At 41.3% G+C, this 136,576-nt stretch overlaps 2 protein-coding genes across 2 annotated transcripts; one reads left to right on the top strand and one right to left on the bottom strand.

Annotated features, from left to right (window-relative positions):
• Positions 1-3,039: 3,039 nt before the first annotated feature.
• On the bottom strand, positions 3,040-25,677 carry FAM47E (family with sequence similarity 47 member E). Its single transcript, XM_057726926.1, has 8 exons — positions 25,610-25,677; positions 25,011-25,383; positions 22,646-22,785; positions 18,289-18,394; positions 14,124-14,324; positions 8,443-8,598; positions 5,390-5,467; positions 3,040-3,210 (listed from the first exon to the last, which is right to left on the bottom strand). The coding sequence occupies exons 1-8, from the start codon at positions 25,675-25,677 to the stop codon at positions 3,145-3,147; spliced, it is 1,188 nt and encodes a 395-aa protein (XP_057582909.1). The 3' UTR covers positions 3,040-3,144.
• Positions 25,678-65,823: 40,146 nt separating this feature from the next.
• On the top strand, positions 65,824-135,870 carry SCARB2 (scavenger receptor class B member 2). Its single transcript, XM_057727840.1, has 12 exons — positions 65,824-66,228; positions 85,234-85,391; positions 108,593-108,740; positions 109,781-109,969; positions 115,915-116,006; positions 117,687-117,806; positions 121,124-121,293; positions 125,620-125,738; positions 127,141-127,214; positions 128,763-128,814; positions 131,481-131,639; positions 133,152-135,870. The coding sequence occupies exons 1-12, from the start codon at positions 66,112-66,114 to the stop codon at positions 133,188-133,190; spliced, it is 1,437 nt and encodes a 478-aa protein (XP_057583823.1). The 5' UTR covers positions 65,824-66,111; the 3' UTR covers positions 133,191-135,870.
• The last annotated feature ends 706 nt before the right edge of the window (positions 135,871-136,576 follow it).

The raw sequence follows: 136,576 nt of genomic DNA, 5'->3' as shown, positions 1-136,576 counted from the left end.
TGATGTGCTACTTGCACTTCTCTTTGGATTTTGGAGGCCAGATTTAGATGTGCTGTTTCAGCTCATTTCCTAAGTAATCTGAGAGGTTGCCAGCTTTGAGGTCAGCCTGAAGCAAGAGAAGGCTTTCAGCTGGTCCAGAAATCTCTGCCCTCTGATCCAATGAATGCAGCAGGCTCAAGGCACCTGTGGCACAGAGAGCTGCTGAATGGAGCTTTGGCACGTCCAGAAGGGCGAATCAGAGCACAGTGCCCCAGGGCTTTGCAGCCATGAGCTCTGTGGCATGTAACAGTTCTCCTTTAGAGAAACCAGTCTCCTTTTGTTGCTTGGCACCAGTTCATATGGCACCCTGATCATGAAACCTTAGGTAACCAAGCAACTGGTGCCCATCGTCAACCGGGGGTCATCGGACCCGCTAAGCCATAAAGTTGGCTAACATTTAGTGTGTGCGCACAGCGTGCCAGGCTGCGTTCTAAGCACTTTACTGGTAACATTCCCTTGAATCCCCATCACAATTCTGGGAGATAGTACTTTTATTATTGCTACTATCCCTACTCTAGATGAGAAAGCTGAAGCAGAGAGAGGATAAGAAATTTGCCCCAGAGTCATACGGCTAACAAGTAGCAGAGCTTGGTTTGAATCCAGGCTGTCTGGCTCCAAAGTCCACATGTGTAATTACCAAGTTATGTTTCTTGTCATAACCAAGTGAAAGTTTTCTATTTAGGACTGGGCTTGACCAGAAATTGAAGACAGAACAAACTGCAGGGTGTGCCTGCTCCTACCATGCTGTCGTCTTCCTCAGCCTACACATTTGACCTGGGGATGCTCTCTAAGTCCAGGTGATGAAACAGACAACCTCCACCGTATGATGGCAGTAGCCACAAGTGGACTGCCACAACACTGTAGCCCAGCTCAAGGGTTGCCCTGAAGAACAGCTGAGGAGGGGGATTTTCCAGTAGATAGAAATGTAAGCATTTCATCCTGTTGACCACTTTGTCTGAAAGGAGAAATAGGCTGAAGTGCATGTCACCAATTAATGGTCAGCAGCTGATGGCTTAGCTTAGCAGCCAGAGACTTGGAAAGATCAAGAATGCAGGAATAGTGACAAAGAAGTTTGGGAGAAGAGGTATACAGGGGATTGCTCAGAGTGGATCCAGAGTACGAGGGTATCTGGTGCTTCGTGAATACCCACAAAATGACCTCCGCTGTAGGGGAAGCACTCAATAATCAGGTGAAAAGTTTGATCTATCCTCTGCATGTCAGCCCACTTCTTTCTCCACAAGTTCCAATGTTGCCCAGTGATCTCAGGGGCAAGATGGGCATGGAGGCAGAAATGCAGGCTCCACGTGGGTTCAGCCACTTGGATTTCCCTTCACCAAGGCTGACCTAGCTACTGCTTCTGTGGAATAGCTGTCCAGTAATTAAAACCAAACTTGAGTCCCTGATATGAATTAGGCTTGAATGTGGCAAAGCCAGAAACAATGTGTCCAAGGAAAGAAATGAATTCTCTCCAGACCACCGCCAACACCATCCTTGCTCAGCACTTGAATGTCAGAATGCCGGGACTGAATGCCAAAATCCTGCCCCAGGTCGCCTAGCAGAACTGGATGCCTCCTCCTCTGGGCTTACAGGCTGAGCACCTCTCCCTTTGTGGGTCCCATGGGCTACCATGTGGTCATGTATGACAAGTTGAAACATCAAGGGAGTCTGGGGAAAGTGGCCTTATGGGAATAGCAACCCATTTCTGCCCACACCATCATTCATCCACTTCCTGCATGCTTATTCACCACCATGGTATCCCACTCAACACTGAAACGTGTCACAGCAATGGGCTGACACTATGGGCTCACTGCTTCTGTCGTGGGTGCCATCACCCTAACGTGTCCGGACGCATAGAGTGTACAGTAAAGACTCATTTACAGCCTACACATTACTGAAGTGGACTCATAACAGACCCAGAGGATGAAAGGTCAGAGATTTTGTATTTGAAGACAAATACAGTAACTGAGAAAACTTTGGGAGCCAATATCCCTTTAATAAATTCCTTTTGATTAAATTATCCAGAGTGTATTTCAAAGAGAAAGATCCAGAAGGATGAATTCCAATGAGTAAAGAGTGGTTATTGGGGGACTTCCCTGGTGGCACAGTGGTTGAGAATCTGCCTGCCAATGCAGGGCACACGGGTGCAATCCCTGCTCCGGGAAGAGCCATGTGCTGTGGAGCAACTAAGCCCATGCGCCACAGCTACTGAGCTCTCTAGAGACCTCAACGACTGAGGCCTGCACACCCAGAGCCCGTGCTCCACAACAAGAGGAGCCACCGCAATGAGAAGCCCACGCACCACAGCAAAGAGTAGCCCCAGTTCACTGCAGCTAGAGAAAGCCTGCGTGTAGCAATGAAGACCCAATGCAGCCAATAAATAAATAAATAAAAATAAATAAAAAATTTAAAAAGTATAAAAAAAAGAGTGGTTACTGCTGACTCTATAGGAATTATTTGTATTTTCTACATTCTTTTTGTTAGTCTATATTTTCTAATTTTCCTAACATGAGCATTAACCTGTTAAATAAAATAATTTTCAAAAATTTAATTTAAAAAATGTGTCATCTTGAGGTTCCATTAAACTTTATGACCCATGGCCTTATATTATGGGTACAAATTTATTATCAAGAGTAACATGCCAAAAAAGAGGGGGGGGACGCCTCAGTAAGCTTCATTCAAAATGAAAGAAAATTACACTCCAAAGGAAGAGTAAAGGAGTTAGTCCACTCAAAACCAAGGAAAATAATACTCCGGGAGAATGAAATAGAGAAATTCTGCTTTTTTATGGTTTTATTTATTTTTACAAATAGTTGATATAACTATGTGATATTGACAATGCTACAAAAATATTAGAATACCAAATATGAAATTGATCTCATAGTTGGTAAACTATATAAAATATTGATTAACTGAAGCAGAAAACTATTCTGAAATGTTTGTAAGTATTAGTTGTAAATTTTATGGATATTGCCAAGTCAGAATTGTACAACTATGGTGGGACATTCATTATAAATTTTGTTTAATGTTTAACAAGAGAGAGAAATAGCAAGTACATAGCAAATGAAATCTGTCTAATCGTCTTCCCAAGATTCTTCTATGCGTGAGTTATTTTATAGAAGTCTTGTTACACTCACATTTACATTCCTTCCTCATATACATCTTCTCAAGGAACTAAAAAGAAAAAAGAAAAAAAAGATGAAACTCCTTTAAATTGGCAAACGAAAATTGTACAGTGCAGCCATGACCACTACTGTACCTGAATTCACAGTCTCACACTCTGATGTACATCCTTACAGTACTCAAAATCTGAAGTCAATGATTAGACCATGCTAGATGCTGGACTTTAGAAGGTAGCTGCACACCATCAGAAATATCTAGATGTAATTCATACTTTTTCTGTGGCCAAGTCCAGCCCAGCCCAGCTCAGCACAGCCTTGTGCCTCTCATCTCTGCTATTAAAGGCCTGGAACCTCTGTGTAGCCGGGGGAATGAAGCTGTGGGAAATGCGCAGAGCAGTTAATCCAGCAGCAGACCCTGGAATGTGTATGTAAGTACGGATGCTCATGTAACATGTATGAACATCTATGTATATATGCAGTGTACATAGACATATAAGGCAGTAAAAAGAGAATGAATGCTCACATATAAATTTAAATAAGTAATGATTATATATATGTAATTCACCATAATAAATTCCTCCCTCTCTTTTAGTTGAAATCCTTTTGACAAAATAGAGGGTGTAGGATGTAAGAATAAAGGGAGAAAATATTCCAGGGTTTTGAGTGACAGGTGTTCTCAGGGGACTCAGCCATTACCAGGGGCATCATCTCTCTTTAGTTGATGCAGCTGAAAGAGTAGCCAGTGAGTCAGGCATGTTTCCTTTTGCCCAAAATTGAACTAAATGTTCAGCAACAGAATGGATTAAACCAACAGGAGACAAATCAAATTGAAAAAAAATTCTCTTTTGCCACTAAAAATACTAAGAAAAAGTATGAGTCCTTATAATGTCAAGAGCAAAATAAGGAGATATATATATATCTATATCTCCTTGGCAAGAAGAATATATATGTCTGTGTGTGTGTGTATATACACATATATATCACATAATTATATTTATACTTCAGTATAATTTTGTTGTATTATATAAATATATAATCATACATACAATTATGTTATAAAATATATTATATAGTATATTTTATATATTATACATATAACTATATAAATATATACGTATCTAGGCTGTATATGCAGATGAGGCAGTTACATAAATACATAAGTACATGAATGTGTATAAGTGTATTAACTATATCTAATAGGCCCATTGTCGATGCTCGGAGCTATAGGAGACATTTCACCCTAGTTCTGTAATGCAGTCTTTTACCCCACTGGTCTATGCCACAGTGTAGACTTCCCCCTCATATCATCTGATTTAACTTTGAACAAGTCTGGATCTAAGATTGGTCAATATATCTATTTGCCAGTAAGTGCAAGTTATTGTTAGTTCTATCACTCTTGGAAAAAAGGAAATCCAGTATCCTGGTTCTAGGAACTTCTACCCTCTTGGCTGCACGGCCTCCTAAAGACTCTGTGGGCTGAGCGCATAGAGGATGCTGGACAAACACAGAGCTTATCAGCCACGACTTGGGCCCCAGGTCCGGCTGGCTTCCTGCTGCGGTGACAGGGCTAGTCCGGGGACAGAACTCCAGGCTGCAGGCCCTCCTGCTAAATGGTCCGTTCTGCCAGCCTCCCACCCCTCTCTTGTTATCTGTGGTCTTCTGGGGGAGCCCTCCATGCAGGAGGCAGGGTGGGCCAGCTGCACAAGCTCAGGGAGGGGGAAAGACAAAGTGGGGAAAAGACAGAAGAGCCTGCAGGGCTGCGCGGGAAGTGACCTTTTGCCCTAGTCTGCATCCTCATGTCCCCTACATAGAGCACAAGCGTAGTACTGTGACTCCCAACGCCACTTTGTCCTGACCCCGGCACAGCTCCTCGTCCTTAGAAGTGGAAGTAAAGGAAACTTAACACTTCCTGGAGAATTCAGTGTTTTAGTAGCAGGCTCACGCCCTGCACATAGATTTCTTGTACTTTGGCCCCATTAAAGCCAAACCCAAGGAAAGTGAGTCAGCAGGGTGACAGCACCTCTGACAGCAGGAACCAAACAGGCCGAGTGAAAAGAACAAAACACCAAATCCCATCTGCGGGGCCCTGTCTGGGGAAAGCACACCTTTTCACCCAGGGCTGAGTCCTGGCGTGTGCCTGTGAAAGGAGTATTTTGATTTTGTCAGGGTGCTGACCCCTTCCCATCAACAACCGTGAGCCCCTCAGTGGGTCTTTCTGACCCTTTACTCACACTCGGCATCCTGGAGCCCCTGCTCAGAATGAAATCCTTAAAGGCAACTGTTCCGTGAAGGTCTGTAAGGAACTCCTCCTAAAAGAGGGTCCACACTTTAAAAACACTGGTCAGCTGTCAGAAGCTTGATTTCACACTTGTCCTAATTAAAAGTACTTAGCTGTTTCTCAAGTACCTCATTTTAAACCACTTCCTTCTCATTTGGGAATATGTATGTAAGTAACGTTCAGAAGTTGATGAATACAAAGGCTTTCAAAAGATATCCAACTTTCTCTCCTTTCCCTGTTCTTTTCTCTTACCCTTGTATTAAGGATAAGCAACACATTTTGTCAATTAGATAATTATTGACCTAGGATGTCTGGAATCTAATCTATTTTAGCTTAACAATTGTGATACTGTGATTTATAACGAGATATGTATCTGGTCTTCTTCCCATACCTGGCACAGGGCCCTTGAAACCCTTGGAATTTCCAAAGTGATAAGAGCCACAAAGGTGAGAGTCTTTCCTTATTCATAACAAGCCCCTTTCAACCACATCAGAGTTTATCTTAATGAGGTGATTTTGGGAAAGCTCCTAGATAACTACAAGATGGGGGATGGTTGCCAGGGGAACCAACCATGTGATTAGAGGATTCCTACTTTCAGTTCCACCCCGCAACCTCCAGGCAGGGGAGAGGAACTGGAGGTTGAATTAATCACTAATGGCCATTGATGTAGTCAATGACACCAATGTAATGAAGCCTCCATACAAACCCAAAGGAGGGGGTTTGGAGAGCTTTCAGGTCAGTGAACATGTGAAGGTACCCAGAGAAGGCAAGGAAGCTCTGAGCCTCTCCCCACATACCTTACCCTGTGCATCTCTTCCATCTGGCTGTTCCTGTGTGTACCTCTTTATAATAAACTGGCAATCTTACCAGGTTGTAGGTAAACGGTTTTCCTGAGTTCTGTGAGCTGTTGTAGCAGATGATCAAACTCTGTGAGCTGTTGTAGCAGATGATCAAACTCAAGGAGGGATCATGTGAACCTTTGATTTATAGCCAGTCAGCCAGAAGCACAGGTGACAACTTGAGACTTGAGACTGGCATTTGCAGTGGGGGCAGTTTTGTGGGACTGAGCCCTTAACCTGTGGGCTTCTGATGCTCTCTCTAGGTAGGTGGTGTTAGAATTGAATAAAATTGTAGGACATCCAGCTGGTGTCGGGGAATCAGAGAATTACTTGGTGTGGGGAAAAACCCTGACACATTTGCTGACCAGAATTGAGAATGGTAGAGGAAGAAACAGGAGTGTTTTCCTGCTCAATATATAATACACAAATTTTAGATCGTAACTCCAAAGGACATGATAATCAAAAAAAGATTTGATCCAGTCCCAACGTCTTAGGGGTATTCATGCAGTCGTTTGGTTTTTCCTTTTATTTATTTGAATTTAAAATTTGGGATGTGGAAGTTTATATCATTGTAATTCAGTTCTTTAAGACCATTTCACCTTTCAAATGAACTCAATCAGGAATAGTCAAAACTCACGTACTTCCAGCAAGACAGCCATGTCATCATAGTGACTGTCCCTTACCAGCACACGACTGCACCCATGTCTTGTGAACTGGGGTGCATAGCAAGTGGTACCACTTAAAGTACACAGGATAATCAGTCTTTGGGTATTACGGAAGTGTGATTTATAAAAATTATTATAGAACAACTCTGTTGTTTTTAATCTTTCCTGTGTCTAAACTGCCTGATAGTTTTTCACTGCAATAGTTTTATCAACCATATTTACAAATTTTAAATATTAATTCTTTTTCATGAGCTGACTGTAACCATTTTGGCAAACATCTTTACTAGCTTTCACCATCAAGAGAAATACTTTTGTAAAATTCTTTGACTTTAAGAATATGTTTCTAAAAAGAGAACTTCTAGACACCTTAAAAGTTTTATTACTGTTTTTATTTTTAAATATTTAATTCCTTGAGAATGATTGGTTATTTTTTAAAAGTGCAATTTGAACAGTTTTATGTTACGTATTAAATTCACATAAATTTAAATAGGCAGCGCCAACAACCATATGCCAAGAAACTCTGCCTAATATTACTTAATTATTTTGAAGCTTATACATAAGCATCTTGGGCTCATAAATTTGTGTCATATCTCACTTGAAAATAAGAATTTCATACCAAGTACTAGAAAAGATAAAATCCTTCCTGCCTCAGTTTTCCAAGCTAGAAGAGGCAATTGATGGGTGATTTTTGAATGAATGAGTAGCCAAATCCTTATAGCATTTTACGTTTTCGAAGTGTTTTCACAGTGTTATCTGGGAGAAGTTTTGGATCTGTTGATCCAGAGAAGAGGTTCACAAATATTCTCAGCAGAGGCCTGTACAAGCATTGCGTTAATATTTCCAGATTTCCAGGACTACAGTGAGTATCTTCTTTCCATTAGATACTCATATACAAGAGGTGGGCAGGCACAGAGCTTATTTGCAGTAAAAGTAGAGCACATCCTTGTTGTGCATGCTTGTTGCTTTGTAATATCAAACAGTGCTTAACCTTTGTCCCTGTCCTCTCAGAGCGATCCTGCAACTCTGCTGAATTACATAAAAGTAGTTTCTTGATTGCAATTCTGAATTCTTTAACATTCACCCATTGCTGATAAAACAAAAACAAAAACACAGACAACAAAAAGAGAAACAAGCTTCACATTTAGTTACTCAAAGAGAACCCATGACATTACATCCATTTTCTACTAAGGCAGTCCTATCAGGTCACACCACCCTTTGAACAGCCAATTTATCCATGAAATCAAGACGGGTAGGAGGACAATGATTGGTTGCCCCATCTTTAGAGACATTGGGTCTACCATGCAGCCAGGAGCTGCCAAGCCTTGCTTATTACACATTCCTCATAAAATGACTTGGCTTTCTCACTGCTGAATTCAATATGCAAGCCCTAAGACTTTCAGCAGCCTCTGTGTTACTCCAGAGACTCTGACTTCAATATGAGGTGGCAGCTGCATTGTGACAATCTTTAGTTCAGATGATCAAGTCTCAGCATATACACATACCTGTTCCTGTAGCTCCTTTTTAAAATTCTCCTCTTGAGCTTTACGTAAGACCTTGGGGTCAACCAAAGGTTCATCGGCTCTTTGCTTTTTCCACAACTTGGTGTTCAGATACCATGCTCCATACCTCATCTTCACCCACTTTGGTTTATAAGGATTCTGTAGAAATAACATAATTCCCAATTTCACTAGTTTGTTTGGTTTGTCATTTCAGTAAATCTAAGAGTTAGCTTATGAAAGCAGTATCATTTATTTTTAATTTATGGTTACTCCCTGCCAAAGCATTTTATGAAGATTCAGTATGCTTTGATTTACAAAGGTAACATGAAAAGTTCATGAGTGAGAAAATAATGTGGTAGTTAAGCATGGCCTTTGGATTTAGACAAACATGGGCTTAAATCCAGCCTTCCCCACTTAGTAGCTGTGAGTCCATGGACAAGTAAGTTAAGTTCTTCCTTTGTGAAATAGAGATAATAGTATCTACCCCATAGGGTTAAGCAGCTAGAACTCATGTAAGAATCACACATTTCAATGGAGGGTAATGACCTTCAACAATATTCAATCAACCAAAATAACGTTATTAGCCTCACTATGAGCCCAGCTCTGTGCTCAACTTTGTAAATGGTACACTAATTTTGATCCAAATGCTATCCAACATCAGTCCCTTGCCTCTTTATTTTTTAATTAAGAAAAAAATTTATTTATTTATTTGGCTGTGCCAGGTCTTAGCTGTGGCATGAGGGATCTAGTTCCCTGACCAGGGTTCTAACCCGGGCCCCCTGCATTGGGAGCACGGAGTCTCAACTTGCCTTGTTGTTTATTTACATTTATTTACTTTTATTTATTTATTTATATTTTTGGCTGCATCTGGTCTTTGTCAGGGCACATGGGATCTTCCTTGCAGCACGTGGGCTTTTCTCTAGTTGTGGTGCGCAGGTTTTTTCTTCTCTAGTTGTGGCCTGTGGGTTCCAGGGCTTGTGCACTCTGTAGTTGTGGCACACAGGCTCAGTAGTTGTGGTGTGCAGGCTTAGCTGCTGAGCAACATGTATGATCTTAGTTCCACGACCAGGGATTGAACCCACATTCCCTGAATTGCAGGATAGATTCTTTTTCACTGGATCACCAAGGAAGTCCCTCTTGCCTCTTTAATTGGAAAAGAGAAAGAGGGGGAAGAAGAGATGTCGTTCCTTTCTTTCTCCCATTCCCCAGGAGTGCATCTGTTGGTTCGTGGCCCAATGCTGTGATGCAATACCCACTCAGTGTCTCATCATGAAAGGAGGTCTAACGCTTGTGCGGGACAAAGAAGCATGAAACACAAAGATCCTGCTCCTCCCTCTTCTCACTCACATCTAAACTAGGAGGTGGAATGTGTGGCCATTCTGGAGTCAAGCCAGGAACACCTGCCTGAAGCAGAGAGGATGGGACAGAGCAGAGGGGAGGGAAATCCCTTCTCAGAGCAGAATTCAGCATTATGATCCCTCCCTTCCAAGCATGCTGACCTCCCTGCTATTTCTAGAGCACCTGCTGCCTCAGGGCCTTTGCACTCACTGTTCCCTCTCCATAATGTTCCCCAAGACACCCACATAGCTCATTCCCTTACCTATTTCAGGTCATCTTTTCAGTTGTATCCTCCCTGACCACACAATTCAAAAACTATAACCCCCTCACAATACTGCCTGTCTTCTTTCTCTGCCTCATTTTTCTTTTTCTTAATATTTTTTTCATTTATTTATTTTTTATTTATTTATTTTATTTATTATTTATTTTTGGCTGTGTCAGGCCTTAGTTGCGGCACGCGGGATCTTTGTTGAAGCATGCATGATCTTTCATTGTGGTTTATGGGTTTCTCTCTAGTTGTGGCATACGGGTTTCTCTTCTCTAGTTGTGGCGCACAGGCTCCAGAGAGCATGGGCTCTGTAGTTTGTGGTATGCGGGCTCTGTAGTTTCCAGCATGTGGGCTCTCTAGTTGAGGCGCAAAAGCTTACTAGTTGTGGCGCGCTGGCTTAGTTGCCCCAGGGCATGTGGGATCTTAGTTCCCCAATCAGGGAAAGCGGACCACCAAGGAAGTCCCCTTGCCTCATTTTTCTTTTTTTTAAATTAATTAAGTAATTAATTTTTGGGGGGGCTGTATTGGGTCTTCGTTGCTGTGTGTGGGGCTTTCTCCAGTTGTGGCGAGCAGTGGCTTCTCTTGTTGCAGAGCACCGGCTCTAGGCACACAGCCTTCAGTAGTTGCAGCACACGGGCTCAGTAGTTGTGATGCATGAGCTTGGTTGCTCTGCAGCATGTGGGATTTTCCCGGACCAGGGCTCAAATCTGTGTCCCCTGTGTTAGCAGGTGGATTCTTAACCACTGCGCCACCAGGGACGTCCCTGCCTCATATTTCTTGACAGCACTTATCACCACTTAATATGCTTTATATTTTTCTGATTGTTTGTTGTCTCACCTCTCATTATCTAAAACTTAAGCTTCTGAGCTTGTTCCCTGCTACGTCCCTCTGGCATCTAGAACAATACTTAGGACACAACAGGTGCTCAATAAATATTTGTTGGATTAAAATCAGGTTTCTTAAGTTCAGTATTATTGACATTTTGAGCTGGACAATTCTTTGCTGGGGGTGGGGGGAGGGTGCTGTCTTATGCAGTGTAAGATGTTTAGCAGCATTCCTGGTCTCTACCCACTAGATGCCAGTAACATCTCCATATTGTGACAACCAAAAATGTCATCACCATTGCCAAATATCCCTGGTGGGGGTGTGGGGGTGTGAAAGGGGACAAAATTGTGCTGGAGGAGAACCACTGAATTAAAGGAAGGAGGGTAGGAAAGGAAAGAGGAAAAAAGAAAGGAAGGGAGAGGAAGAGAACCTACATACTGCTCCACTAAAGAATTTGAGCTCTGGAATATGTTAGGTTGTTGGGTACCTGGTGATCTTTCAAGATTCAGTACAAACACAATTTCTTCTGTGAAGTCTTAATGGTACCTACCCTCAACCCATGCATCGTGGAACTGGTTACTTCTTCCTACATCCTGTATGAACCATGACATCATTTCATTATAGTTAGTTATTTATCCATTGACCTCACTAGACTGTAGGCTCCTTAAATGCAGGAAACAGTCCTTCATTTGCTCCCAGCACTTTTTGCCACATAGTAACAGATGCTCAGAAGTGTTTGTTAAATTACTGTGTAAACAAATGGATGAATGAATGTATAGGGCAAAGAGAAATATGCTACAATAGAGGCACAAACTGCTATGAGAGTTTAGAAGTAAGAATAAATTAAGGTCAAGCAAAGGACCTAGAGAAAACTCCATGGAAAAACTGGCCTTTGACCTGTGTCTAAAGGAAGATTTAAGACAGTAGACATGAGAAGAGGGGCACATCAAGCAGAGAAAATACCATGAGCAAAGGTAAGGTAGTAGGAAAGCTCAGAATTTTAAAGAACATCAAAGAGCAGAGGATAACAGACCTGAGAGTATATGGAATAAGAAAGTAAAGATGGATATTCCACTCCTGGAATAGGGACCAGTATTGCCCTTCCATCTGCAACAACCAAAAAACAGAAATATATATATACATACACATATATATATATGTTTATAAGACACTGGACATCAAATAGCAAAGGACAGTGATCCCTGAGAGACAAGAGACGTTTGAAAAGCCCCCCAACTGCCCCGGTTCACTGTCTTGAGAGAGTTCCCAGGCCACAAAGCAGAGAGGAGGAGCCCAGGAGGAGCCTAGTGGGCTTTCTGAGTAGAGAAGACAGAACTGAGAGTCCAGGAAGACAAAGGCAGCTAAAGTTTGCAGCACAGAGTAACAGAAAGGAAAGAGCTGCAGAGAGTGGGAACTACAGAGCTTTGCAGAGGGCCTCCCTCTGTGTATGTAGGGGAGGAAAACCACCTGAGGTCTGGGAAAGAACTAACCCAAAGGATGAGAGGGAACAGTGTCTTGCATGCACGCAGGGCCAGGGCAGGGGCCTGTTCCCTCCTGGGAAACTCACAGATTCACAGGATACCGGGTAGAACACACAGAAGGGCCTTGCCTCAGTGGTAGGCAGTTAGCCCTAGGCTGAACATTATCTTGACCCTTCTCAACTGTTCTTAAAAGCAAGGGTCAAACTTCCCAAAAGGATCAAACTTCTCTAAGCACAAGAAACATGAAGAAATATACACAGATGTGTATAATAATCATACTACTCAAAACCAGTGACAAAGAGAAAGTCTTAAAAGCAGCCAAGAAAAAAACAGAAAAACAAAGATAAGGATGACATAAGATTTCTCACCAGAAACAACACAACCAGACGGTGGAGCAACATCTTTAAAGGACTAAAAACAAACAAACAAAAAAACTTTGAACCTAGAAATCTTTACCTACAAAAAATATCTCTAAAAATGAAGGAAGAATAAGGATATCTTCAGACATAGACAAGCTGGGAGAATTCATGGCCAGCAGATCTGCACTAGAAGCATTAAAGGAAGTCCTTCAGGTGGAAGGAAAATAATACCATGTGGAAATCTATTTGAACTTTTGCATAGTGATCCTCTGTCCGCCAGTCAAAAGTTCAGTTTTGGCAATAACCACCATGCTTTACGAAGGAGCGTTTGTGCAACTATTTGTAAGTACAGGGAATTGAGCAATTTCATTCAGCGCAGATTCAGAACAAGCAGGCATTCAGGACCCATGGGCCTGAACCCCATGGATGTAATGTGCCTGTCTCTCATCATTCTGCACTTTACCCTTTAGAAAGGTGAAAGGAAAATGGAAAATCTAAAGTGCGGAATTAGTGATAGAATGCATAGTTTCCATAACTTTTATGCAACAGAGTCAAAGATGGAAAACATCATGAAAGTAAAAATAGGTCAGCTGATTGTGTTCAATTATTAAAGGACAGAGTTAGTATGTCAAAAATACTGGAAATATAGTATCAGAGATTATGTGTAGAAGACAGAGGGTACTTATTATCTTCACTTTCAGAGACACGAAATCTATAACCCTCCTATCCCCCAGCCCCCACGTAGGCACTTAAATCTGTGGTTGGACTGGCATGATTTGACTTGCGTATATATATTTGCACTAACACATTGTGTAGAAAAGTATGTAGGGGCACAGTACTTCCCTTTGGAACATAGCTTGTTTTTTCTCCTGTTTCCTTGTTCTGTCTTCACAGGAAATTGGTGCTGGGAAACTGACTGATTTGTTAATTATCAGGGAAGCATGTGGTCAAGAATGAGGGTTTGTGGTCAAAAAGACAGCCATAAAAACTTTAGAATTCTTTGCACATGAAATAAACAGTGGTCATAATCATTAACTGTAGCATTTTACTCTTGCAGTAGTAAACATTCATGTATATTTCTACGGACTATTAGAATTTCAACATGTAAAACACATAAAGAGATAAGTTTCGATATATAAAACATATGAAGAGAGAAATAATGACTGTTCAGATATGAACAGTAATGCTGAGTGGTATGCCTTGTTTGTATAACTGACCTTTTTAGACATATTAAATATTCATTCAACAAATGTTTACTTATTGCATTTTTTTACAAATATTAAACATCAAAAAAATTCCAAGAACTTTACTGAAAAAGGTCAGTGCCTTCTGAAGTACCAGAATTCAAGAACATCTAATATTTTAATACAATTTAATTTCCTTTGATTCTCAGTCTGTTCCCTTTGCAGTTACCTGTGGTTTCTGAAGTCTCTGCTCATAGTCTAGCTTCTGGAAAAACTGTGGCTCCTGCAGTGTATCTAGCCCAATGCTTTTCTTTAGCTCCAGAGGAACCTGGTTGGGTCTCATTGTGTGGAGCGCATTATAGCTCGGTTTGCTCTGATAGTCAAGGTCAAACTGTTTCAGGATGAACTCCTCATCAATGTTCAGGCTCCCCTGGAAGATACCACACAGGACATGAGTCAAGGACAAATGGTGCAATGCTCCTTCTTCCTTCTTTAACCTAAAGGAGGTATTTGATCATGGCCAGAGAAGAGAGAGGTAGTTTAAAGGAGAGAAAGAAAGTGCTCAGTCACCATTTGTAGGAAACAAGAAGTATGTGTGGTCTGGAGAGCTTCGTCCGTACATTAAGAGATAACTTAGGACCTGCAAAAAGCAGTGATCCCTGAGGGAAATAGTGGGGCCGAGGAAAATTCATTCTGTTTGATCAAAAGCAAACATCTCCAACACTTTATAGCAGTGACATCTCTAGAGGCATTTTCCAGACATGTCTAGAAATGTTAGTGTTTGTTCTGCTCACAGCCCATTATAAAAGAAGCTCCCTGTTTGGGGCTCCAATTGAAGCCATGGGCTCTTTTAGTCAGCCATGCTTTGTGCACAGAACAAACCCCCCTCCCTTCCCCAAGCCGTAGCTGGTAGGAGTAGAGATGGGCACGTTAATAGCCCCTAATCTGTAGGCTGACCATGGATCTATGATGTGGCTAAAAGATAACTTAAGGACTTCCCTGGTGGTCCAGGGCTTAAGACTCAGCACTTTCAATGCAGGGGGTGCGGGTTCGATCCCTGGTTAGGGAACTAAGATCCCGCATGCCATGTGGTGCGGCCAAAAGATTTAAAAAAAAAAAAAAGGTAACAGATTTGAAGGATAGTAGCACCCCAAAATATGCCTCTGGTCTAAGGATTATTTTGAGCTGATGATTTTAAGAAACAACAGACAGCACAGGAAACAGAGTAGAGGTCACCCTTTAAGTGAAATTTACATTTATTAAGAAGAATCTATTTGTAAGAGTGTCTGCCTCTCCATTCCAGGAAGAGAAGGAAGACCTTAAATCATAAGACACTCTTATAGATGGAGAAGTCACCCACTTAAATCTGCATAACAGGGACTTCCCTGGTGGCACAGTGGTTAAGAACCTGCCTGCCACTGCAGGGGACATGGGTTCCATCCCTCATCTGAGAAGATCCCACATGCTGCAGAGCAACTAAACCCATGCGCCACAACTACTGAGCCGGTGCTCTAGAGCACAGCTACTGAAGCCCGCCTGCCTAGGGCATGTGCTCCACAAGAGAAGCCATAGCAACAAAGAGCCCAAGCAGTGGAACAAAGAGTAGCCCCCACTAGCGGCAACTAGAAGAAGCCCACGCACAGCAACAAAGATGCAATGTGGCCAAAAATCAATCAATCATTTATTTAAAAAATTTGCATAACAAACCATACCCTTGTTCTCCTGTTTTTCCTGGTCACCTCCCTATTACTGACTCCCCACACCTTTCTCTCTCTGTCTTTGGCTGAAGATGGTATTTGAGCCTGAATTCTAAGCCACCTGGAGAGTTACTCATTTTCCCCTGGGTCTCTCCCATGTATACGTAAGGTATACTTGTTAATAAACTTCTATTTGTTTTTCTCTTGTTAATCTGTCTTTAGTTATAGAGATCCCAAAAAGAACTTAGAAGAGTAAAAGGAAAATTATTTTTCCTCCTCTACAGACTCAACACAATCCCCATTTGGGACATATAAATTGGGAAACATAGAGAATGAGGTCATTAGCAACTGAAGCTGATGCTGGAGTGAAATTTATAGAGAGGGATCATTAAATAGAGTCAGGGGTATAAACTAGAGCAAGCAGAATCAATGAGGTAAAAAAAAAAAAAACATGGAAGGAAAGTATAAACTAGTGTTATGGAGAAAATATCACAGGATGATGTGATAGGGACCAAAGTAGTATAACAGATAAAGATGGCACCTTGGTCATAAGGGACTGAAAACAAGGCTGGTCACCAGAGCAGCTAAGCTATTATCCTAGGGTTCCTCACATTTCCTGCCTCGAAAGAGGAATAGTCTCCAGCAGCAGGAATGGGAGAATTGGAAGGGCTGGGAATCAGACAATCCCATCTAGCCAGATTGTACACAACCAGTGGTAGAGTGGGCATCATCTACCTTGTCCGGCATCCCTACTCCAGTCACCCTCTGGGCAGCCTCCCTCCACTACTCTCAGTCAATCTGTTGCAGATGGGCTGGACACGCCCTCCTCTTGGCCTAGACTAGCCAACGAGCATATTCCATTTCCTTACTCATAGTGGATAATTCAGACACAGGTGTGACCTAGGTTGGTCCAGTGAGAGTAAGCCCTGGATTTTTCCCTGTGGGAGAAAGGTTGCTCTTTTCCCACCTTAGGTTGCTGCCTGGTGGGATATAAGCTTGGAAAATGTAGTGACTACTTTTGGCATCTCTTAAGAAAAGACTACAGGAAAGTATACTGAGGTAGAGGAGAGCAGCCAAGTGATGGGGAGAGCATGTAAAAACATTGTAGCACCCAGATCCGGCTGTGCCGGAAGCTCCTAATGCTTCTGGATGATTCCCTTTTCTCCCTTAATCTAGTCTGAATTATATCACTTGCCAAAGAAATAGTCCTAAATAACACATTAACTAAAACTGACTGATGCCCTCAAAAAATGGGGAAGGGAATTGAAAATGCTAGAAGGTCTTAAATCCAGGAAAAAGCATCAGGAATCTAGACATCTACAGGGACTCAAGAACAGAAATAGGTAACTAAGAAGGTTCTTAGAAGGAGGGCAAGAAAAGAACTTGATAACCGAGTCAAAAGTCTCTTCATGTCAAATACTTTTTGTAATGACTGTAGTCAAACATAGCTTCCCAAGTACTTAAATATAACTGAGAAAAATGAGTTGACGAAGGAGTGAAGGACAGAGAGAAAAGATCTTGACAGTGAAGTGAAAAATTAAAATATAAGGAATTCCTTGGCAGTTCAGTGGTTAGGACTCTGTGCTTTCACTGCTGTGGGCCAGGGTTCCATCCCTGGTTGGGAAACTAAGATCCCACAAACCAAGTGGTGTGGCAAAAAATAAATAAATAAATAAACATTCCTCTTAAAAAAAAAATTTATGAAACAATGGGGTAGGGGAAATGGGGAGATGTTGCCCAAAAGGTACAAATTTCCAGTTATAAGATGAGTAAGTTCTGGGGAATCTAATGCAGAGCATAATGACTATAGTTAACAATACTGTATTATGTACTTGAAAGTTGCTAAGAGAGTAAATCTTTTAATTTAATTAATTAATTTATTTATTGGCTGCGTTGGGTCTTCGTTGCTGTGCACGGGCTTCCTCTAGTTGCAGTGAGTGGGGGCTATTTTTGTGGTGTGCGGGCTTCTCATTGGGGTGGCTTCTCTTGCTGCAGAGCACGGGCTCTAGGCACACGAGCTTCAATAATTGTGGCACATGGGCTCAACAGTTGTGGCTCTCGGGCTCTAGAGCACAGGCTCAGTAGTTGTGGTGCATGGACTTAGTTGCTCCGAGGCATGTGGGATCTACCCGGCCCAGGGCTTGAATCCGTGCCCCCTGTATTGGCAGGCGGATTCTTAACCACTGTGCCACCAGGGAAGCCCAAGAGAGTAAATTTAAATGTTCTCACCACACACATACAAAGGTCATTATGTGAAGTGATGGATTTGTTAACTAAGCTGATCATGGTAATCATTTTGCATTCTATACATGTATCAAGTCATCACACTATGTACCTTAAACTTACACAATGTTATATGTCAATTAAATCTCAATAAAGCTGGGGAAAAACAGAAAGCCACTTTAAAAAATATATGAAACAACAGCAATGTGACATATAAACAATAAACATTCAAACACTGTCTGCAAGCTTGCAAACTTTCCATAAATTTCATCTACAAGAAACATTTCTATTTTAAACAGTGGGAGAGTCAAAAGATTCCTTTACAACTTTGACTGTTTGACTTAGATTATATCCAAACACTGGTTTTTAACAAAAGGAACTTTGAGCTTGACTTGAAAAAGTAGGTTGTAAGTATTACTAGTAACTCACAAAAGTAGCGGCCCAGTTGCAGAAGTCACTAACTCCCTTGCGTACACTTTCGTGAAGAAGTGGACCATCTTTGTGGAGAAAATCTGTTTCACTTGGCTTCTTTTCTTCATAAAGCCATTGGCCTGGATGTGACACAGAAGTCTTCTTAGGACTAAAGATAATGAGATCATCGAAGAATTACAATATCAGACGCCATGAATCCAAGTGGACTTCAGACAGTATCTTGGGGAGGGGCTCATAATAGCAAGTATGTGTAACGGGCTCTTGCAAGCTCATACACATTATATGTTAATATTATTCAAAGAGCATAGTCTCGTTATCAATATCATAAGGACAAGTATATCATATTTGTTTAGAAGGATAAAAGCTGATACAGAATTTTATTTGTAAGTTAGTGTTTTAAAAATTATGAGTACCATTTATTAAGACCTATGTCAGATAAAAACCCAAATTACACTGCTTGGAATCTGCCAAAGTCTTAGACAATCTTGACAAGTAGGAGATACCTTTGACCTCTCTCCCTCAGCCCTAAAATCCAGCCTATTAGTAAATCTGGTAGATTTTAACAGTCTCCTTCTCTGGACTGCTGCAAAATGCTCCTTGCTAGTGTCGCTGCATCTTCTCTTCAGGTCCCAACTGCCAGTCCCTAATCCATTCCCTACACTGTAGCCAAAACTACCATTTCAAAATGGAAATCTCGTTTTATCAAATGCAGCTACACTTCATCCTGGATTAAGCCTCTTCAATAGCTTCTTTTTAAAAACTGAGATATAATTCACACACCCTGATATTTACCATCTCAAAGTGTACAATTCAGTTGCTTTCACATGTATACAAAGTTGTACAACCATCACCACTAATTCTAGAACATCTTCGGCACCCCAGAAAAGAAGCTCTGTAACTGTTCACAGTCACTGTTCAACTCCCCGCCCCCACCATTCTCTCTGCTCTTAAAGACTGCTAATCTACTTTCCATCCCTGTGAATTTGCCGATTCTGGACTTTTTATCTGAATGGAACCATATAATATATGATCCTTTGTGTCTGACTTCTTTCACTTAGCACAACATTTTCGAGTTTCATACATGCTGTAGCATTTATCAGTAGTTTATTCCTTTTTTAAGGCTGAATAATATTCCATTGTACGGACAGATCACATTTTGTTTATCTATCATCAGTTGGCTGATGGATGTTTGAGTTGTTGCCATTCTGGCTATAATGAATAACGTTGCTATGGACGTTCAGGTGCAAGATTTTGTGTTCAGTACCTTCTTGTTACTCCTCCAATAAAGATCTAAGTCTTTTTTTTTTTTTTAATATTTATTTATTTATTTAGGCTGTGCCAGGTCTTAGTTGCGAAACATGGGATCTTTGCTGCGGCATGTGGGATCTTCAGCTGCAGCATGCAGGAATCTCTTAGTTGTAGCACACGGACTCTTAGTTGAGGCACGCGAACTCCTAGCCTCAGCATGCTTGTGAGATTCACTTCCCCTACCAGGGATCGAACCTGGGCCCCTGCATTGGGAGTGTGGAGTCTTACCCACTGGACCACCAGGGAAGTCCTTAGAGATCTAAGTCTTAACTCAGTTTTCAGGACTCTTCATGGCCTGTTCCTTGCCTATCTCTCCAGATTCCTCTGTAACTACACCCTCCCTCTCTCTCTGAGCTCCAGTCATAGTGGCCCCTTCTCAGTTCCATGAATTTTTCATGCTCCCATCCAGCCACAGGGCCTCTGTACATGTTATCCTAACTGACTGCAATGCCAACTCCATTCCCTCATCTTCCTTATGTCTCAACATACACATCACTTTCTCAGGGAGGTATTCACACAGTCTGTCCCCAGAACCCACGTTTTATTCATAGCACCCTGTATCTTTTATTCATAGCACCTATATATTAATTCATCCATCCATCCATTCAAGAAATATTTATTAGGCACCAACTATGTGCCAGGCACTGGGCATTTGAATTCAGCTGTAAATAAAGTTAAGACATTGTCCTCATAGAGCTTACAATTGAGTAGGGAGAGACAGATAGGAAAGAGGTAAGGAAATATATGTCAAGTGATTATAAATGACATAAAGAAAAGTAAAACAAGGCAAGAGGGATGGAGAGTGATGACAGGGGGCTCTTTGCTTATACAGAAACGGCCTCTCTACTAAAGTGTTATTTGAGCAGAGACCCAAAAGAAGAAAGGGATCAAGCCATGAAGATATCAAACAATACAGATACCAGGCAGAAAAGAATAGCATATGCAAAGGCCCTGAGGTCAGTGCTGAGCATGTATGAGGCACATAAAGAGGTCAGTGGGACTGGAGAGGAGTGCTTAAAGAATAGAATAGTAGAGGGTGAGGCCTCAGAGATAATGGGAACCCGATCATAAGGAACTTGAGAGGCAATGGTAAGGACCTTGGATTTTACTCTGAATAAGTAAGCAATTGGAGAATTTTGAGCACAGGACTGATACCATATAACTTAAGTCTTTTTACAGAATCACTTTAGCTTCTGTGCAACAAATAGACTGGGGCAGGGGGTGGGGGCTGGGTGGAGGCCATGAGACCAGCTAGCGAACTATTCCAATAATCCAAGCAAGAGATGATGGTATCCTGGAATAGACTGACAGTAGTAGAACAGGTGAGAATCTGGGTATCTTTCAAAGGTAAAGGCATTAGGATTTTTTTGGCAGATTGCAACCATTGTTTCAAAACCCAGACCATCCCACCCAGGCACCAGCGGCAGGGACCAAGGTGGGGCTCCCCTCAGGAAGGAAGGAACAGAGGAGAACTAGTGCTTCCATGGGCCACCTTGCCTCCCAGGAGAGGGGCAGAGCTGAGAGGAGTGTGCTCAGTTGTTCTCTGCAGACTGACCGGGGGTACCCTGAGGGGCCAGAACAGCGGGGTTCCTGTCACCTTGTATCCCACCCTAACCAACATGTATAATTAATCAGTGGATTCTCTCTCACTCTACCTCCATGTAGGTAACTCGTGTGACTAGCAAAGCTCTCTGTGTCCCCTTCCAAACACCTTGGCCGGGGTCCTGTGTCCTCTGTAAGTGGCCTGGGTGCTGTGGATGGGCTGCCCTCTAGTTCACCCACACTCTTCAGTGCCTGCAAGTGATGTCACTAATTTCAGCAGTCAAATGCATATCTCTGTTTGTGTCCAGCATACTTATCATGGCATTTACATTTTAAATTAAATAATATGTGAATGGGGGAAACAAAAGTGTAATATGAAAGAGGGTGGTTTCTACAAAAATTAAGCTTAGTGCTTTGGAAAGGTTCAGTGAAGGTGGCATTACTGATGTAGTTTATGCAAAAAAGATAACTGGGAACTCCAAGCAGCAGACCCATACTCCAAAAAAGACCTCAGGGCCTTTGCACATGCTAGTCTATTAAAAGACTGTACAGTTATGTTGCAGGGTAAAGTAAAATGTGTCAAGTACTAAAGTATCACCTTCTACAATTCCCTGTGTTAGCCTTTTTGTCTGTTTGTTTGGTTGGTTCGTTATTCAACTGACTACTGGTCTCAATCTTGTTGGATAAAAGGAATTCTGCCACAGATAATTCAGAAAGCCATTGTGGGCTAATCAAAATCAGTCAGGTTTTCTGCAGCTTTCTTCTCCTCCAACAGCTCTCCTAGAGTCAGGTGGACACACCCGTGCTCGCTCTATTACTGGATAATTCATACCCATTTATGAAATAAACACTATTCAGAGCAGGACCCGAGGCTCCTTTCCCTCCTCCTCAGGAACTTAGTTACTTTTGGTTGTCTTAATTATTGTAAAGATCCTTAGTTATTCCAAAAATAGTCTAAAGATGAGAAGCTTTGCGAAGGTAACTACAGATAGTCACTGACTTATGATGGTCCACTTACAATTTTTCTACTTCATGATGGTGTGAAAGCAACCAACATTCATTCAGTAGAAAATGCACGTTGAATTTTAATGTGGATCTTTTCCCGGGCTGGTGATAGGCAATGGCGATACTCCCTCCTGATGCCGGGCAGCGGCAGCAAACCGCTGCTCCGTCAGTCACTGGATTGGGAGGGGCAGCAGCCAATGCACTTACAACCATCCTGCACCCACACAACCATCCTGTTTCTCACCTTCTGTACTGTATTCAACACATAACATGAGACACTCGACACTTTATTATACAATAAGCTTTGTGTTAGGTGATTTTGCCCAACTGTAGGCTAATGTAAGTGTTCTGAGCACGTTTAATGTAGGCTAGGCTATGCTGTGGTGTTTGGTAGGCTAGGCGTATTAAATGCATTTTTGGCTTACAGTATTTTCCATTTACTATGGTTTATGGAGACATAACCCCACAGTAAGTCAAGGAAGATCTGTACTAGAATGTTTCATCACAGGACAAGAATGAACGAGAGGTTAAGAACGATACTTACGGCCCCAGGTAGACTTTGGTAGGACGTTTTTTAAAAACTTTTGTGGGTTCCTTCGTTCTTTTCCTGATGCCCTGACAATAAGCCCACGTGTCCTCCAGCTTCCTGTCAGGATCCAACACTTCCAGCACCTTTAATAAGAGCTACAAACAGAAAACAGCTTTGGAGGAAAGAAAGATGTGCTGAAAAGGGGGCCCCTTGATTCTAAAACAGAACAGACCTTCTCGTACTTGTGCTTTTCCTTTCCAGTTGATCAATGCCATTCATCAGTTCCAGTGCAAACACAGTGCTGGGTGCTACAGGCAAATGTCCATCACCTGAACATTAGCTATGCAGCCTTTTTACTGAAGTTCTATCCCCTCTGGATGGAACAGTGCCTCCGGACCCACCTGGACCCACTGCCCCACAGAGAAAGATGCCTCTAGAGGATCTCCGTGGTTTTCAACTGCCATCCATGCTTCCTCCTATGAGTAACAGTATCTAGACTTTTCTTTAGAGAATCACCTCTCCCTCCACTCTCAGTCCTTGTGACCTGAATTGGCCTGACCACTCCTCACTCTACAGGCCGACCAGGCCAATCAGGCCCACAGTGACTGGCTTAGGAATGGGTACAAGACCCAAGTAAGACCCAAGGAAACTGGGTCATGGAATTTTTTTGGAACCGTGCAAAAAGAGCTGTTGTTTTTCTGGGTAAAATTTACATCTAGAGCTGCTGGTGGCCATCGTAGCACCATAAGAAGAGATCCTACTTCAGAAGGAAGCCAACACATCTATTTGAGGAGGTCAGACATGGGAATAAGAGCCACAGTCCCATGTGCCCTCTAAGGATGTGTGCAAACAATCTCTTTGTCATGGACTCGGAAGCTCTGGCCCACAGGAGGCAGTGAGGAAAGCCCAGGAGGCAAATCACTGATCAGAAATTCCAGCTGTCCTTTCTATAGACGTCCATGACGCTGATCACTCATTCATTCACTACCCAGAAATATTTACTGAGTGTCTACCATATGCCAGGTATTGGTGGTACACAGTGGAAGCCACAGATAAAGTCCCTACCCTTGAAAAGCCCTGCCCTTGTAGAGCTTTTATTCCAGCGAGGAGCCCAGTGCTGACAGCTGCTCTGATGGACACAGATCATGGTAAGGGACAGAGGATGAGGGGGAGGGGAGTGTTATCTTCTGTAGGCCTCTCCAACGAGGAGATAATTGAGGAAGGAGCTGAAGGAAGTGAAGGAGCCAGGCAGACATCGGGGGCAAGCGCTCCAGACACAGGAACAGAGACCTGAACTGGACACGCTTGTTCATACTCGCAGAGCAGCCAGGTGGCCAGAGCGGCTGCAGCGGAGTGAGCGAGGGCAGAGGCGTAGGCAGTGAGGTTGGAGAGGGAGCAGAGCAGGGGTGGGATGGAGCACCGAACACGCAGGGCCTTCCAGACCACGGCAAGGACTTCATTCTGAATGAGAAGCTTTGAGCGGAGCAGTTTACCTTCTGAACAACGGCCATGCTTGCTGACACAGGGAACAGACTGCAGGGGCACCGGGGGCCCAGGGGCAGCAGGCACTGTTAGTCCCCTGCCCAATACCCATCCTGCCCCCTTTCCTCACACCTGACAGAATTTTGTCCTGGATTTTGTTCAGTGCTGCAATACTCAACCAAGAAACTCCATTTTCTAGACTCCCTAGCAGCTAGGAGTGGTCAGATGAATGAGGTGTTTACCGGGAAAGCTAATGTTTGCTTAATCAGAAGAGTGTGCTGGCGTGCAACTTTCAACCTTTGCCCCTTCCCCTTCTTGTCTGAAAGACAGACTCGATGCCTGGAGGTGTGGAAGCGATTTTGAGCTATAAAGACAAGAGACATATGCTAAGGATATTGGAGCTGACAGTTAAAAGAAGTCTGGGACAGGGGTGACATATCACAGCGGCTGCCCAGCCCTCGTCTTGGCAATCTGGTGAATTTTCCCGTGACATTTCAGGTGCTTGGGTGCCTTCTACCCATGAGTTACTAATTCTTATGGACTCCTCCCAAGACCAGGCTAAAGTGACAGAAGCAAGACTGAACCGTTCCTCCGCTGTTTTCTCCCCCTAAAAGTCACAAGCAAAGTGGACGGGTAGAGCTTCAGGGGTAAAGAAGCCGAACGCTTCTGGTTCGCGGGGCCTTTGTAAGTTGGATGGCCTCAGAGGAAGCACAGGGAGCCGCGGGTGTGTGGCTGCCATCTGCATTTTCTGGGGGGCTGCTCCAAACCCCAGGAGGACCCTCCCCCTGGGGAGACGACCATCGTCCTCCCCCCCTGGAGGGAACTCCGCAGGCATCTGAGAAGCAATACTCTCCAGGCCCCACTGAAGGCCGCCCATAACCCTGGGACAGGAGGTCACCTCTGCAGGCAGGCATTCTTCCAGGTCCGGGTAGAGAGCCAAGGGGTGCGGGGTCAGCTGGGCCTCAGCGTCCGCCAGCAACGCCTTCCGTGCCTGCTGGGCCGGCGGGAGCTTGGAACACAGGGTGACTGCTTCCCCGGGCAGCACGTTCTGCCTCCTCTTCAGGGCAGGTCGAGGAGTTCTGTGATAAATGTAGGGGAGAAAGCCCTCCTCAGGGCCCTGAGTGATCAGACCTTCGCGAGGCGGGCAGCCTTTCCGGAAGTCATCCCGTCCCGTTCTCACAAATCTCCACCGCCGGCTGTTCAGTGGCGTGGGACTCCGCAGCCTGCCCTCGTGCTTTGTGGAGCACTTGGAAGGCGGCTTCTCTTTGTACCTGCAAGACACCGTGCCATTGGTATGGTCCACAAGGACTGGGGTGGGAGAAAGAGGTTGTGAGCAGGCTGGTCTCCACCTGCTTTAGGAGGAGAGGTGGGGGAAGGGAGGGTCACGTGGAGAAGGCTGAGCTGATCACACGCAGGGGTCAGGGCACATTACCACTGGTCTGTGCAAGGCCCCTTGCCTGTGTCCTTTATTCTATGTTATTCCCACATCCCACTCACATCGCCCTCCCCTGCACGAGCAAAAGCACTCTAACAGATTTGGAATGTACCCTTTTGTTTGCAGACATTCTTATAAGACCTGCATTGTCCTTCTGTGCTCGTGTATTCTTTTTTTTTCTTTAAGAACATTTATTGAAATACAATTGACAATAAAAAAAGAAAAAAAAAGTGAGATACAATTGACATGCAATAAACTGCATATGTTTAAAGTGTACAATCTGATTTTTTTTTCTTATTAGTAATGTATATATGGCAATCCCAATATTCCAATCCCCCCCCCACTTTCCCCACATGGTGTCCATATGTTTGTTCTCTACATTTGTGCCTCTATTTCTGCCTTGCAAACCAGTTGATTTGTACCATTTTTCTGTATTCTGCATATATGTGTTAATATACATTTGTTTTTCTCTTTCTGACTCACTTCACGCTGTATGACAGTCTCTAGGTCCACCCATGTCTCTAAAAATGTCCCAGTTCCATTGCTTTTTACAGCTGAGTAATATTCCATTGTATATAGGTACCACATCTTCTTTATCCATTCATCTGTTGGTGGGCATTTAGGTTGCTTCCATGTTCTGGCTATTGTAAATAGTGCTGCAATGAACATTGGAGTGCATGTGTCTTTTTGAATTATGGTGTTCTCTGGGTATATGCTCAGCAGTGGGATTGCTGGGTCATATGGTAGTTCTATTTTTAGTTTTGCAAGGAACCTCCATACTGTTCTCCATAGTGGCTGTATCAATTTACATTCCCACCAGCAGTGCAATAGAGTTTCCTTTTCTCTACACCCGCTCCAGCATTTACTGTTTGTAGATTTTCTGATGATGCCCATTCTAACCGGTGTGAGGTGATACCTCATTGTAGTTTTTTTTTTTTTTTATTTTTTTTATTTTTTGGGGGCACACCAAGTTCAATCAACTGTTTTTATACACATATTCCCGTATTCCCTCCCTTCCTTGACTCCCCCCACCTCGAGTCCCCCCCACCCTCCCCGCCCCAGTCCTCTAAGGCATCTTCCATCCTCGAGTTGGACTCTCTTTGTTATACAACTACAGTCTGTCATACAGAGTGAAGTAAGTCAGAAAGAGAAAGACAAATATTGTATGCTAACTCACATATACGGAATCTAAAAATGGTACTGATGAACTCAGTGACAAGAACAAGGAAGCAGATACAGAGAATGGACTGGAGAACTCGAGGTTTGGGAGGGGGTGGGGAGTGAAGGGGAAGCTGAGATGAAGCTAGAGAGTAGCACAGACATATATATACTACCTCATTGTAGTTTTGATTTGCATTTCTCTAATAATTAGTGATGTGGAGCAGCTTTTCATGTGCCTCTTGGCCATCCCTATGTCTTCTTTGGAGAAATGCCTATTTAGGTCTTCTGCCCATTTTTTGATTGGGTTGTTTTTTTGATATTGAGCTGGATGAACTGTTTATATATTTTGGAGATTAATCCTTTGTCTGTTGATTCTTTTGCAAATATTTTCTCCCATTCTGAGGGTTGTCTTTTCGTCTTGCTTATGGTTTCCTTTGCTGTCCAGAAGCTTTGAAGTTTCATTAGGTCCCACTTATTTATTTTTGTTTTTATTTCCATTACTCTAGGGGGTGGATCAGAAAAGATCTTGCTGTGATTTATGTCGAAGAGTGTTCTTCCTATGTTTTCCTCTAGGAGTTTTATAGTGTCTGGCCTTATGTTTAGGTCTTTAATCCATTTGGAGTTTATTTTTGTGTATGGTGTTAGGGAGTGTTCTAATTTCATTCTTTTACATGTAGCTGTCCAGTTTTCCCAGCACCACTTATTGAAGAGGCTGCCTTTTCTCCATTGTATATTCTTGCTTCCTTTGTCATAGATTAGTTGACTGTACTTTATCTCTGGGCTTCCTATCCTGTTCCATTGATCTATATTTCTGTTTTTTGTGCCAGTACCATATTTTCTTGATTACTGTACCTCTGTAGTATAGTCTGAAGTCAGGGAGTCTGATTCCTCCAGCTCCATTTATTTCCCTCAAGATTGCTTTGGCTATTCGGGGTCTTTTGTGTCTCCATAAAAATTGTAGGATTTTTTGTTCTAGTTCTGTAAAAAATGCCATTGGTAATTTGATAGGGATTTCATTGAATCTGTACAGTGCTTTGGGTAGTATAGTCATTTTCACAATGTTGATTCTTCCAATCCAAGAACATGGTATATCTCTCCATCTGTTTGTATCATCTTTGATTTCTTTCATTAGTCTCTTATAGTTTTCTAAGTACAGGTCTTTTACCTCCTTAGTTAGGTTTATGCCTAGGTATTTTATTCTTTTTGTTGCAATGGTGAATGGGATTGTTTCCTTAATTTCTCTTTCTGACCTTTCATTGTTAGTGTATAGAAATGCAAGAGATTTCTCTGTGTTGATTTTGTATCCTGCAACTTGACCAAATTCATTGATTAGCTCAAGTAGTTTTCTGGTGGCAGCTTTAGGATTTTCTATGTATAGTATCATGTCATCTGTGAACAGTGACAGCCTGACTTCTTTTCCAATTTGGATTACTTTTATTTCTTTTTCTTCTCTGATTGCTGCGGCAAGGAATTCTGAAACTATGTTGAATAGTAGTGGCGAGAGCGGACATCCTTGTCTTCTTCCTGATCTTAGAGGGAATGCTTTCAATTTTTCACCATTGACAATGATGTTTGCTGTGGGTTTGTCATGTATGGCCTTTATTATGTTGAGGTAGTTTCCCTCTATGCCCACCTTCTGGAGAGTTTTTATCATAAATGGGTGTTGAATTTTGTCAAAAGCTTTTTCTGCATCTATTGAGATGATCATGTGGTTTTTATCCTTCAGTTTGTTAATACGGTGTATCACATTGATTGATTTACATATATTGAAGAATCCTTGCATTCCAGGGATAAACCCCACTTGATCATGGTGTGTGATCCTTTTAATGTGTTGTTGAATTCTGTTTGCTAGTATTTTGTTGAGGATTTTTGCATCTAAATTCATCAGTGATATTGGTCTGTAATTTTCTTTTTTTGGTAGTATCTTTGTCTGGTTTTGGTATCAGGGTGATGGTGGCCTCATAGAATGAGTTTGGGAGTGTTCCTTCCTCTGCAATGTTTTGGAAGAGTTTGAGAAGGATGGGTGTTAACTCTCCTCTAAATGTTTGATAAAATTCACCTGTGAATCCATCTGGTCCTGGACTTTTGTTTTTTGGGAGATTTTTAATCACAGTTTCAATTTCATTCCTTGTGATTGGTCTGTTCATATTTTCTATGTCTTCCTGATTCAGTCTTGGAAGGTTATACCTTTCTAAGAATCTGTCCATTTCATCCAGGCTGTCCATTTTATTGGCATATAGTTGCTTGTAGTAATCTCTTATGGTGCTTTTTATTTCTGCAGTGTCCATTGTAACTTCTCCTGTTTCATTTCTAATTTTATTGATTTGAGTCCTCTCCCTCTTTTTCTTGATGAGTCTTGCCAGAGGTTTATCAATTTTGTCTTCTCAAAGAAACAGCTGCTAGTTTTACTGATTTTTGCTATTGTTTTCTTTGTCTCTATTTCATTTATTTCTGCTCTGATCTTTATGATTTCTCTCCTTCTACTAACTTTGGGTTTTGTTTGCTCTTCCTTCTCTAGTTTCTTTAGGTGTAAGGTTAGATTGTTTATTTGCGATTTTTCTTGTTTCTTGAGGTCGGATTTTGTTGGTATAAACGTCCCTCTTAGAACTGCTTTTTAGGTTTTGGATCATTGTGTTTTCATTGTCATTTGTCTCCAGGTATTTTTTTATTTCCTCTTTGATTTCTTCAGTGATCTCTTGGTTATTTAGTAGTGTATTGTTTAGCCTCCATGTGTTTGTGATTTTTACAGTTTTTTTTCCTGTAATTGAGTTCTAATCTCATAGCATTGTGGTCAGAAAAGATGCTTGATACGATTTCAATTTTCTTAAATTTACCAAGGCTTGATTTGTTACCAAAAATGTGATCTATCCTGGAGAATGTTCCATGTGTACTTAAGAAGAAGGTGTAGTCTGTTGTTTTTTGATGTAATGTCCTAGAGATATCTATTAAATCTAGCTGATTTATTGTGTCATTTAAAGCTTGTGTTTCCTTATTAATTTTCTGTGTGGATGATCTGTCCATTGGTTTAAGTGGGGTGTTAAAGTCTCCCACTATTATTCTGTTATTGTTGATTTCCTCTTTCAGAGTTGTTAGCATTTGCCTTGCATATTGAGGTGCTCCTATATTGGGTGCATATATATTTATAATTGTTATCTCCGCTTCTTGGATGGATCCCTTGATGTTTATGTAGTGTCTTTTCTTGTCTCTTATAACATTTTTCATTTTAAACTCTATTTTATCTGATATGAGTATCACTACTCCAGCTTTCTTGTGATTTCCATTTGCATGGAATATCTTTTTCCATCCCCTCACTTTCAGTCTGGATGTGTCCCTAGGTCTGCAGAGGATCTCTTGGAGACAGCATATATATGGGTCTTGTTTTTGTATCCATTCAGCCAGTCTGTGTCTTTTGGTTGGTGCATTTAGTCCATTTACATTCAAGGTAATTATTGATATGTATGTTCCTATTACCATTTTCTTAATTGTCTTGTTTTTGTTTTTGTAGGTCCTTTTCTTCTCTTATGTTTCCCACTTAGAGAAGTTCCTCTAGCATTTGTTGTAGGGCTGGTTTGGTGGTGCTGAATTCTCTTAGCTGTTGCTTGTCTGTAAAGCTTTTGATTTCTCCCTCGAATCTGAATGAGATCCTTGCTGGGTAGAGTATTCTTGGTTGTAGGTTCTTCCCTTTCATCGCTTGAAATATATCATGCCACTCCCTTCTGGCTTGCAGAGTTTCTGCTGAGAAATCAGCTGTTAACCTAATGGGAGTTCCCTTGTATGTTATTTGTTGTTTTTCCCTTGTTGCTTTTAATAACTTTTCTCTGTCTTTAATTTTTGTCAATTTGACTACTATATGTCTTGGTGTGTTTCTCCTTGGGTTTATCCTGCCTGGGACTCTCTGCGCTTCCTGCACTTGGGTAGCTATTTCCTTTCCCATGTTAGGGAAGTTTTTGACTTTAATCTCTTCCAATATTTTCTCAGGTCCTTTCTCTCTCTCTTCTCCTTCTGGGACCCCTATAATGCGAATGCTGGTGCATTTAACATTGTCCCAGAGGTATCTTAGGCTGTCTTCAGTTCTTTTCATTCTTTTTTCTTTATTCTTTTCTGCATCAGTGATTTTCACATTCTGTCTTCCAGGTCACTTATTCGCCCTTCTGCTTCAGTTAATCTGCTATTGGTTCCTTCTAGTGTATTTTTCTTTTCAGTTATTGTGTTACATATCTCTGTTTGTTTGTTCTTTAATTCTTCTAGGTTTTGTTAAACTTTTCTTACATCTTTTCGATCTTTGCATCCAGTCTTTTTTCAAAGTTCTGGATCATCTTCACCATCATTATTCTGAATTCTTTTTCTGGAAGGGTGCCGATCTCCACTTCATTTAGTTGTTTTTCTGGGGTTTTATCTTGTCCCTTCATCTGGTACAAAGTCCTCTGCCTTTTCATTTTCTCTATTCTTCTGTGGCTGTGGTTTTCAGTCCCACAGAATGAAATACTGCTGATACTGCTTGATACTGCTGTCTGCCCTCTCGTGGAGTAAGCTATCTAAGAGGCTCATGTGTGGTTCCTGATGGGAGGGACTGATGGTGGGTAGGTTTGAGTGGGCGGAGCTCAGTAAAACTTTAATCTGATTTGGTGGGTGGAGTTCTGTAAAACCTTAATCTGCTTGTCTGCAAATGGGTGGGGCTGTGTTGCCACCCTGTTGGTTGTTTGGCCTGAGGCTACCCAGCACTGGAGCTTTTAGGCTCTTTTGTGGGGCTAATGGCGGAGGACTCTAGACTCTGGGACAGGACTCCGGGAGGGCTCACACCAATGAGCACTTCCTAGAACCCCTGCTGCCAGTGTCCCTCTTCCCACAGTGAGCCACAGCTGCCCCCCACCTCTGCAGGCAACCCTCCAACACCAACAGGTAGGTCTGGTTCAGTCTCCTATGGGGTCACTGCTTCTTCCCCTGGGTCCTGGTGAGCACACTATTTTTTGTGTGCCCACCCAGAATGGAGTCTCTGTTTCCCCCAGTCCTGTGGACGTCCTGCAATCAAATCCTGCTGGCTTTCACAGTCTGATTTTCTGGGGATTCCTCCTCCCATTGCCAGACCCCCAGGTTGGGAAGCCTGACATGAGGCTCAGAACCTTCACTTTAGTGGGTGGACTTCTGTGGTATAACTGTTCTCCAGTTTGTAAGTCACCCACCCAGCATTTATGGGATTTTATTTTAATGCGATTTCACCCCTCCTACCATGTCATTGTGATTTCTCCTTTGTCTCTGGATGTGGGGTGTCTTTTTTGCTGAATTGCAGTGTCTTTCTGTCAATGATTGTTCCTGTGCACATGTATTCTTAACGTAGGTAAATGGTACTATTCTGTTACTTGTTTACCAAGGATGATATCGTGAAGTCCCATCTGTGTCACTATGTGTAAATGTAATCCATTATTACCAACTGCCGTCACCACCATCCAGCTATCCATTCTCTTTGTGAAGTATACTCACAAGTTGTGACCCCTCCTGGGACTTTCTTATCCTTTAAAGGGACACAGTGCGGTGGGAAGAACGTGGACACAGTGAGAACATGCCCCTAACTAGCTGAATGATCTTTGCTCTTCATTTAACCTTTGTGGACCTCAATTTCTCTTCTAAACTCAGGGGGTCAAGGGTTGCAAACTAGTTGTTCATGGACTATATCAGGCCCACAAACCTGTCATTTGATCCCATTTGTGTTTTAATAAGAATAATAATGGTTCACATGTACTGAGAACTTTCCGTATAACACGTGTTGTTCTAAGTGCTTTACATGAATTCACTTATTTTAATCTCATAACAATCTTATGAAGTAGGTACTAATATTATTCCCATTTACAGATAAGGAAATTGAGGCACAAAGAAGTTGAAAAACAAAACAAACCCTTGTCAAAGTTCCCACAGCTAATACGGGGGAGAGAGCTGGGGTTTTCAAAGAGGTAGTGTGACTCTGGAGAAAGGTGTTTAACCACTATGCCAGAGCTTCTGACATATAAAAAACTTCACACAAATAATTTGGAACAAAAATCAGGAGCTCTGGGAACACTGGGTCCATGTTTCCATGGAGCCATTATTGGTATAATGGCTGCCATCTTTAGGCAGGTCTGATGCTCTCTTATTCACAGTCTCCACCACTCCCTACTGCCTTATACGCAGGCTGCTTCACTCTGTTTCTTTACCCATCAGACCCCTGTTTGCATTGAGTAGTTAGGGCATGAAGCTAACATGGAAGAGGTTAGATGGACAAATAAGAAGGAAAATGGGACCTGGATAATCTAATATATCCAGCCATTGCCAAAGTCAGGACTTAGAACCTGAGCTGCTTAATGGCAGGTCTCTCATTATCCTAATACATCACACTGCCCTAGTCAGATATTTCTATATTATTGGTGTCTTTCCTTGAAGTCTCTTCCACCTCCAGGCCCTTCTCATCTATAATGACTCATTACAGCAAATCTACTCCTTGTTCACTCATCCTTATAGGCACAAAACCTTTTTAAGAAATTCCAGCTTCATCTCTATTCTTTTCTTGTGAGTCCTAGAAATGTTTTGCTTGTGGTGCATGCAAGTGTGTGTTTTAAGGGCTTAACCCATCTCTACTGTGAAGATCTAAATGAAAGGATATAAAAACATAAGTTTACAAAAAGTTGCTCTTTGCAATTAATAAATCACTCTTAAATAGCTAAGTGGTGGAAATGTCAAAATTTCATCTAATCTTGAGATTTGATGACCCACTCATCATGAACTGTTAGCAAGTTACCCTCCATAGTATTAAATATCATTACCAAAGTTTATTTATTTATTTATTAGTTTACTTAACAAAATCCATTTACTTAGTTAACTTCAATCTAAATTTAGTTAACCCTGACCATGTACAAAACTTTCTCAGTAAAATGTAATTCCATTTCTCATACCTTCTTAACTGAAAACACACATTCTACCATACTGAAATGTTTCATTATTTTCAGTAGCTTTAATTATATATTTAAATTAGAATCCCCAACTCTTACAAACCTTATTTTCTAGTGAAAACCAAGAGACAAGTAATCACTACCAAAATCTGAAGAAACTATTTTAGGTGACTTTTTTAGAACATAGTTATAGTTTACCTAAAAGCTCTTATCTCATTTACATTTACTTTAAAGTTTCATCATATCAAGTTATTTTTCTTGCTGACAAATTTGCAACAGATATAACAAGATTTTATTTGTCTATTAAATCTAGGTGCAATGAAAGTACTATACTTAATATTGATGGCTCTAATGACATGTCTATATTAATTAGATCAACAAACTTAAACATTAATACCAGGTATTAATTTAATACTGAATATTTCCCAATTCATGTGAACGTGAAACTCAATTAGCTTAACTTCTCTTGTATTTAGAATTATTTGGTTTGCAAGCGCTTACTTTTCTTTAAGCCAATTAAATAGAGTTCATTTACAGATTAACCTCAGCAACGTTATCCAAAGACAAGACACATACAAAGACAAAAACAAACAGAGAGACATCATAGTTCTTATTTCAAAATTTCAGCCCTGAGTCAGGTACAGCAATGTAAAAACCCATCAGTTTACAAAAGGTTGGATTAAGATTGGGTTTCTGGCAGATGGAACAAATCAAACTCACTTGTCTAGATGGCTAAACCCTTTTTAGTGATATTTATGGAAAACAAGTCAAGTTCTAAATTACTGTACCCTTTTTTTCAAAATTTGCATTTTAAAAAGACGGCAGAGATAAGGGATTCTGAGAAGATCAGATAGGACATTTGTGTCTCACAGATAGACGCATGTTTCTCCTAGGATGACTTTGTTTCCCCTTTGTTGGTCTCTGAGCAGACAAAGCCACTGCAATCATGTGGGCCTTTTGCATAATTCTCTGAGTGTGTTCAGCCTTTTTTGGCCATATCCCTATTATTGAAAACTCAATAAGCCAATTGGACATTGGAGCCTGAGGACCAGCAGTTGCTTTCTGAATTTTGTGCCTGATGTCTACGGCAGACCGGGCCATGAAATGCCTAGCCAAAAGGGCCTGTACCTTGAGGGAGGAGGGAGCCGTATTCATTCGGGATCCATGGCCCTGTAGGGTGAGGTCCCCTCGTTGGCCTTCTAGAGATTGTAAGAACGAACAGTTTTGTACTTCTTCAGAAACTCCCATGACTGGGATTGACGGAGATGTTTTCTGTGCCACCTTGGTGTTTACCACAGAATATGTGGCACCCGTATCTATTAGAAAGGCAGTCAACTTGTTTCCCACTGTCAACGTTACCCCAGGCTCCTGTGGGGGAAATCAGAATCAGATGCCTCAAGTCCAAGGGAGTCTCCTGGTCTCTTACGCGATGTCAGGGCAAGGGAAATTGCCCTGCTGCAGAAGTGGCTCCTGGTCCACACTGGGTGCCCTGTCAGGTATCCCCACATGTAGGGGAAACAAGAGGCCGTGAACGTGATGGTGGCAGGCGGGGTGGGGGTGGGGGTGGGGGTGGGGGTGCGGGCAGAGAGGGGGCGGTATTTGGAACCCTGCTCAGCCACTGAGTGAGCTGGATAGGCTGAAGGGGGGGTTAATTTTTGAAATTACATGTCTCTACTCGCATTTTCTCCCTCTTCCCTTGTAGAACAGGTTTCCCCTTGGGTTTCCTTTCAGATCACTGCACCATAAGGTGGCAGTCCTCTGACTCCTTTTCCTCCTGATGCAATAGCATAAATGTTCCTACATATGGAATCTCATTTCTTTTCCCTGCTCTTTTGCAGAACATTTCTAACTTTGAGATTGTGTAATAATTGAATGAGCCATTTAGGGGCCATTGTTCTTCTGATCCTAACATATACTGGGTCCACAGCTGCTTACAATAGTATATCATGTCTTTCTTAGTCACAGGCTCACAGCTATGTTTTGCCCATTTATCTAATATATGCCCCAAAGGGCTCTAATTCTAGCATCATTGTACACAAAACCAAGACAAAACCAAGATGAAAACCAACTAACTAGTTTCCAAATTGGGTAGACTTACCCTACAAAAACCAACAAACTAGTTCCCAATGAACCGGTTCCCAAACTCAGGTAGAGTCCAACAACAATTCCCCCCCTTCGATAGGGTACCCCAATCAAACAAATTGGCTTATCCTGTAAAGGAAAATCCCAAATTGGGAGGGGAATATGTTCCCAGCGTGTACACTGGAGCAACTTACCCTATAAAATCGAATCGAGTTGGTTGACTCAGCCCCAAATTGAAGTTTGTTGGTTCCTTGTTTCAACTGCCAAGCACTGAGGCAGCTGATGCCACTTCAGGGAACTCTGAAGGGAAGATCCTCAGGACACATGGTCCTGGCAGCTGCTAGGGCCTTGCCCCGGTATTCCCTGACCGGGGCCGGCTAGCCATGAGCAGCAAGGCTCCTGGCTGGCTAAGCCAAATTTGTTACCAAGTCCAAGCTCGCTCTGCCGCACAACAGGCCACTGAATTGGAGACGAGGTGCTGAGGCAAGGAATACAACTTTATTTGGAAAGCCGGCAGATGGAGAAGATGGTAGACTAGCATCTCCAAAAAACCATCTTCACCAAAGTTTATTTTCTACACATTTACAACTAATTCAAACATCCAAGAACTTCATAAAATCAAACCTGAAAACCAATATTTTTACTTAAGCACAGTCGTACAACTCAAAATGGGCACAGTGTGGCAGCTAGCTGAAGCCTCATAGACTGTTAGAGCTGGCAGAAACTTTTGAAAGAAATCTAGTCCACCTTCCTCACTTTTCAATGAGGAAACTGAGTTCCAAAGAGGTGAATAAGGCAACCAGTCTGGTTGGAGGGCCTCCCATGACCCCACACTGCCTCTCATAGCTGATAAACGTACCTCTCTGCATTCTGTTAAGTTCATGAAAAATTTTGCTTGACCCAGAAAACGAAACATTTTTCAAAACATTTACTATTTTCACAGTCACTATATGATACTTGGATATTTCCATTTTTAAGAATTGCAAAAGAGTATCAGGCATCCATCCTAAAGAAATGAAAACTTATGTTCACACAAAAACCTGTACACAAATGTTCATAGCAGCTCTGTATGTAATAGCTAAAACCCAGAAACAACCTGAATGTCCTTCAACAGGTGAATGGATAAACTATGGTACATCCATGCCATGAAACACGACTCAGCAATAAAAATGAACTATTCATGCACACAATATCTTGGATGGATCTCAAGGGCTTTTCTTGATGAAAAAGAGCCAATCTCAAAAGTTTTATACCTTTTATAAAGGTATTATTCTATTTATCTTCAAAAGAACAAAGTTATAGAAATGGAGACCAAATTAGTGGTTGCAAAGGGTTGTGGGTAGAAAAATGAATGATAATAAAGGGATAGCATGAAATGGTTCCCTTGTGGTGAGGAAACAGTTTTGTATCTTGATGTATACATAGGACACCATTTTACTGAACTACACACACACACACACACACACACACACACACACACACACAAGTGAAAACTGGTGAAATTCAAGTAAAGTCTACCATCTAATTCATATACTGTGTCAGTGCTGATTTCCTGCTTTGGTAATGTACTATCATTATGCAAGATGGTATTACTGGAAGCATCTGGAGGAAGGGTACATTTATCTGCACTATATTTGCAGCTTCTTGTGAGTCTACAATTATTTCAAAGCAAAAAGTTTGAAAATGGGGGTGGGGAGAGATTCTCAGAGTTCATAATTGCTAACATGTATATAGTGCATACATGTGGCAGTAACTGCTTTACATGTGCTATGTCAGTAAATCCTCACAACAATCTTATAAAGGTGATTCCTTTCACTGTCCCCATTTTACAGTTAAGAAAACTGAGCCCAGAAACAGCAACTAACTTGCCAAGGTCACCAGTCAAACAAGAGGAAAACTGGCCTTCAACTCCAGCCTTTCTGATCTAAAATCTGTAACCTAAAAATCTCTGGAGTCTTCACCACCACATCGTGCTGCCTCCAAGAGCGCCGAATTTCATTCTCATAAACAACTCAAGGAATAAGCAAAGGCAAAAACCCTCAGGTTCCTGTCCTGTGGCAATAACACCAACCATTCACAATGGCAGCAGACCACCGCAGTACCTGAGGTAACTCTCCAAACATGGGCTCAGTCACCAGATGGGTGGCCATCTGGTGCAGCAGACCCCTCACACCGGATGCAGGATCCAGTTGGCTAACGCGGAGAAGGGTGGGTCGCAGGCTAAATCAGTCTCTGCAGAGGACTCTGTGGCCATCAGTTTCCCATCCCGGATGGGTATATTTGTCTACATCCTCCGGGGGATTGGGAGGATAACAGGAAAAAAAAAAAAGGTATCCTTTGCAGTGAGAAGCGTCGCGCGCGGGTTATGGTCTATTTTTGCGGGGGCTCCCTGAGGAGCACTGAGGGCTGGGTCCTGCGCGGCCCTGGGCCAGCCCCCGCCCCCAGCCCCCAGCCCCCAGCCCCCAGCCCCCAGCCCCAGCAAGCACGGGGTGCGGGCGCTCCCACGCGGCGTCCGCAGGAAGCGCCCCGGCTCGGGCGCGCGCTTACCAGGGCCCGCCGTTCCTGCCCACCGACACCGGGGCCCGCGCCGCCGGCGGGAACGGCGGCCTGCGGTCCGCCATGGTTCCCCGGCCGCCCACCCGGCCGCCGGTGGGGTGTGTTCCCAGCAGCTCGGGTCGCTAGGAGACGCGCAGAGCTGTGCGCTGCCCAGACTCGCCCCGGGCGCCCGCCTGCTGCTACCGGGGAACACGTGGCCCCGGGGCGTCCCTGCGCCCCCCAGCCCCTGCCGCGCCAGAGCCTGCGCCCGGGGGCGTGGACCGTGGCAGGGGAAGCACGAAGGGTCAGGTTCTTGGTTTAATTATGTTTTTATGTGGGGGGAAGGCGTGTTCATGCTTATTTTGCGCACCACCGTTTGCAAAAAATGCGTTGAGGAAAAGGAAGAAAGCAGTTGGAGAGAGGGCAGGAGAAAGAGTGGAAAGGGAGAGAGAGGAGTAGACTGATTGCTAATGGTGGGAAGGCCTTTTAGCACGGAACGTCTTTCTGGAGGTCTTGGAACTCCGTGAATCTCACCGCCTCTGTAAACCGGGGACTGCGCACTGGTATCTAGCTAGTCACCGGCTGGTTTCCAGGGTTACCCCCCCAGCTCTGGTGTTGCTTGATGCGTTTGCTTGGACTCACTGCAGCAGTAAAATTGCCATCCGGTTGGCCCTGGTAGGCAGTTGCCCACGTGAATATGGATTGCAACTGAGGATGCATTTGGGGTTTGCTAAGTTCTCTTGCTACTTCTGAATGTTCCTGGTTTAAACAGTAAGCGTTGCTTCTAGAGGAAAGAGCAGCGAAACATTCTCTTCTCTCAAAATTATTGCAGTAGTTACACTGTGTCTGTTATGATGGGATAATTTTTGTTTAAAGATGAGTCTTCTCTTTAAACTCTATGGGAATAAATTAGCTTCACCTTTGGGCACCCGTTAAATATCTGGATGGTAATAAAGGTGCCCCGACTGGCACATGTTGCAGCATCTTCACCTGCGATGTGTGTTCAGCTGCCTTTTCTGGGCACAGTGGAAAGCCCTGGAGTCCTACCGCTTGAGATAAACCATGATTCTGCCACGCACACACCCACTCTGCACAGTTGCTTAATTTGTTTTAGCTTCATTGATTTCCTGGTCTGAAAATGGGGGAAATAACAGTATCTGCCTGTAGGATTATTCGGGAATTCAATAAGATAATGAATATAAAGCATTTAATGCAATGCTGGCAAGTAAGAATCCCTCAGTAACGACTGAGAATTATTATCATCTCATCTGTGAACTGGGGATGGTAATATTTGCCTGACTACCTACCTCACAGAGTTGTTGTAAGAGTTAATAGAGAAAGCTTCCAACGTAATCATGATAAGGAGCCCTATTAGTTTTTATTATCTTCGATAATATCTTTAGTATCAGTTTGATTGCAAATTCAAGCTTTTATTACTTTGAGAAAATAGGATTTCTCCTTAGGACTGAGGATTAGGGTCATGTCCACCTTGCTCTTGGTACTGTGCGTGGCACACAATTGGTCCTCATTCAGCAAATGTCTGTTATGGCCATGCTATAGGCACTGAGGATGCAATGTGGAGTAACACAGACTTGGTCTTTGTCTTGTTACTGAGTTTGTAGTATATGAATTAATAAGAAACCACCTATTTTCATGACTCTTGCATCCTCACAAGTTGATATTTGCTCCAGGTAATAATTTTTATTTCATCTGGTAGGAAATAACTTTTTATTTCACCACATTCCGTGCCTTAATTATAGTCATTGCTCAGGGGGGCTCTCATTCATTCTCTTCTCTCTCCCCTTCTTTCTCTTTTGCAACACAAAGGTAAAATGTGATAGATAGTAATCTAACAAGTAGATATTATTTAAGAATGAGGATGATGGTGTTTTGTTTTTTTAGCCTTATTGGCAGATAGTGTGATCATTTTATTTCCAAATAGGGTTATTCAGATACTCATAACAGGGCTGCCAAACACTGTTATTGGATCTTTCCCATTCAAGGACTAATTACTATCTCTGTGACACTTTACTGCATACTCAGCAGTACTTAGTTTGTGGTACTTTACAGGAAAAAAAAAAAAACATTTGAATAACTAAAACAACAGAACTTTAAGCTGAGATATTATAAAATGGTCTTGGTTTAGTAGAAACCCTTGGCATCTGGACAAGGTGTTAGGTTGCTTCCATATCTTGGCAATTATAAATAATGCTACTATGAACATTGGGGTGCATTATCTTTTCAAATTAGTGTTTTTGTTTTCTTTGGCTGTATACCCAGGAGTGGAAATGCTGGATCATATGGTAGTTCTATTTTTAATTTTTTGAGGAACCTCCATACTGTTTTCCACAGTGGCTGCACCAATTTACATTCCCACCAACAGTGTACGAGGGTTCCCCTTTTCCCACATCCTTGCCAACATTTGTTATTCGGAGACTTTTTGATGAAAGCCATTCTGACAAGTGTGAGGTGATATCTCATTGTGGTTTTGATTTGCATTTCTCCGATAATTAGCAATATTGAAAAACTTTTCATGTACCTATTGGCCATCTGTGTGTCTTCTTTGGAAAAATGTCAATTGAGAGGCAATATATTAAAAGATAATGGCTAAGAATTTTCCAGATTTGATTCAGGAAGGACAGTGGACTCCGAATAGATAAATAAGATTTAAATGTCACTTAGCATTTACCATGAATACAAAAGACAAATATTTGACATTGAAAATAGACAGATAGAAAAGATAAATTACGAAGGAACAAAAAATAGACTGAAAGCTAACTTCTAAAGCAATGATAGAAGTCAAAGGTATTAAATAATCAAGGCTTGAGAAAAAACGACTGTCAGTTTAGAACTGTGTACTTAGGGTTAAGATTCCACACTTCCAACACAAATGGCACAGGTTTGATCCCTGGTTGGGGAACTAGGATTCTATATGCTGCGTGGCATGGCCAAAAAAAGAGAACTGTGTACTTAGCAAAACTGTCTTTCAATAACATGACTCAAAAAACATTTCAGACAAACAGAAAAATGGCAGAATTTATCATCAAAAGACCATAACTAAAGAAGATTGTAAAGGCTGCACTTCAGATAAAAGGAAAATAATCCCCAAATGAATATCAATGTGAGATGGAATGTTGAACAAAGAAAATTATAAATATGTTGGCATTCTTTCAAAAAGTGTGTTGTATAAAATCATAATAAATTCTAACCAGTGGAGATTAACAAAAAGAACTTATCTAAAATACTGAATTATTTTATTTAACCAATAAGAAGATAAATATATTGATTGAAGAGCTATAAAGAAAGATGTACCAGGCAGATATTAACTAAATGAAACCTGATGTAACTATATTATCGGACAGAATAGACTTTATGGCAGCAAAGCTCATTAGAGATATAAAAAGAGTATTAAATGTACCATTATGCAAAATGATAAAAGGTTCAATTCACACATACATGCATACACAGTAGATAGACAGAGATATACAATTCTAAACTTGGATGCATCCAATAACATAGGTTAAAATGTAAAAAGGAAAATTGATAGACCTACAAAAGAAATTAATACACTATCCTAATGGGAAGATTTTAATACAACTCTCAGTAGTAAATCAAACAGACCAAAAAAATCACTGAAGACAAAGGATTTCAAGCTTGATCCAATGGATATATGTCAAACTTTGCATCCAACAATCATCGAAAACATTCTTCTCAAGAACATATACAACATTATATTTGCAAGTTCATAAAACAAGTTTTACACATCTCTGACTTGGTATCATTTAACCCACAGCCGTGATCATATTGCAGTTAAGTTAAATATCAATAATAAAATCATATTTAAAAACATTTATTTGAAAATGAAACAAGACAAATAATTCATGGGTCAAGGAAAATATCAAGACAGAAATTTAAAAATAAATGTAAAAATATCAAAAACTGGGAAATGTAGCTAAAATGATACTTAAGATGAGATCACCTTAAATTATTAAACTAAAGAAGAAGAAAGCTTAAGACCTAAATAAGTGAAAATATATCTCATGTTCATGGGTTGGAAGACTTATTATTATGACAACAGTACTACCCAAAGTGATGTACAGGTTCAGTGCAATCCCTATCAAAGTTCCAATGATGTTTTTTGAAGAAATGGAAAACTCATCCTAAAATTTATATGGAATTCTGGATTAAGGGGCCTAAAATAGTCAAAACAATCTTGAAAAAGAAGTTTTCTTATTTCAAAACTTGCTAAAAGCAACAATGATCAAAACCATCTGTATAGACCAATGGAATAGAATTGAGAGCCTAGAAATAAACCCTCACATCTATGGTCAATTGATCTTTGACAAAGGCACCAAGCCCAATGAGGAAATAATAGTCTTCTCTATACATGGTACTGGGAAGAATGGATAGCCACATGCAAAAGGATGAAATCGGACACTTACCTTATAGAATATACCAAAACCAACTCAAAAATGGATTAAAGACTTAAGAGCTAAAACTGTAACAATCAGAAGAAAACGTAGGAGCAAATTTGCATAACCTTGGATTTGGCAATGATATCTTATATATGACATCAAAAGCAGAAGCAACAAAAGAAAAAATAGATGAATTGAACTTCATAAACATTACAAATCGTCTTGTGCATCAAGAGAAACTGTGAAGAGAGAAAACAATCCACAGAATGGAAGAAAATATTTACAAATCATGTATCTGATAAGAGTGTAACATTCCGAATATTTTTTAAAAAACTGCTACCACTCAATAACAAAAAGACAAAAAACCCAATTAAAAAATAGGCAAAGGGCTTGAATTTCTCCAAAGATATACAAATGGCCAGTGAGCATATTAAAAGATGCTCAAAATCATTAGTCATTGGTGAAATATAAATCAGAGCCATGATGAGACAGTACTTCACACCAATTAGAATGGCTAGAAAAACAGGAAGGGGGGCAGGGAGGGAGGGAAGGAAAGAGAGAGGAAAGCAAGAAAGAAAGAAAGAGAGGAAGAAAGGAAGAAAAAGGGAAAATTACAAAGGTTGGTAATGACATAGAGATATTGGAACACTTGTGCATTACTGGTAGGAATGTAAAATGGTGCACTGCTTTGCAAAACAGTCTGGCAGTTCCTTAAAAAGCTGAACATAGACTTACCATATGACCCAGCAACTCCACTCCTAGGTATATACCCAAAGAATTAAAAACAAGGACTCAGATATTTGTACAGAATGTTCATAACACCATTATTCACAACAACCAAAAGGTAAAAACATCCTGTGTCCATCAAAAAATAAATGGATAAACAAAATGTGATGTATACACACAATGGGATATTATGCAGCCATAAAAGGAATGAAATTCTGATACGTGCTACAACATACATGAACCTTGAAAATATCATGTTAAGTGAAGTAAGCCAAATGCAAAAGGACAAATATTGTATAACTCCACTTACATGAAATATCTAGAATAAGCAAATTCATTGAGACAGAAGGAGATTACTAGGAACTTGAGGGGAAGAGGAATAGGGAGTTATTCCCTTAATGAATACAGAGTTTCTGTTTGGGGTGATGAAAAATTTTGGAAATAATCATGATGGTTGTACAACATTGTAAACGTAGTTAATGCCACTGAATTGTACACTTAAAATGGTTAAAATGGCAAATTTTGTTATATGTATTTTGCCACAATTTTTAAAAATTGTAAAAAATGCAAAAAAAAGAGAGAGAGAGAGAAAGAAGAAAGTTTGAAATTAATGAGCTAAGAATACAACTTAATGATTTGGAAAAATAGCCCATAAACCACAAAGGAAGGACGTTTTTCATTTTGAGCAAAAGAAACCAGACTCAAAAGAGTATGTACTCTATGCTTCCATTTACAGGAAGTTTTAAAACAAGCAAAATTAAGTAACAGTGATAGATGTTGGTATTGTGGTTATTTGGGGTAATTGATGGAAAGGAGGCAGGAGGGGGCCAGCTGGGAGGCTGGAAATGTTCTACATCTTGATCTGGGTGGTGGATACATGGGGGCACATGTGTCAAACATCGATGAACTGTACGCTTCAGCTGTGTGCACTTTACTATGTATGCTGTAAATGAAAAGAAAAGCAAAAAACACAGGGAGCATTTTCTATCAGGAATATAATCCTGGAGAATTCCCTCTGCCATCGTCACACATAGAAAGGAGGCTCCTGGGAGTCATAGGACGCCGAAAAGTCTACAGACTTTCCCCTATGCTTCTTTGGTGATACTCCTCCAGGGGAAGGATATTTAAAATACTTAACAACCAGTAGGGCATATGCAAGAACCAATTGGGAAAGTGACCAGCTGGATTGCAGCAGCAGAGTTCTGGAGCCCCTGGTCAGGCCAGGCATATCCCTTTAGTTGCTGATCTTGGAGGGAGGGGTGGTTCCAAGAAAGTGGCTGAGGCAGTCAGGGCACAGTGGTCACTTGGCATTGCTCAGAGCAGAGCCTGTTTACTAACCAACACAGTGTTTTGACAACCATTCTGGTCTTAAACTGTGCTTGCTGGCTGAGTATCAACTCTCTCCCTCACCCACAGGCTCTGCCTAGAGGTTTCCCTCCACAGTGCCACAAGGGGCTTCTCGAAAACTGCCACCAATGCAGTCTGCAAGCCAAATCATAATAAGGGGTAAGGCATGACACCAGTAATCAAGTATATTTATCACTTGGTCAGTAACATTGAGCATAATGACAAGTAGAGACTTATAAATAAAAGTGATGAAGTTGCTGCCCTCAAGAGGCTATAGCCCAATCAATGGATGGGCTCCTGAACTCCAGGAGGCTGCTAGATTTAAGGAGCTACCTGAGGCATCTGCATTAGGCTAGACACATTCAAGGAAGATGGAGGAGATGTCTACTGCTACTTTTTGGAGTATGGTGGACCATAAAGAGTAGATGGCATGTGCAGATATGCTGCTGGGAGGTGTTTAGCTGATGCTAGTTATTATGGAAGGCAATCTAGCAGGACTTAGTCAAATCAAGTATACGGTGTGCCTACAACTGTCTGCCCTCTCTTTGTTCCTCACCTATCCCTGTTCTGCCCTGGCACCTGCAGGCTGCATTTGAGAAGGGAGCAGAAAGCACTGATAGAACACTGGGTGGGGGGAGGGGGAGGAGAATGGAAAAGTTTGGGTCTCTCTCTCTTTCCCTCTTTATTGTTTTTTCCTTCTCTTTCAGCTTCCACCAGGCAGTCCAGATATTTTTGCAGCTTCCATCAGACTCAGGCTCCTCTTACAAGTAACTCCTGCAGTTTGGATGTGGTAGGTGCATTCCTGCTATTGCTAATCCCTCCGTTACCTCACATCCCCAGGTTGGCTCTCAGCACTTCCATCACCTCTGCAACATGTTCTTTGCATTAAAGTCCCGTGGTTTTACATGCTGGTAGTAGATTCTGTTTTCCTGGTGGGACCCTTCCTGACACATCTATTACCTGTACCTCAGCATTTCTGCCACCAACCGGGAGTGGTGTAGGAATCCAGAGGGATCCTCACCCCTAAGGGAAGGTGTATGAGGATGTTTGTCACGGCATTGTTAGCAGTATCAGTGAGTTGAGGGCAATGTGCATGTCCATTTTTGTGATGTCGGTGGGTAAAATGGATGGATAACTAGGTATCAGACGCAACAGTCTAGATTCTACTTGACAACATGGTTAGACTTTTTAAAAATGAAAAAAAGAGTGAGGTTTTTTTACTGTGATATGATTTATATAAATTAGAAGTGTGTATGGGACTTCCCTGGTGGTGCAGTGGTTAAGAATCCACCTGCCAATGCAGGGGACACATGTTCGTTCCTTGGTCCGGGAAGATCCCACATGCCATGGCGCAACTAAGCCCCTGCGCCACAACTACTGAGCCTGCGCTCTAGAGCCCGAGAGCCACAACTGCCCGCTTGCTGCAACTACTGAAGCCCTTGTGCCTAGAGCCCCTACTCTGCAATAAGAGAAGCCACTGCAATGAGAAGCCCATACACCGCAACCGAGTAGCCCCCACTTGCCGCAACTAGAGAAAAGCCCCCAATGCAGCATCGAAGACCCAGTGCAGCCAACAAATTAATTAATTAATTTTTAAAAAATGTGTGCACACAAAACAAAGATATACATTTTACATAATGCATACAGAGAGCAGGATATACTTCAGACACTTAAGAATGATTGCTTATGGTGAGGGCAGAGGAATAGAAGTGGAAAATGGAGAAGAAAAGGAGTATATGAATGGATGATTAAGAGAGGACCTTGTACACCCAATTGCTAAAGGAGTGCTGTGAATTAAAGAATAAGATAAACCAATGCACTGTACCTGAAGTTGAAAAAAAAAGTTGCCAGAGAAATAGTTACTAGGTGGCACCAAGACATAATTTCCAAGAACACATTGTGACTTGTGGAATGCTTGAAACAATATCTGCTCTAAAGCCAAGTTAGCTGCAGTATTAAGAACAACACGGACAGATGGTAAAGCAAGGAGCCGGAGCTAGTGGCAAGGACTAGATAAAGTGGGGGTGCCATCGAAATTCCGTGGCAAATTTATGGGAGCCTAGCTTGAAGAGGATTCTAGGTCAGATTGTTTTGTCAGTTGCACTCCAGCATGAGCAGAGATTATGACTTGGAGTCTCACAACGGAATATAAGCGATACCCAAAATTTCTCCTTCGTGCTTTTAAGGATCAGCTACGGCCTTAAGAGTGAGCTGCTTTCTCAAGTGGGGCTCAGATTATGATCAATATATTGCACTAAAAATTTAGAAACAAGAAGCATTTGGAGTGTGTTAGGAAGGACGTGAATTCTCACCAATGTAATTAAAATATGACAATAATAGAAAAGAAATACTTCACCATGGCACCAGGTTTTCCTTTCCCTTGCTTTTATGTTTACAGTTGGCATAATTTTCTTGGTCCAAAATAATTCAAGTTCTGGAAGATTCTTTGTGTAAGAGGTTGTAGGAATACTTGAAAAGTGATCATATGTAAAGCTCCCAATATAGTCAATATCAATTTAAAACCATATTGTATGTTATTCACTAAGCTTAAAGTGAGCGTTGTTCTCTTTTTACAAGTGGAAAAGTTGTAAAGTGTAAAAAGTGTGTTTTGTTCATGCATTCTGGTGTTACTCCAAGCATAATTAACTCCCTCTCAGGAATTAACATATTTGATGGTGTTTATTTGGGCTTTTTCACAATTGTGCATGGTGATGCTAAGGAGACATTTGTTAAATTGAACTGAATCTTTGTTTCCATAGATTGTGAAGCCTAAGAAGTGATTCAGATAAAACAATAATGCATTATTGACTTATTAGATGTATTAGGCTCATGTCTAATGACAGGAAGAGATTAAGATAATCACTCAAGCTCATGCAAGCAATTAGTGGGGGAAACCACATCCTAACCCAGAGTTCTACGCGAGTCACCCAGAAAAATATTGACTCAGAAAGCAAGCTGAAGAGGCAATTTTTTATAATATAGTGGCTAAGACCAACCTGTTTTTTTTTTTTTTTAAGAACTTTTATTGAGACACAGTTAACATACAATAAACTGCATATATTTAGAGTGTACAATTTGGTATCCCAGTCGCTCAATGCATTCCCCCCCAACCCAACCTGCCCCACTTTCCCCACTTGGTGTCCATATGTTTGTTCTCTACATCTGTGTCTCTATTTCCACTTTGCAAACCAGTTGATTTGTACCATTTTTCTATATTTCGCATATATGTGTTAATATACAGTATTTCCAACCCGGTTTTGAATCACAGCCCCACTGCTTAATAATACTGGGCAAGTTCCTTGAAGTCTCTACACCTCAACAGTTTCTTCTTCAATAAATAGACCTAGTAATAGTCTATGTTATAAGGTTGTTATGGGAATGCATAATGGAGATCATCTAAAGCTGTGCTCTCCAATAGAAATACAATGCAAGCCACAAATGTGAGCCATTTCTGTAACTTTAAATTTTCTAGTAGTCATATTTTTAAAAGTAGAAAGAAAATATATAAAATTAGCTTGAATAACATATCCTATTTAACCCAGTGTATCAAAAATATTATGATTTTAACATGCAATCAATGTAAAAATATTAATGAGGTATTTTATATATATATTTTTTTCTACTAAGTCTTGGGAATTTAAGCACATCTCAATGTGGACTAGCCACATTTCAGGTGCTCAGTAGCCACGTGTGGCTGGTGGCTACCATATTGGGCAAGACAAATAATAAGTATTTAGCCAAGTGCGTAGCACAAAGGAAGCGCTCAGGGAGTACAGAGACATTCCTGGATTTATCCACAGATTGGTTGCATTCCTTACTCTGTTATAAACATAGAAAATATTTGTTAGCAACACAAGCTTGAAATCACGCACTTCCTCCATTTCAGTTATTCTTGTGCTGTTTACTCCAGGGAATGTTTCCTTTTTTTACCTTCTGACGTGAGCAGAGGGTTGTTAGCCCTGTTAGCTTTTTCAGATGAGGGATTTCCCTGAGAACCGAGAGGATGAGTGTAGCCTCCATATAGGATTTCACAGGACTTTTGTTCTAGTGAACAAACTGCATTTGGCTGGGTAGTTTTTTTTTTATATAAATTTATTGATTGATTGATTGGCTGTGTTAGGTCTTCGTTGCTGCACGTGGGCTTTCTCTAGTTGCCAGGAGTGGGGGCTACTATTCGTTGTGGTGCGCGGGCTCCTCATTTTGGTGGCTTCTCTTGTTGTGGAGCACAGGCTCTAGGCGCACGGGCTCAGTAGTTTTGGTGCACAAGATCTTCCCGGACCAGGGATTGAACCCATGTTCCCGGCATTGGCAGGCAGATTCTTAACCCTTGTGCCACCTGGGAAGTGTCTGGCTGGGTAGTTATTTAACATGCTCTTATTACCACTGGAGTATCCCTGGAATCAAAATTATATTATAAAATGTATTTCTTCGAAACTGACATGGGTAAACACCTTCCCTTTATCCTTCTTGTCACATTTCTCCTAGGCTTCCTTGGGAATCTGGCCCCAAACAATACAGGTAATTCATTTGAACTGCCTCTTTTATATCTGCTTGTGGCATCATTGTTGCCTTTACCTGCTGGATTCTTGGTGATCAGTAGGCTGAGCTAGGAACCCTGCCTTCTGCTAGTGGCTCTGCTGAAGATAAGTGTGGAATGAGGAGGCAGACTCCCCATGGCTCTGGCAGGATCTCTCAGAAAGCCCACGGGGCAGTGTCCAGGTATCTTGGAAAGACAGCACTTATATTTGTAGAATGGTAGAAACAGGTTCCCCAAGCTAGGTCAAAATCGTGCTGGCAAAGAAAACTCTGTCCCTTGTCCCTGAAGGCTGAGCCAGACTTGGAAACATCAGTCTAACCCAGGATGACCTGGAGACATTCAGCCTGACCCGGGTCAACCCTGGTGCAGAAAAATCTTCAGAGTCTTTGCAAACATAGACTAATAATGCCACAACCTTCCTTAAAACCTTGCACAGCTGCGCATTAGATACAGAATACATTCAGGCTCCATGGGCTGATGTTCAAAACCTTCCAAATCTGGTCTGCTCACATAGTTCCCTTATGTCCCAATCCTTCTTCTCTCCAATTGTATTATTCTACTTTCTATTTTCCCCTTCCATATTCTTTCTTTGTTAATGTTGTTCATATTGTACCTTTTACCTAAAAATCCCTTAATAGTTGTCTCCACCACTATCTTTGAAAACCCAACTCTAACCACACATCTTTCCAGAGATGGAATGTTTCCTTCCCCTTTTACCTCCAATAGAGCTCCCTTCTCTTACGTATCAAGCATTTGCGTTTTTAGTGGACATAATAGATGCTTCTTCAGTAATTACCCTACCCCTTCCCCATTATGCAGTAGTCACTCATTTGCAGAGAATGACTGCACCAGCTCTGATGATGGACTCTGATTGTTGGAAAGCACTATAATTGAATTCTACCTATGACTGGTTCAGGTATGGACAGTCACCCAGCCCAAGTCAGTCAGTGCATGGCATTCTCTAGGGTCTGGTTCCGATTGATCCAGTGTTCCACTAAGTTCAGTGGCTGGGGGAAGAGGAGACTTTTCTCACGTTCCCAATGGTATTTATTGTGATAATTTTTTACGGAAGTATACCAGTGTACATCCAAAGTGATCCAGTTATATATATATTTTTTTCAGATTATTTTCATTAATTATAAGATATTGCATATTAGTCACTGTGTTATATGTAGTAAATCCTTGTTGCTTATCTCATGATAATTTATAATTAATTTTTTTTATTCACCAAAAAAATTTGGGATGGTTGACTTTACCATTGAATTAGAGCCACCTAGCAGAGTAGCTTACAAGAGCTCTACAAATGTGGGTTGAATTTATGTTCAGTCTCTGTGGACTTGGAGGGCACACACCAAACTCACTATGGACACAGATTCCTAAGTCTGTCCTTAGAATGGCTGGACTTTACTTTCTGCGATACTGAAAGTATATATGGAACAGGATTGTGACAGACAGGCATCTAAAGGACTAAAATTAGCCCAGAGTCATACATACCTTTGCTGTTCTTCCTATCACATCACGCCAACTCTTACCTAAATGTGGATTCTACCAAACTGTAGCAGTTTCTAACCTGTGTTATCACGTCACCTTTGATCATCTTATTACATGAAATAAAGATAATATGGAAAAGCTCCAGACTTGGTCAAGGTCACAAGACATCTAGATTACTACAGAAATGAAGGAATGTAGATAATTGCATAATTGCGCTTATACGGGGCTGAATCATCTAATACCTGTTTGTTATCATTGTTTTCCTTTAAAATTCTTGTGATAGCTAGAAAGTGACTTTACTGGCATAGCCAGCCTGACAGGTTTCTGTCAGTTTGGGACAATACTTACAGTGTTCTTTAATCTATTCAAACCACTTCATATATGTACAAAGTTCAAACTGATTATTGCACTTTGTTTTGGTGTCAGAACTCATAGAAGAGTGCTGAGAGCATGAACGTTGGTGCCAGCCTGCCTAGACTTGAATCCTGGCTCTGCTGTTTACCAGCTGTACAATCTCAGGAAAGTTACCTAAACTCTCTATACCTTATAAAATAGATATCTAATAAGGACCTAATGTATAGCACAGGGAACTCTACTCAATACTCTGTAATGGCCTATATGGGAAAAGAATCTAAAAAAGAGAGGATACATGTATAAAAAATAAATTAAAATAAGTAAAGAACTAATAGAACTGGAAAGTAAATAAACTCTCTATACCTCAGTGTCCTCATCTATGAAAATGAGAACAGTACTAGCACTTACCTCATTGGATTTTATGAGGATTAAGTGAGTTATCACCTATGCAGTGCCTGGAACTATGCGCCTAGCATGTAGGTAAGCTCCCAGGAAATATCAGGGCTGTAATTGAGAGGATTTCTGAAGTGGGGACTCTCACTAGAACTAATCAATGAATTGCATGATCTGTGCCTCTGGAGATTCCCAGACCAGCTTTGTTAAACAGCAGGACGTAGTAACAGGGGAGTGATACGAAAACGAAAACCGCTTTCTTTTCCCTCAACAGGTTGACAGTCTCTCTTGAGCCCTTAGCTGGGAATCCACATCTGTGCCTAGTTACTAGCTTCATGATCTTGGGCAAGTTATTTAATCTCGCCAAGATTCCCCCGTCTTTTTCAAATGTAAAATGGGGATATAATCCTTACTTCACAGGGTTCCTGTAGAGGAAGAAAAATATGTGTGCCAGCCACTGTCCCTGGCACACAGTAGAGGCGTCTTTCCTCCTGATGCCCACCTTAAATTTATCAAGGCGAGATAGCTTGAAATTATATTTTAAAAACTATTTCCCAGGATTTCCCTGGTGGCACAGTGGTTAAGAATCCGCCTGCCAATGCAGGGGACACGGGTTCTAGCCCTGGTCTGGGAAGATCCTGCATGCCGTGGAGCAGCTGAGCTCATGTGCCACAACTACTGAGCCTGCACTCTAGAGCCTGTGTGCCACAACTACTGAGCCCGTGTGCCACAACTACTGAAGCCCACGTGCCTAGAGCCTGTGCTCTGCAACAAGAGAAGCCACTGCACTGAGAAGCCTGTGCACCACAACAGAGTAGCCCCTGCTGTCCGCAACTAGAGAAAGCCCGTGCACAGCAACAAAGACCCAACGCAGCCAATAAATAAAAAATAAATTAATTTTTTAAATTCCTCTTAAAAAAAAACTATTTCCCTAAAATGAAATTGATCTTAATTTAATTTACTATTTGCGTCATCCACAAGACAATTTTAAAAAAAGACTAACGTTCCCCAGAATGAAATAATGATGGGGCATCATTTAAAACTATTCTCTTAAACAAATTGCAGTGGTCCATTGTATATGAATGAAAACTCTTTACACATACACACACACACACACAGATTGTAACTATTTAATTGACTTTATAATTTGGCACTTTAAAAGAAAGTTTCTAAGTTATTTCATTTTGTACCTAGTCAACATTTCTATGGGTCAACTTTGTAGAGAGGCAGAAAAACAATTTATCTTATCTGAGTGAAGCTTCTTGCCTTTTGTAAAGTTTCAAATGAGAGCACCAGCAAGTTTTGTCCCTCCTTGCAAACCTAATTTCTGCCCTATATAGAATACTTAGGAATGGTAATAACATTTATTGAACACATATAGTGCCAGGCACTTTATATGCTTCGTCTCATTTAATCCTTAGAACATGTCCTTCAGGTAAGTACTATATATTATTCCCATTTTATAGGTGAAGAAATGGACACACCGAGAGGTTAAGTAATTTGTCTGAAGTCACACAGCTACTAAATGATGGAAGTAGGATTCAAATACAAATGGGCTTTAGCGTCCACTGACATTGTTGAACTTTATCTGAGCCCTGTGCTCACAAAGAGCAATTGAGATACCTCCTGGCCTTTTTGCATTCCAGCTAACCTCAAAGTACCACCCTGCCTATGGGCGATAAAGACCTGTCATCACCCTTCCTCAGGACTCTCCTGTTTACCTGCCTCTACCCGACTCCAGGCCTTCTTTCTTTCTTTGAGACATTCATTCCTCCTTATTGAGCACTTTCCCCACTGCAATAGCCTGAACAAGATAATCTTTTTAATTTTCCAGTGTGTTTTGTCTTCGTACCAGAAACTTACCCACTCAGAACAAGGACCCCAATACCTGAGAAAACAAAATCTAATTCAGAGAGTTCTAAACTGTTGTCAGGTACATAATGCCTTTTCTGCTAGAGTGGCCCACACACATTTCATCCAGCCTCTCATAATCAATTCAGAAATTTTTTACCAATGAGGAGAGAAGGCAGATCGCTGGGAAGATGTGAGGAAAGATTACTTTATAGAAAACAAAGACCTCTAAAGCTGCCAGCTGTTGCTAAAAGAAAGTAAAAACAGATTTGAGGGTTTGAAATCAGAACTCCTTTCCCCAAGTCAATCTCTCCCTCTTCTTCCTTTCCTCTCTTCCAAAATTTCACCCAAATGCAAAGGTTCTCAATAGAAAGCTTTAGTAAAATTCTCAATCAGCATTTATGAGCATCCGTTACGTACCACTGTACTACTTTCTAGGGTACAGAAATAAGTACAGTCAACATGTTGCTGTCTTAGAGTTCATGCAGAAATAGAGCAGAAATCTAGGTGTATTCCACTCTAAAGCTCTCTGTAAGGATTGGTAACTGAAAGCGCATTGGATGAGTACGGTTAAACAGGGATTGCTCTAGAACAATGAATGATACCAAGCGCAGAGATGACCATGACAAAGTTTCATTTTCTCTTACCTAGAACCCTGAAATTACTCCCACCTTAGTCAAAGATTGACATTCAACTTTCAGCAGATATAAGAATGTTCTAGGAACTCTTCCATGCACTGCCAAAATAATCACATGGTTGAATCTTTCTGTGCCTCAGTTTCTCCATTTTTATACCATGTCAAGAGTAAGGCAAACATATAACACAATGAAGAGTTCTATCTCCTTTTCTGCATGACACTGGCTTTCAATTTCCAGGAGGGGAAACTTCAGGACATACAGCAGAGGTCTCCATCTCATTCTCAGAAGTGCACCATATCTGGTACTGTCAGTGTCCAAGATTGTACTTTTTTTTCTCAAGATCCAGAGAAAAACTTTCCTTTTTCTTCTAGTATTACCATAGATGGTAAACAAAACAAATTATTTTTACAATGTTCTTTGGGACAATCTTAATAAAGCTCTCAGTTAAATAAATTTGGGAAGTGTCTAGAAGAAAAGAACAAATATTGGTAAGGTCACTAATCAAATTAGTTAAGTCATTGACATTAATTAACTAGGTTTCTGTTACAGTTGTCTCTCCTTTATTACAGAAATTATAGCCCACGTACAGGACACACATCATTTCCTAGCAAGGGCTTTTGCTATACTCAGCATTTTTATAGTTGTAATATCAGGTAGTATTTCACTTTTGATGAGCGTCCATGAACAGATGAATGGGTAAAAAAGGTGGGGTATATATATACAATGGGATATTACTCAGCCATAAGAAAGAATAAAATTTTGCAATTTGCAGCAACATGGATGGACCTAGAGGTTATCATACTGAATGAAGTCAGACAGATAAAGACAAATATTATATGATATCGCTTGTTTGAGGAATCTAAAAAGTAATGCAAATTAATTTATTTACAAAACAGAAACAAACTCACAGATACAGAAACAAACGTATGGGTACCAAAGGAGAAGGGGGGGAGGGATGAATTAGGAGGTTGGGATTAACAGATACACGACTATATATGAAATAGATAAACAACAAGGACTTACTGTACAGCACAGGGAACTATATTCACTATCTTGTAATAACTTATAATGAAAAAGAATCTGAAAACAATATATATGTAACTGAATCACTTTGCTGTACACCTGAAACTAACACAATATTGTAAATCAGCTATACTTTAATTTAAAAAAAGAATGAGGGTCCTTGGCTGTTAATCAAAAAAACAAAAATAACAAGTGTTGGTGAGGGAACCCTTGTGCACTGTTGGTGGGAATGTAAATTGGTGCAGCCACTATGGAAAACAGTACAGATGTTACTCAAAATATTAAAAATAGAACTACCATATGATCTAAGATTCACACTTCTGGGTTATATACCGAAGAATTGAAATCAGGATCTCAAGGAGATATCTGCCCGTCCATGTTCACTGCAGTATTATTTACAATAGCCAAGACATAGAAGAAACCTAAGTGTCCATCGACCACTAAATGGATAAAGAAAATGTGGTATGCGCACACAATGGATATATTATTATTCAGTCTTAAAAAAAAAGAAGGAAATCCTGACATTTGAGACAACATGGATAAACCTGGACCCTGACGCTTAGGTTGCTTCCGTATCTTTATTGTAAATAATGCTGCTATGAATATTGGGGTGCATGTATCTTTTCAAATTACAGTTTTCATCTTTTCTGGATATTCGCCCAGGAGTGGGGTTGCTGGATCCTATGGTAACTCTAGTTTTTTGAGGAACCTCCATACTGTTCTCCATAGTGGCTGCACCAATTTATATTCCCACCAACAGTGCAGGAGGGTACCCTTTTCTCCGCACCCTCTCCAGCATTTATTATTTGTAGACTTTTTGATGATGGCCATTCTGACCTCACTGTGGTTTTGATGTGCGTTTCTCTAATAATTAGTGATGATGAGCAGCTTTTCATGTGCCTCTTGGCTATCTGTGTGTCTTCCTTGAAGAAATGTCTGTTTAGGTTCTCTGCCCATTTGGGGATTGGGTTGTTTGGTTTTTTGAACAATTAAAAAAAATTTTTGGCCGGGCCACACGGCATGCAGGATGCGGGATCTTAGTTCCCTGACCAGGGATCAAACCTGTGCCCTCTGCAGTGGGAGCACAGAGTCTTAACCACTGGACCACCAGGGAAGTCACTGTTTTTTTGATACTGAATTGTATGAGCTCTTTGTATATTTTGGAAGTCATATCATTTGCAAATACTATCTCCCATTCTGTGCGTTGTTTCATTTTGTTTATGGTTTACTTTGCTGTGCAAAAGCTTGTAAGTTTGATTAGGTCCCATTTGTTTATTTTTGCTTTTATTTCTATTGCCTTGGGAGACTGACCTAAGAAAACACTGGTATGATTTATGTCAGAGAATGTTTTGCCTATGTTCTCTTCTATGAGTTTTATGGTATTATGTCTTATATTTATATCTTTAAGCCATTTTGAGTTTATTTTTGTGTATGTGTGTTCTAACTTCATTGATTTACATACATCTGTATGACTTTCTCAATACCACTTGCTAAAAAGACTGTTTTTTCCCCACTGTATATTCTTGCCTCCTCTGTCGAAGATTAATTGACCATAGGTGTGTGGGTTTATTTCTGGGCTCTGTTCTGTTCCATTGATTCATGTCTGTTTTTGTGCAAATACCATGCTATTTTGATTACTGTAGCTTTGTAGTATTGTCTGATGTATGGAAGGGTTATGCCTCCTGCTTTGTTCTTTATTCCTCAGGATTGCTTTGGCAATTCTGGGTCTATTGTGGCTCCATATAAATGTTAGAATTATTTGTTCTAGTTCTGTGAAAATTGTCATGGGTAGTTTGATTTAGATCATATTAAATCTGTAGATTGCTTTGGGTAGTATGGCCATTTTAACAATGTTAATTCTTCCAATCCAAGAGCATGGGATAGCTTTCCATTTCTTTGAATTATGTTCAATTTCCTTTATTAATGTTTTAGAGTTCTCAGCATGTAAATCTTTCACCTCCTTGGTCAGGTTTATTCCTAAGTATTTTTTAATGGAATTTTAAAAGCTATTTTTTACACACCCTTTCTGATATTTCATCATTAATGTAAAGAAATGCAACCAATTTCTGTATGTTAATCTGTACCCTGCTACCTTGCTGAATTAGTTTATTAGTATTAGTAGTTTTTGTGTGGAGTCTTTAAGGTTTTCTATATATAGTACAATTTTTATTTCTTCTTCTTATCTGATTGTTGTGCCTACAACTTCTATACTATGTTGAATAGAAGTGGTGAGAGTGGGCATTCTTGTCTTGAGGCCTCATTGTTTTGTTTTGTTTTGTTTTGTTTTTTGTTTGCTGCACCACTCAGCTTGTGGGGTCTTAGTTCCCCGACCAGGGATTGAACCTAGGCCCCGGCAGTGAAAGCGCTGAGTCCTAACCACTGGACCGCCTTTGTTAAATGTGCAGTTTCTTTTTATGGTTTCACACATAGATATTAGCATGCCAGGTAGATCCCTTCAGGTTGTCACCTGTTATTAAAGAATTTGGAAGTAATTTCACAGTATTATCCAGCATAGGTTAAGGAATAGGCTTTATTGGTGAAAAGGAAAACTCACAACACTAGAGTCAAGGCTGCTGGACAGCTTCTCCCCACCACCTTCCCCCAAATCCACCCCCCTCCACAATGGATCAGAAAGTGGCCTTTATTCCCTGTAAGGGAATAAACAGATTGCTCAGTGCCAGGCAGTCAGGCTTTAGGGCACTGGCTCTCTACAGGAGCTGATTAGGAATGCCAGCTGCCCTGCACGTGGGGATCTTGGGATACACATGCCTGTGGGATGTACAGTGCCCCATGGGGAAGTAAGGAAGTTTTAGAGAAAGTCACTAGTCCCATGGAAAACAGAGTGTTGAGTGCTGTCTCTGCTGAGAGAATGAGGGAGCCCCCTTTTATTTTCTCCTTGAAGAAAAAGATGCCAGACCTTTCTAGAATTCTCTACCCATCACTGAATTTTCAAAAGATCATATTCCAAAGGGAGTCCAGCTCGAGGATGGAAGATGCCTTGGAGGACTGGGGCACGGAGGGTGGGGGGGACTCGGGGGGGGATCGGGGAAGGGAGGGAGTACGGGGATGTGTGTATGGAAACAGATGATTGAACCTGGTGTACCCCCCCCAAAAAAAATTAAAAAATTAAAAAAAAAAACCAGATGATTGAACTTGGTGTACCCCCCAAAAAATAATAAATAAAAAAAAAAAAAAAAAAAAGATCATATTCCAAGAGCAATTATCATTCAAATCAGAAATGGTATATGAGAAAGGAAAAAAAATCCTTGGGAGTATTTGATATCTACACATCTCCTTTCTATACTCTGCCATCTCCTTATAAATTTCCCCTGCGATTTGTATTTTTTTATTGACGTGAAATCCACCTAACATAAAACTAACCATTTTAAAGTGCACAATTCAGTGACATTAGTATAATCACATTGTTGTACAATTACCATCTCTATCTAGTTCCAAAACTTTTTATCACCCCAAAAGAAAACCCTATACCCATTAAACAGTCATTCTTTATTCCCTTCTACCCTTCCCTGGCAACCACCAATCTATTTTCTGTCTCTAAGGATTTACTTACTCTGGATATTTCCATATATTTACTTACTCTGGATATTTCACAAAAATTTCACATATATTTCATACAATATGTGAACTTTAGTGTCTGTCTCCTTTCACTTTCCATACTGTTTATAAGATTGACTCATGTTGTAGCATGTGTCAGTACTTCATTCCTTGCTGTGGCTGAAAAAATAGTCCATTGTTCATCTTCCCACATTTTGTTTATCGATTTACTGGCTGATAGACATTTGGCTTGTTTCCACCATTGTGAATAGTATTGCCACAAACAGTTTATATAAAAAGATTTGTTAGAGTACCTGTTTTCAGTCCTTTTGGGTACATACCTAGGCATGGAATTTCTGGAACATATGGTCATTCTGTGTTCAACTTTTTGAGCAACCATGGTGGATATCTTTGTCTCCTCTGGTTTAATTAAAAATGCAGAAAAACAGTGCTGCTCAAGATAGCTTGTAATGCAGTTGAAGCAATTCCTTATCCTGAATATTCTGAAACATTCTTCACTGAGGCTAAAAAGAGAGTGTTGTTTATCAGAGAAATGGAAATGTTTCTAAACTAATAGTTAATTGAATAACAATCTTCTTGGAAGTTGGACCTTTATAGCAGGCTTCTGATAACTTAAAAGAGACTCAGGGAATGTGGTGAGTGCAGTGGCCAGGAGTCCTGTGGGAACTAGGCTAGAGGTGAGTTGCAGCTCTTATTTTTACCCTTTCCATGGGGTAATACCTTGAACCCCACCCCCAACCCTTTCCACACCCTGTCCCCAGCCGAATACTTCCTCCCTGACCCTCATGCAGTCCCCTCTTCACTGCCCATTGCCCCGTTCTGCTCCCACTCAGATATACTGAGTAAACTTGACCTTCTCATTTAAGACAACTTCTAACCATGGAATACATCATTAAGGAATAACTGTAAACTCTTGTGTGGTTTACTTAGTGCTGATTTCATAATGTGCAGGAATCAGACAGCCCTGCTATTTCATAATACACTGGCTTGCCACACTGAGCAGAACGGCTATCTAAACACACAAGCCAAGCTTCATTTGCTTATAGCAAGTACCATCAAACCACCTCCAGTGATGACGGATTAGAATGCTTTTCACATGAGAGCGTGCATTGAGGATGGTATGTTTAGCCATCTTGTGGTTGAGGGGAAACTGGAGCTCATTCCTGGCTCGCAATTCTAGGCCATCAAGTCCAGGCAGGTGGAAGTATTCTCGCTCTCAAACAACGAATTCCGATCTCACTGCCCTTCCTGGTGGCCCATGTGACTGAGAATGTTGGTACTGCCACAGCTTCTTCGATTTTTCCCTGCTTTCCTTTTGCTCTTAGTAAACGCGAGGCCAGAAGTCCCAAGCAATGGTTAAGTGGCTAAGAGCCTGACTTAAGTGTCTGACAGACTCAGATTTCAGGACTGGTTTGCTTCTTACAAGGCATGTGACTTTGAGCCACTTTATCAACCTTTCTTTGCTTCAGTTTTCTCATTCTTGAAAAAGAGTGTCTACTTCATGGGGCATTATGAGTGTTAAATGAAGTAACGGAAGTCCAGGATCTAGCACGGTGCTTGGCACATGTCCAAAGATAGAATTGTTGACATATTAACCATATTTTGCCCAATATTTCTTTTTTCCTCTTTTGCTCCTCTGCCTTGCCCCACTGCCCTCCCTGCAGCCTCAGTTAGAAGAGACTCTGCTTATGACTTCAGGAGAGGGAAGGGAACGAGACAGAAAGATTGGGACTTCCCTGGTGGCACAGTGGTTAAGAATCCACCTGCCAATGCAGGGGACACGGGTTTGATCCCTGGTCCGGAAAGATCCCACATGCCTCGGCGCAACTAAGCCCATGCACCACAACTACTGAGCCTGTGCTCTAGAGCCTGAGAGCCACAGCTACTGAGCCTGTGTGCCTAGAGCCCATGCTCCGCAACAAGAAAACTACCACAATGAGAAGCCCGTGCACCACAATGAAGAGTAGCCCCTGCTTACCACAACTAGAGAAAGCCCATGCGCAGCAACAAAGACCCAACACAGCCAAAAAATAAATGAATAAATAAATTAATAATTAAAAAAAGACACAAAGGTTGTCTTTTCCTAGTTGTTGTGTTTCAAATATTCTGTATCCTTAGAGGAACAAGAAAAGAAAGATGGATTTGAAGAGGGAGATTCTCATTTTCCCACAAACCCAAACAGAATAAAACCCAAACCAAACAAACTAGCAAAGATTCCCCTTGCTTGGGGTACAAAGATGATGACAGGGAAGCTGTAAGGTTTCCTGGGTGGAGGAGGCAGCAGACAGACCACAGACAGCCTCCTGGATCCCCTCTGCCCTGGTTTGCTGTGACTGTGGCAGCATACAAATGGTAAAGAAGCTCTAATCCAGGAGCCTGTAACTTGTCTCATAAAGAAATTGTGTAAATGTGAGAGGTGAGAAGTTTGGGGTGCTTGGTAAGGGGGAAGGGAGGAGACAAATTCTTTCTTATGGATCCCACATTGCTCAGGGTTAAGGATGCTCCACAAACATTTAGAAATAAAAATATCAGATCACTAGGGTGTGAAGGTACATTTTCTAGATCACCTTCAAATCATAGTAAGAAAACCAAGGGTTTTAGACACCTCTTGGAGCTTGGGCTGATCACAAAGAAAGCAAGGTCTAGGACTACCTCCATCTTTTTCCAGGCTCCTAAAATGATGAATAACAAAATGATGTTTCAGTTATCCATTATGGCATAACAAACCACCCAAAAATGTAGTTGCTTAATACACAGCCATACATTTGCTCCCAATTCTGCGATGTGGGCTGGGCTCACAGGGACAGCTCGTCATCTCTGTTCCTTGTGGCATATGCTGCAGTTATCTGGGAGCTTGGGTGGACTGTGATTCCCCGGTCCTTCTCCAGGGTCTCTTTCCATGTGGCTTCTCATCACTCAGTGGTTTAATTTGAGCTTCTAACATGGCAGGTGGATCCCCAAATAGTAAAGGAAGGAGATGCCTAGACCCGGAATGGGCACACTGCCATCGATTCTGGCACATTCTAGTGGTCAGAGCAGGGCACAGGGCCGCCGCAGATTTAAAGGGAGGGGAATAAATGCCAACTTTGATTGGAGGAGCCACAGGAGCCTACAAAGAAAGGAAGACTTGCTGACAGTCATATTTAGAAATTATCTCCCACGTAGGGTTGTAAAAACTGTGGTGTATTTTAAATGTTTACATTTGACACATTGACACTTTTTTTTTTTTTTTTTTTGGTTCAAGTTTTTTTTTTTTACTTAGTGGTATGTATTTTTTTTTTTTTTGGGGGGTACACCAAGTTCAATCATCTGTTTTTATATACATATCCCCGTATTCCCTCCCTTCCTTGACTCCCCCCGCCTTGAGTCCCCCCCACCCTCCCCGCCCCAGTCCTCTAAGGTATCTTCCATCCTTGAGTTGGACTGCCTTTGTTATACAACAACTTCCCACTGACTATCTATTTTACAGTTGATAGTATATATATGGACACATTGACACTTTTAATTTAACTGTGTACAGTGACTGTATGATTAACCTCCTTTGAGTATAATATTAATATTTTAAATTTAAGGTGGGGCCCAAAGAGTCCTTCTTGCTTCCCCCTGACTCAGAGTCTGTTGTCCTGGAGCCTTAGACTCTGTGAAGGAAGTTCTTTCTTTTCTGACTCCTGAATGATTGTGTAATTTGCAGTGGGCACGAACAGTCAGTCACTCACAAAGGCACTTGTTCTACTCAAGTTCTTGTTCTTCTGGTTTTAGGTATAGTGGGGTCACTGGGAAAATTCCTGACTGTCTCCCAGCCAGGGCATCAGTATCCCCATCCAACCAGCAGCAGCAGTAGCCCCTTCCTCCACTGGCTGACCCTCGAGTGTGAGAGGAGCTTAATAGTCTGTGTACCTGCCATGCAGAAGACATTCCTTGTATGTAGAGATGGAGGCCATCTGGAGGAAGAGATGATTCAACAGCACACACACAGAAAACCCAAACGTAATAATGCCAGTGAGCAGAGGAGGTGACACAATCCTACAGATCAGAAGTGAGGAGGAGGTCCCAAGGAGGTTTGGAAGCTTGTATGAGAATCTGAGGGGGGGCTTTGGGCAAAGTCCCTGTCAGTAGCTGCCATGGGACGGGGAAGATGAAACCAAACAGAAAGACAGCCAGGCCAGGCGCTCAGAAGTCATCAGGTCTTTATATTAAGAAAGAAATTGCTTTGGGATCATAGATTGCTATTTGGGGAACATGAGTTCTCTCTCTCTTTTTTTTTAAAGTTGTTTATATTTTCTGTAATTTGGGTCCTTTTTGTTCTCTCTTAGTGTTTAGTACATTTTTAAAATGCTAGTCTGCTCAGCTGTGCTAAGAGGAACCAAGAAAGAGGTTTTTGTCCAGTTTGGACCAGAGTTTTAAAGGGAAAGCAGCTTACCAACTGCCTGACAAGGTGGAAATGAGTACTGTTGCCTGAGTGAGAGAGCCTCAAAGGGAAGGTAAACTGAAAGCAACTGAGTTGGAAACCGTGGTTCAGACGCTCCCCCTACCCCAAGATGTGTTTATCAAATCTGGGTTCATCTCTCCATCCTCGTAGTCTCTTACTCCCCTAGTGGCCCAGACAAGAGGCAAGAAGGGACCTCCGTGAACAATGAGAAGGAACAGCGCCCTGGGATTGGTGGCCCAGGGCTGCAGTGGGTGGGTAACCACGGATTTTGCCCTCCAGAATGGAGCCAGAAAACAGAAGCACTGGTCTTAGTCTGGAGATGGGGGAGGCGGGTTCAATGTGAGCATGAACTGCTGGGTGCCAAATGCTCAAGCAAGCAGGTTACCAAATCTTCATTCTAGTTAATGCAGGAGAGGACACACACAGGCTGCAGAGGACCCCAAGCAATGCCTAGGAAGGGGATGAGTGAGGATTACTGGGCTGGCACAGCCCCTGAAGCAAACTGGGGCACAGGACAGAGCTCAGGTAGATAGCTGGAATCTAAAGTAGCAACGGGGGCAGAACAGCCATTATCATGGCAGGATTGGGGGTAGGGAAATGCTGCTGCTGTGGCATGAGGACGGGGGACCACCCAGGCAATTTGGCCATGAGGTTTGGAGGAGTTGAATCATTCTAGAGCCCACCCAGGCCTGGTTCTCTGCAGCTGCTGCTCGAAAACCTTTGGTAGCTACAGATGGGTAGAATTGGGAGTGGGCAGCCACTGTCACTGCCAGAGTCCCGGGCTCAGGCCTGCCCTCACAGTCTGCTCCAGTTATCTAAAACCCAGTAACACGCCAAAACACCATGGCTTAAAACAACAACAGTCCTTTATTTTGCATTTCAGGCAGGGCAAGGCAGAGACCACTCTGCTCCACGTGACGGGCCCATGACTCAAATGGCCAGGGACAGCCAGGGGCCGGCAGGGCATCACCGGTGATCTCTCCTCTATTCTCTCCAGCATGGAGGCCTCAGGGTAGCTGGGCTTAGTGGTAGCTCAGGGCACCAAGAGCTACCATTTCCACAGGCCCAGGCAGGAGCTGCAAGGTATTTATGATCCACCGTCAGAAGTTCCAGGATATGGTAATTTAGTGCTTTCCATCCCTAAATCCAGCCCAAGTTCAAGGGAAATGGTATAGACCCCACCTCTCAATAGAAAGAGTATCAAAGAATTTGCCAGCATTTTCAGTGCATCACAGCGTCTCACCAAGTTATCAGCAAAGTCTCCCAGCTGAACCCCTTGTTCCCAGATTCTCATTGATGGCAGCGGGGAGGCAGCAATGCACAGGGTAGAAAAAGTGGGGGCTTTGTACGTCATCAGGCCTGAATTCTGGTCCAGGCAGGATTTGCCACTCAGCAGCTGTTTGAGCTTGTTAGGTTACTCACTTCTCAGAGCCATGGTTTCCTTGTGTGTAAAATGGGAGTAACACTAACACAGTGGCCAAGAAAACATACTCTCAGATATGCAGATCTTGCAGATCTCTCAGAGCATAGCTGACCAATGGACTGTCCCAGCTGCTGAGCCCTAAAATCTACCCTCTGATTCTCATCCCCAGCTTGGCACAGAGGCCAGTTTCCTAGGGCTGCTGCCAGCCCATGACTAAATACAAGCAGCCTGTTCCTGGGGGATGCTGGACTCCTGGGACAGGGCAGCTTGGCTTGAGGACCGCCCCCCCCAAGGCCTTGCTGAACTTTCTTAGAGCTTCACGGTAGCATAAAATGCTTCTTTCCATTCAGCCTTCCTTTCTTGCCTCTCTCCTTCACAAAGGCCACATCTGAATCCAAGGTCCAGCTCCCTGTCCAAGTTCCCTCATAAATCTCTGGCACAGTGCTCTCATCTAGCACTGCTTTGGGGGAACTGGGACAAACAGCCACAAGGCTGCTGTGGGTATTAAACAGGTGTGTGTAAGCACCTAGCCAAGGCCTGGCATATAGTTGCTGTTCATTAAACTAATATTTATTGAGTCCCTGCTGAATGCGGACTTTAGCCTGGCTGCCTAGGATATACTGGCGAGCAAAGCAGATGAGAACATTAGGGCCACCTGCTTGAAGCTTCTTGCTGATCCCACTGCGGAGAGATAAAGTCCCAACTCTCCTATGGGACACAAGAGCCCTTCAAAGTCTGACCCCAAGGGGCCTCCACACCTCCCACCCCACACTGCACACCTGAGCCTAGAGCCAAAAGGAACTTCTTTCTTCCTACAATCTTGCTCTTTCACCGCCGTCTTTTTTTTTTTTTTACTGCCAGTCTTAACACAGCCTTTTCTTCTCGAAAAGCTTCCTCCCGACCCCCCCCCCACACACCCCTCACGTGATAAACTCTTACCCATCCCCCAAGACCCAGTTCAGTTGTGGGGTCCTAGGTCGCCCGGATAGAGGTGCTTGTTGGCACAGATCTCCGCAGGCACCTCGTAAAAGTACTTGCTACATTGTGCTTTAATTGCGGTAACAGTGTCCCCCTTAACGTGTGAGCTCTTTAGAGCAGGGGCAGTGTCGTGTCCATCCCGAATCCCCCCTGCTTGGCACTCGGTAGGCCCGCAGCTCGTGTCTGAGGAGGGGGTAGAGCCGGGGAGGGCAGGCGATTTTCCGGCGTGACCGCTGGGCCTGCGGCAAGGGGGCAGGGGCGCGGCCGGGCGAGGGGCAGGGAGCCGCGGGCGCGGGGGGACGGCCGGAGGCGGCCGCGGGTCGCGCGGGCCGAATCGCCGCCTCCGCCGCGGAGCACATGACTGCGGGCCCAGCCTCCGCCCCGCCCGCTTGCCCGCGCAGCTGCCGGCTGTCGCCTCCCGGGGCTGCGGCGAGCTCCGCCGGCGAGCGTCCCCGCCCTGCGCGCTCCCTGTCCCTCGCGAGCTGGGCCAGGCGGGCGCCGCGGCTGCCCCGGCCCGGGAAAGCGAAACCAAAGCCGGTCTTCCACTCCCCGCCGGCCGGCCGGGTGCAGCGGAGGGTCCCGGGTCTTCCGGCCGCTATTGCGGCGGCTGCGGCGGCGGCTGCGGCGGCGGCGCCTCCCTCCCTCCATCCTTCTTCCTTCGCGTCCCGGCCCGTGAGCGGTGCGCGGAATGGGCCGGTGCTGCTTCTACGCGGTGGGGACGCTGTCCCTGCTTCTGCTGGTGACCAGCGTCACGCTGCTGGTGGCCAGAGTCTTCCAGAAGGCCGTGGACCAGAAGATCGAGAAGGTGAGGCGTGGCTGGCTGTGTGTGTGTGTGTGTGTGTGTGTGTGTATGTGTGTGTGTGTGTGCGCGCGCGCGCGTGTTGGGGGGACACTTCCAGCCCACCCTCTCACTGCTAAACCTTGTGCAGGGAGAATCTGCACCCTGGCGAACCCCTTGGAGTAGAGCCCTGCTTTCCTCCTTGTCTTCTTGGGGTGGGTTGGTAAGGGTTAAAGAGGGAGGACAGGCGTGAGCAAGATTATGTTCATTTAGAATAATAAACAAGACTATGGATCTAGAGTTTTAAAGAAAGCTTTCACTTACATTCTATCATTTGCATCCCTCTTTGGGCCTTTCCTACGCCCCAGTCTCTGTTGGGCCCAAACTCATCTCCCTACCACTTCATGAAAAAACAAAGCTAAATGAAAGACACCACAGCCAGGCAGGTGTGTTGCCTGCTTGCCTTTGAAGTGGTGTGGGGTGGGGATGAGAAGCGGGTTCGTGGTCTGTTGTGTTCTTGCATTTCTGGGCTGAGCCTGGCACTTGGTAGCCAGGCCAGGCCTCTGAGCCGGGTGACATTTCAGTCCATCAGCCTGTGCTCACTGGCTGACTTAGCAGCTTGGTGTCTTGTAGGAGCAGTCTGTGTTGCTTTGTCTCACGGTGGATTCTTGCTCTTCTCAAACAGCCATACGCTTCAGGCAGAGATGCATTTAGATTCTTAAGAGAACCTGAGCCTGTCTCTTCCCCCTAGGTACGTGAGCTGGAGAGCTGGTCATTTCAGATTTTTCCATCCTATGATTTCAACAATAGTCATTTCTTCTGCCCTTTCACCCACATCCACCAATCTGTGTGGAAAGAGGAACCAGAGAGAGTTACTGGGATCACTTTTTCCTTTTAAAAAAAGATTATTGGAGCAGCCTTTCTTGTTAGCACCCATAACTGCGTGCCTAATTTCTCTCACTGGTTTTTACTAGCTGTGGGCCAGATAGTAAAAGCCGGGGCCTCCTTCAAGTTTGATCACTGCACTCCCAGTTAGCAAAATTGTTTTATTGCAGGAAGCAACAGACATTTTCTTTTAATAGAGGCTTCCCTAAAGGCCATCAGTTACTTGAAATCTGATGGTTAAAGGCAACTTAAAAAAAAAAAGCCATGGCAAAGCATAGTTTAATTTTTTTAAAGTTCACATTGCCAAGGGGAGACAAGGCCCACTGTCTGAGCTTCTCAAAGGCCATTGTTTTCCCTGAGCACTCCTGTTCAAAGAAAAAACGAAACTGAATCTCTCCACTCTTGTCCACCTGCAGATCCATGGCAAATTGTTTAAGGATGTAACCTCTTGCTTGGGTGACTAGAGTTAAGCAGCCCGATTGTAGTCAATTGAATTTCTCACGTGGCTTTGAAAGGCTGTTTCAGGAAAGCCCTGAAGGATGAGTGATCTCCCCCATGTCTCAGATATTATCAGCCTTCGGATGCTCTGTGGGTTTGCATTCGTGGGTGGTGGGCAGGGAGGATTGGGGGAGGGGTGTTATAAGGCAGCTTGGTAGGGGCTTGAGTTTGTGTTGGTATTTGGTGATTGGGTTTTTTTTTTAGCCTTGATTTTATTTTATTTTATTATTTTATTTTATTTACTTTTTTATTGGGGTAGAGTTGTTTTACAATGTTGTGTTGCTACTGTACAGCGAAGTGGAGTTCCTGAGCTATACAGCAGGCTCTCATTACTTATCTGCCCTGTACATATTAGTTTATATATGTCAATCCCAGTCTTCCAGTTCACCCCGCCCCCCTGCCCCAGCTTTCCCCCTTTGGTGTCCATACATTTGTTCTCTACATCTGTGTCTCTGTTTCTGCCTTGCAAACCGGTTCATCTGTATTTGGTGATTGGCTTTTAAAGGTGATTTTCTCCGTGAGGAATGGACTCTGATCTGAATGATAAATTATAGTACAGGGAAATGAACTTTCAGAATTGCCTTGCCCCGTTAAGGAGTACTGCACAATGTGGTATTTGAAACTAAATGACAGGGCTGGTGTCTGTGGACAGGTGTGGGAATGTTGGAAGGCAGCCAGAGGCCACGCATTCCCATCAGTACCATTCTGCTTTCCCACATCACCTGTGGGGTGGCAGCAGGAGATGGTGGGCCAGAGGAAGGACTCTGCACGTCAATTCGTGGGCGTGAATCCTGGCTCCACCAGTACTAGTTGGATAACCTTTGGCTGGTGCTTAACCTTTCTTGATTCTGGGTTTTTCCATCTGCAAATGGGGATAATAACAACTGATGTAAACAGAAGGATTGTAAGAATTATTAGAGAAAATGAGTGTACTTTTCATGGGATACAGTTAGTATGTATAGTTATTTGTAAATGATCACAGTTTGATTTTTGTCAGAAGCCACATAAGCAAAGAAAAAAATATATGAGATTTGAGGTCAGACAGCCTGTGTTCAAATCCTAGCCCTGACATTTCCAAGCCTTTTGACTTTGGGCAAGTTCCTTGAGTTGTCTGAGCCTCAGTGTCACTGCTTGGAGAAGTGAGGCTATTAGCCCTCTTGGGCACAGCGGTGCACTTCCCATGAAGCTCACAAAGCCCAAGCTTTGGGTCTGTCAGTTGGCACGGGCCCTTCCGAGGCCCTCTACTTAATTCTCTATCCAGAATTTCTTTTCTTAGGGAGGGCCTCCACACCTTGTATAAGCTTCACACAAACCCAGCATCTGCCTGTGTGTGTGCTGTTGTGAGACTGAGTGAGGTAATCTGTTTAAAGCACCGAGCACAGCGTCAGGCACAGAATCGGTGCTCAATTATGGCTGCCCTCATTATTTCCATTAATAGAAAATTCATTTATAACTTGACTTTAATATACTTGTAATATAATCCACTCTGATACTCCCAGTTCTTAATTTTTTCATTTGAAGATTTTCCGTATCCTGCCTTGTCTACATCAAAAAGAGGAGAGAGAAAAAGGATGAAAATCAAATGAGTAGGCTAGGCTAATTGTGAGAATCTAACAAATTCCTATTAGAAGAATTTGTCTCATGTGATAACTGTCTTTGATCCCCACAGTAGCCAGAGGTGGTTGAGGAGAGATTTTAATTTTGGCCACTGAATAGAGTGGAAGGAACCAAGACAGTTTGGTTCCATTCTTGGCTTGTTATATTATGTCTTGCGTTGAGCAAGCCTTGTAATTGTTTCTCTTTGCTTTTCTCAGTTGCAGAGGAGGCAGAGTAATGCCTCCTTCCTTGGCCCACACCCACATCCTGGGAGATACTCTGAGCATGAACCCGGTCTTCTCTGTTGAGCAATCTCTTTTGCTCCCTAGTGCCTGAAAAGGCAGGATTTTATGTTACATTTCATTTGGTAACCCCACTAATAGTCCTGGCACCTCGTGCAGTGCCTGCTACATGGTAGGTAGCTAAATGCCTGCTGCCTCACTTTTGATCATCTTAGTTGAAAGAACAATTTCCTAAGAATCAGAAGGACTTGGTTAAAACTTCTTTTTCTGTCACTAACAAATACTTGGATTAAATTGGACAAGCTGAGTGGCAAATTATTGAACCCCTCAAAACCTCAGGTTCCTCATCTTGAAAATGGGGGTGATAAGAATATCTACCTTTGGGTTGTGGCAAGAATGAACTAAAAGGATTGGTGTAAAGCATGTATGTAGCACAGTCCCTCCCAAGTGCCTGAATTTGTTATTGTTATTTGTATGGGCAACATGTTTGTACAGCCAACAGTAAACATTTGTTATTCTTTCCAGCTGTTCTTTTCTCATCTAGGAACTGAAGGTTATATAGTAGATAAAGATCCTTCTAGCTCCAAATTTCTGAGATTCTATGACACAGGCATGTGACCTATGCTTAAGAACAACTCTGCAGCTCAGAATATTAAATTTGCCTTTAGGCTTGCTGACAGTTTGAACATCCCCCAGAAATTACGATGCAGAGCTGGCCAAAGTCAGGGCTGGCTGATAAGAGATGGGCTGGCAAAGGAAGCAGTGAGAGGGCAAGAGACTGTTGACACTTCGCTGCCTATTCACAGACCAAGGAAGGATGATAGCCTTAGGTCGCAGCAATGAGACAAACAGGACAGATTCACTTACCCTTCGCCAGAACCTGAAGCTCTGGGCAAGTACCAGCTGGCCTCCATCGGGAGCCAGAGCAACTTTGGAGCTGTTCTAGTGCCTCAAGAAATAAAATATAATCACTGATAATTTAACCAAATAGCATTGATTGGTGAATATGTGGGATCTTTTTTAAAGTCAAATGAGTAAAACATCTTCGTTGTTTATGTAATGACAATCAACTGTATATAATCTTAAAGGGCTCCTTCTTGCCTGGCTACCTCATCTCCTAAGTTGTCTCTTTTCAGAGTTAAGAAGACATAAGTATCTTAGATTAAGAAAAAAACCTTAGGCATCATTTAATCTGTCATTTTCTAGTCAAGGAAACAGACTGTGTCAGTTTTTAAATTGTTGGTGGTGGGTATCAAATTATCTTTACACTACGTATATGACACTGGAAACGTAGGTAAGTGACTTATCAAAGTCCAAATTGAGAGGCTAGGCAGGCAAGCTGGGTCTCCTAATTTACTCTTTCAATCCTGAGGATGACCCTATATCCCGTTACCTTTGACAGGTCTGGCTTATTTACACCTGTTATCCTGGAGCAATTACTAGCACGTTCTTTCCTTTCACAAGATTCCTGGTGACAGTAAACTCTACCCTCACATATCACATTGTTCTTTACTTCTTGGCATTAAAAAGGAGCAGTGTTCTCTGAGGAAATGAGGCCCCCTCAAGCTAGCTTGAGAAAGAGGAATTTTTTCTTTTTTGTAAAGCTGGAAGAGGAAGCTCGTAGAAGTCGAAGGGTAAGAACCACAGCACATAAAGCCTCCTACGAATCCAGTAGAAACTGTAAAGTCAGCAGGACCCAGGCACACTCTGTGTCTCCCAGTCATTCCTCTGCTTTCCCCACCAACCAGCTTCCTCTGTTTCCTCTGGCCCAGGCTGTTTCCTTGGGCCCAGGCTGTTTCCTCATCTGTAGCTTCCCTAGCCCTGACCTTATGTGACTCTCCAGCTGCTGAGCCTCCCAAGAATGTGCTGCATCTCTCAGTTTCTTCTTTCCAGATTCGTGACAGAGTCATGCGATTGGCTCAGCACAAGCAGAAACCATAGATCTAAAAACAGAGGCTGTATACTTGCCAGATGCTCTAACTCCTAAGCAAATTATCCAACTCCTGCCTGGCTTTTAGAAACATGATCTGGTGATATCAAAATCGTATTATGTTTCTTTCAGCATCTTACTAATTGATGGTGACCATGCCTGCATTTATTACTAATGGTTAAGACAATGGGGCAAACCAGTAGTTCTCAGTGTTGTCCCTAGACTCTAGGGAACATCAGAATCACTTATGGAAATTTTAAAAATACAGACCCCAGCAGCCCTGCTCAATCAGAGTCTTTAGGAACAGCACCCAGGTCAAAGAGCTAACCACGAAGTCCATGACTGAGCTGGATGGGGATTATGTTAACCCATGTCTTCAGTCCTTGAGATGGCAATTCTTTCTTTCTTTTTTTTTAAACTTTGTATATTCTTTTTTATTTTTGTTTATTTTTCTGGTAAAAAAAATACATGCCTTGGATATATGCAGCTTATTGTATGTCAATTGTATCTCAATAAAAGTTCTTAAAAAATACCACTGTAAAAAGTCTGAGACAACAAAAATTAATAAAACAAAGATAATCACTGTTAAATATATTGTTGATTAATCCATATTTTTTCATTGTGCGTATATAGTAACACATATACTTTACAGAAATGGGGTGTTTCTACTCCTACACTGTATTTATTTTTAACTTTTTTCAACTGGTATAACTAACATATAAAAGAGTTGATAATTCTAGTTGGGGCTATTACTCTTAGTAATTACTGTTATTTGGCAGGTTTACATTAAAGGAAATATCTTTTGGGAAGGGGGGAAGGTTCTTGCTTGTGAGAATCGTTTTTGCTTTCTTGTTGAATAAAGTGCAAGATTTCACTGTCAGCCCGCCGCGAAGGGGCCATCTGTTCTGCCAGACACTTGCTTGTTTCCCAGGGAAGAATCAGCAGGTGGGATTATAACATCATTAATGAAAACACAGGATGTTGGCCAAGTGACCAGGCATTCACGGCCTATGTCATCAAAATATATACTCTATACAGGATTTATTACATGAAGCAGCTGTTTGTTTGTTTTTTTTTTTTTTTATCAGAGCTGGTAACTAGTCAAGAGCAACTGAGGAAAATAAAGGCTGCTCTCAGTGTTTGCTCTCTATATCCAAAAGCAGTTTTAGGTATATTCTTTGGCAGTCATCCATTTATTTAGCAAATATCGGTATTTACTGCGTGTGAACCATTTGTGAGGCAGTGTGCTAAGAGCTACGGGTACAGTGGTAAACAAGATACAGTCCTTACTCTTATGGAATTTATAATCTAATTCAGACTTTTGAAGCTCAGATCCTTTTGTTCTCTTAACAATTATTGAAGACCCCAAAGAACCTATATTTCTGTGGGTTATATCTGTCGATACTTATAATATTAGAAATTAAAACTGGTACATCTTTTTATTGGAGTATAATTGGTTTACAATGTTGTGTTAATTTCTGCTGTACAGTGAAGTGAACCAGCTATATGGGTATATATATCCCCTCCCTCTTGGATCTCCCTCCCCCCCACCCATCCCACCCATCTAGGTCATCACAGAGCACCAAGCTGAGCTCCCTGTACTATACAGCAGGTTCCCAGTAGCCATCTATTTTACACATGGTGGTGTATTTATGTCAAACCTAATCTCCCAGTTTATCCCACCCTTCCCTTCCCTCCCACCCCATCTCCACACATCCATTCTCTACATGTGCCTTTCTGTTCCTGCCCTGCAAACAGGTTCATCTGTACCATTTTTCTAGATTCCACATATATGCGTTAATATGCGATAATTTGTTTTTCTCTTTCTGACTTACTTCACTCTGTATGACAGACTCTAGGTCCATCCACATCTCTAAGGTGACTCAAATTCATTTCTTTTTTTTTTCTTTTTCTTTCTTTTTTTTGTAATAGGCTGACTTTAAAATTCATTTATTTTTATGGCTGAGTAATGTTCCATTATATATATATATATGTACCACATCTTCTTTATCTGTTCATCTGTTGATGGACATTTAGGTTGCTTCCATGTCCTGGCTATTGTAAATAGTGCTGCAATGAACATTGGAGTACATGTGTCTTTTTAAATTATGGTTTTCTCAGGGTATATGCCCAGTGGTGGGATTGCTGGGTCATATTAAACTGATACATTTTTAAAACACAAGCACATGTTCCGTTAACTGTCAGACCAGTGACATCATTACAAACCTCTAGAAAGCTCCACTCCATGCTCCATGAAAGAATGGGAGTGAAAAAGGCAGATGGTGTCTTAGTATTATTATGGAAATAGTTTTGACCTTGGGGAACCCCCCGAGAGGGTCTTGGGGGCCCCCAGGGGTCCTCAGACCACCCTTTGGGAACTACTGATCTGGTTTTCATGTAATTAATCTTGTTGATTTTTAGCATAATTTTAAAAATAATATAATATCCCTGCTTTATTTCTGTAAGGCCAGTTTGGAAACTATATTATTAATGTTTTCGAACCACCAGGATTTTAAATTTCTTATATATTTACATGTCCTTTTAGTTTCCTCACGCGTGCAATGTGTAGGATAGTCCAGTAGTTGGGGCCATCAGTGGTGCAGGTTCAGTGAGTCCCCTGTTTTTATCTCGTGGGTGAATCAAACTAGACTAGAACATTAGCAGCTCCATAACTGAATTCCTTGATAATTCCTCTCTAGCCTCAGCCCTGCCAGGGATTTTCTATCCACATGACACAATTTAGTCATATGGATAGAAAAGCTAGCCTGAAAGCTCTCTTTGAAGATAGGGGTCCTGCTATATGTAGCTTTGTATCATCTTCCCAACCTGCTGAATGAATGTCATACAAAGTAGATGGTCATTAAACACTGCTTGGATGAATGGAAGGACGAAAACTTATCATCTTTGGATGATTTTGTTTGTATATTGTTATTTAGCTTCACATTTTTGTTCCGCTCTGCAGGCCAGTGGTCACGTTTGCCTCGCTAATAGTTATTCCTTTAAAATCTGGAAACTCCAGCAAATAATCCAGCTTTCCCCAGAAACATGTGGCTGTTTTGCAGTGTTGACCCCATTACAGTTCTGTGTGGCAGCAGCTGGGCGGAAGAGAGGCTGCCCTTCAGATGGGACCTCTTTCCCTGTTCCCACCACTGTAACACTGCTGTTGTCCCCTGACTCCAGGGCTCAGTGAAGGTGCCCTTTGTCATGGTGCTTGCTCTGCTGTCTTTCACAGAGTGGAGAAAAATCTGTTTGCATCTGATGCTCTTTACCAAAAGAAGGAAAATGAAAGGTAGCCTGAAGGGGTCATGCGTTTAACGAAAATGGGAGAGGGCATACTTCTGTGTACAAGCGAATATTATTGTTAGGATTTGGCTTGCAAACATGTACAAACCTGCACCTGCTTCACTCGTTGACCTTTCCCATGTGGCTCCTTCGGTATCTGTTTTACACTCTTTCTAGAGAAAGCAAGGCAGAATGCCATTGTTACGGGAATGTAATCATTACTCTTGCAAGTCCCATTTTAAGGATATTGCTTTTAATACTATACTTCTGATAATCCACAGTCATGGAAGGAAGAGGAGACGTAGATATAAATAGGTGATACACACATCACTTATTTCATCTTTGAGAGATATAATCACAACCAAACAGGATGTAGAATAGTGACTGGCTCCACAAGTTATACACACAACCCAGCATTATTGTTATGGCCACACTTCTTATTTATTCACATCTTAGAATCCTTTTTCTCATCCACTCCTTTAGCCTCTCCCCGCCACTCCCCGCTGGCTGGAATCCACATATATTTCCCCAAGTTTCACCTGGTCCTTTTGACTAAGTTTCTATCTGGTAGCTGCTTTTTCTCCCTTTAGGCTGGCAGTTCTCAGCCTTGATTTCATATTTGTGATTACCTGGAAGGGTTTAAAAAGTACTCTAGTGGGTGTTTTGTAGCAGGAGCTTTTTCAGGATGACACTTCCACCCACTTGTTCTGTATGTAATTTATAGACAGAGTAGCAGCTTACACATAAACTAACATTTGAACCTCAACTGTCAGAGCTCATTAGCTGAAATCGTTGGAGTTGCAATTAAAGGAAAATGAGTTCAACAACAGTGACATTAAAGAAAAAAGCCAATGCATTTGTTGTTGAGTTAAAATAAGGTCAGTGAATAAGGATAAAATGTTAATGGCAGTGTATTTCTTTTCTCAACAGAGAATTTAAAAAGGTAAATAGTGCAATTACTCACATTACTACAAGAGTCTGCATTGGATTTGCTTAATTTCAGGGAGAAATTTTTTAAATAATGCAAACCAACTGGTGTTTTGATATTTGCTGAGTTTTATTAACCTGGAATCCAATGAGAATCATCCACATGCTATTAGATCAGGTTCCCAAAGTTGGTCTGCATTATCTCTGGGTGAATTTAGACCCTGTAGATGGAGGCTGAGTTGTGCATTTGTGTTTAATTATTAAGTAGCACTTTGTTGAACTAAAAGAACAGCCAGCAGTGCTCTTGAGGCCTGAGAGTTTCCTTTAAAGTATTACTTACTCCCGTCAAAGCCCAACGCAGTTCCCTGTGTGCTTATTTTTATCATCTGGAGGTGGCTTATACAAGGACAGCTGGTTCAGCAGCCTTTCTTGTGCTGCCTTCCCGAAAGATCTCTGTCAGGCTGGCTTGGATGTGTTGTGTTTTGTGGCTGTACCAAGTCAGGTCAGCTCTCAGCAGAAGCAGCTAATCCAGCCCATACCTGGGGGAAGGTGGGCAGTTGAGTGTTGCTGGTGCTTAAAGAGCCTGTCAGGGGATGACAGAGGATGGCAGGTGACAGGCTGCATCAGGTCAAGGACCTCAGACTTTATCCTGTGAGCAGTAGGGAGAGTGTCTGTCCCAATAGGCACTTTTGATAGAACTCCCTGGAAGCAGATGTGGATAATAGCTTTGAAAGGGCCAATGCAGGAAAGGAGGAGACCAGTTAGGAGCCTACCTGTTCCCTAGTTACCTATTAGGAGACTACATAGTACTGAACAGTATTGCCACAGTCCACGCGGGTGATGAAATAGGCAGAAGAATAGAAGTGGAGAAGAGGAGGAGGTACTGAGTGATTGATTAGGGGAGACAATCATGAGTCCTTTTTTGGTCACGTAGATGTTGAGCAGCCTGTGAGGTATGCAGATGGGGATTTTAGAATGGATCCATGCAATTGAAATGATCCAAATAATCTCAGACATAAGGCCCTCTTTGGGCCTTGCACGTAAATGTTCACTGTTACATGCATGTCAGTTTTGTGACATGCTAGATGTCTTCTTGAAACAGAGCCTATGCTTTTTGGGCATAGAGAAAGCTCTCAATATATACATATTGGCTAAATAACTGAAAGGTAAGTTTTTCAGTCCAAATGATTAATTTGGCAGTTGATACTGCAGATAGAGCACATAACTTGATCATCTTTCCAATGTTTCTTCTGATGGTAGTGCCACCATATTATGCCTGGAACAATTCGTCATGTTCTGCAGCATCCAAAGTCACATTGTAAAACTGATTGGGAACCTTACGCTGATTTTTAATTTAGCATAAATGGAAAACTCTGCTAGTTACTGGGTTGTCTAGTGGCCCAGGAAGGTCTCGGAGCCCAAGGGATGGTTTCTCCACAGTTTCACCATCTTTCTGGGGTAGGTTGTCAGATAAAATATAGGATGCCTCGTTAAACTTGAATTTCAAATAAACTACAAATAATATTTTGGTAAGGGTGTCTATGCAATATTTGATTCATTTCAATTTATCAATTGTTAGCATCCTCCTATATTAATTTCATGTCTCATACACTTTTACTTGAATTATTTGAATGCAAGTTGCGATATTACAACACTTTGCCCCTGATTCCTTTAGCATTGCATCCTAAGAATTAAAGCATTTTTGACATAGCCTGTGCAATATTTGGGACATCCTTGGGCATCCTGTTTTTATTCACTAAATTTGGCAGCTCTACCCTCGTGTGGTGGGGTGGCAGCTGCTAGAGTGACCAAGCATCAGCTTTGCAAACCCAGAGACCTAGATTTGGTGGGATTTGACTTCACTTACTAGCTCTGTGAGTTTGGGAAAACCAGTGCCACCATTTCCTTATCTGCAGATTGGGAATTCTTACCTTGCAGGGCCAGCGTAAGGCTTCGAGATCCTGTCCATAAAGCCCTAGCACAGCACCTGATTCCTGGAGACTTTCAGTGAGTAGCAGCGCTTTAGTAATGATAATTGTCCTTCTCTGAGCTGAATGTCAGGGAAGGAGATAAAAATAAAGAAGCAGCCGTTTTAGACATGTTAGCAATTGCATTTGTAAACTGTCCTCTGTTCTCTCATCCCCCTTTCCTACTTAGTGTGTACACGCACGCGTGCACACGCACCCCCCACCATCTACTCTGGGATTTGCAGCAGGTTCCTTGACAGCCTTGGCTGGGAAGGAAAAGGTACAGGAAAAACCAGTGCTCTTGAGAGCAAGATTTGAATAGAATCGAAGGTGGTATGAGACTTGTTTGGGTGTTGACTCAGCTAAGCGTGACCCGCGAGAGGCCGGTGATGGGGGTAGAAGCAGACAGTGAGGAGAATCCCAGGAGGTAGCAGCATCTACTGTCAGTGTGGCTCTGGCAAGCTGTCAGGGATCATTTTTGTTGTTAGGTTTTTCATTTGCTTTGTTTAGTGAAGGACTCCAGTCTACCAAATGTTTATTTCTATCCTGAAACTTTATCATCAACTTGAAACTTGAACAAGTTCAAGTCAGACTGTTGTGAGAATAGCCAGTTTTACCCTCCCTTCCTGGAAGGATTTTGTCCGCCTTCTTTCTGGGAACCTTCCCTCTTGTCTTCGGACTTTTTTGCCTAAGCTGGATACAAACCAGGCAAGATATACTCAGGCAGTTAACCATCTGTTCACTCACACTGACTGGCTCTTTTGGGGTTCATAATTCTGAGGTGATTTTCTTTACTCTAATAAATAAATGAGGTTACAAATGCTTTCCTTTTTCTATTGAAGTGTAGTTGATTTCCAATATTCTGTTAGTTTCAGGTGTACAGCAAAGTGATTTGGATATATACATAAATATATATATTCTTTTTTTCAGTTCTTTTCCGTTACAGTTTATTACAAACTATTGAATATAGTTCCCTGTGCTATACAGTAGCTATACAGTAGCACTGGGAACTATATCCTTGTTGTTTAGCTATTTTATATATAGCAATATCTATAAATATATATATATGTTAGTCCCCTACTTCCAGTTTATCCCTTCCCAGTCCACTTTCCCCTCTGGTAACCATCAATTTGTTTTCTCTGTCTGTGGGTCTGTTTCTGTTTTGTAAATAAGTTCATTTGTACTGCTTTTTAGATTCCACGTGTAAGTGCAGTCATGTGATATTTATCTTCCTCTGACTTCCTCCGCGTTGTGTGATAATCTCTAGGTCCATCCATGCTGCTGCAGCAAGTCCTTTCTCACTGCGAAGTTCTCCGCACACTGTGATGCTTGTCAGGAAAAGCTGGCGAGGAATACAGAGTGTTACATCAACCATCCTGACAATAATAGGAAGAGAAATAGTGTACAGCCCAAGTGTGAGGAGTGGGGGCCCTTGGCGCTTGTGAGGGAGAGCTGACCACAGCTGACCAGGCATCAGGCTCGCCTTTGTTTTGCAAGGACAGAGGAGAAGTGAGACGAGGTTGGTTCTCAGTATCCACTCCTTCTGCCTTCCCTTGGGGTCTGTTAATACATTGTGTAGAATCTGAGTTTCTTTCTTAGATTTTCACTTTAAAAAATATATAGGGGAACAACTATTTTTTTGCTCACAGCAGGAGTTTATTTCTGTTGTAAAAAAAAATCCAAACAATGCAGAGAAACATCACAAAGGGAATGGAAGACCCCTTATAATCCTGTTCATAGAGGTAAATGCCATTAGACATTTAGTGTGGAGGCTTAGTGATTTTGAGAATAACTAAAAGATTGAAATTGTAAAGTTATCTATATATCACCTTCCTGTTTTCATGTTTGCATTTTGTCTGTTAGTCTTTTCCACACTTATACATATTTCACATTGTCTACTTTTACCATTTAACATACATTATGAGCATGTTTCTTATTTCTGTGTAGTTTTTATAATTCTGATGATTGCTTTCTACTCCATCTCTGTGAATTATTGTAATTTACTAAGTCATTCTTGTCCTGTTCAGCATTTTGGTTATTTCCGATTTTATACTAATTCCTTGTTGTTTTAACCTAAACTGAATTTTATGTAGGGCTGGAAGAGAGAATCCTGGGTAAAGACTTTTTCTTTTTTTCCCCCTCTTTTTATTGTTTATAAGTGATTCATTGGGTTGTCTATTTTTGAGCAGACTCCTGGAAGTGACATGATTCCTTTTTTTCTTCAGATCAAGTCCTGGAACCCTCTTATCCCCAACATGAAGATGGTAATAGTCAAGACCACACTCACCATTTATTGAGTATTTTGAGTATGGCCTGAGACAAGCACTGTGCTGAAATCTCACTTAATCCTTACAACAATCTTAGCCAAACACTCCTTCCAACATATGCCAGTGTAATCTTTGGAAACACCTCTTGCCTGTGTCGATGCAAAATAGACAACATGGCACAACAGTTAGGAGTGTCAAATGAAAAGCAAATCTTTTTGTAAAGCGGAAAAGACTTTGCAATAGGGGCAGGGGGACTTGCATCAGGGAGAACCTCTGTGTGGTCTGCAGGGCCTCAAGGCTTAGCCACAAGGCTTCTCCTTTTATAGGGAGGAGTTCATGGGGCTGGGAAAGAGAGAAACCTAACCAAAATTTGGTTAAACAAGCATTTTTTCCCCAGCTTTATTGAGGTTTGATTGATAAATAAAAATTGTGTATATTTCAGGTGTACAGTGGGATGCTTGATATGCATGGTGAAATGATTACCGCAGTCAAGCTAATTAATGTATCCATCACCTCACAGGGTTACTTCTTCGTGTGTGTGGTGAGAACACTTAAGCTCGATTCCCTTAGCAACTTTCAAGTGTACAATACAGTGTTATTAGCCGTAGTCACTGTGTACATTAACAGGCATTTTGCTCCCATTGATCAGTGGGGTCAAGCTGTTCAGCTAATCATTATGAGGCAAAAAATGGGAATCTGGAGGGTCAGTGTCTGGCCTTGTCTTAAGTAAACAAGAGAGACATCTGTGAATCTAAGTCACAAGGGAAAGGGTGTTTTTTTTTGCAGCCAGCCAATTCTCGGAACACAGCAGCAGGGATTCCCGAACCATTGCTGTTTTCCAGGGGCACGAGCCTCCGGTAAAATGCAGCATTGCCTACGGGTTCGCCGTGAGTCCTGGGGTGGGAGGCTGGCTGCACCCTCTCCTAACAGACCTCAGGCATTCGCCTCACCTCTTTGAGCTCTGGTCTCCTGAGGTGTAAAATGGGGAAGATGATTTTCCTCCTGTTGACTGTCAAGGGGATTAGATGCGATACAGGGGCAACATAATGCCTGGCTCTTCATAGTATTCTGCAGCTCAAAAACCTTCCCTACCCGCCCTTGTATATCAGATAAAATGAATGGGGTCCTATGACCCCAACCAACCTCTCTAAATGAATCCCCCTACTCCCTATAAAACCCACAGCCAGTCACACCTAGTACCGTCCATCCTCTGTATTTTTTTACTGTCTCATTCTCCACACCCACTGTTTCTGATGAAGCAGAGGGCTCCAGGAAAGATGGACATGGAGCAGAGAGGAAGGGCTCACTCTGTCCAGCCAGACAGGATAGTTGAATCAACCCCAGCTGTCCATAAGGCGCCCACCCCCATGCCCTCCTTTGCTTGCTAGATTTTTATTCATTCTTCTTAGCTCACGTAAGCACTACCTTTCTCCATCACAGTTCGTAGAATCCATTGTCTGAACACGGTGGAGACCATTGCCTGGTATACTCACGGGCCATTCATGACGTGTCACTTTTCATTGTTGATTATCTCACATGTGTGTGTTACCATCCCCCCAGTAGAGGGTAAACTCCTGGAACACAGAAACCATATGTGTGTTGCTGGGTATCCCCTCCCTGCAATGCCCGGCACAGACACAGTGTTTGGATGATTTGCGTGTATAGTTCTGTATCTTTCCAGAAAACCATGGGTTTTAACTGCTTTAAATGTTGTTAGGAAAAGGGATCATGGAGAGACACAGATTTGTCTTTCCACCCACAAAAGGAACTGGCTGCACGTAGCTCTTTAGGGTGCCGGATTACTGATAAGACACACAAACTAATAGGTGCTGGATCTGTGTTTTTGATTCTTATGAATCTGTATCTGAATTGCTTTCTCTGTATCTGTACGTGGCTGACGTGGCCGGGGGACAACCACTTCCTCTGGGTACGCTTTAAAGGCTCCTTGGACTTGTAGCTGTCGAGCTGCTATTATAGGGCCTTGACTGTGGCTTTGCCTCTGACTGTTCATGACTTTCTTCTGCTCTTCTCTGGTTGCCTCACATCGTCTTCTCTCCCAGCATCTTAGAAGCAAAGTTGGTGGAAAATATGGTTTTCTAGTACTACATTTTGTTGATTGAACCAGTATTTCTCGAAAACCTTCATTGTCTTAGAGGAGTGGGGAGGAGTAAAGAAAAAAAACAAAACAAACCCTACTCTTTTTTCGTAGGTCAGCACCTCTGTTCTGAGAAGCCAACAGTTAACCTAATATGTTCCAACACTGAGTAGCAGCACTTTCCTTCTCATTTTCGGTTGCTAATATCGTCTGCTTCATGTTGATTCTGATTAACCTCAGTTTTTGAAGATGTTTTCTATCCTGAGCACTTTTTTTCTGAAGAAATTCCTGTGTAACATGTTATGGGGTTCAAAGGAAGGGGTGATTCATCCAGTTAAGGGGGGTACTCAAGGAATTCATGGAGGAGGAGAAGTTATCGCCCTGCCTTTTTCTGGAAATTCCTGGACAAGAAAAAGAGGTCCTTATTTTAATGAAGGCAGATGACTTTAAAGGTATCTATGGGCCTTCAAAATCCTCTAGAAGATGAATAATTATTATTTACCTGCTACACTTCTCATAGTTAACATAATAGTTTTAGGTAGATTACATTCATGTAACTGAGCTGTTTCTAGGTGTTGTATGTACACGTTATACCAGAGAAACGCTACCATATAACCTGTATACCTAGAGTGTGTAGTAGATTTATACCCATAATATTAACATGTTGTACACTAAGGTGGGGTGGGAGAGAGGAGGAAAGGGGCACTGGGTCCCACACCCAGCTCGGACACGAAGCAGCTGCACGACCTGGAGCACAGGCCCTTCCTTACCTTCCAGGGCCTCTGGGTTTCATCTGGTCAGCCTCTCCAGTTCTGCTGTCCTCTCCCTCTCTCTGGGCCTGACTCTCTCCCTTGCTTCTCCTCAGATAGCTAAGACTCCTGTTTAGAAGATAAGATAAAACACCACAAAGCTCTTAAAAACAAACTGCCTAACATGATTGGTTAGGCTGCTGTGTGGCCAGGGCAGGGAGAGATTAATGTGTGCAGGGGCAGGCAGGGAGGGCTTCACCGAAGAGAGAGTCTGAGCTGCACCCGGAGCTGGGAGGAAAGGGGTTTCATGGTTTGTCTTTAAATTTTTCTATCTTAACAATCCGACCTCAACTCAGTAAGTCAGTACTGATAGGAGAAGCCAAGAATATTTCATTAACGTGTTGTTGGGCTAGAAATCTGGCGATTAGATGTTCCGAACGGATGCCAAACCACAAGGAGTCCCCAGCTCCTTGACATGGCCGACTCGTGGATGTGAATTGACTTCCAGCCCTCCAGCTGCCTGTGTTTACTTTGACGGGCTTAGGTTTTCTGCATTCATTTATTCAGCGCCACTTTGTTTTTCCCTGCAGAGGTTCTTGGGGTGTTTTCCATTGAATAATAGAGCTATGTCATTAAGTTCCCTTGCAACATTGCTTCTATTAAATTGGAGGCCTGGACTACTAAAAATTGGCCTCCTGTTGTGTGCCGTGTTACAGGACGTTTTAGCATGTGGGTTCTGTCACGTTTGGGAGTTGTGCCTCTGTTTGTTGTCATTCAAGTCCTCACCGCTGGAGGAGTGGCAGGTGATGGCAGGGGGCGCTCCGGCAACCTAGCTGTGTCTCACTAGTGGCCTTACGTTGTCGTTATCAGTAGATCCCATTTCCTCTTTTGGTCTTCTTTTAAAAATTTTTCTCAGTGTTAGTTTTTTGTATTCATTATAAAAATCTGGAAAACATAAAATCTCATCAAGGAGAAAACAGCAATGGTCCACAGTCGCACATGCAGAGGTAACCCCTGTCTGCATTCTGGTTTATTCATTCTGTCTGTGCTTTTATCTTTCTTGAGCACTTCAGTCATCTTAACTTCAAAAATGGCAGTTTTTCTTCATTAACAGGTTAACTACTAGGTACTGGGTTTCTGTCTGTTAATCTTGGGTGCTGGATTAATCAGGCTTCTCTTGCAGTGCTGGATCACAGCCCGCACATCTCCGTGGCTCATAACAGTAACATGTACTTCATATATTCCTTATGGCCAGGTTGGCTGCTTTGAGCTTATGGCCAGTGTGAGCTTAGCTGGGTCAGCTGACTTCGGCTGGACTCCTGGCTTCATGTCTGGTCTACACACTAGCGTTTTAGGGCCTGGGCTGAAGGATCAGCAGCTACCTGGGACAGGGCAGCAGAGGGTGCTGGTGGAAACTTGCCGTGCCTCTTAAGGCCTCGGCTCGAAGTTGGGGCATTGCCATCCCACCTACATTCTGTTAATCAGATCCAGCACTTGGCCACATGTAAAGTCTGTAGAGTGGGAAGGACACTCCTTCCGTAGAGGGGCCATGGTGTATTAGTTTGCGAGGGCTGCCATAACAGATATCACAGACTGGTTGATTTGAAAACAAGAAATTTATTGTCTCACAGTTCTGGATGCTAGCAGTCTGAGATCAAGGCGTTGGCAGGGTTGATTTCTTCTGAGGCCTCTCTCCTTGGTTTGTAGTTGGCCGTCTTCTTCCTGTGTCCTCACGTGATCTTTCTTTGGTGTGTATTTGTGCCTTAACCTACTCTTCTTATAAGGACATCCGTCATATTGGATGACAGCCCACTCTAATGACTTCATTTAACCTATACTTTCTCTTTAAAGACCCTGTCTCCACATACAGTCACATTCTGAGGCACGAGGGGTTAGGACTTCAATATACAAAGTTTTTTTTGGTTGAGAGGGAGGGGACACAGTTTAGACCATAATCCATGGTAAGGGTGGGAAACGAAGGATTGTAGACAAAGAGTACCCTAAACACTGAACCTCAGTGCGGCTTAGCTTTCTCATCATTAGAACAGCGACAGGCGAATCTACGTTAGGGGTTTGTTGGAGTTTGGATGAGAAATTGCATGTGAAGCCCCAGTGGTGAAAGTGACAGGGCTGGGTGTGGTTCTACCTCAACTGAGGACCAAAGTAACCTTCTGGGGCCACTCTCCCTGTTCCCTCGTGTGGGTGAGCTGGGAGTGTGTGGGGCTTCTCAGAGTGGCCTGACGTCCATGGAAGCTGTCCCATCAGCAGACTCTTCGTATCAAAGCAAATAAGGCCTTTCGGGTATTCGAACTGTGGCCTTGGTTTTGGTGATACCATGTTTCCACCCATGAGCCATGGCTCTAGTGTCCTTTCTTTACCACAAATATTTATTGAAAAGCTGTTATGGCTTATGAGGGCTGTGGGCATCATATTGGCATAAGGCCTGTCCCTGCTCTCAAGGGACTGCAGCTGAATGCCTGTGAAAAAAACGAGTGAGCTAGGAGGTCAAAGGGCAGGGTGTCCCTCGCTCTGTCTCTGTGTTCAAAGCCAACTGCCTTACACTATGTAAATCTCCTTTTGGTTTTCTCCCCTAGAATATTGTGTTAAGGAATGGTTCTGAGACCTTTGACTCCTGGAGGAAGCCCCCTCTGCCCGTGTACACCCAGTTCTATTTCTTCAATGTCACCAATCCAGAGGAGATCCTCAGAGGGGAGATCCCTCGGTTGGAAGAAGTGGGGCCGTACACCTACAGGTGAGTCCTGACCACCTCCCTGCCATACTGACCACCCCCGCCTTGCCCTGAGTCCCCATCTCTTCCCACAAGCATCGTCTGTGTGCCGCGTGGGGAGCACAGATCCTGGCTACGTTGGTCTGAAATGCTGCTGGTGTTTGGCGCACGCGTGTGGATGGCTTTGTGGACTGGGCCCGTCTCAGCCTGTCATGTTTAGAAGTGCAGCTGCTTCCTCCTGAGTTGGCACAGTGTGGTTACTAAGCAATGAAGAGCTGCCCCCCACTCCCTACCTTTTTAAGGTTGTCCCATGATTTTCTTCGGTGACTTTTAGGGTCTTTCCCTATTTCTCTCCCCGCATATCTCGTTTTAGACCAGTTCCTAGAATTCATTGTTGGTTTGGAGACAGGCCTTTCTGTCTCTTCTTTTCCTTTTTTTTTTTTCCCCTAACTGAAGTATAGTTGATTTACAATGTTGTGTTAATTTCTGCTCTGCAGCAACATGATTCACTTATACATGTATATGTACACTCTTTTTCATATTCTTTTCCATTATGATGTATCACAGGATACTCAGTATAGTTCCCTGTGCTCTACAGTAGGACCTTGTTGTTTTTCTGTCTCTTCTCATTCACTCCTTTCCCTGCCCCTCCTGAGTATGAGAGATGATTGGGTGACAGGGTGGGTTAGAGTCTTTGGCAGTGACCACCAATTCCGAATGTTGGGAAAGTTAAGAGAATTGCTTTTGTCATTTTTTAAAAAAGATTAGTGGCGGGAGGCACTTGGGGACCTTATGGTCGGAGTATTTGCCTCACTGTTGCAGTATCCCCCCCACCTCAGGACAGTAATCTCCCCCACACCCCTTGCAATCATCTTTTCAACAGACTTTCTCCTTACCAAGTTTTCAACAAAAAGTAGGGGAAGCAGACAGCAAGATCTTTCTTCTGCAGAACTGCCACATGGTAAAAATGCCTCACCATTCTGTCATAACCAATTGTTCAGTGAGTGGTTGCTGACAGATTCGCGCATTGTGAGTCAGTACTATCTCCGCGCTGGAATTCAGAGATAAAAATCCCGGTGCCTGCTTCAGGTGCTCATGGTCTGACTCTGGATGCGAGTGGCCTGCTGTGAACCTCGCCTCTGCCACATACTAGTTCTATGCGCCTCTATAACGTGCGGATAAAAATAGGACACCCGCCATGGGATTGTTACGAGGACTAGGTGAGTCAAATATTTATAAAGTGCTTAGATTAGTGCCTGGCAGAATTAATATAAATTAAGTGTTTGATATTATTATTAGTCTTAGTGGATTGTCTTAGTCTGTGTAAATCAATACCCAGAATTGTAAAGATGAGCTTTATCATTATATAGGAGAATTTAAAAAAATAAACAACACTTGGGTCCTCATTTTAAAAAGCATTTTTATACCTTTAATGCCTCAAGAAACTCCATGTAGCTGGTAGATCCAGGCTTGCGTTTGAGGCTGTCCAGCTTGGAGACAATTAGAAGTTGAACCAGAATTAGCATCTGAGTGTCCTGTTTGTTTATTTTGCAGTTTTAACCATTTTTTTTGTGATGATTTAAAAAAAAAAAAAAACACAAATATAAAATGTACCATCTTTACCATTTTTAAGTGCAGTTCAGTAGTGTTAAATATTTTCGCATTATTGTAAAACAAATCTCCAGTGTTTTTCACTTTACAGACCTGAAACTGTATAGCCATTAAATAACTCCCCTTTCCCCGCTCCCCTCCGCCCATAAGAACCAACATTCTACTTTGTTTCTATGAATTTGACCACTATAGATATCTCATATAAATGGAATCATACAGTATTTGTCTTTTTGCTGTTTTTGTTTTGTACCTAAATTCCTTTGGGTGAGAGGGATGACTGCCTCCCTGCAAGAATGAACTCGCCTGAGAACTAAAGAAAAACCCCAACAAACAGCCTTTCCTCTGGTCTCCTGGGCCTGTTCCTGTGAGCCTTATCCTCATCTGAGTAAAAAGACATGGGTTTTAATCATAACCCAAGGAAACCCAGTGTTGCATTAGGACACCTTCTGGGCCTTTGTGTCTGCTGCTTTAATGTGCTTTTGTGGATGTGGTCATGGGAATAAATAAATCCCGGAAATAAAATAGCATCCAACTGTTCCCATACTCCCTGTATGTGCCCATAGGGACCTAAACTGACTCCTGAGGGAAGCCTGGGAACATCTCACCAGGGTCCTTAACCCGTGATCCATGGAACCCTAAGGGCTCATGGATAGAATTCAACGTGGTCTGTGACTTGGGGAAGAAATTACTGTTTGTTTTTATTAACCACTCACTAAAACTTAGCATTTCCTTTTTTTGTTTTTTAATTTATTATTTTTTGGGGGGTACACCAAGTTCAATCATCTGTTTTTATACACATATTCCTGTATTCCCTCCCTCCCTTGACTCCCCCCCCACCCTCCCTGTCCCAGTCCTCTAAGGCATCTTCCATCCTTGAGTTGAACTCCCTTTGTTATACAACAACTTCCCACTGGCTATCTACTTTACAGTTGGTAGTATATATATGTCTGTGCTACTCTCTCACTTCGTCTCAGCTTCCCCTTCACCCCCCGCCCCCCCAAACCTCGAGTTCTCCAGTCCATTCTCTGCATCTGCGTCCTTGTTCTTGTCTTGTCACTGAGTTCATTGGTACCATTTTTAGATTCCATATATGTGAGTTAGCATACAATATTTGTCTTTCTCTTTCTGACTTACTTCACTCTGTATGACAGACTGTAGGTCTGTCCACCTCATTACGTATAGCTCCATCTCATCCCTTTTTATAGCTGAGTAATATTCCATTATATATATATGCCACATCTTCTTTATCCATTCATTTGTTGATGGACATTTCGGTTGCTTCCATGTCCTGGCTATTGTAAATAGTGCTGCAATAAACATTATGGTACATGTTTCTTTTGGGATTATGGTTTTCTTTGGGTAGCATTTCCTTTGAGTATAAATGTAGGCAACAAATCACAGCAGTGTAAGCAGTACCATGGCTTCCCTACTAATGGAAACACAGATATCATTGTGCCTCATATAGCTGCTGCTCAAATATCATTCCTGCTCATAAATACCTCAATATTACGGTAATTGTTAGACCTGCTGCTACATCTTATTTAAAGTGTCAGTGAAGAAGCACACATATTGCCATATCACAGATTTTTACAATGACACCTGTATCTCAGTCACTGGTTTCCTCTGTAATCCTGGGAATTTTATTTTCTGTGTGTAAAAACGTTTATCTGAGAAAGGACCTACCACGCAGGGCCCGAGACACACAGCGCGTAAGAATCCCAAGAGCAAATCCTGTAGGTTGGAAGACAGGTGAGTCCCTCACTGACTGTTTCATTTTTGCTCCATGAGTTTTCCTGCCTCTGATTTTCTCCCTGCCCTGGTCTCTCCCATTCCACTGCTACAATGATTTTCTAGCGCAAACAGCTGATATTTCCTTTTGTTCCTTGCTCAGGGCCCTAGTGACTCTCCCTGTGTGATGCTCAAGGCCTGAGCAATCTGGCTCCTTCTGTATATCTAGCCTCTTTGTTTTTATTTTAATATTTTGGCACTTTCAACCTAGGATTTTATTCTCTAACCAGAGCTAATTTTATACTCTATCCAGAAAATCTAACCAGAAGAACTATCCAATAGAAATTCGAGTGTCAACTTAAAAAAAAAAGCACAACATAAAAGCTGTGAGTTTATTCTGTGTCTTACTGAGGACTACAGCCTGAGAGACAGCCTCTCCAGATAGCTCTGAGAAACTGTTCCAAAGAGGTAAGGAAGGAGCCAGAATATATATGAATTTTTTTGCAGGAAAAAGAAGCATGTAGTCAACCATCAAAAGATTACTTCTGATCACAAAAACAGACATCTCAAGTTAATGATTTTAGTGCTTTTCTGTGTATGGGAAGATGCAGGAATCTGAGGTCATTGAAATATTTCCTTAGGTATGAACCTTAACTATCTAGGGGCTGGTATCTGAAGCACAGAATACTGTTTTTCTCCATCCTGAATTCCCCTCAGGCTCAGTGTTGGTGGGCAAATGCAAGGGTTAATGCCTTGATCCTTACATAACTGTAAGGGAAAGCAACATTTTTTCTTTGTTTATAGTGCCCCTTGTTGGTCATAAATTCAACCAAGGCTTGGGAGGCATTTCATGGCTAATTTGTCCCACGGCCCTAGGAATGCTTACTCGTAGGTCAGACAAGGATCTCAGTAACAGGCCATTCATGTCCTATATCTGGATTAGGCCTAAACAACCTAAAATCCTCTGGCTCATCTGTTTTATAATCCTCTGGATCTATTCTGATCCAGGAAATGTTTTCCCCTTGTTGCTTCTTCCCATATCTGAAGTTGCACTATTACAGTTAATTTTATACAGAGCTATATATGTGATCAATTGCCTCAAGACTTTTAGCCATCATTAGTTTTGTTGGAGGCCTGGTTGCACATCGGGTAGTGCAAGAGACAACAATCTTATAAAATAGACAGAATATAAGTAATACAGCGAGTAACATTAATAAGATAGCACAGCAGAGAGAGACACAAAGTGTAAACAGTTTGAAAACAACAAAGAGAGAACAAATTAAAACAATGATTAGTATCACTAGTTGAAATCTGGATGCAATAAGCCATCAAGTCCAGAGGGGAGCCAGTTGGAGAAGCCAAATTCTGGAGGGCTTAGGTAGAGAGAAAAAGATAAGTGTTTCTTCTTCATTTGCAAAGGTATACTTCATCAACTTGCTGTAGATCATAGTTAGCATAAGAGGAAAGGTTTTCTGGAACACAAAGATTAAAAGCCAGTATATTTCAGAAAAAATCATAAGATTATAAACCATATTTATCAGTTCATTCAGTCCCACGTAATTAATTCTTGCTGATCTTGATAAAGCCATCAGTTTTTCTCTTAGAGTTTTCTAATTTCTTACCCAGTTCAGTGGTATGATCTAAAAGTCATCAGAAACCTATATTTGTCAAAAAGTCCTTTTCATGAATCTTATTCTCGAAGGTTTTCATTTTTGTAAAAGCATCAGAGTAAAACAATGACTGTCTATAAATGACAGAAGACTTAAAATGGTATCGTTGAAGATTTAATTACAGTGCTTGACAAAGAAACTTGGTTATTTCTGTGACAATACAAAATTTTAAGAAATAATTAGAATCATAACTGACAATATTATGCCAGGACATACAGCACATACCAGATTTTTAAGAATTCCATATAATTTCTAGAAGATCTGTGTTAATGATATTTACCCATGCAATATAATCTAAGAAGGCTTATCGCCACTTATTTGACAGTTTCCCATGTAATTTAACATATGAAATAAACCTAATTAATTTAATATCTCTTTTGAGGATGCTTTGGGGTCCCTCTGAAGCATCCAAAAGTTAGCTACAAGTCAGAAGAACTTCATTTAGAATTGACTTGGGGAAGGACTTCCTAGGTGGTGCAGTGGTTAAGAATCTGCCTGCCAATGCAGGGGACACAAGTTCCATCCCTGCCCCAGGAAGATACCACATGCTGTGGAGCAACTAAGGCCGTGTGCCACAACTACTGAGCCCACGTGCCGCAACTACTGAAACCAATGTGCCTAGAGTCTGTGCTCCACAACAAGACAGGCCACTGCAATGAGTGAGCCTGCACACCACAACGAAGAGTAGCCCCTCCTTGCCACTAGAGAAAGCCCGTTTGCAGCAATGAAGACCCAACACAGCCAATAAAATTAAAAAAAAAAAAAAAAAAAAAAGAATTGACTTGGGGAAGTTTGTCAAAGACATCAAAAGGTTTAAAAACTCTTGGTCAGCTTCCTCCACAAGAGGGCAGACTGCAGTATCAAGCAGTATCAGCAGTATTTTGTCTTGTGGAACTGAAAACCACAGCTACAGAAAGACTGAGAAAATGAAAAAGCAGAGGACTTTGTACCAGATGAAGGGACAGGATAAACCCCCAGAAAAACAACTAAATGAAGAGGAGATCGGCTCCCTTCCAGGAAAAGAATTCAGAATAATGATGGTGAAGATGATCCAGGACTTTGAAAAAAGACTGGATGCAAAGATTGAAAAATTTACCAAAGACCTAGAAGAATTAAAGAGCAAACAGAGATATGCAACACAATAACTGAAATGAAAAATACACTAGAAGGAACCAATAGCAGATTAACTGAGGCAGAAGGGCGAATAAGTGACCTGGAAGACAGAATGGTGAAAATCACTGATGTGGAAAAGAATAAGGAAAAAAGAATGAAAAGAACTGAAGACAGCCTAAGATGCCTCTGGGACAATGTTAAACGCACCAACATTCGCATTATAGGGGTCCCAGAAGGAGAAGAGAGAGAGAAAGGACCCAAGAAAATATTGAAAGAGATTATAGTTGAAAACTTCCCTGACATGGGAAAGGAAATAGCTACCCAATTCCAGGAAGTGCAGAGAGTCCCAGGCAGGATAAACCCAAGGAGAAACACCCAAGACATATAGTAGTCAAACTGACAAAAATTAAAGACAGAGAAAAGTTATTAAAAGCAACAAGGGAAAAATGACAAATAACATATAAGGGAACGCGCATAAGGTTAACAGCTGATTTCTCACCAGAAACTCTGCAAGCCAGAAGGGAGTGGCACGATATATTTCAAGCGATGAAAGGGAAGAACCTACAACCAAGAATACTCTACCCAGCAAGGATCTCATTCAGATTTGACAGAGAAATCAAAAGCTTTACAGACAAGCAACAGCTAAGAGAATTCAGCACCACCAAACCAGCCCTACAACAAATGCTAAAGGAACTTCTCTAAGCTGGAAACATAAGAGAAGGAAAGGACCTACAAAAACAAGACAATTAAGAAAATGGTAATAGGAACATACATATCAATAATTACCTTGAATGTAAATGGACTAAATGCACCAACCAAAAGACACAGACTGGCTGAATGGTTACAAAAACAAGACCCATATACATGCTGTCTACAAGAGACCCTCTTCAGACCTAGGGACACATACAGACTGAAAGTGAGGGGATGGATAAAGATATTCCATGCAAATGGAAATCAAAAGAAAGCTGGAGTAGTGATACTCATATCAGATAAAATAGACTTTAAAATAAAAAATGTTACAAGAGACAAGAAAGGACACATAAAAGATCAAGGATCCATCCAAGAAGAGGAGATAACAATTATAAATATATATGCACCCAATATAGGAGCACCTCAATATATAAAACAAATGCTAACAGCTATGAAAGAGGAAATGCAAGGCAGAAATAGAGACACAGATATAGAGAACAAACACATGGACACCAAGTGGGGAAGGCGGGGAGGGTTGGGGGGGGAATGAATTGGGAGATTGGGATACCAAATTGTACACTGTAAATATATGCTGTTTATTGTCTGTTAACTGTATCTCAATAAAAGTACTTAAAAAAAAAAAACTCTTGGTCAAATAGCATCATAGGTCACTGTGAAACAATACTTATTTACTTAACTAAAATGATGAAAGATTTTAAAGGCAAATACAGAATGTTACAACAGATCACCTAAAAGGTAGAGAAACTTTTTATAATGTTATCGAAAGCAGGTCAATATTCCAAGAAAACTTTGTTCTCTTAACACACAGAAAATAACACATTCTAGTATTATACCAGCTTACTTTTAATGTTGAAATTTATTTACTCGATTAAATTTTATTTTAATCTTAGCCAGTCCTCACTATGTACAAAACTCTTTCTTTTCAGGGTTTCTTTCCCACAAAGCTTCTAAAACTTTCTTTTTTATCTTCAGGTTTTGCTCTATACTTTCCTTTTCTTTCTGTCTCTCCAGGACAAAATTACCTTCTTTTCCCTTAACAAGATGCATTTCCATTCCTTATACTTTTTTTTCCTTTCATACAAAGATGTTATCCTTATTAATTTTAGTGGTTTTAATTACATATATTAGAATTTTTAACCTTTAAAATCTTAATTTCTTTCTCCAAAGAATACATACAGATGGCCAACAGGCACATGAAAAGATGCTCAACATCACTAATTATTAGAGAAATGCAAATCAAAACTACAGTGAGGGCAGAATGGACATCATCAGAAAGTCTACAAACAATAAATGCTGGAGAGGATATGGAGAAAAGGGAAACCTCCTTCACTGTTGGTGGGAATGTAAATTGTGCAGCCACTGTGGGAAACAGTATGGAGGTTCCTTAAAAAGCTAAAAACAGAGCTACTGTGTGATCCAGCAATCCCACTCCTGGGCATATATCTGAAAAAGATGAAAACTCTAGATCAAAAAGATACATGTACCCCAGTGTTCATAGCAACACTATTCATGATAGCCAAGACATGGAAGCAACCTAAATGTTCATCGACAGATGAATGGATAAAGAAGATGTGGTATATATATATATATATATATACAGTAGAATACTACTCAGCCATAAAAAGAATGAAGTATTGCCATTTGCAGCAACATGGATGGACCTAGAGATTATCATACTAAATGAAGTAAGTCAGAGAAAGACAAATATTATATCACTTATATGTGGAATCTAAAAAAAATACAAATGAATTTATTTACAAAACAGAAACAGACTCACAGATTTAGAAGACAAACTTATGGTTGCCAAAGGGGAAAGGGGGAAGGGAGGGGTAAATTAGGAGTATGGGATTAACAGATACACACCACTATATATAAAATATATAAACAATAAGGACTTACTGTATAGCACAGGGGATTATATTCAGTATCTTGTAAGAATCTATAAAGGATAAGAATCTGATAAAGAATATATATATACACACATATATGACGGTATATATATCTGTATCACTTTGCTGTACACCTGAAACTAACACAATATTGTAAATCAACTATACTTCAATAAAAATAAAAAAATTAAAACCCTAATCTCTAGTGAAAACTAAGAAGAAAGCAATCATGTACTTTTACATTAGCATTCTGTAGATTGGCAAACATAAAATACCATTTATGATTTTTGAAAACACATGCTTTTTATAGAAAAATTTTCAATGTGGCACAAAACATTTATTAATGGTCCTAAATATCTTTAATTTCTCTATAAAAGGAAGCCTGTTTTCAATAATGAATGATCTAGATATTTAATACATTTCCATCGTTTAACTTAGCAAAACTCTAAAGTTTCCAGTTACCAAAAATTTGGAGAAACTGTTTTTAAGTAGACATACCATAAAACATAATAATTCTTAAACAGTTCACTAAAAGGCTCTTATCCCATTTATATCTATTTAATTCATTTGTTCCCAACAATTATATTTAGATTACCCATGAAAACTTCAGGAGACATTAAAGTCAGCCATCATTCCAAGCTGTTTTTCTTTTCTTTTCTTTTTTTTAGAACTTTTATTGAGATATAGTTAACATACAATAAACTGCATATATTTAGAGTGTACAATTTGGTATCCCAATCTCCCAACTCATTCCCCCGCAACCCTCCCTGCTTTCCCCACTTGGTGTCTGTATGTTTGTTCTCTACATCTGTGTCTGTATTCCCACCTTGCAAACCGGTTGATTTGTACCATTTTTCTATAGTCCACGTCCATCCATGTCTCTAGAAATGTCCCAGTTTCCTTGCTTTCTACAGCTGAGTAATATTCCATTGTATATATGTACCACATCTTTTTTATCCATTCATCTGTTGATGAGCATTTAGGTTGCTTCCATGTCCTGGCTATTGTAAATAGTGCTGCAATGAACATGGGAGTGCATGTGTCTTTTTGAATTATGGTGTTCTCTGGGTATATGCCCATCAGTGGGATTGCTGGATCATATGGTAACTCTATTTTTAGTTTTGCAAGGAACCTCCATACTGTTCTCCATAGTGGCTGTATCAATTTACATTCCCACCAACAGTGCAAGAGCATTCCCTTTTCTCCACACCCTCTCCAGCATTTACTGTTTGTCGATTTTCTGATGATGCCCATTCTAACCGGTGTGAGGTGACACCTCATTGTAGTTTTGATTTGCATTTCTCTAATAATTAGTGATGTGGAGCAGCTTTTCATGTGCCTCTTGGCCATCTGTATGTCTTCTTTGGAGAAATGCCTATTTAGGTCTTCTGCCCATTTTTTGATTGGGTTGTTTGTTTTTTTTGATATTGAGCTGAATGAACTGTTTATATATTTTGGAGATTAGTCCTTTGTCTGTTGATTCGTTTGCAAATATTTTCTCCCATTCTGAGGGTTGTCTTTTCGTCTTGCTTATTAGTTTCCTTTGCTGTGCAGAAGCTTTGAAGTTTCATTAGGTCTCACTTATTTATTTTTGTTTTTATTTCCATTACTCTAGGGGGTGGATCAAAAAAGATCTTGCTGTTATTTACGTCAAAGAGTGTTCTTCCTATGTTTTCCTCTAGCAGTTTTATAGTGTCTGGCCTTACATTTAGGTCTTTAATCCATTTGGAGTTTATTTTTGTGTATGGTGTTAGAGAGTGTTCTAATTTCATTCTTTTACATGTAGCTGTCCAGTTTTCCCAGCACCACTTATTGAAGAGGCTGCCTTTTCTCCATTGTATATCCTTGGCTCCTTTGTCATAGATTAGTTGACCATAGTTTATCTCTGGACTTCCTATCCTGTTCCATTGATCTATATTTCTGTTTTTGTGCCAGTACCATACTGTCTTGATCACTGTAGCCTTGCAGTATAGCCTAAAGTCAGGAAGCCTGATTCCACCAACTCCATCTTTCCTTCTCAAGATTGCTTTGGCTATTCGGGATCTTTTGCATTTCCATACAAAGCATAAAATTTCTTGTTCTAGTTCTATGAAAAATGCCATTGGTAATTTGATCGGGATTGCATTGAATCTGTAAATTGCTTTGGGTAGTAAAGTCATTTTCACAATGTTGATTCTTCCAATCTAAGAACATGGTATGTCCCTCCATCTGTTTGTATCATCTTTGATTTCTTTCATTAGTGTCTTATAGTTTTCTAAGTACAGGTCTTTTACCTCCTTAGTTAGGTTTGTTCCTAGGTATTTTATTCTTTTTGTTGCAATGGTGAATGAGATTGTTTCCTTAATTTCTCTTTCTGATCTTTCATTGTTAGTGTATAGAAATGCAAGAGATTTCTGTGTGTTCATTTTGTATCCTGCAACTTTACTAAATTAATTGATTAGCTCAAGTAGTTTTCTGGTGGCATCTTTAGGATTTTCTATGTATAATATCATGTCATCTGCAAAGTGTCAGCTTTACTTCTTCTTTTCGAATCTGGATTCCTTTTATTTCTTTTTCTTCTCTGATTGCTGTGGCAAGGACTTCCAAAACTATGTTGAATAGTAGTGGTGAGGGTGGACATCCTTGTCTTGTTCCTGATCTTAGAGGGAATGCTTTCAGTTTTTCACCATTGAGAATGATGTTTGCCAAGCTGTTTTTCTTGGTGATAAATTTTATAACAAATAATATGAACATATTTGACTAGGTGCAATAAAAGTAAGATGTCTGTATTAAGCCAACAAACTTAAACTTTAAACCAAATATTAATATAATATTGAATATTTCCTAGATCACATGAACTTGAAATACATTTGGGTTTAGTTTCTGTTACATTTAGAAATATTTAATTTCTAAGTGCTTACTTTTAAGTCAGTTAAATAGAGCTCCTTTATAAATTAATATTGATGATACTGTGTGGAGGTAGAGACATACCTGTAATGTACACACAGACATATAATGGACATAACCAGAGATCTTATAACCTCATTTTATAACTTAGTCATGAATCAGGTATTGCAATATAAACTTACTAGTTTATAAACAACAGTTGGAATAAGTTAAATTTATTTGCTCAGATGAGTAAGCCTTTTTACAAAGACAGTTGCTTTCCGTTTCCCAAAGAACTGGTCTGCTGCCTAAATGCTATCAAATGATTTGATTGGTCCAACTACATTTTCTTTAATTCGCTTGCTTATCTCAGTGAGAAGATTTCCAACTAAACTGGAAATCAGGAGTTCTATGTTCTAGAACTTTAGGGTTCATTTTATCAGGCCTTCGAAAGTTTGCACAAAGCATTCAGCAAAGGCCCTCTTTCTGAGTGCACAAGCCAAACCCAGACCAATTTATCCTAGGGGCAAAAACAAAAACAAAAACAAAAACAAAAAACCTCCACTATTGCTTTATTAGCCCCTGAATATTGGCCCCCAGTTGTTGTTTCGTATTGTGTGGGCTCAGGTAACTCTGTAGGTTTCCTTTAGTATGTTTAATTAATATTGCGTTGGCAGATTTACATGCTCTGTACTATAATACCAGGCAGGGGAAGCATTCCCCAGTGAGACATAATGTCTATCCCCCTATATAATCAGGCAAAAGAGATGTAACCATCTTACATAGAGCCCATTCAGATATGCCAATTTTTAAAAAAATGTATTTTTATCTCAATTCTATCAACTGTTTTAACTTTAGCCAAGGGACCCAGGCCCTGTTGTCAATCTTTAACTTGATTAATTGGCCTACCTGTTGCTCCATGCAATTGCTGCTCAGATATCTTAGTGCCGTTTTCTTCCAGCCTTTAAAAAAAAATTTTTTTAACTGGGGTAAATAAACCAGATTTATTTGGGTCCCTTTAATGTTGAAGGGACCAAAAAGGGGGTCTCTTTGGCCCATTCAACTTTAGGTAGTATTGTATCAAAACCTTTGTTGTTTTGTTTTGGTCACACTGTGCGGCTTGCCGGATTTTAGTTCCCCGATCAGGGATTGAATCCCGGCCCTCAGTTGTGAAAGAGCAGAGTCCCAACCACTGGCCCACTGGGGAATTCCCTAAAGCCTTTGTTTTAATCTCATCAATGTCCATTTTATTTATCCCCTTTTTAAATCACCATGTAAAGATTTCTCTCCTGTTGGGATGAGCACCTTTAACGTTTCCACCTTATAGGGAAGCAGTCTCTTCACTCTCCTCAGTGTTTCCTATTCACTTGTTGATCAACCTGCTTAACGTTAATTCACTTAGTGTTTTTATCAGTATCCTAAGAGCCATTAAGGGAAAGCCAGGACCACAATAAGGCTTCCCAAATTGTTTTGTTTTGTTTTATTTTAAACTAAGGGAATTCTTAAGGTTAGCTGTTACGTATTTTTGTATCTACCTTTTAATTTGCTCTTTTCATAGGTACCAATAAAACAGCTATTAATAATGAGAGCTCTCTAAAAAGCATAATTCACAAAGACACATGCATTCCAGTGTTCATTGCAGCACTATTTACAATAGCCAGGACATGGAAGCAACCTAAATGTCCATCAACAGATGAACGGATAAAGAACATGTAGTACATATATACAATGGAATATTACTCAGCTGTAAAAAGCAATGAAACTGGGATGTTTTTAGAGACATGGATGGACCTAGAGACTGTCATACAGAGTGAAGTGAGTCAGAAAGAGAAAAACAAATACCGTATATTAACACATATATGCGGACTATAGAAAAATGGTACAAATCAACTGGCTTGCAAGGCAGATGTAGAGAAAAAACATATGGACACCAGGTGGGGAAAGCGGGGAGGGTTGGGGGGGGAATGAATTGGGAGATTGGGATACCAAATTGTACACTCTAAATATATGCAGTTTATTGTAAACAATAAACAATAAAAAATTTAAAAAAATAATGAGAGCTCTCTGAAAATTTACCAGTTTAGAAGTTTCTTCAACTTAAAGGATCCATCGTCTGGCCTTTGATGAGTAGTATCTTAATAGTGATAACCAGTAAGATGCAACAGGTGCTTCCAACAACAGAGTGCAAAGGATGTAGCCTTCGCAAGATCCAGTCTAAGAAAGTAAAGGCCTTTGTTGTACAGGTGGATGCAACAAAGGTTGAGAAGACAAAGGCCCCTTATGGTCTTAGGCCCCTTATGACAAATTTTCCTGAGAGCTGGCACAGCCAAGACCGTTAGGAATCCCATTCTATTTGACGGGCTGTCAAATGTACACCATATGTGTACCTTCCTGATAGCAGAGACTGGTTCTCAAAACACAGAACAAAATGCCTAAGAAGATGAAGTTTTTTTGTTTTTACATCGCAAAGGCATAGGGAGGGAAATGCAAGTTCCTCCTAGGAGGGCTTTTGTTCCTTAAAGTCAGAATTCTGAAAAGGTGTTTTATCAAGCTGGCTTTCTGTAACTTGGTATGCAAAAGCCAAGGTTTGGAATGTTGAAAAGAGCCCCATCTTGGCCATTGTTAGGGGGAGATTTCCTTAGTTCTCATTTAAGTAGGTACTTGCAAGTATAAATTCTGTACACACCTAACCCTGGCTGGGTTTTCGTTGTTCGTTGGAGGTTGGCTTCCGGTTGCCGCTTGTTCCCCTGTAGGGCTACAGCCCAGGAGACAGCCTCTCAGATAGCTCTGGAAACTGTCCCAAAGAGCTAAGGGAGGAGCCAGGATATATATGAATTTTTTGCTGGAAAGAAACACATAGTTGAACATCAAAAGATTATTGCTAATCACAAAACAGACATTTCAAGTTAATGATTTAAGTTCTTTTCTCTGTATAGGAAGATGCAAGAATCTGGGGTCATTGACATATTTCCTTAGATATGAACCTTAACTATCTAGGGGCTGATATCCAAAGCACGAAATGCTTCCTGTTTTTCTCCATCCTGAATTCCCCTCAGGCTGACTGTCTGTGGGCTACTGCAGTGGCTAATCTCTTGATCCTTGTAGACCTGTAATTGCAGGCAACATTTTTTTTTCCTTTATATGAGCCACATATGTAATTTTAAGTTTTCTAGGAGTCTCATTAAAAAAAGTAAAAAGAAACAGGATAAATTATTTTTAATATTTCATTTACCTCAATACTACTGAAAATAGTATCATTTAAACATGTACTCAATATTCAGAATTACTAATGAGACACTTTACATTCTTTTTTTTGTATGAAGTCTTTGAAATCCATGTGTATTTTAAAACATTTTTAACGCGTTGAATTTAGGACTAGCCACTTTTCAAGTGTATAATAGCCACGTGTGGCTAGTGGCTACCGTATTGGACAGCACAGTTCTAACCAAACTCCAATTAATTTTACAGCCCCAGACACACTACCCTGTCAGTATGCGTGCTGTTCCCTCACCACCGCTCTCACTTCTTCCCGAGATTTTCCCTGACTTTGAATGCACTCTCCCTGGTATGTGATAAAGTGAGAGGAAGGAACCAAATCCTTTCATCTCTGAATATCTGGCATCCGGTGAATATTTATAGAATAAGTGAATGAAACATCCTCACCCATGGTTTAAATCCACAGGACGCAAGTAGCTCCGCTGGAACCACAGGACTGAAACGAAAACCCAGGAGCCAAGGACAGGTTCAAGAAAGGGGAGTCCTGAAAATGAGTGACTTTGTTTAGCAACAGACACTCACATGTGCAGTACAAACTGCTAAGTGTTCCTAACGGGGTTGAGTGGGTTGTGAACTGGGATTTGTAGGAAAACATGGCTTTTTAGGGAGACATGCAGTCCCTCTAATGGGTCTTTTGTAATCATTTGATGGATCTGATCTCTGTCACTTGTGACTTAATTATACCATTGTTTCGCTACATAGGAAAGACAGAACTTTCCAGTGGCTCTGACCCAGTATTTGAGAGTCTCCCGACTGAGTCAGCTGTGTGTGTGCAAAGAAGGGGAGGGCATGCAGCCCCCCCACTGGTCCATGTGGGCTGGTCTGGGGGTCGGAGTCTCTGAGACGAGGGTGGCCACGCTAGGCAGTGCAGGGCCTGCTTGACTGGACACAGTTTACAGTGGCACGTTTGCCACAACTTTCACATGTTCCTGAGTTCAGAATATTAGTTTAAGTTCCACATGGAGATAAAAAGCCAGTCAATCTGGTTTAAGGAATGTGGTGCGTTATTTACATTTTTATTAATCTGTGGATTGAGCAGCCCTGGAACAGGTCTTTTGACCAAAGCTAATTTGCCTCACGATCCTGTTGCTTAGTGATCTATTTGCCTAACATTGTGTATCCAATGGCTTCTGCAACCTTTTGGGGATTTTTCATTTTCTCAGGTTTCTATTTTGCCTACTATTTAACATGTCAAGAATTTTTTTAAATTAATTTGTCCAAGGGCTTTATCAGCTAACGTTCATGTTTCTAAGATGTATTTGCTGAATTTACAGCATCCCATTAAACATCTCCTCTTTGACTTTCTTAGTTTTGCTGTTTTGCTTGTTAATTTCTTTTATAAGGTCATATTACTACTTTGATAGTAAGGAAAAAGATGTGAGGGATAAATATTTCATAAGTGTTTTTTTATTATTCATTGACCATTAAGTAATACTGGATTATAAAGTAATCAACATGCACAATATCATACATAGCATTACCTTTAGAAGTGTAAACTATATTTTGTATTATAAAAATAATATATATAAGCAGCAAAGATAAAGTTGAAAGTAAAGTCAAATAAAAAAACTACTACTATCCCCCATGGTTTCACTGTCTCAAAGATAACTAGTGCTAATGCATGTATTCTCAGTCATTTTTGCATGGATGTGTTTTACTTTTACATGGTTATACTGTATATACTTACGCATGTCCATGTACATATATGTATATTCTACTCACTTAATATTACATCATAGGTATTTTCCCATGTGTGTTGTAGTCTTTATACAAATATAGTTTTATGATGATAATATTCAAGAGATAGAATACATTACCACACTTTCCTTAACCACTCCCTTCTTCTTGGACTTGTCGGTCAGTTCTCGTTCCATCCTTTGATTACCACGTGGATTAAATGTTCTCCTCATGTTTGCCAGCCAACTGTGTTTCCACATTCTTAGTTCTTGTCCTTTGCCGGTTTGCCTATCTGGGTTCTGGTGTGTTCATACCACTCTGTAAACTTTTTATGTAATAATGATGTTATTGACCCTTTGTCACAACTGTGGCAACTGTTTCTCTGTTGTTTGCCTTTTTAATTTTCAAATTTATATGTAACCAAATCTATTCTTTAATGAACTTTTAAAAATCATTTCTGAGCTTAAAAAAATCCTTCTTCCTTCAAAGGTTTGATATTCAAGTCTGTTTTCGTATAGTTCTCTTTTTTTCACATTTAATTTCTTATGGCCCTAATTGTCTCCTTGCAGTGTAGCCAAGGTAGGAACTTTGTTTAAACTTTCAAATGCTGTCCTGTTATTCCTTTGGTCCTTTACTCATCTCTGAGCCAAGCTATATATATGTTTTTAAATAGCAAGGAGATGATAGAAGAAATTTAAATGCCATGGTTGTTGTTCCCCTTATGGTAAGAGGATGCCTATCTCTTTATCTAAACCTGACTCACTCTTCTCTGAGATGATCTTTTTTTCTCAAAATAGATACAGAAATAGCCTTAGATAAAGCAGTTTTTTAAAAAATCAAAAGTGAGAAAAATAGAAAATAATCTACTTCCTATCCTCTGCAAAAAGGTGGTGACCAGGTGGGTTTTAAATTCATCTGGAGTCCTGGGTGAGCCAGCGGGGTCAGGGTAGCACTTGGCAGACAGGGGACCATTTCCATCTTCGGGAGTGAAGCTGTTTCTTGTACGTCCCCAGCAAACATGGGCCACCCCCACCCTCTACCCAGTGGTTTTTCTACGTGTCCTGCTCTGGGCTCTGGGTTTTCAGTCTTTCGCCTCGTTGATAAGGTAGTGGCCATAGAAAGTTCAGCACCCCACCGCTCAGACCCTGCCTTTGGCCCACTTCCCTGCTCTGCCCTCTCCTCCTGGTCATCCCTTCCACTCTGGCCACAGTTCACCTCCCAGCCACGCCCCGAGCTGCAGGCTGCTCTTTCTGAACAGCCTCCGCGGTGTGTCATCCTCTGCCCCGCCACAGGTTTCTCAGCCTCCACTTAGGAAGCGCATCCTGTGCTGTTGTGAGGTGCTGCCTGCCTTGCTCTCCCTCTGCCTCTGTCTGGAAGCCCCTCCACCCCCACCCCCCCACCCCGGGGAAGCCTACCCCTTCCAGAACCAGGTGTGCCCCTGCCTGGTGTTCCCTCAGGATACCCATTCCAGCTTCAGAGCTTTTTCTACACTTGAGGTACCCGTTTAAGCAGCAGCCTACTGTGCTTTGCCGTGGATTCTTTGAGGAAAGGACCCAGGTCTTGACATCTCTCCATCTCAAGAACTTAGCACAGTCCCTTTCCTACATGATGTTCGTAGCTGACGTTTCCTAAAGCACTTAGTATGTGCCAGGCAGAGTTCTAACTGGATGACAAGCTTGTGAGGCTTGAATTCTCACGACACCCCTACAAGGAAGGGATGCTCTTACTTCCACTTTACAAATGAGAAAACTGAGGCACAGAAGCTAGTAAAGAATGAAGCCAGGATTGAATGCAAAGCCTGGCAGTCAGATCTCAGCCCAGATTCTACCCAGTGTGCTCAGTCACTTCTCACAGGAATCCTCAACAGAGAGCGTTGGGTGAATGGAGAACAGAAACGACTTGGGAAATAGGATTATATGGTGGTATTGAATGTATCTAATTTATCCAACACCTCTGAGGAATTAGATACTGCAGAGATGTTAGTTTTCCAACTGGTTAAAATTATTCCTTTTGGTTTCCTTATCTCAGGTATGTTGTTTGCCTTCTGTGATGGTGAGATTTTGCCTAAACATTCAGGAGTTTAAACGTCCTTTCTTGTTTTAAAAAGTAAGAACTTCTTAAAAAAAAAATTTTTAATGAAATATCTCTAAAATCAATCATGTATTTTCCTGCCATATTAAATAGTTCATGGGGCATAACTCAACCTTCTCTTAGTGAGTAGGGCCGTCACTGTGGTTAACAAACAGTAAACTGCATTCTGAGCCTGTGATGTCCTGGGCCTTTGACATCAGCAGGATTTATTATCAGCTACTAAGTACCAGGGACCATACCAGGTACTTTCAAGTATGGTACCTTAATTAATTGTCTAGGCCTATGATTTTGCTTTGCCTTTTTGTTTTTTAATTTTGTTTCTATTTCTGGAAGCTCCTTTGGTCTTTTTCGATACTGTAAAGCCCTAATCCATCACTTCTTGTTCTCAGTCTGCTATTCATCCGGAGAGTGCCCCTGCCTCCAGTTGAGTATTGTTGGTCAGCTGTGGGGGAGATCTGGGTAACGAGACTTGTTGGTTTTGTTACAAAAACTCCCTCTCCTTTTGCTGTGACCTTCTTAGGGTTGCCAAAGTGACAGGAGTGCTTGGAAGAGGAAGCGTTTTGGGTTTCCTCTGACTCTCATGTTTTGAGACAGAGGTCCCTCGCCATCCCTCCTCTCGGTTTTCCTGGTCTCTGCAGAACTGGAGGCCACTCCTCACAGCCCAGTGGCACTGTCTTCCTTCAGTTAGATGGCTCGGCAAAGGCTCTGTCGGTCATGCCCGTGGGTGGCTGGTGGCTGGGGGAAGTCACCTGGTTAGCTGTGAATGACCTGACATGAACCCTTCGTGCCTGCCAAGGGAATGAAATGTTTTTGTGGTTCCGGAACCCTTGGCTTTGACTTTTTGAAGTTTATTGAGAAACCAGGTCATGAGGCAGAAAGCGATTGGAGCCTCCATGCACAATTTCCCTTCAAAACATCAGGTTCTTACAAGATGAGCAATAAAGAAAACATTTTAAAAATCACCTTCAATGGACTGGAGGACACAGGGTTGGGGGGTGGCGAAGGGGAAGCTGGGACGAAGTGAGAGAATAGCATAGACATACATCCACTACCAACTGTTAAATAGTTAGCTAGTGGGAAGTTGCTGTATAACAAAGGGAGATCAACTCGTTGATGGGTGATGCCTTAGAGGGCCGGGAGGGGGAGGGTGGGAGGGAGTCGTGGGAGGGAGGGGATATGGGGAGATATATGTATAAATACAGCTGATTCACTTTGGTCTACCTCAAAAGCTGATACAAGAGTGTAAAGCAATTATATTCCAATAAAGAGCTAAAATAAAAAAATTAAAAAAATAAAAGTCATCTTCAGAGTCAGTGAACATACATAGAGATAAATGAAGCAGGCTCTAAACTTGGAATTACTCAGGCCTCTGGGTGTATGACCTAAGGCTCAGTGAAAAAAAAACAAAAAACGCCTTGAGAAGGTCATCGATTTACGTCATCACTTAGAAAACTTGGCAGTATTGATGCCTGGTTTCTGAATCTCTGTTGAATCCCAACCCTAGACTGCCTGGCCCAGCTTTCTGTGAGTGCAAATTAGTGTTCACCGTGGGGTCACTTTTTCTACGTCTAGTTCCCTGGTGGTCAGCTGGGCCAGGCTGGGGTCCTGGTCTGTCCTTTCCCCTTCCCTGCGGCGTGCCTCTGGGACTAGAGGGGGGCAGGGCCGTCTCTGCAGCCTGCTGCCTTGGCTCAGGCAGGGATTTGCCTTTGAAATTTCTTCTCACAAATCCCTTTGCATTCACTTAGGTGTAGACTTAAGAAAAACCTTGGGCATGAAGTCAGGTGACCAAGATTCTAAACCTGGTTCTGACACTTCTCAGTTAGTCCCGGGCTAGTTACTTCAGCTGAATATCTGTTTTCTCAATGGGTTATGATTTCTCTATGAAAGGGCTTTGGTTGCAAGCAAGAGAAACCTCTGGCTAATTTAAGTAAAAAAGAGCATGTATCAGAAGACTATAAAGTGGGTTACAGATCCCAAGGAAATCTGTAAAGAACAAAGGGGCAGAGGCTAGGGAAGCTTTAAAGACCCAGGTCACAGGAGCCCATAGGTCCTTGTCTGTGCATCCTGAGAGGAAGCCTGTGTGTACTGTGTTTTTCATCCTGAGGCCCTGTGCTCAGGATTCTGGGGCCCAGGAAAAGGAACTGGGTACCACGCCACTGCCCAGTACAGGAGAGGAAAGGAAATGAGGGCTCTGACCAGCAGAAAGGGGAGTGAGTATCTAACAAACCAACGTCCAGTGCAAACACTCCAAGCTGCAAGTGCACAAGGCTTTTAGCACGATATCCTCTGTCAGATTTTGTACGTATTCCTTGCAAACTGGAAGGGTGTGGACTTTTTTTCTCTCATAATTATTTAGATTTGGCATTTGTTGGTTTCATCCTACGGACATTTACTAAGCACCTACTAGGAGATACCATCTGATTCAGAGGAGAGAGCACTGGGCAAGAATTAGAAGACTCTGGAGCTCAGGTTCTGACTTTTCCACTGCCCCGCGTCCCCATCTGTAAAACAGGATGAAAATACTTGCTCTGTCTGTGCCACAGGCTTGTTATAAGGATTCAACGATATCACATGGCAGAGTGTAGGCAAACCTTTGGAAAAGCTGTACAAGTGTCAGATATTTATATTACTGTATATAGTTTGGTGCTAAGTACTAGAGAAGAACGAAGACATCTGCTTTTGTGCATGTATAGGTATGCATTTGTTTATTGTTGGCTTGTCTATTTTTATTTTAAAATCTAGAAAAGATTTAAGAGACATACAAATTTCTTAAGCTCATTTGCAATCTACCTGAGGCTTCAAGATATTTTCTTCACAATCTAAATGATGTGACTAAGCATTTTATAACTGAGTGCCAGGCTCCACAGGTGTTCAGGGATGAGAAATCCCACGGCCGGCTGTGGTCAGGAAAGGCCTCTGGAGGAGGCGGTGGGAAGCCGCGTTGCCTAATGCCTTCATACTTCTGTCTAAATTAGCTCTGTTCAACAGAAATATAATGTGAATCACATGTCATTTCAGATTTTTCTAGTAGCCACATTAAAAAAAATTAAAAAGAAATAGATGCAGTTAGTTTTAATAATATATTTTTATTTTACTCATTCTGTCTAAAATAATATCATTTCTGAATGGATAAAGGTGCGGTAAATTCACACACAATAGAATATTCCTCAGCCATAAAAAAAGAATGATATTTTGCCATTTGCCGCAACATGGATGGAGTTGGAGAGTATTATGCTAAGTGAAATAAGTCAGAGAAAGATAAATACTGTATGATATCACTCATCTGTGGAATCTAAAAGCTACAACAAACTAGTGAATATAACAAAAAATACTCACAGATACAGAGAAGAAACTGGTGATTACCAGCAGGGAGAGCGAAGAGGGGAGGGGCATTAAGGGATAGGGAAGTAAGAGGTACAAACTATTAGGTATAAAATAAACTACAAAGATGTATTGTACAACACGGGAATATAGCCAATATTTTATAATACCTATAAGTAGAGTATAAACTTTAAAAGTTGTGAATTACTATATTGTACTGTACACCTGTAGCTTATATAATATTGCAGAGCAACTATGCTTCAATCAAAAAAATAAAATAATATCATTTCAGTATGTAATCAATATAAAACTATTGAGATATTTTACTTTTTTTTTTTTTGGTACTGTTTTTGAAATCTGGTGTGTATTTTACCCTTATGACACATCTCAGTTCCAATTAGCCACAGTTCAAGGGTTCAGTAGACACAGGGCTACCAGGTGAGAGCACAGCCCTAGATGGAACAGGAAGAACAGGTAAGTGGCAGAGAAGGAATAAGCATGGCAATTTAGTGACCACCTACTATGGACCAGGCAGGCTCAGGACTGGCATGAGGCACTGATGAACAAAACATCAGTCCTGTTTTTATGTAAAATTTTGATATTTTGTTCATCATGAATTTTTAGCATTGATTTTGATTTTTAAAATTGCATTAAAATATTATTTATTTTGATTACTGAGTGTTTGGGTGCCTCTTATATTTTGTACTCAAGGCAGGTGCATCACTTCCCTCATCCTAGTCCCAGGCCTGGCACCAGGCACTTCCTACCAGCTTTGCTAATACCTCATTTGGGGCACTCACCTGAACCAAGCTGAACTGGATATCAAAACCAGGAGTGAATTCCTCTAATTTACTAAGCCTTAGGCATTCATTTTCTTAAATGAATTTTCAATTGAATTCAACTTAGAAATAAAAAGACATTGGTAAATACATTGAAATTGAAACTGAATCTATGAACTGAAAAATTTCAAAATATTTTAGGACCAAACTATAACCCAACAGAGAGTTCATTGGCTTTGATTCCCTGGTTGAAGTGACCTTGACCATTGCATTTCCCAAATTATGGGGGAAAGGAATGAAAACAACAGTTTTTTTTACTCATTTCCTTCCCACATTATAGCTTAAATCTCCAGTGTTTAGAGGGTCACTATCTCCAGTCTCTCCCAATATGGGTTATATTGGGAATGTTATGTTGAAAATAACTCTGATGCTGAAAGAAAGGAAAAGTATTACTTAGTAGTTGCCTATTTTCAAACAAAATTCTTTTCTTTTAGGGAACTCAGAAACAAAGAAGATATTCAATTTGGAGATAATGGTACAACAATATCTGCCGTGAGCAACAAGGCCTATGTTTTTGAACGAGATAAATCTGTTGGAGACCCTAAAATTGACTTACTTAGAACATTAAATATTCCTGCATTGGTAAGTAAGCATTTTAAATCTCATTATTGTGGATTTTAGAAGAAAGGAAAAAGCTAAGTTAAGGCCATTATGATTTTACCTTTAGGAGCTATTAAGTTATATGTGTGTGTATGTATGTATTTTAATATGTATGTGTGTGTGTGTATGTATTTATATTTTTCCCCCATCTTTAAAGTTCATTTTAGACTTTTTTTGAGGTCTTTCAAATATGGTCTTTTCAAATGGTGACAAAATGTAAGTATTAGAATTTTTTTCACAGTTTTTTCCTGTGTGTTCAGAATCAGCACTTAAGGATTTTGGAAGGTAGCTGATAATTTTAAAAATATTTGTTTGCCCCTTGTTTTGGTCCAGAAACTCTAGCAATAGAATTTGCATAGCACTTCTTAATTTAGCTTTCTATCTTGGATTTTTTAATTCTCAAAATATATATGTTGATACCCCCTTACACTTTTTCAAATAGCAGAGACTGGGCTGTTGATTACAGCCTAGCATGATTTATTGGGCTCTGTTTTTAATTAGGCAATTCCAGCTAATGAAAATGCGTGAGACCCAGGAAACTTCTATTCATCCCTCTGAGGCTCCCACTCCAACTCCTAGGTGACTGCTACGTATGCAGCTGGTTATTTGTGGTGGAACCAGGATGCAGAAAGTATTAGATCCCAGGTCTGGCCCTGCCCAGCTGACTAATGGGGCAGAGTTTACAGGGACCCAGCCTTTAACCCTGATTGGGAGGAAGATGGTGCCACCTTGTGGCTAAAGATGCCAATGTATTGCCAAGAGTTTTTCCCGTTCTGCGGTGCCGGCAGAACTTGAGGGATGCGGGTGAGGATGCTAAGATCACACTTACAAAATGTGACACTGAGAAAGGACAACAACTGAAGAGTCATATTCTTCACACTCAGCTAGAGAGGAGCTTGCTGGCTAATTCTTCAGCTGTTTGACCTCCACATGTACATTGAAGTTTGCAGCCCCCTTTGCTGAAGGGGCAGTAGGAGAGTGGGGTGGGTTTGCTGTTATCTGAATGTGCTTGTGTTCCTCAGACCACCATGGAATGGGTCCAGCTGCCCTTACTCCGTGATATCATCGAGGTCCTGTTGAAGGCCTATCAGCAGAAGCTCTTTGTGACCCACACGGTGGATGAGTTGCTCTGGGGCTACAAAGATGAGATCTTATCCCTCATCAACATTTTCAAACCTGACATCTCTCCCTATTTTGGCCTGTTCTATGGGGTAAGTCGATTTTTCTTTTCAGCGATTCTTTGTTCAGCTGACGAGGAGAGCATTCCAAGCCAGATTTTATCTTCACTTTGGATTTCTTCTAGGAGAAGACCAAAATTGCTCGGAATTCTAGATCTCTTGTAGAATATGTGAAAAATAAGACAGTGCTTTAGTAGGGGAGAAAAAAACCTTCTCCCACAGTTTCAGCTTGCTACCAGCGCTGATTTTGAATGAGTGTAACTATGAAAAATATACAGAGTGTGGCTGTGCTGTTAATCAAGTGCAGTCTTTCGAAGTGTCATAAATTTCAGTGATCAGTGCCATGGCTTGTTCTGATGACTTGGAGACTAAACCCACGGATCAGCCTGACAGGCAAAGAAGAAACTAAATAGGGATGTGATAGTCCATTAGAGGTGGGAGCTGCTTGTTAGATTTTCAGACGTCTCATTTGTGAAAGAGGCTGGATAATTTGAAACCGTGTCCCTCACCTGTGATTTCTTTTGCTTGTAAGTGGAATTTTGTCTCAGTTTTTGCAGATTTTATTTACTTTGGTTTGAACCCAAAAAATATCAGCATTCAAGTAATTATTATTCAAATCCTATGTTATTGCTGCCTGAGCTTCAGATGTATCAAAATGAAAAGCAATTAAAAATCTACCCTCCTCCTCCCCCAAAAAAACTTGAATAAAATGGATAGTTGGAAGGTAGGTAAACGACAAACGTTAACTCAGGAAGAGAGGGTAAGTTCGGGGCAGGATATGGAATTGTGATCCATTTCCCCGTCTTTAAATTTGTGGTTATTCTCTGGCTCCGACTACTCGAGAATCTCACCCTCATCATGTTACCTCTTAGCATTTCAGTTGGTAAGTGATGGTGATACTGCCCTTGTACCTTCAGGGAGAGATGACACTTAAAAACTGTTCAAACAAAATGGTAAGCAACTCTTAAATATTATCTTCGCGAGAGGAGGGGGGCCCTAGGAGTAGGGTCCCACCAACCCTAAATCCTTCACGCTGGGCAAGCAAACCCCATAGATGCTCCCTAGAAGGTTCCGTCTGACAGGAGCCCAGCTTTCACAAGACCAGAGGAAGCACCGATTTCTTGCGAAGCGGTGACTAGACTCCCTTCTAGAAATCATCTCAGGGAAAGTTCCTGCAGAGAGATACGAAGGTTTCTTTAAGCACCCTTTGGTCCCAGTGGCATCCATCTGCCAAATAGATCCTGTTCCTAATACCTCAGTACTTCACTGATAATTTTCATTGTATAGCTTGCCTTTTGTTTTTACACTGACCTCATCAGACGTATAAGTAATATCCTTAAATACCTGTTAAAAATGTAACTCACATTTACAGACTGATTTAAGACATTGGCACTTTTGCTTTCCTGTGGTGAGGATGTGTTGTTTTACTTTGTATTTTTTCTCTCTCTGCCTCTCTTTGCAAGCACCACCGTAGCTCTACAAGGCCCCGTTAGTGAAAAGCCCTGGCATTGTTCAGTTAGATTAGTACCTGGTGTGGATTTCCCATATCTAGGAAAAGAGCATGAGACTTAGACTCAGTGGGCTTGGATTTGCATTCTGACTTTTTCATTTAGTAACTATGGGACTTTTCCGAACCTCAGTTTAATCACTTGTAACTTGAGACTAAAGGTGTCCACACTTCAACGGCTGCTTGGAATGGCCAAATGAGAGTCCATAGAAGTACTCTGCAAACTGTACATTGCAACACACATTTCAGGAACCATTATTCTTTGTCCCCCTCCATGACTGGCTCAAAAATAAGACCCTGAGTTAGTATGAATGACTGGTATATGTTTCCATTTTGGAGCCAAATAGACTGTCTCTAGTGTTGTTAGTAAAAAGGTAGAAGTATTTTTTGTGCAGTTTTTCATCTGCTCTGGCCCATACTGACCCTAAGGCCAGCAGCACAGAGGTACACACTTGGGCCGTCATTCATTCAAGACCGGGGCAGACTGTGGGCTTATGCACCTCACTCTCACCTACAGCTCTGCACCCATCTGAGCCCTGCCTCAAACCTTTCCTTAATCCCAGCGGCGTCCGCCACATTCCCCTCTCATCCCCCAGGCCTGTGTGCCCGTTCCATCTGCTCCACTACATGTTGTGATGAGAAAGGAAAACCTTAGTTAAGGCCACTGAACACGTTTCCTTTGAAGACGTTGATGACGAAACAGCCAGATGATTAATGGTGTGGGACAGAGTGTGTGAGCAAGTAGGATGAGGTAATATAGACAGTGTGTTGGCACAGGGCTCCTGAGAACCAGGGACCTGGCTGAATATCAGGTGCTCTTATTTGCATACTGCAAAGCCTGTCAGATTACCTTTACCCGTTGGTTTTAGGGTACCTCTGTTTACCTTGGCATAAGAGAGTTCAAGCATCTTCCAATGAGTGCAGGTTCTTGGATATATAAAGTGATGGTGGCTGGGAAGTGTCCTTGAGAGGTCAGCCAGTCCAGCCAATCCTACTGGGAGGATGGATTATGCCTATATTTTGCTAGCAGTATGAATGTTGTCTTATTCTCAGAACATTTCTCAACCTCCTGCGGTAATATGTTCCTTGTATCCCTACTGCAGTAATACAAAACCTACTTATTCCTGCTTGTCCTCAAATAACAAAGGTTCTAGCAAGTAACAGGGAAGCATTGACATCCAGTGTCTGACTCTTGGGCTGATAACAGCTGGGGAGAACTCTTTGAGATGCTCTGTAATATTTAAATGCTTAACCATTTAGTTTAACTCACATCTGAGTTCATTGGAGGACTTCAAGAAGTAACATACATGCATTTTTTAAATTTGGTGGTTCAGCTTTTTTTGTGTGAATATGCTTCTAAATTGTTGTATGTTCACATTGTTGCCCTTAAAGAGGAGTCCTTTCTTGTATCTTAAAGTCATATAAAATTTCACATGTGGAACCCAACTGACTATTAGGTATGTGGATCATGTCAATATATTGACATAGTTGGTAAAATAATGTTAAGTGACAAAAAGAAAAACCCAAGTAGGCAAAAAAAATTGAAAAGAGAATTCACAAAGGGTATGAATGTTTTTTAAGGCAAATGACTGAATGAAAAAAAGAGTTCAACCTCAGAGAACACAGAAATGCAAAAAGGGATAAGAAACCCTTTTTGTTGTTGATCCAGTAGCAAAGTTTAACAAAAGGCATTGCCTTATCTTGCTGTTTCTACCGGGTGGCCTTGAGCAACTGAATAATATGTTTCAAAAGTTTTTAAAATGTTCATGTACTTTTATCTGGCAATTTCACTTTTAGTGGTCTATTTAGAAAATAAAAGCACAGAAAGTTTTTAGTCATAAGGATATTCATACATTATTTATAGTAGGAAAACAATTCAAAACTAAATATTCAATAATAAGAAAATGGTTAAATTATTTCCACATAATATGATGGAGTCATTAAGTTACACCTGGGAAGAACTTTTGATAATACAGGAAATATACTATACACATAAGTAAGGAAATTTTATATATGTATACACAATTGTATGTATGTATACAACTGTGTATAGCAGATACTGTATGTGTATGTGTTATATACAGTATATCTGAGTTCTATAAACAAATTTTGTGTAGAAAAAAGTCTGAAAAGGAACAGACCAAAGTACTAAAAAAGAAATACATGTATGTTGCTTCTTGAAATCCTCCACTTGACTCAGATGTGGTCTAAACTATGCGATTAAACAGTTAAATGTTTCAGAGTAACCCATGCTATTTCCCAGAAATCAAAGCTCCATCCCAGATGAAGGACTTATAAAAATGTACAGTGTGTCTGTCTGTGCCATTAAGAAGTGTAACTTGAAAAGAATATATAACTCAAGAAAACTTTAATTGAAAAATGGGATTATATTAACACCACTTTTTCTGTTTAAGTATAATTGGGTCCTGGCCCTAGATTTATGCTTTTTTATTTTTTAATTGAGATATAATTCACTTACCATCAAATTCACCATTTAAAAGTGTACACTTCAGTGTCTTTTAGTATATTCACAAGGTTGTAACCACCAGCACTATATAATTCCAGAACATTTTAATCACCTCCCAAAAAACCACAAGTTGATAGCAGTCATTTCCGTTCCCCCCTCCCACCAGCTCCTGGTAACCACGAATCTACTTACTGTCTCTATGGATTTGCCTATTCTGGACATCGATATAAATGGAATGGAATTCATATGAAATCGTATAGTATGTGATTTTGTGTGTCTGACTTCTTTTCTTTAATACAATGTTTAGAAGGTTCATCCCTGTTGTGGATGTATCAGCACTTCATTTCTTTTTATGGCTGAGTAATATTCCGTTGTGTGGATATACCACACTTTGTTTATGCATTCTTCAGTTGAGGAATATTTGGTTTATTTCTGCCTTTTGGCTCTTATGACTAATGCTACAAATGAACATTTGTGTACAGGTTTTTGTATGACCATTAGATGTGTATATATAAATCTTGCAGGGGAATTCATTTAGATATATCCACAGGAGGGGAATTTTGGAGTCTTATGGTAACGTTTTGTTTAACTTCTTGAGGAACTGCCAAACTGCTTTCCACAGCAGCTGCAACATTTTACATTCCCACCAACAATGTAGGAAGGCTCTAGTTTCTCCAGTCTTCACCTTCACTTGTTCTTTTCCTTGTGTTTAACTGCCATCATCAAGGGTATGAAGTTGTATCTCATGGTGGTTTTGATTTGCATTTTTTCTAATAACTGATAATATTGAGCCTCTTTTCATGTACTTATTGCCTATTTGTATATTTTCTTTGGAGAAATGTCTCTTCAAATCCTTTGTCCATTATTTAACTGGGCTCATGCTTTTTAAAACCGTAAGGTAATAATATGGTTAATGTGGGATTCAGCAAAATAGTTGCTCTATTCCCTAGTTGTGATTCAGTCTCATGAGGCAGTTAGGCCCAACTAGCGCAGTTTCATAAAGATTAAATAGATGAATGTATAAAGAAGATGTGGCAAATATATACAATAGAATATTACTCAGCCATAAAAAGGGACGAAATTGAGCTATTTGTAGTGAGGTGGATGGACCTAGAGTCTGTCATACAGAGTGAAGTAAGCCAGAAAGAGAAAAACGAATACCATATGCTAACACATATTTACGGAATCTAGAAAAATGGTACTGATGAACCTAGTGGCAGGGTAGGAATAGAGATGCAGACATAGAGAACAGACTTGAGGACACTGGGGGGAGGGGAAGGTGGGACATAGTGAGAGAGTAGCATTGACATATACACAGTACCAAATGTAAACTAGATGGCTAGTGGGAAGCTACTACAGAGCACAGGGAGACCAGCTTGATGCTTTGTGAAGAATTAAAGGAGTGGGATAGGGAGGTTGGGAGGGAGGCTCAAGAGGGAGGGGATGTGGGGATGTATGTATACATGTGGCTCTTTCACTTTGTTGTACTGCAGAAACTGACACAATAGTGTAAACAATTATACTCCAATAAAGATTAAAAAAATTGCATAAGAAAAAAAATTAAATGTGTTAGTTACTGTATCAGTTAGGGTTCTCTAGAAAAACACAATGAATGCAGATCTATATAGCTACTGAGGGATTTCTATTAAGGAATTGGCTTATGTGATGGTGGGGCGTGGCAAGTGGCAAGTCTGAAATCCATAGGACAGGCTGGAAGGCTGGAAACTCAGGCAGGATTTCTATGTTGCAGTCTTGAGAAGAGAATTCTCTTTTTCTCCAGGAAACCTCAGATTTTGCTTTTAAAACCTTCAACTGAATGAATGAGCCCACCCACATTATCAACAGTAATCTCCTTTACTAAAACCGAACTGATCACATCTACAAAATACAGCAACATCTAGAATATTGTTTGACCAAACAACTGGGCACCATAGCCTAGCCAAGTAAACACAGAAAATGAACCATCACAGTTACCTTTAAATGACCATATTCCCTTATTTTCAGAAAAATGGGACTAATGATGGAGATTATGTTTTCCTGACTGGAGAAGACAATTACCTTAACTTTTCCAAGATTGTGGAATGGAATGGAAAAACGTAAGTCTAATGATTTATCGGTGTAATTTTTTTTCAATTTTCATTTAAACTGAATGTTACTTCTGCTTTATTTCAAAAAAAATTTAGCACTATCATAAAAATCTATAAATTAAAAACATCTATAATTATGTAAAATATCCCATAATATAAATAATATTGTATAAATATATAAAATTATGATTTTGTAAATCAAGATTGGGACAAAGTACTTCACAAATGAAATATTAATGATCTGTAGGTTTCTCATGGTTAGTCATGAATCACAGCCATTGAAAAGTTTCCCTCTTTTCCGCTTAGTCACTGAATGATGTGTAGCTGTAGCACAAATACTTCTCAAATCACTGCTTGTTTTGGAGGAAGGAGAGAGGCTCTCTTTTTAATTTAATTTAGTGATTCTGCATTGTTTGTATATTTTTTAAGATGAAATACATTTGAATTCAGCATTACAGCATTTCAAAATATTTTTAATATTTATAATTTATAAACAACTGCCTCCAGAAAGGGACTGAGGCAGCTTGCAATAAAGCCACACATAAAGCAAAATGATTTTAAGTCATAGAAATTGGAAATCTTCAAAAGAAAAGGAGGCTAATTCTTCAGGGACTATGGTAAGAGGAATTTTGTTCTTGAACATTAAATTTATTTCAAAATACAGGGACGAAAATTGGTGTGGAATATTCACAACTTTTGTGGAGAGCAAAAACTTTTTAAATTAAAAGTTAACTTAAATTTTTTAAAACACACATGTGCAGGTACATACAGATCTGGCCAAAGAATCAGCAGGCAGCTTGATTCTGTCAAGTCCTTGAGGGAGAGCACTTTCAATCCTCCTTAACCTCAGGAGCTAGACTTGCAGATCTTTATCCTGGTGTCCACACCTGCAGCCTGGTGGGCCAGCAGCTTTAGCCCTACTCACCACTTGGCATTTATGAACTTTCATTGTCTAGGGAGACGTTTGTTTGTGTTTGAGTAGAGTGTAGACCTTTTAAATGTTCTCTATTTTTGTTTTATCAACCAATGCTCTGTGTTTTTACTTGGATGTTGCCCTCAATTCATGAACTTAGAATGTCACCTTGACCAGAAGTTGGAAGAATTACTATTTATTGCCCATCCTTTCCTATCTTTTGCAGTTTATACCATTATTCAAGGAATTAATTTATAAACATTTGCTATCTCAACTGTGCTCTTAGTGAGTATAAATTCGATTCAGTATTAAGCTTACTTGTGACCCAAGAGAAGTCCTCTGTTAATTTGGAACAGAGAGCTATTCAGAGGGGAGACAGCTAATGCTCTGTCATGAATATTACCTCCCTGAACATATCTGTCCAGAGCTCATCTATCCACGGGCTGGCTGTGAACAAGGCTATTGTAAATGCCAGATGGATCTCTGCTTTAAGTAAATGCATATTCCTAAACCTCTACGTGAGATACTCTGTTTTGGAGGAAGGGAAGAGGAATTTTTGGCTATTGCCTCTGTAAGAATCGATTTGAGGGTTGGGGGGGCCTGCTTTTCCCCCTCTCGATCCAATTTCCAACCAATATCACCCTTGCATCTGTGTGTGAATAAGATCCTCTGGGTAGCCAGCTCCCAGTTAAGTCTTCAAAAGTCCTGACCACTTAAAAAAAAAAGCCTAAAATCAAATGTGACCCTCTGGACTCTTTCTTGTCTCCCAATGACAGATCGCTTGACTGGTGGACAGCAGACGAGTGCAATATGATCAACGGAACAGACGGAGATTCTTTTCACCCGTTAATCACCAAAGACGAAGTCCTTTACGTCTTCCCATCTGATTTTTGCAGGTAAGAACTTGAAAAATAAGTTCTTTGACTGCAAGACCACCAAAAATGTGAGGAATGTATATAGTTGCACTTACTCGGTGAGGATATTATGCTTAATGAGTGATCAACGATGATGGCATATTGAGAAACGGAAGTGTCGTGGTTCACAGCACGGACTCCAGAGCCCGGCTGTGTTGGTTTGAATACCAGCTCCACCACTTAACAGCTGTGTGACCTTGGGAATGTTATTTAACCACTCTGTGCCTCACTTTCCTCATTTGCAAAATAAGGATAGAAAGAGTTGCCTACGTTGGGAGTTGTTTTGAGGACAAATGAGTTACTTTAATAAAATACTTAGCCCAGGACCTGTCACACAGTAAATAATATTAAATGTTAGCTCTTTGTTATTATGATATGCTCTGTCACGTGTGACATTTGCCCTGGTCTTCTTCTGGTCAACAGGTGTTCGCTGCATAGAAGATAAAGAAATCATACCGTGGCCCATATTTCAGAGTTCATAAGTCTTTGCTGAGCTCTAACCTTCCCGTTGATCGTATCTGCTAACACTCGCCGCACAATCTCTCCCACCTGCTATTTCTCCCCAGACGTGCCTGACCGAGTCCCCTCTGTGGGAGGAAGGCATCCTGCTCTGCGATCTGATTCCCATCACCGCACCATCACCGCTCCTTCTCCCGCCCTTCACCCTCAAACTTCTCAGCTGAGCGGCTGATCACACAGCCTCCCTTTCCTCTCCCGCTCACTCCTGCCAGGCTTTTTATGAGACTCCTCCTCAGTCAGAAGTAACCTGGGTGCCTTGGACACCGTGGAGTCAATATTCTCAAGAATGGCTGTTCTTCTGGCTTTCATATCTCACACAATTGAGCACCTCACCAGTCCGCCCTGCCAGAATCACTATAAATCTCCCTCCTCTCTTGCACTGAATCCATCACCAAGTGGTATCCATCCTCCTCAGAAAGAGCTCTTCTTTCACTCCCCTCTCCATCTCTGCTCTCTGTGCCACGGTGCAGACCGTCTCCAGCTCTCACACGGAATATCTCGCTCACCTTCCAGCCAGCTGCTCTATTCGGTCAATATTTGTGAAAGGACTGAAGGGAGAGAAAATATGTTTGAGTGCAATGAGTGAGACAAAGAAACTTCAGAGGATAGTAAGAGGCTCATTAAAGATTTGGCACAGAGGAAACTCATTCTTGTCTGGTACCACTCTTTTCGAAGAGCCACTTGGCAATGCTTAGTAAAGCCAAAGACGTGCAAACCCCATGATTCCGCACTTCTACGTAGGTTCCCTGGTCTGAAGAACCCATATACCTACGTGAAGGAGACTTAGAAATGTTCACTGCAGCATCGATTGTAGTTAGGAAAAATGGAAAGTGTTGACAAAAACAATCAATAAACAATCTGTAATGGGAACAGAAAAGAGTTTTATTGAACCAAACTGAGGGCTATAGCCTAGGAGACATGGATTCAAGGAGCACTTGAGTTGTGTTTTGTCAGAGTACAAAATGGGGGCGGCAAACAAAGGCACCAACCTCAAGGTTGCAGTTAGTTACGAGCTGTTTATTAAGAATTGTAACTGGAGCTGGCAAGAAGTAAGAGTGCTTGCTAAGCAAGAATTGTTTAGGATCTGAAATGGTTGCATAGTTACAAGCGGAGACCTTGCGACCATAAGGTTGCAGCTGGCTGCTGATAGCAGATACTGCTTCAAGAACAGCTAGGGTGTCCTTGAGTTTGATACAGTTCAGAAAATTCAAGTTCTCAGTGATGTAGGAGCATATCTGAAACCATATTCACAGTGGCCACCCGACTCCATCCTGGATGCGTGAACCACAGTTACTCCGTTTTGATTTTTAAATGCATTCTTTTCTTTAATGGTTAAAGCAGGTGTACAATGCATGTTTGACAGGCCATAAGACAGGCTATTCTCGTTAGCATAAAGTCTAAGTTAAATCATGTATAAGCCAGAAATGACTTCCCTATATCCTGATATGTGAAAATTTCTTCCATCCAAAGCAATCTAAGTGCCTATGAAAAGGAGAATATAAATAAATAATGGGGTATTTGTATAATAGAATATCATATTAAAAGTAAAATATAACAACCAGAACCATGTACATTAATGCAATAAATTTTAAAAATATAATGCTCAAGGAAGAAACAAATTACAGAAAGAGAATATGGTATACTGTTTCTATAACATTTTGAAATAACAGAGAATGCCACATGTTGTTTATAAATATTCATGTAGGTAAAAGTATAAAGACCTGCATGGGAATGAGAAACCCCAAATTCAGGATAACAGTTACCTCTGGGGATGCAGAGAAGGACCAGAATCAGGAGTGTTACACAGAGAGCTTCAGTTGTAACCGTAAATATACATTTTATTTATCTAAGTGGTATTTGTTATAAAAGGTATTTATTATAGTATTTTCTCTATTTTTCTGTTTACTTAACATTTTCATTAAAACATGCTATAGAGGTGGGATATGTGGTGGAAGGCGACTCCTACTAGTCACAAACCAGTGAGAAATATATCCCACCTGTGCTTCAGAGATGAAAAAGTGAGGCCCCAAAATCAATTCCCCTCAGCCTTTAGTTGCCTTCAGATGCAGGGCTGAAGGATCAGATGAAGACAGTGTATGTGAAAGTGCCTTGGCTGTCACTCAAGTGCTATGCAAATAGAAGGGTGGTTAGTATTTTTAAGGGACCACTGTTTGAAAGTCTGTAACCACTGAAGGCAGAGTGATGTTGAACTCCATTGAAATAAATGACCAGGGCAAAATGTGGAAGCTGTTTTTATTTGGGGGAAATGGGTATCAAAGTAAAGTATATATTCTAACCAAGTATCTGTCTCATGGGGCTCTTTTCCAGGCCTTCAGAATCGACTGGGCCACGCCCTTTGCCACCCTTTCTGCTTTTGCCTTGCCTCTGCCTCACCCTGGCTTCCTTTGCTTTGCTTCTGCTTTGTCCACACGGGCCTGTGTCCATGCCGGTCTAGACGACTCTTATTTCTTTCAGCACAAGTATCCATTCTAAGTCATTTTCTTGATTTTCTACTACACATGATGTTTTTTTCTTGGCCTTGTTGAGATGTTAGCATAGCTGCTGCCTCTTAAACATCTTTCATCACAATCTATCTCCTTCTTTATTACACATTGAGTGGGTTGAGCTCCCTTCAAGCTTTCTTTTGCCTATTCATTTTTCGTTTATCCTGAAAGCTTTTAGCCATGTTTTATACCCGAGAACGGTCGGCTAACTTACTGATTCGGGCAGGTCATGCAGATGGGAGCCCACGCTGACTTTTTATTCTTACTTCCTAACAGGTCAGTGTACATAACTTTCAGTGACTTTGAGAGTGTGCAGGGACTGCCTGCCTTGCGATATAAGGTGCCTGCAGAAATATTAGCCAATACCTCAGACAACGCGGGCTTCTGTATACCTAAAGGAAACTGCCTGGGCTCAGGAGTTTTAAATGTCAGCATCTGCAAGAACGGTAAGAACTCAGAGAGGGGACGTGGGCAGGAGGGTCTGGATGCAGGATTGGTGTTCTTCAACAAAGAATGTTGTCAGCCCAATAGAAAGAGCGATTCTGACCTTTCAAGAATAACATTTTGTCGGAAACAGACTCACAGACATAGAAAACAGACTTATGATTACCAAGGAGGAAAGCAGAGGATATAAATTAGGATTTTGAGATTAGCAGATACAAATTACTATATATAAAATAAAGAACAAGGTCCTACTGTATAACACAGGGAACTATATTCAATATCTTGTAATAACCTATAAAGGAAAAGAATCTGAAAAAGAATATATGTGTATGTATAACTGGATCACTTTGCTGTACGTCAGACACAAACACAACATTGTAAATCAACTACAATTTTTTTTTAAAGTTTTGTGACATAGCTAATAGCATAGTTGTTTTTTTTTTGTTTTTTTTTTTTAAAGCATTGACTTTCCTGGAATGTTTTTTATTGCTAGAATGCCATGTTGTGCTTTTTCTACGCAGCAGTTTAGGAGGTTTTTTTTTTTTTTTTAAACCAGTGCCAGGCCAGGAATGGCTGGTTGCTGCCTGTGCTTGAATGTGTCCCTGTGGTCCCAGTGTGCCAGGCCACAGGCACAGGCCCAGGGACAGAGTTTGCAGCTCACTTGAAACTTGCAGGGAACTGGACTCTGCCCAACCCCAGGTTACTAGCTCATGATGCAGTGCAGCTCTGGAGCGGGTGGGGCCATAGCTTAGGAGTCTTTTTTTTCCTTTGGCTCTTCAATTTAGCACGTTTTTATTTATTTTATTTATTTATTTTTTTTGAGATGTTCAAGGGATTGTATTATGAATTCCACCTGTGGTTGGTCATGGGTTCCGTGGATAGCCCATAGTGGGAAAGAGGTGCTGAGATTGATTATTGTTGTCTGCCACTGGACGGCAGTGTGGCGGTGGCTTCGCTAACCTTTGCTACCCCAGGGCTGCACAACTTCGTGGGCCCCACCAAATCCATGGCTGGGTGGTTTTAAGGGTATAAGAGGATTGAGGAATTGGCTGTGTAGTACTGTAACCAGGAGATGGGAGGTTGTATTTTCCAAATGTATATTAAAATGTCTTAAATCTACAATAACTAAACGTGGGTGGAACTGGCCTAGGCATGGACAGGCAAATAAATGGAATAGATTACAATACAGAAACAGACCCAATGGTTCCTGTTGTAGCACATTTTTATTTATTTTTTAAAAATTTTTATTGGAATATAGTTGATTTACAGCATTGTGTTAGTTTTTGCTGTACAGCAAAGTGAATCAGGTAAACATATATCCACTCTTTTTTAGATTCTTTTCCCATATAGGTCATCACAGAGCATTGAGTAGAGTTCCCTGTGCTCTACAGTAGGTCCCTATTAGTTATCTATTCTATATATAGCAGTGTGTATATATTAGTCCCAATCTCCTAATTTATCCCTCCTACCACCTCTTTTCCCTTTGATAACTGTAAGATTGTTTTCTACATCTGTGACTCTATTTCTGTTTTGTGAATAAGTTCATTTGTACCATTTTTTTAGATTCCACATATAAGTGATCTCATATGAGATTTGTCTTTGTCTGACTTACTTCACTCAGTATGACAATCTCTAGGCCCATCCATGTTGCTGCAAATGGCATTTTTCTTTTTTTTTATGACTGAGTAATATTCCATTGTATACATATATATACACCACATCTTCTTTATCCATTCCTCTGTTGATGGGCATTGAGGTTGCTTCCATGTCCTGGCTGTTGTAAATATTGCTGCAGTGAATGTTGGGGTGCATGTATCTTTTCGATTATGGTTTTAATAGAAATAATAGTTCATATTTACTAGCAGTTAGTAATACCAGTAACTGTTTTAAGTGCATTACATATTTACATATAGTTAATACATGTAAAGCGTTACCTGATTTCATGTTCAAAATGAGGCTAAAACAGAAAGTGGAGAACTAGGTAATAGGAAAGTTTATATCTTGGTAATGATGCTCAGTGATTTCGAGGCAGAGTTAGTTTTAAACCCTGACCACAAAGTTCTGAGTGTTTTTTTTTAACTTTTTATTTTACATTGGAGTATAGTTGATTAACAATGATGTGATAGTTTCAGGTGTACAGCAAAGTGATTCAGTTATACATATACACGTATCTGTTCTTTTCCCAGTGTTTCTTAACGTCTGGGAAAAGAATAGATATCTGAGCTAACCTGCTCCTTTCCGTGAATGAGGCGGAATGATCTGTGGTGCAGCTGACAAAAGCATTTTCTTCATCATGAGAACTAGTTTCTGCAATCATATGCTCTGTGATATTCACAATAGCCTTGTGAGATAGACAGCCAGTGGCCTCTTTGTATACTTGTGGAAACCAGCACTCAGAGAAGGAACAGGATTTTTATAAAATCCTTATCTCTGAGCAAATTCCTGGGTCTTCTCATATTTGTACTGTGATCTTTCTTAGGCTACAATTCTTCTTCAAAGTTTCTCTTGAGAAACTTCGTAACCCCTTTCTCTTAACTAAAGGTGTGCTTTTATTCCCTGAATAATGTGCTAACTTTTGCCCTCTTGTCCATTTGGTTTGAAAATCTCCTTTTGGGATAACCCTCCCTTTCCTTGTCTGTTGGGGCCGTGGTTCCCAAGCCTGGCCTAGTAGCATCAGAATTATCTGGAGACTCATTAAAAACATCTGTTCCAGGGCCCACCTGCTAAACCCCAGAATCTGTATTTTTAATGAGCTTCAGGAGATTCTCATGAAGGTGGTGCCTGGGAGACTGGGAACCACGATTCGGGGGAACAGACACCCCTGACGTGGAGATCAGACCTCTCTTGCTGGCTCGCTGGGGGACGATCCTGAAACGGCAGCTGCCCCCTCAGCCCATGTTTCTATGGCGCAAGGCACACATGTAGAGCCATTTTCCTTGTTGTTTTATTAACAGTTTTATTGTTATTTTATTCCGCTTCCTCAAGAAGTTGATGTCAGAATCAACAGGATTCCACTTTGCAGCAGTCACCCCTCTTGCTATAATCCTTTTCCTCTTGCCTGTTCTGTGTTCCCAGATGTGAACTGAAATATTACCTTCCAGGACTGTCCTCAAGTGTTTTGCATTCCCCAGGGGAACGTTTTGGCTAGTGGGATGAGTGAGTGTGCTGGAGTCAGGGGGGCCTGGGTTTGAATTCTATTCTATTTGTTAGCAAATGGGCCACATTGCTAAAGGAGGGTTCCAGACAGCAGTATTCTCATGTTTATTTTTTAAATTTTTTTTTTTAAGATTTTGTTTTGATGTGGGCCATTTTTAAAATCTTTATTGAATTTGTTACAATATTGCTTCTGTTTTATGTTTTGGTTTTTTGGCCACAAGGCATGTGGGATCTTAGCTCCCTGACTAGGGATGGAACTTACACTGGGGATTGAACTTGCACTGGCTGCATTGGGAGGCACTTAACCACTGGACCACCAGGGATGTCCTGGTGATTATAACTTCCTTGGAAGGTTGTTTGAAGGTTAGAGATAATGTATGTAAAACACTCAGGACAGTGTTTGGCCCTTATTAAGTCCTTAACAGATCTTTAAAAATACATTTTAAAGGTCAGTGTAGGGAATTCCCTGGCGGCCCAGTGGTTAGGACTCCGTGCTTTCACTGCTGAAGCCCTGGATTCAATCCGTGGTCAGGCAACTAAGATCCCGCAAGCCTCACAGTATGGCAAACAAACAAACAAACAAAAAAACAACCAACTCTGTATCAACACATGCAGGAGAACAAAGCCTATTTTGGGTAAAACAAAAACAGAAAAGCAGAAAAGTAAGGGGGAAAAAAGTCCATTTACTGGTAGAGAATTATAGTTGAAACAAGTGCTTTACAATGAGCCATCCCTCATTTGATCAGAATTCTGCCTCCATCTCCTGATAGATGGATGTCTTGGGGAAATTTTGTGACTTCTCTGAACCTCCCTTTCCTCAAATGCATGAGGAAGATAATAGTTCTAACTTCATAGGGATGCTGGGAACATGAATTAAAATAATGTGTATAAAGCATATGTATTTTATAGGTTCAGCAAATGTTTGTTGAAGGATAAATAATTTAGCCAGGACTTCATTATATATTATGATATAAAATAATGTGGGGGTAAATGAGATGTCAGAAAACGAAGTATAAATCCCAAGCCAGGGGATGTAGAATACACTTTTTGCCTGCCCCCCCCCCCCAATTTTTTACCCCCTGCTGAGGAACAAGATTTGTGGTCAGGAACTTAATATTCATCTTAGACTTTTAAGAACCGCATCATTCATTTCTGTTTTCCTCGAAATGCAGGTGCACCTATTATTATGTCTTTCCCACACTTCTACCAAGCAGATGAGAAGTTCGTTTCTGCCATAGACGGCATGCACCCAAATAAGGACTATCATGAGACATTTGTGGACATTAATCCTGTGAGTGCACACGTCTTCCTGGTTAAAAAGCATGCTTTTTATTCTGTCTATACAGCGTTCACCAGTTTAGCCCTGAGCACTCTTGAGAATCGTGTTGTCTTCCCTTCATTTACATATTCAAGTGGAGGGAACTCAGCTCAGTGCAATGTGACGCAGAGTCTCATAGCCCTGTAATTAGAAGGCTGAGTTCTGTGGAGCTAATACACAGAAATATCAGCAAACAGCAAACCCGCTTTAACAAAAAGGCTACCGTGAAAGTCCCATCTTCGGAAACAACTGGAATCTGACCCAGGTAACCTGGTCAGTCTTCTGTTGCCAAAAGATTGGACCTGAACATATATACATGCCTCTCACGGGCCCACAGATCAGCAGGGTGAAGGCATTCCTCTGCTTACTTGCTGCCAGGAATGTTTTGGTTGAACTTTAAACATACATATTAGCTTCAGTCACTTTTGGCAACTCTCTTTATACAGGTGCTTTTGAAAGTTATTATATGATGTCATTAATTTAAAAGGCATCAGATATATGCATACTCTAATCCCATATTCATAGAGGAGAAAAACTAAAAGCCATGTTAAAGGATGTGAGTATCATTTCACAGTGTGAGAGCTTTTCACTGTAGGCACTGAATTAAAGGGGAGATAACTTCATCCTTGGGATTTCGAACACATGCATGGAACAGTCACAGAAGAGACAACACATTCTTTGAGCACAGCAAATTATGGACATTTCACTCTTAGCTACACTCATTGCATTTATATTTGAGAAATGAGTGAATAGGATCAGGTGTGGTTTTCTCCCTTTTCTCTCTAAGCCATCAATCAGTTCCTTTTCAGCAGCTAACCTTCTTGTCACCAGGGTGAGGCACCACGCCACCCCCTTGGTGCAAAGGTGGAGTGACCATGGAGGGGATGATGCTGGGTCTGTCCTCCAGGCTCTGCTGGGTGAGCCTGGCCGCACATGGGTACCATTCTCTGGTTGTGACCACGTCCTCCTCATAGCACTCTGGCCCTCCGCCTGGATACCCAGACCCAACAGGGTATCCGTTGGATCTCCTTCCTGCCTGGGTCCTCTAGGGCTTTGCCGTTCAAACTGACAGCATCCTGCCCAATCTCAGGCCACACCCCAGACCTGCCAAATCAGAATTTGCATTTTAATAAGGTGCCCAAGAACGCGCATGCACAGTAAAGTGTGAGAAACATTGGTCTACCAGGCACCTACACAATCCACAGTTCTCATTCTGTCCTGGAGAACGGTTTTCCTTTGTCCCACTCTGCCTAGCGAATGTGGCAGTGGCTGCCCTGTTTATCAGAACCACACAGAAATGGTGCTCTATTGACAAAAACTGTGTGTGTGGTTTTAATAAATCCTAATGTTTTCTTTCTACTTCTCTGATTCGCAGTTGACTGGAGTTATCCTAAGAGCAGCCAAGAGGTTCCAAATCAACGTTTATGTCAAAAAATTCAATGACTTTATGTAAGTTTTGCTTCTTTCTTTTTTTCATTTTTTATTTATTTATTTATTTTTTTTGGCACAGCGGCTTAGTTGCTCTGTGGCATGGGATCGAACCCGTGACCTCTGCATTGGCAGGCGGATTCTTAACCACTGCGCCACCTAGGAAGCCCAGTTTTGCTTCTTTCTACGGAGACAGAGGGTGGTTTTACTACATTGACTTTCTGGTGGGGATGATGTCGAGAGGGGTACAACTCACTTCTAAGTCTGTTCACCCTGCCCTTCAGGGATGAGGCACGATCAGCATTTTCATGGGCAGCCTTGGTCTTGGAATTTACTTATTTTAAGTAACCAAACCCGTATAGAATGCTTTCCATGGATCTGCCATTGTTCTGAGCACTTTACATACATTAACTCATTTAATCTTCACAATAACCCTCTATTATCCCCGTTTTATAGATAAGGAAACTGAGGCACAGAGAGGTTTAATAACCTGTAGAACTTACACAGCTAGTGAGGCTACAGAGTCTGCTCTTACCCACTTCACTAAGCATTTCCCTCACCAGGACCCTCCCTTTCCTCCCACTGCTCCCACCCAGGCCAGCCACAAGCCCTCCTGTGGATGGTTAAATGCTCTCTGGAGTCTCATGTCCCCACACTCCATCTAAAAACCACTCCTTAATTAGGATTCCTGGGTATAATCTCCTGCTCAGACTTTTCAGTGGAAATTGAGAAAATGCTTATGATTTAATGTCAAATAAAAAAACGGAATGGAAAACTGTAATACAGATCTGTAATATCATATCTATATTTACCTAGTCTTTCTGTCTGCCTATCTATCAATCAAAACTTGGCTGGTTCCCCTCCCCACCCCCAATAAAATTTGCCAGATTTAAACCCATGTGTTATGGATCTTTCTAGGAAGCAAATGTGATTTGTAAGAATGCATTTTGTGCCTGTATTTCTGAGGGAGTATAATTAGTAGTTACAATCTAGAGCCTTAGAATCAAAATGGAATTACAGTCCTGGCACCACTTCCTCGTGGTGGTCCTGGGCAAATTACTCTGAGCCACCATTTCCTTGTCTCAAACCTGGGACAGTAATACCTACTGCTTCGGACTACCATGAGAATTAAGTGAGATTATGTTCCCAAGACACCTGGTGCAAGGCTGGTGCATAGTAAAATCTCAGTAAGTGATTGCTCCAAGCTCTTGTAAAGACAATACTTAGTAGCCTGATTATAAAACATTCCGAGGAATGACAGCATTGTTCTGCTGGAGCCTCCCTGCCAATAACTCTTGGGAGTATAGTAATCATTTTGATGAATTTACTTTCAGCATCTTGTGTTTTGGTAAAAACACTTTATATGATAAGTATGCAACACTTCGAATTGCGAGACTGTGATATAACTGCTGATTGTTATGTGTTTGCAAAGATAATAAGAATTCTGCATAAATTCCAGGTAATTTAATGAAATAACTGGGCTGGCATTTTCATATAAATTTGTCTTGCCAGGCTGATGTGCCATCATAATGAGGATGTTTATAAAATAATCTTTTTTTGTCTTTGTAGTGAAACAGGAAACATTAGAACCCTGGTTTTCCCAGTGATGTACATGAATGAGGTAAGTCCTGGGAGGGGGCCACGGGTATGTTTTACCTGTGGAAGCTTGGGGAACTTCCATTATGGTGTCTGAGATTGTAGCTATGTGTAATTTAAGATGTGAGAAAGGGGCAAAGGTGATTTTTTAAAACCTGTTTGTCCTCAGAAAATTTCTGTTTCTATGTTTACATGAATCTCCCCGTGTCTGAGATTTGAAAATGACAGAAAAAAATTTCCCCTGCCAGGAACATTATTTGGGTGAAACTCCTTTCTAGGAAGCTGGTCATGTAAGCAGCTGAGACTAACCTACTCAAGCGCACCTGAAATTCTATCCCAAATGCCATTTTATTCACCTTTATACAGTTTCAGTTTCCCTTGTGGTTTATGTGGTGAGTCTTTTCAGCTTCTCAATAGCACAAGAAACAAAATGCTAAGGTAATCAGTTTACCATTCATTAGCTGAGGAGAAAAAGAGAGTAAGAGAGCGTGAGGTGGTTGAGAAATGATTAAATAAAGTGTGACACATGCCCATTAATTGCAGTGATACGTGGTTGCCTTCTCCTTCATCGTAGCATAGAGTCTTTTCTACTTTCTGGCAAACAAACACATATGAATTATAGGAAACGGATCCTGTCTTAATTCAAACAAAAGGAGTTTTTCTGAAGAAACATTTCTTTCACAGAAATATTATCCCTAATTGTTAGGCATAGATTGAAGTTTTGTAAATAAAGCATATTCTGAAGGCTTATAAAACATCCGCTGTTTAAGAGGCTTGTGATGAATTCTCTTCTGAATCACATATCACATTTACTATAGTTATATCTCCTCAATTTCCTTTCTTTCACCCAGTTTTGAGGGGAAAATTGCAAGATTTTCCCCATCAAATTCTTGATCAGCTGACTTCCATTGTTAACAGCAGCATTTTTTTAAAGTTTTATGATTTTTGTCTCTTCCCTAAAAATACTTATTCTTTGTAGAAGATTTAGTAACGGAGATTAGCAAGAAAAGAGAAAATTAAAAATGACTTCTCACAAAACCTGAGCCAGACTGATAAATTGTTTTTAACTTGCTTTATTGTCCTCAACAGTATATTGTAAAATGTTTTTCCAAAACAACTTTGTAAAAAATAATTTGATGTTTTGCATTTTGTGAAAGTAACATGCTCTTTATAGAGCTCTTGGGAAATTAAAAACAATATTGAAAAAGTGAACTGCTTAATAAGCAAACTCATCCCTTGGAGAAAACTGCAATTGACATCTGCTTATGTTGCCTCAGTATTTTTCTGGTTTTGATATTACATATTTGAGACTATATGGTGGATACAGTTTTATATCCTCTTTTTTTCACTTAGCATTGTATTGGTAGCCACGTTGATAAACTTTTGAAGGGTTTGTGATTAAAATTCTAAGACAAGGCTTCTATTGTTTCATAGGAAAAATTCAGGCACTATTCACCATTTATAAGACCTATTTGCAGTTGCTCCTGGGTCATTACTGTTATTGTTTGTGGGGAGAGCCATGGAAGGAGGGCTTTTTGAAAGTGTGGAAGGACCCTGTTCTGCCGGCTTATGTTCATTGTTGCTGCATATTCGAAGTGCCCTCCACCTTGACTTTTGCTTTAACTTTTTGTTAAAGACTAGATTGATTCCAGGGAATGATGGAGTGAAACATCGTGCTTTTGCTCCCTCCCAGAAAGAACCTGACATTTCTCTTCTCTAGAAAAGTAAACCATTAGACCTGGAAGTGACCTTGGAGACAGCTCTCCCACCCCTTTTTTTCCAGAGGAGGAGATTCTGACCCTGAGGGGCCTTCACCTGCAAATTGACCTAAATTAAGCCCAAAGTCCCAGTTTTGCTAATAATTTCTATAGAATTAAGCTCTTTAGATACCTTACACATGACAGTTTAAGGTGATAATACCTTTGCCCTTCATACAAAAAGTGTTATTCTAGAATATTTCCTAAGTTATCTGCGCCCTCTGGAATTCTGGTTAGCCTCAAGACTTCCCTGAACAGTTTCTGTCTAGACCTCTGGTCCCAATTAGTATAGATCCAACCAAGAGAGACATGATGCTTTCCACATGCCATTGTTGGAATATTTCATTCATTCAGTCAGTCATCTAATCAACTGACATTAATTGAGCACCTACTGTGTATGGGGTGCTATACCCAGTGTTTAGTTGACAAATAAAAGTCTTGCCTTTGGGAACCTCGGAGTTAGGAGGAGACAAACAGGTAAACGGACAGTTACAATGCAGCATGTGGAGACAGTGATGGAAGATTTCAGAATGTGAGACGGAAGTGCAGAAAAGGGGCCTCGGACCAGGCCTGATGTGGCCAAAGAAGACTTCCGGAAGGAAGTTATGCTGAGCTGGATTTTGAAGGGTGACATGGAGTTGTCTGATACAAAAGAAACGCTGATATTATCTCAGTATTTCTGAATACTTTCCCCCTCCTTTTTCCCACCAATTTTGAGTAAAACATGTCTTCAGGAGAAGAGAGGAGGCATTAATGAATAAGTGCCCCCTCTGGTTATTCTAATTTGTAAATGGATTTTTAGCATCTCTGGTTTGCTAATGGGAGGACCTACCCAAGTTGTATTTAATAACTGGGAAGAAAGATATAGCAAAAAACTTTATACCCTGGATATTCAATAATCAAGGGAATACTGTTTTCTTGCCCTTCCCCCCAGAGTGTGCTCATTGATAAGGAGACTGCAGGTCGACTGAAGTCTGTGATTAACACTACTCTGATCATCACCAACATACCCTACATTATCATGGCGCTGGGGGTGTTCTTTGGTCTGATCTTCACCTGGCTGGCGTGCAGAGGACAGGGATCCATGGATGAGGTGAGCAGTGCCTGGAGGAACGTCCCCCTCACTGAATAACGCTCGCTGAGGACTTCAGCTGTGCTGCACTGAAGGGTTCTCAGCAGCCTCCCTAGGGTGGATGCTGAGGTTTTATGCTGGGCACAGTGATTTCGTGGTTATGTTGCCGCTGGGCCAAATAAGAGGCAAGGGAAGTGTGTTAGCGGTGGACGGGTGATAGAATGGCACTTTCCAGTATTTCAGGCTCTCTTTGTGGGAATGGAACCCCTGAGAATAAGCATTATGTCTTTGAAAATCACCTGAAAGAAAAGGAAGAACATAAAACAGCTAAGCACCTAGGCTTTGGTGTCAGCCTGCCCAGGTTCAAATCCCAGTTTTGCCACTTAATAGCCCTGTGGCCCTAGAAACTGTGCCTCAGCTTCTCCATCTATAAAATGGAATGATAATTGAGCCTCGCTGAGGAGTTTTTTGTGAGGATTTGATGATATTTTAAATAGAGAGCACTTGGCCCGGTGTAAACATTTAGTAAGAGTTCAATACATATTAGTTATATGACAAAACAGCTCCATAATTATAGAGCAAGTCCAGAGATCTGCTTGGAAACTATCCCTGGTTTATCAGAAGATACCTACCACTGAGTCATCATTGCATAATAAATGATAGGCAAAGGGGAGTAGTTTCTTTCTTGAAGGAATAGGAACAGCGCCAGATAGATGGGATAAATGGTTAGGTTGGCTTCCCTAAGTGATCAGTAGGCCAACCCAGGGGTCTAAACACCTTCAATGAGCCTTTCTTAAATTCTCACCAGCTTCCCTGTTCGTGACAAAGGCTTTTTTTTTTTTCTTTCCATCTCTTCACTGCCTTCATTAAGTGTCTGAGGCAAATGTGAAGTAGGAAATGAAATAGGCTGAAACCATCTAAATCATATAAGGTCAGATTTCCCTGTCTTCTCTGTGCCTCCAGTATGCCTCTCAACCCACACCCATCACGTTAGCATGAATTAGGTGTGAGGCAACTATTTTTCCATTTCTATCTATGGATCGATCTTACAGTCACTGTAAGATAGCTTGTACTATCACTGAGATTTTCACAGGCACAGATGAAAGCCCACATAAATATCATGACTGCTTCTGCAATTAACCACCTTCCCGTATTCAACAGGCAAGCATTATTGAGCACCCACCACCTCTAAAATATTATTCTCTGATGCGCTTCCAACTGGAGGAGGCAAATTCAGTAGGGTGTGATGAGCATTATGGCCGAGGGCAGCACAGGGAAGGGTGCTGCTCTGGTGCCGGTGGAGGGGGGGGGGGGTTGTCAGAGCGGGCCTCCTGGAGAGGATTAGGGCTGAATGTTAAAGAAAAAGCAAGAGGAAACAGGCCAAGAGAAGAGAGAGGGTGAGTGGGATGACATTCTTCCTATCAGTTTTTCCTCCTTCCATCTTCCTCCACTCCCTCCCCCCACTTTTCACATCTGGGGAGAAGTTGGTGACGTGACCAGCTAACCTCACTGTCCTCTCTCTCCTGGTCTCAGGGAACTGCAGACGAAAGGGCGCCCCTCATACGAACCTAACCTAACTGTAGGCTGCGCTTGGGGAGGGAAGCGTGTGAGCTGAGCTGTCGTACCCTGGACCACGACGTGGGACAGCTGTCTGCATCCTCATGGGCTTGTCGCCTGGTGTGAGAGGAGGGAGGAGACCCCGTGCCTGCGTGTAATGAGCACCTTCCAGGAGAGGTTCAAGAACAGGCTGACCTGGTTGGCCGTTAGGATCCTGTGGTCCCTGACAAATTGTTTTGTTTTTCATGTGTCTAGCAAGTATTTAATAAATTCTTGTATAGTAATTTTTTTGTTGTTGGGTGCTGGTAGCTCCAGAATTTTGTGACCACTGTCGTGGTTATTATGTCTGTGCATCACTTGTTAATGCTACTTGGTCTAACCTTATATTCAGTACTCTTCATTCACCAAACTTTGTGCTCAAAATACATAAATACTATTTTATGTTGTATTCCTCCATTCATTTCATCCACAAAAGAAGTAAATAAAAGTTCGGAATGCAGGGTAAAATGGTAAGCCTCATTCAAAATCACTCAAATGCATCTAATTTCTTCTTTGAAAAGGTACATATTGCATTTCTTGCTAATCTTCAGTTCATAATTCCTCCAGGAAAATAATTCAAGCTTCTGAGAACTTTTATACAGGGTAGGAGTCAAGTGGGGAGGGATTGGTGGCGTGGTACCCATGAGTTGTTAGTGGCAGGCAGCTGGGATTTTTGACTTGTACTTTTATGAATTGAGAGAATACATAAATAATGTTGGTGAGGACAAGTACAGATATTTCATATAGAAGAGAATGCTAGTTATGACATTTGTGAGTGGTTTGTTATGTTTTTAGTCAAAATGATCTTGATGTGAAAAGGTGTTTCTGGGAGAATATAATCAGTAACTGATTTTTTCCCCCATCACCCTTGCCAAATATGACTGTATTATCAATACTTACAATACTTTTGAGTGATTATTTGTAAAATTATTTATAAATATAGGAAATCCATCTATCCACAGCTTAAGTGACACTTAAATTTCAGGAAGTCTGACTACACTAAAGAGACATTTCTTCTGGGGCAGTCTTCCCGGTAACTTTGAAATTGTTTTTATAAGTTGTTGTCCTTTCCTCAGATTCAGTGTCTTCTGATGTTTTGTGGCTCACGGTCACTCACTGAATAGAGAAAAATGTGCCCCACACTTCCTATGACAGTCATTTTGCTAACAGTGATGGTGTTTTAACATATTGCACAGGAAGTGCTTTTAAGAAAGGTCCCTCAGGGCCAGAAGCAGAGCCACCTCTCTGTAGAAGACCTCCTGGCCTTCAGTGTAACCTAAGTCAGGATTGGGAACTGTCAGCTGTCACAGAATTCAAGCATATTTAAAGGCAGTTTCTTTGATTCTCTCTGTTCACTATTTATTGATTCTCAGTGTTCACTATTCACTTTTGATTGAGAAACCTGTACAGTTAATCTGGCAAAGTACCAGAGGATGTCTTAACAACTGAATCATTCTGCAGGATTTTTTGTTTAAAATTGGATTTCAGTGTAAGCAAATGAAGGAAAAAAGCCACAGATTTCACAAATATAGCTTCTGATTCCTGTATGGAAATAATAAATCATTTCGTTTCCTTGCCCCAATTTTCCTACTCACTACACTAAAGCAATTTGCAATGTTTCCCTTTTTGAAGGGGCAATTCATTAAACTCTCAATTTCTCTATAAATTAAGATAGAACCTATAGATACCCCAAGTCACGAAAATGTGAAAAGCTAAATTGAGGATGTCTTCAATAATGCCAAATATCTAGATTTTTTGAATTTATCAATATTTAACTGGATAATTCACACATCTTATTCTGTTATGCACCCATTTATTCACACTAATAAAACTAAGGCAGTGCGTACCCATTGATTCATTCTATTATCAGGATATAATCATCTGTGAGGAGGACATTTTTAAATACTATGAGTGATAATATGACAGTTGATGATGTACACCTTTTTGATTGAATCCCACACAGTCAGGGAGACCAAAAGCATAATATTTGCATATGAGTCTTAATAGATACTTGGCTTAAAAATCACAGGTGATATTTTCCTTCTGAAAAATCTGTGGCAAACCCACATACTGCAGTCAAGATGATAGACTGGTTAAGAAGAACAAATGTACCTATTTGGTTTTAGATTGAAAATAACAAACAGTTCCTCACGCTCATTTTTGTGGAGCCATCATCCTGGAAAGGTCCCCCAAAGCTCTGTGATGGTCACAATCAGAGAATATGGTGTCCCGTACTATGATACTCAATTTAGGGAGAAACCAAACAGAGAGAGGTTACCTCACTTCTCTCAGGGAAAATTAGGAGTTGAACACAGGACAGGAAATGGGCTTTGCAACTTTCAGCTCCAGGCTTTTCCCACTAGACTATTCTAGAAAGATCACTAATGGTCAAGCAGACCAAGTACTACACAACTAACCTTTATTGCGGTTTTTACTTAAGCCAATTTTTTATTTTAATTGCTTGAGATAAGAGTTCTGTAAAAGGTGACCTCCATCCTCAGCCCTCTGGGCATTATGACTGGGATGAATTGCTTGTGGCTATTAAAGAGAATGCTGACCAGAATGTTCTTCCTATAGTTTATACCGCTGGTTCCTTTCATGTGATTCTTGACATGTTTATTTCTACCCTAATGCAATGAAATATTTCACTAATAAACTTTCTATGAAATTACACTGGAAATCATATGTCATCAGATGTGCAGTAGTCTGTGGAGTTTCATTTGAAAGGTGCTCTTTGCCCTCTTGATGGACTCAGGCCTGAGTCACACCCCTTGGGCCACCTCTGATTTCAGCTCAGCTGTGGTGGACAGTTACAGGCAGTCTGACAAGCGCCACTTGAAGCAGGTCCCACACTGCTTTTCTGCCTCAGGGCTTTCTCCGGGAGTCCTGGAAGCCCCTCAGGAGCATGGGGTTTAATACTACTCCCAAGTATTGATGCTCAACCAAAGGGGGCAATAGTCAGCTGACAAGGGTTCCAGTCCTCAGAGGGACAGTTCTCAGGCTCATTGTACTTGGTTCCTGAGCTAGGGTTGCCCACACCGGAAACTGCTTCCTGTTATTTCTTCATCCCCTGTCTCACTCTCCCCACTGCTTCACTGCTGCTTCCAACCAAATAATCTACCTGCATTAACAGACTTATTCAGGTCTGCTTCCAGGTTAACGCAAACTGAAATGCAGACAAGTCCACCCAGAGGGCTCAGCCAGATCAGAGAGCTGTTGGAGAAATACTAGACCTTTGTTTCTGCAGACATTTGGACTAAAGTTATTGGTCCAAAAGTTTAGATTACCTTTAAAACCTTTCCCATCCCCATAATTTATTTCTGAAGTCAGAGCAAATCCAGATCAATCATAAAATATTTAGC

Source organism: Hippopotamus amphibius, chromosome 3 (assembly GCF_030028045.1).
Source record: "Hippopotamus amphibius kiboko isolate mHipAmp2 chromosome 3, mHipAmp2.hap2, whole genome shotgun sequence".
In the NCBI taxonomy this organism is placed as follows: domain Eukaryota; kingdom Metazoa; phylum Chordata; class Mammalia; order Artiodactyla; family Hippopotamidae; genus Hippopotamus; species Hippopotamus amphibius.
Note: the sequence above shows the minus strand (reverse complement) of the source record. Positions and strands in the feature narration are given on the sequence as shown.

Coding starts and splice junctions, on each gene's coding strand:
- FAM47E (XM_057726926.1), bottom strand. CDS start 25,677: ATGTCTGCAAACAAAAGGGTACATTCCAAATCTGTTAGAGTGCTTTTG. Junction 18,395..22,645: donor ACCAAAGTCTACCTGGGGCC/GTAAGTATCGTT, acceptor CATTATCTTTAG/TCCTAAGAAGACTTCTGTGT. Junction 3,211..5,389: donor GGGGCTCCAGGATGCCGAGT/GTGAGTAAAGGG, acceptor TTTTCTTTTTAG/TTCCTTGAGAAGATGTATAT.
- SCARB2 (XM_057727840.1), top strand. CDS start 66,112: ATGGGCCGGTGCTGCTTCTACGCGGTGGGGACGCTGTCCCTGCTTCTG. Junction 117,807..121,123: donor TTCCCATCTGATTTTTGCAG/GTAAGAACTTGA, acceptor ACTTCCTAACAG/GTCAGTGTACATAACTTTCA. Junction 121,294..125,619: donor TGTCAGCATCTGCAAGAACG/GTAAGAACTCAG, acceptor CTCGAAATGCAG/GTGCACCTATTATTATGTCT.